Source organism: Poeciliopsis prolifica, unplaced genomic scaffold (genome assembly GCF_027474105.1).
Source record: "Poeciliopsis prolifica strain line A6 unplaced genomic scaffold, Auburn_PproV2 SCAFFOLD006, whole genome shotgun sequence".
NCBI classification, from domain to species: Eukaryota; Metazoa; Chordata; class Actinopteri; order Cyprinodontiformes; family Poeciliidae; genus Poeciliopsis; species Poeciliopsis prolifica.
The window spans coordinates 6,732,613-6,854,508 of record NW_026562381.1 but is presented as its reverse complement, the minus strand read 5'-3'; the positions used below and the strand labels follow the sequence as shown (position 1 = coordinate 6,854,508).

The following is a 121,896-nucleotide window of genomic DNA, read 5'->3' as shown; positions in this document are numbered from 1 at the left end:
TTCAGGCCTATGCAGAACAGTAGCGGGGACAGAGCATCTCCTTGGTATATGCCACATTTGATGGACACTTGTGCAAGTGGTTTGCAGTTGGCTTCAAGGGTTTTCCCACAGCCTCATCGAGTTTGCAATGAAGGCTCTCAGAGTCCTGTTGATGTTATACATCTCTAAGCATTCAATGATCCAAGTATGCGGCATTGAGTCATAGGCTTTCTTGTAATCAATCCAAGCCATGCACAGGTTGGTGTGTCGGGTTTTGCAGTCTCGGGCAACTGTGCGGTCTACGAGGAGTTGGTGTTTGGCTCCTCTGCTATTTACACCGATACCTTCTGTGCCGTGCTCATGTGTTTATCCATGTGTTTGCTTACTTGGCCGCTATGATGCCTGACATGAGCTTCCAGGTTGTGGAGAGGCAGGTTATTGGTCGGTAGTTGGGTGGGACTGGACCCTTTGATGGATCCTTCTGGATTAGGATTGTCCGCCCTTCAGTTAACCATTCAGGGTGAGTCCCACTTTGTAGCAGCTGGTTCATTTGGGCTGCCATTCGCTCATGGAGAGCAGTGAGTTTCTTTAGCCAGTAGGCATGGATCATGTCAGGCCCTGTGCTGTCCAGTTTTTCATACCTGAGACTCTTTCTTGGACATCTGTCACAGTGATGGTTACCGGCTTGCTCAGGGAGGTTGCTGTGGTCCTCTCGTAGAGAGATCAGCCACTGTGCATTGCTGTTGTGGGACGCCTCCCTTTCCCATATGCCTTTCCAGTATTGTTCCGTCTCCAGCCTTGGTGGGTCTGCTCTGTTGTTATTGTTACCCTGCCATTGAGAGTACACCTTAGCTGGTTGAGTGGAGAAGAGCCGGTTAATCCTTCTGGATTCATTCTCCCTTGTGTATCTCTTTAGGCGGCTGGACAAGGCTTGGAGCCTCTGTTTGGCAGTCTCGAGTGCTTCAGGTATGGGCATCTGCCTGTACTTTCTGGGTACTGGTCTTTTCATTGCACCCTTGTGGAGCTCTGACAGTTGGCTCACTTCCCTCCTTGTTACCTTGATTTTAGCCTCTAACCGTCTTTTCCATGGTGGGTATTGGGTCTCATGGTTGCTCTTATAGCCAAGTATCTCAAGGATCACTGATGCTGAGTTGTAGATCAGCTCATTGGTTTCTGTTATGGTGTTGGTAGGGATCGTTCTCAATGCTGCATTCACATTCTCAATGAGACTTTCAGATGGTACTTCACTCAGCCTTTGTAATTGGCGCCGGGGAGGCCTGGTTGTCATTCGGGTCATGATTCTCTCTCTCAGGTCAGCAGCTGTCTCGTTCAGCTCTGTTTCGCTCATTGGGGCCGTGTATCCCCTCACTGGGTGGGGACTTGTAGTTAAGTCCCCACAGTCCTGACATCCGGGTTCCTCCCTTTTGCCGTAGCATTTGTGTTGTATCTCGTCAATCTCAAGTTGTGATAGCAGTTTGCGTTTGCGGATGTTGGAACACTGAGCTACTAGTTGTTTAGCGCTTAGTGTTGACTGGGGATGTCGAAGTAACCATTCCTTCCCCAGTCTTTGCATGTAACCTCTCTCACTAGGGTTACTTGAGTAGTAGCATTCCAACAGATCCACATTTTCATCTCTCGCCCATTTCTGTCTTGTTCCAGTAGCCCATTTGTCATCAAGGTGCTCTGGTTCCCCAACACCTGACGCAGACCTTGTTTGGCCGGGCGACGTCTGAGCCGGCATGTTATGCAACTTAGTATCTCTCATGGTATGAGGTAGGCAGTAGCTTGAAGGGTCTTGCCTAAGGACCCAGACTGGATTCGAACCCTGCCCTCTCGGGTGATATACTGATGCCTTATGTATTGAGCTATCCAGCTATATATATATATATATATATATATATATATATATATATATATATATATATATATATATATATATATATATATATATATTTAAGGAGAATAAAACTCTGGCATCTCATAAAAGGCCTTGAAACGGTAGAGAACATTTTTGCACGCTTGAGGATGTAACATTTTTCAGTCTCACTATTCCTTGAGAGCTGCTACTTCATGAAACAGATGTTAGCAATTCTGCCTTGCAGCAACTAGGTCCTGGGTTCAGATGTCAGGCCTGGGGTCCTGTTTCATGGAGTTTTCATCTGCTCCATACAGGTATTACATTTTCCTACCAGTTCAAAAATATGCCTGTACGATTAATTGCTCTCTATAAATTGGCTTTAGAAGTCACTGTGTTTAATACTACCACCTATTCATTGTTATGTTCAAAACATAACAGTGAATACTGTCCCAGATCCAGAACACATGGAAAATTAATGATATATTTTTTTAAAAAACATCAGGAATGTTTCTCTTTGTAAGGTGCAGAAAAAATTGTGAGCTTTTATAAGAAAAATGCTTCATGATATGCATCAGTATGTTTTTTGTTGTTATTTCTAGGTCATAGTTTTCCCACTTCTATACACTGGCAAAACATAAATTATTGTTCACATTGTGCGTACACTTCATACAATCTAATGGCATAGAATGACTTTTTCCTAAACAAATTCTCTCTTTTGCTGCTATTTTTTGATTGCCTTTAATGATCATTCTGAAAAACAGACCTGCTGATATTTTTACCCATAATTCACAAAGAAGAGCAGAATGCAATACAGAATTATATGTGCATTAAAGTTTTAGATGTGCAATTTTCAAGGCTAAATCACTGAAAGGCCTTAACTTTAAAAACTCTGAAGCCCCTCTTTAGTGACTCATGCAATCATGTTTCTATAAAACTTTTTTTTTTTTTAAACCATAAGCATTATGTGTATTCACTGTGTATGCAAGTCTCTTATTAATTCAATTTATTTATATATCAGTTTCATATAATCAATCTGCATGTGACATCTTAGCGGTGCATAAGATGTTTATATAATTTAGCACAATGTAACTTAGGAGACTGCTTAGCCTGGGAAAGACACATTATATGTAAACGTTGTCCTTTGTAGGAAGAAGCGTCGGTGCTGTTGTTGGGTAGACTTTAAATTTTGAAATATTTGACAGGACTTTGGCACCACCATGTGGAATAGCTTGAGAACTGACAGCAAAAGAAATTTATGTATTTTCTTTCTAACATCAAATTGATGCCCTCGTCTAAAAGGTATACTCAAACTAGATGTAATATACAAATTTATTGATTTATTTAAGTTACTCTATATTATTCTTTATTTACATAAAGAATGCATCCATTTTTTCTGCACACAGGCTATTAGACACATTTATTAATTAAATGAATGTAGGCTATAGTTTTATTTGCAAATTAATAAAGTCTTGTGGCTGGCTTCAGAATTTGTAAAAAATATATTTAATAGAGAATTTTAAAGAAAACAGAAAATGTCTAAGGTTCTGGCAGAACCACAAAAATATTTTAAGTTTGACATATAGTTTTTTTTTTTTTTTTTAGAATTTATTATATTTTTGTTATAAATATTGGATCTTCGAGTTGACGTGTCTTAGACCGACGCCGCTCCGATGACGTCATGCGTTGACCAGAGTAAAGATGGCGGACGTGTCGGGGACCGAGCTGTCAAAAGAGAAGGAAAACGAAACTGAGCTAAAGAAAAGACAGAAAAGACCTTGGGAAGAGTTTCACAGGTCGGGAAAAATCGGGATAACTCCAGAGCTACCGGAGACGTTGGGATTTTTCGACATTAGTGCCGTGAAGAGAGAGCAGCAGGAAATCTCAGCAGGTAACCGTTTGGTCTACCCAGCTGGGAACCCACAGATACAACCGTTAAACAACTTAAAGCTTGTTTTAGTCTGTTTTGACCTTTTTAGCCATTCACACTTATGTGACTCAATGACTACAACGTTTCGTCTATAGTGTAGCGGTGAGGAATTAAGCATAAAAAAGCTGCAAAAGCCTAAATGAGTCAGCTTGATGACAGCTGCTGAGTTTGTTTATATACAGTGCTAGCTTAATCAAGAAGCTAGTAATAAATTGCCAGTTAGCTTAAAACAGCAAATTCAGCGATTTGGTTAAGCTACCTATGTAGCTTCGTATTACTGTTGTATATGACAAGATTTTTTCTTATTACTTTTTCGTATTTTAGGCTACCATACCACACTGTGCTGTGAATTTGCTCTGTTGTTAGTGTAAAATAAATATCTACCAATATATAACAAAAGGTTGTTGCTATGGAAGCTTACTGTTTAGTGTACTTTATCCAAGTATATTAAGAGGTCAAAACAAAAAGTGTGAGGGAGATATACAGTGTGTGGACTGCAACTGATTTAAAACCTGGTCTGAAAGAAAAGAGCCAGGGGACCAAATTCAATGACCTAGAGGTCCAGTCTGAAGTTCCCAGATTCTGTGATGATTTGGGGAGCCAGGCCATGTGCTGTTGGTCCTGCAGAAGGATCTACAGCATCTTTTTTGTTTGTTTTTACCATATCTAAAGACTTTTTAAATTCATTTTAATTGTAAAAAATAAATATAGGTTATTTATTAGTTTTAAACTATAAACTAAACAGATGCTTGAAATATGTAGCTGTTTGTCTTTGATCTACATAGTATAAGTTAAACTTTTTTGAGGTCAGTGAATATTTTTCATTGAGTTACTTAAATGAAAGATGTTCTAATTTATAAATTTGAAACTGTACTTAACAATATTCGATATTAGACGACAATCATCTGCTCACCTGTTTGTAAAGTTTTACTTATGCAATGTGTTCACTTTTCCCTCAACCACTTAACAAAATACCAAGATGCCATTTGAAATGTATTATTTGTTAAACAGTAAATCACATGTTGTCTCAACAGTGGTTTTTCCCTGAAGTCAGTTGGCTTTTTTTAAAGTTTAATTTATTCAGAGTTCTTTGTCACCTACTGTCGACATGTGTAAATTAGGTCCATACCTGATTTGAATATAGATTTTCTAAAGGAGTTATGAAGTCCTGAATAAATATTTCTGATCTCTTTTAAACTATTATCAAGACATTACAGGACTCAAATGAAATATTATTACATTACATTATTTACTTTGAAGTCTGTTAGTACTTCAAAGTAAATAACTGTACTTTAAATTACAGCCACATAGCTTTATACTAGGTAACTCATGTTTTGCTTGAGTGTCACATTATAGTCAGAGTAGATAAAATAAGTATTTTACACATGACTATTTTTGTCACTTTAAATGTTTGTAACGCACCCGTTGACCCAAAATTCACTTTAGAAGAATATCCATTTATTTATTTGGGCAGAAATCCACCTTGAGCATTGTTTCAAAGTGATATTGAGGGAAATAAATCAAATTTATATCAAATTTCTGTTGAAATTTTTAATGAACAGACCTTGTAACTTCAAGGTTAAGTTACAAAAAATAAATACTAATTAGAAAAAAATACAGTTGCATTTTTATAATTTTTAGATTTGAGGCTCTTAGACAAAAACATAAATACTAAATGAATCAAATTAAATACTTTTCAGGTGTAAAAAGAAAACAAATCAATCAAACATATAAACCTTAAGTTCACCTTTAAGTTGTGGTATGTTGATGTGAATTATACAGGGATCAACTGATAGCAAGTATATCTGATATCATCTCAACACAGTTAAACAATCATGACTCCGTATGAAGTACGAAGTCATGCTGGGTTACATAATGTGCCTAGTTGCACAAAAACAGCTACTGTTGAAGTTATGGCATAAGGTTATGATAGACATCCTTAGAAAATGATGTAAAATGATTATGTGGACATTAAGCCCAACAAACTCATCATTGTTTCAAAACATGCTTGAAGTATTCTTTGTGGCTGCTGTTTAAAAATACATTTAGTTTGCTTGTATTTAGAGTGAAATCCTTTTTATTTTTAAACTTCAACATAATCCTTCATTTTAATTTATCATTTAATTGATTATTATTAATCAATTTAATCACAAAACATCATGAAGTTTTAAAACAATTGTACTTGCCAGGAGAATACTTTTGTTATAATAAGTATTCAGTATATTTGATGTTTTGCATTGAAAAATTGAAAAATTAATCAGTTTTCATGGCTTTTTCCAGTAGCATTTATGGAATTGAAATCTGATTTTGCTGACAGCTGCAATTGTCACAGACAATGGCTTTGTGGTAACACTGTGGCCCTCTTGTTGTTCCAGATCCATCATTGACGCGCTTCATTTGTGCAGAACTCACCAGAGGCTACTTCCTGGAACACAATGAAGCAAAGTACACAGAGCGCAGGGAGAGGGTATATACATGCATGCGTATTCCCAAGGAGCTGGAGAAGGTAGTGTGCAGTAACGGTCCTGAACTATTCCCCTTGTTTCTCTTTGGCCAGATTCATCTAGCTGCTTGTTTCTCCAGCCAAACAGAAATGATTATGTTATGAGCAGCCTGAAGCTCCAGTAAACTGAGTTACGGCTGATCCATGTGACAACCCAACAAATGTTCAGTGTGTATGTCAGTGTACTGGATGATGGGGAAACTATATCAATCTCTTGTGAATAAACCAAATATGTGATAGTTGTCCTTGCACAATCTTAAAATAATTTTTGATTCTGCTTAATTAATTCAAGTATTGCTTATTACTAATAGCTATAATAATTAAAAATGCGCATTGGTGATATTTCTGTAGTTGTTTTATAATGTACAATATAAATTAATATAATGTTTGTTATTTTAATATCAACCACTAGCTATAGGCTGAGTTAACTAAATCAACTGAATCATGCCATGCAGCATTACGTTTAAACAGAAATCTGTGTAACAATATTTTTAACAACTAAATTTCATTCAATGCAATTATATGTGACTTAGAATAACACGTACTGTGAAACATTTTGATAGTACTTTTGATTTGCCGCTAAATAATCTGATCTTTATTAAATTTATGGATTATAAGAATATAGATTTTTGAATTGTTACTTTTCAGCTCACACACATTTAATGATCACAGTGGAGGTTTTACATTCACACTGACAGCTGTTGTCTGACGAGGGGGTGTTGTTTGTTGATTCTAGCTGATGATCTTTGGCTTCTTCCTGTGTGCCGATGCCTTCTTGTACATCTTCACCTTGCTGCCCCTTAGAGTGCTGCTGGCTCTGCTTCGCCTCCTCACCCTGCCATGCTGTGGCTACAGGTAAGATTGGAAAGCATACATTATGCAATAACTGAAAACAGAAATAAGACCAAATTGTATTTCTGCACAAATGCGTGTATTATGTTTAATTTTTTGTATTTGTCTTGGTTTTGTGAAAACCAGAACCGGAATCTTCTCATTGGGTCATTATGTTGAGGAGTTTGTGTTAGGAGACACTTCCAGGAGCATGTGATCTATTCCTATGTTTCTTCATGTAATAACATGTCAGAAGGATTCAAATAAATTTTCATACTTCTTGAGAAATGGTTAAACTGCAAATGCATTTGCAGGTGTTGTATCTGGACATACCAAATATCTCATAAGTTCAAATTGGATCAATCCAATGTCAGATAAAAATCAACACATGATCTATCACACATAGTTTAAAGAAAAAAGCATTTAACATTTTAGATACTTAAGCAATCTAAAATTTATATTCTATTAAACCAGCTTTTGTAGCCACAGTTTTATGATTCTCTGATTACCTTTGTATTAGGGTTATGGTCCAGATGTTTTGCTCAGACGCATCTTTACAAACTTAAGTCGTGCTTTTATATAGAGTTTTATTCATCTAATGACATGGTAAATGATAAATGGCCTGAACTTGTATCTTTATCAAGTCGAGAGAATGAAGCACTTTACACTGCATTCACCCATTCACGCAAATGTGTCAACTAACATATGTGAAAGTCTAAAACATTATAACATGTACTGTATTTCAGAAACAGTCAAATTAAAGGGATGTCCACTTACTTTTATGCAAGCATAAATGGTAAATACAAATTGGTCAGATAATTCTCTTAATTTTTAGACTGGCAATTATGTCTGTTGCTATTATTAATTTGTAAGAATATAAGTTGTAAGACTTGCAAAGAAAATATTAGGAATGATTATATTAGTTTTGCATAGGGCCACACTTTGAAAAGATAATTTTTCCAGAAAAGGCCAAAACCCACTAAGGAAAAATGTCTTCTTTCAAACACTCTCATAGTCTGTAGAGCAGACTATTAGAGCAGAGCAGTTAGATGAGCGGAACAATTGTTAACAGTTCAGCTATGTCACAAAGTTATGGATAAATGTACCCTTACTCTCACAAGAGGCCCCGTGTCATATTCTGCCCCCTGTTCTGCCTATCTCTCACCTTACTGTCCTTCCCCTGCAGGGCACGCACATGCCCCTACTGCAAAAGAAGCAGGTATGCTCCCACAAGCCCATCATAGCTTCAGTAAAAGTTAGTCCTGTCCCGAACAAGCCCATGTTTCCAGTCATCAGTCTCATCTCATCTCCATGATGTTTATAAAGATACAGCCGAGCACTACACTCCATGTTCTGGTCTTCAAGTTAGTTTAACTTTGTCTCCTCTGGTAAAGTTCTGCTGAGCATGTTTGGCCATTTTCATCCTGTGTTAAGTGTTCGTGGTAAACCTACTGCTGCACTGCAGTTTGTGTTGTTTGTAGCTTCATTTTCCAGTACTTATGAGGGAGAAAAACAAAGTAATTATTTACCTCCACTGTTAAATTATCTTGAACTACTGTACAGCAACAGACAGACTGTTTGATACTCAAAATTAAGCTTCTTTAACAAAATCTTTCATTTTTTATTATGCCCTTTATGTTAAGCTTTCTTTTACATCCTCATGCGGAGGGAACGATACTCAGTCCTGCTTGCTTGTAATGCTGCCCTCTGCTCTCGTAAAAATATTTGGTTTGTGAAGATGTGCTTACAGAATGTAGATGATGCACCCATAAGCAGGTAACTTTAAAGGCTGCAGCAATTTCAAGCCTGTGTGCTGAGAATCAAGAGCCTTCTCAGGGATACTAAAACTATACTAAAACTGCAATATATAATGCAATGCAATGTTGAACACTAGGTGGTGGTATAGCACCAGAAGTCCATGACCAATGTCTTCCCCATTTTTGCAGAATTCATGCACATGCAATATGAAGCAATTTGATATGGGGTAACATTTTGAGCTACAATCTAAGTTCACTGTGAGGATAATTACCCTCTAATGGTATATTGAAAACAGCCCAGATGTTCAACTGCTTCCTCAGCTGTGCTTTGACTGAGAATCAGTGGTGCTCATGATTAGGCTGTTGTCAGTCTGGTGTCAGTTCAGAGGTGCAATGATTTAGCTTCTCTATTACCAACCGTATTACCGTATTGTTAAAGTCTGTGGAAGCATCAATGACAGAATACTTCCTAACATTCCACCTTGTTATTGAGAGTTTAAAAATTGGGCCTTTTGTGATTTGGAAAAGAAAAAAAAATCATGCAGGACTAGTAACTGGTTTTAGCTTTCAGAAGAGCTCAATTGACTAAATAGTAGCAGGCTGATTAGGCTCCCTTAGCATTTTCAAGGTATATTCCCACTTCACAGTGATAAATGAATAATTTAAACAAGCTGGTCTTTGCCAATAAGTTCATGTCCTTAGAAGGGAAAGAAATAATTTCTCTACAGTGGTTTTGCATGCAAATAGACGAAACAGAGCTGACATGGAGAATGTGCAGAAAGTGTTCAAATTAATCTCCAGTTCTTCCCAGTCGCCCCTGTCTCTGTAACTAAATAACCGCTCCCATGGATTTGTCAGCTCTTCTCGTAACATACTCCAGAGCTGCCTCTGCCGACTACAGATATTAATAAAATAAGCTGCATGTTTGACTCACTTTATTACCCTGAAAAGACGTGCCAACGTCACTGTTGGATATGACAGCTGATGCCTGTTTGTTTTCTGTTTTAGTCATTTCTGTCCAAAATGTTGAATCCAATTTTATATCATAAGTGAAACATATTAATCAAGGGAGAAGCTCTGCCACTGGTCCTGTTGGTCTGTTTGGTACATAAGAACAGTCTGGATTTATTTTTTATACATGTACTTTAAACAGAAAGGCACATTTCAAAAACAACCATATTAAAAGGACAGCTGGCTTCCAAGATAAATGTTATATGAAGGAGATAATATCTTTAATATTTCAGATTGTACTTTTATTGATACCATCTGTTGTTGCTCCTGGTGTTTTATCTCATTTTGAACAGAACTGAAAATATTACTCGTGTTGTATCTCAGTATCACCTTGTGAGAATCTAATCAGAGATCATTCAGCCTGAGTAACCTGCAGTAATAGGTGAGGCAGGGAGACATCTGTAGTCTGTTCCTTTTTGTTTTGCTGTCTTAGCCTTACAGTAAAGCGTCAGAGTGGAGTAGACGAATGTGTGCATGATTCTTCAAAAGGTTGGAAATGTCTTCATGTTAATACTTAGTTCACGTGTGCGTTTGTCAGCACGCATTACGTCGCGGTGTGAACATATTTACTCATGCATGTTTGATTTTGGGAGATACAGAACAGCTTGCAGCTCAGCATGCATTAGGGCATTAAATAACACAAGTCTGTGTGTCTGTACGGGAAATAGATGCTGAGTTTTCTGATTGGGTTCCTGTGTCTGTGTGAACAGCGGGTCACGACTGCTGCAGCCAGCGCAGGTTTGTGATATGCTGAAGGGGCTGATCCTAGTGCTGTGCTTCTCCATGATGCACTACGTGGATTACTCCATGATGTATCACCTGATCAGAGGACAGTCCGTCATCAAGCTCTACATCATCTACAACATGTTGGAGGTACTTTACACTGCAAACACGAAAAACAAAATCAGAGATGCCTTAGGATACACTGTTGTTTTATTTATAACTCTTAAAGTCCATTCCATTGCATGGAATCCATAAGGAAGAAAATAAACTATTTATTTGCAGAGTCATTTTAAATAAATTTGTAGTATTTCAAAAAATTTATTTTTTTACAAGGAAAAGTGTGCTTCAAAGCTGACATATTGAACAGTTTTCCCCAATAATAAAAAGTAGTTTTCTTTCAAATAGCTTTTTACATCTAATACTTAAAGTTCTCAGCTACACTCCTTCTCCCTTAGCAGAGGCTTGATCAGTTCACTGATCAAAAGCAGATTAGATTTTGTGACTCTGGGATCGAGCTGAAAACCATTTGATTTTGATAAATAGACTCAGATTTCTGAGTACATCTAGTATTTAATTCTTGGCAAACACAATAATGTTTTTTGAGGTTCAGAGATTAAATATTAAATAATTGAGGCTTGTGATTCTTAAATTCTCTTCAGACTCGCATACCCTTTCAGTAGTACGACATCTAATAAAAGTTTACGATTCATGGGTGAATAAATTGACAAGCTATGTTTAGCAATGTGAGCAAACTCTTTGCACCCATAAAATAAACCTTTCATCCTTGTGTGGAAAGCAAGCATCACAGGCAGACTGTAGTTCTTTCATATTTGATGCTCTGAAGCACTTTATATGAAAGTTACTTGTGTCTGGATTGAGGTGGTTCTGATTTAGCAGAAAAATCTAATAGTTCACTATCTAACATCATTAAGGTTACATTTACTGTCTTTCTAAAGCTCTGATGAACTTCATTTCCAACCTTTTGTCCTTTTTAAGGTTGCAGATCGCCTCTTCTCATCTTTTGGTCAAGACATCCTGGATGCTCTATACTGGACGGCCACTGAACCCAAAGAACGCAAAAGAGACAATATTGGAGTTATCCCTCACTTTTTTATGGCTGTCTTTTATGTCTGTATCCTTCCATTTGATCTTCAACCCAAAAGCTTTTATTTATTCCTTAAAAGAACAGTGATACACATGGTCATACCCTAGGTAAATGAGTATTCTGTAACATACATATTTTTAGATATTTGAAATCTATTATCAAATATGGCATACCAAAGGCAGGTAAAATCAAAATCTTTGCACTTAAACAACATTTGTTTATGCCTATCACTTCAGCATCTGAGAAATCTCCAAATATTATTGAAATAATAGACTTTTGCAGTTTCTGGTTTAGTTTATAAGTATTATTCCTAACCAATGCCTTTATTTAACTTGATTTATTTTTAAAAAGGTGTTTTTCCTGAGTATTCCTTCCTCAGTTCTTCATTCCATCCTCATCATGGTCCAAGCCTCCACTCTGAATGTTGCCTTCAACTCGCACAACAAGTCTCTGCTTACCATCATGATGTCCAACAATGTCAGTCCACACACACATCAATGCAAACAAATACAATTCTAACACACAGTTAACTACAATATTTGTCCAAGTAGCAATGCACTAAAAGTATTTGTATGTTGATATATTCAGCTTGCAGATGTTGAAACTTGACTCTTGCAGCTACAACATTGTATTTTTATACAATATAGATTTGATTATTATGTGTCCTTTATGAATCACAGTTTGTGGAGATCAAGGGAAGTGTCTTCAAGAAATTTGAGAAGAACAATTTATTCCAAATGTCTAACAGTGGTAAGTTTTTCATCACCACACTGCACATAATTTTTCATAACAGTTATATACATTTGTTGCATTGGACAGCTCTGCTTTCAGCTATAGGTGTTTGATAGGATACCACAGACAGGTAAAGGCTTCCCAAACAAGCTTAATAAGAAAAGTGCATTTGTTAATTTTTGGCTTCATTGTCACACATGACGGCAACAAAAAAAAAACTTCTTTTTAAAATGTACTGAAACTTATTTAAATACAAGGTAGGTGTTTCTTTAAACACAAAACAAAGATAAAGACGCACCTGACTTTATGTGAACTGTTTTAATTAGCCCATTTCACATTTTTTACTATACTTAATTAGCAGTTTTTATTTTACCTTTCAGATATAAAAGAACGGTTTACCAGCTATGTTCTCCTCCTCATCGTCTGTCTCAGGAATATGGAGCAGTTTTCATGGAACCCAGGTAATTAATTGTTTTCCTTATAAACTAAGTTTTTATTCACATTTAAAATGCAATAAACACAAAACTGCATCATTTCACTTTTGCCATAAATATAACATATTGACAGTATTTCTGTGCCAGCACTGATGTTGCTGCTTGCCTTGAACAAAGATTTGACAGTTATGCTGAGCAGTTGCTTTCTATCTCTTTCCACTGACCAACTGTAGTACTTTGGGGAGTTTTTTCCCAGAATCTTCAGTCAACAAGGCAGTAAAGTCAGAGATAAGAGCCGGGCGTTGATGTTTGACAGCTTTCTGACACTCATCTCCTCCTGCCTGTCTCAAACACAAACTCCCTGCCAGTGAGACGTTGACTGTCAACTGAAATGTTAACACCTTAAAGCAGCACACTTCTCATTTTTCATTCATACTTTTAGTGCATTGCTACTTGGACAAATATTTTAGGAAACTGTGCATTAGAATTATTTTTGTTTGCATTGATGGATGAACACAGAATGATGGATTTGCTCAGACATGATTTTTTTTTTCCTCAGACCACCTGTGGATGTTGTTCCCTGATGTCTTTATGGTCGTCATGTCTGAAGTTGCTGTTGACATCATTAAACATGCATTCATCACAAAGTTCAACGACATCACAGCAGATGTAAGAAACAAGCCAGCGGCAAAATAACGGATTTACGCATCACTTATTGAACAAAGTTTCTAACCGGTCACATGCATGTCCTCCAGGTGTACAGTGAATACAGAGCCAGTCTGGCCTTCGATCTTGTTAGCAGTCGACAAAAGAACGTATGATTTTTAATTTTTTTGCTTGTTTGTTTTTATTTCATTGCAATTATTTTGTTACATCATGAAGCCTATGCAGCTAACAGATTCTCATGTCAAGAGATGTAACCTTTGTTTGTCACTGTGCAGGCCTACACTGACTATAGTGACTCAGTGGCCCGGAGGATGGGCTTCATCCCTCTGCCGCTGGCTGTTCTGGTGAGTGACAACAGTCTGCTACCCTAAACCGACTCAAATCTTGCATTACGCATTTAAAGTAACAGTCCAAATACTAGGTTTTAGATTTTTGGGGTTTTTGGATGAAACTGATTTTGGAATGTTTTGCTGTTTTTTCAGCTAATCCGAGTGGTGATGAGTTCTGTGAAGGTACAGGGAGCTCTGTCATACACATGTGTGTTCCTCTTTTATCTCGGGTAAGCCTTTAGTTTTGCTCTGCTTGTTTTCTTCTGCTTTTATATGGCAAATTATATTCCTATTGCCAAAATGAGAGCTACTAACCACAATATTATGATGAAAGTTTTGACAAATTTAACAAATGCTTCAGAAACTAAAGAAATAAATTTTTTATGCAATTAGACTCTTGATTTGCTCTCTGCGCTTGATGAGGTCACACTGACACATCTGTGGTTACATAAGCATGAACACTGTAACTGATTTCCCACTGGGCTCTTCCCATTGAAGAATTCACTTCAGGGAGAAGAACACATTGTTGTCATTTCTGGTCTTCCCTTTCCTCTGGTTTAAAAATAGCCCTTGTTTGAGCAGATCGCTGTGCCTTGGCAAAGATTTAGCTGACACAATCTCAGTTCCAAATGGCCTGTCACAGCAAGTGTTGCTCCACAGACCCAAATGTGTCCGTCTTCCACTCATCAGTGTCAAAATCAAAGCTCTGCAAAGAAAAGCATTCTGCACATCAGCATGCGAGTGTGAAAGATGAGGCTTGAATGGTGGTGATTGTTTACAATTGTTAGGCTCAATTTTAAGAAAGCACTATTACCAATGCATCTCAACAAATTATGATTTGTGTAAAAAAAAAAAAGAATATTTAAATTATTAAATAAATTAACTAGCATTATGTAGACTTACATTCTGCTTATTTTTGATTAAATTTGGTTACAGCTGATGAAAATCCAAAAAGTTGTTTCTCAGACAATAGAAATATCACATAATACCATTTTATTTATTTATTCTATTTTTTTTAAAGAATATTTGAAGCAGGCGACTCTTTAAGCACTGACCTGAACCGAAGTCCACATTTTGACTCTCTATTAAGCTTCTCAATGGTCGTTGACTCACAATCCTCTGAATTAGGGGTTTCAACCTTGAGCACTGAAACCTTTTGTTTGGTTCCTGGTCCAACACCCACATCAAAGGGGTCAGTTTTCTCTTCAGCAAGCAACCAAATTATACAAACTTCTGCTAATGACCTAATTAACAGAATAAGGTGTTTTTAAGCAGAGGTACCTTTAAAGCTGCAGAATGTTAAGTAATATTCCAAATAATTAACTTCTAAAATTTTAAAAAGTTCATATTTTAAACTTAATTACTGACACAAACATTTTGATCTGATTTTAATGTGTTAAGATGCTTCTGTAACTTTTAGTGCATTCGAGTTTTGCTGGATTTAGTCAGAAAACTCTGTTTCTAATTAAAATAAATTAATAACTGCGGTGTTCTGGTCTCCTCACTCTGTGAAAGAGTTCTACAAGTTTAGTAAATGTCACCATTTATGGAAAAAAAATTTTTTAAATCTAAATTCCAAAACCTGCTTTAGTTCAACTTCAAGGAAACTCAAAATTAGCCCCTAGTTATTGCTTATTTTATCCTTTATTACATTTTTAACAATTTATTTCTTCATGCCAATAAAGTGTTAAATATTCTAATATTGTTTCCTTTGTTGCTGCTCTACTTGTAGGATGGTTTCTCTGAAAGTTTTGAACAGTATCGTGCTACTGGGGAAGTCTTGTGTTTATGTCAAGCGAGCCAACATGGAGGACAAACTGTTTGAGAGGCCACCGACCGCTCCGTCCTTCTCTGCTAAGAGTCCCAGCAAATCTGACCCACGTAGATGCACTAAAACGTCAGGTAAACAAAGCTGATCACATCAAGTCTTAATAAACTACAGCTAAAAGCTACACTTTAAAAAAAAGTTTTTATTTTTATTAAAGTGCACATCTTTAGAGAAGATAATGGGATCGCTCAAAAAAGTTATTGAAGTCTTAAGTTGTAAATATGGACAAAAACACATCATGAGGTTTATCTTGTGCAGTGGATTTTACTTGTTACTAAAAAAAGTATTGCCTCAATTTTGTAAAAATGTCCAATTATTTTTTTAATTGAAAAGTCTGATCACTTTTTTCTGTCCTTTGACATAAAATTCAAACGATTTAAGTTCATTAGAACTGTGACACTAATAACTGAATGTTTATTAAAAACTTTGAGTCAACTTTTGTGTAAAAGAGAAAAAGATTGGCATGTATTATTTATTTTGTAAGTTTTAACTGTTGGGAAAAATGTTTGTTATAGCTGATGGACCAGCAAAGGTATTTATAAAAACAGCTGGTATTTATATGCAGACTAAACATCTTATTTTTGTTTTTAAAACAATGCAAATACTTTTCTCTGACAAACAAAATCATTTGGTTAGTGGATTGCAGTTCTATTTATCAAAATAGTTATTTATATGTGCTGCTGGCAACAGAGACATCCTGAAGTGAAGCAGTTGTCTCTCCTGCCAACCCTCTTAATTACGAGTTTTGTACAATTCTTTCAAATATGACTTATTCTGTTTATTCTCAGAATAATTTTTTCTCATGATACTACTCCTTGTACTCTCAGACTGAAATAGTTCACACTGTTTCCTTTCAACAAAACATAATATTTCATAATGAGATCTGTGCTGTCCTTTAATTTATTCTTTTCTGGATAAACTAGAATCATTTTAATCAGCCATCTTGGTGGAGGTCGGCCAAGTTGTGGCAATAACTGCTTTTTATTTTCTAAGCCGGTTTCTTATTGATCTTTTCTCACTTTCACAGAGGAGGAGGGATAGAAATATTAATATATATATATAAAAATCACCTTACCGTGGTTCCCCAAAAAGAAAGGAAGCAAACATATAAAGATAAAATAGATTTTGTATTTGTTTGCAAGTGAAACCACTCAATCTCTCTTAGCTTTTAGCTGTAGTTTGCATCTTCAGGAAGAGAGATGCCAGGTTTTATAGCTGAATGTTTGGTCATTATTAGTCAGTCAGCTGCAGCATGCAGGGTTTATTAATATATCAACTTCTTTGTGTAATCAGTAGACAAAGATGCCAAAAATGGCAATAATTTGCCTTTTTGCAAACAACTTGACAGATTGCATTGACTTGCTGTAGTCTGCCATGGTTGCCTGGCAACAAGAACCCTGCACAAAGTTGTCAGATGAACTATGTCCACTGCCTTTTTGTTTTTACTCTGAGCAAAGCTGATTTAGCTTGACAAGCATAACAGCATTTTAAGTTATAATATAAGTAATAATAAATTATTATTGGAATATTTAAGTCTTTCTAGACAACTGTCCAGAAAATAGTTACAAATACATTTTCAGAGAAAAAGAGTTTTTACTCTTCATCCTTTGTCGTTAAGGTGAATCCAGCATGGATCAGATTCCTGTCACACCTTGCAGCTCTCCAATCTCCTCTTCATCCTCTGTGACCACCCAGCCGGCTCCCCGGCCTGACTTGTTTCTCCCTCCACCCATTGACGCCTCATCTGCAACAGCAGAGAGCTGTCCTTCGATCTCAGAACCCCAATCTGACTCTGAACCACCAACAGCCTCACCTTTACAGAAAGAGGAGGCAGACGAAGCCTCGGATATGAACCACAGAGCTCCCAATAAAGACCTGCTGGAGATCGACCGCTTCACAATCTGTGGCAACCGAATCGACTGACCAGCAGCAGCTGCCGATGTAGCAAGTAACCCACTCAGGTATAGCGGAGAACGCAGGCTCTCAGCCAGATCCTCCAAGCTGAAAGCAGATTATTTATGGGCAATATTGGTAAGTTATTGTTACCAGGGACACAGCGTCAGGCGGTTCTGCTGTGATCGCCGCCTCAGGTCGAGAAGTTTGACGAAGAACACTTCGGGTGTCTGATAAACAGCAGGAGACAGAAAGTGTGAGTGTGGAAGCCGCGTCATTGGGACAATCTGCCAATTGATGTGTGGGTGTGGGTGTGGGTGTGGGTGTGTGTGTGTGTGTGTGTGTGTGTGTGTGTGTGTGTGTGTGTGTGTGTGTGTGTGTGTGTGTGTGTGTGTGTGTGCGCGTGCTTGTGTGAAAGAAAGCAACAATGCGTGAGTGTGACAGCACACAAGCACTTCCTGATTGAGCAGCTGTGGGATCAGAAGGAGAGAAATGTCGCTCCGCAGACAGAAAACAAACTAAAACCACAGATTTTTAAAGCAAGTGTCAGAAGATTAATTTTGTATGAGAACATGCTGAAGTATCAACATATTGGCTTTCAAGACTAAGTGATTATTTTAGGCATTTATGTTGAGATGGTGTTGCAAACAGAAAAGCAGGAAATATATTTTTGAACATATAAATCACTTTATTTGGTTTATTGAGGATAATAAAATGTGGATTACAGAGAACTACATGAAATTTATAAATCAAAGCATAAGAATCAGCAAACATGAAATCCAAAGTAAAGTAAAAAAAAAAACCTCCAAAACATTATTTTAAACTGTTGGCTTTAAAAGGGTGTTTTGTTTACATCATCATTGTATCATTAACACCTTCACCAAATTACTGATGATGTTCACCATCCTGCTGATGTTAACTAAGCAGCTTCTGCTGGTCCCTGACTCGGCATGTGGAAAGCAGAGGTGGAGGTTGCAGCGGGTCAGTTCCATCAATAATGTCACCTTTTTATGAACAAAGTGATAAATCGTTCAATATTATCATCTTCAAAGTCTTGATATCCATTAAGACGGCATCAGTGTGGCGTCTCCTCTGGAATGCACCAAGTTAGTTTTTAATTCTTTTGGTCTCAAATGTTTGCACTGATGGACCATTAAGTTACATCGAGTCATGTTTCACATGAACTCAGCTGACGTTTCCATAGGAAAATCTTAGAAAGATAGAAGCAATATTTCCACGACAGAATGCCTTTTTTTGCATGTGTGCTTTAAAACCTGTAATTCGACTGACTTTAAGAAGTTATTGTAAACTGTTTTTTTTATTGTGATTAAAAGAGATGACAAACATATGGAGTATATAAAAAACTGTTTATAATTAAATGTTAGGACCATATAAAAATCCCAAACTTGATTACCGGTATATTTATGATAGAAAGTCAAGCAAAGTCCTTCAGTTTTATCAGAAATATGTCAGTTTCAAACATAATGCAAATATAGTTGGATTTGCTTTCTGGTTTCATCCATTATTTCACAGTTAATGTGTATAAAATCTTTTCACCAAAACACAATTTAAAAAGAACTGTTGACTTGTAAAACTGAATCAGATTTTTAGAAATTAATTGTCTTTGTCATTCAGTCTTGGAAACCAAAATGTACTTGGAACAAGGACGTACAGACAAATTTCAAAGATTGTTTAAGCCAAAAAAAAGTTGCCATTAATGTTAAAGGGCAAAGTGTTGCTTCTCATTGTCCATCATAATAAGTAATATGGTCCTACTTGGGGAACTGTAAATTCCATGTGAAATGTGATTCCTCAAACCATCGTGTGGTTCTCTCAGACCCGACCAGAGTCGTCCAAACTCTGTTTGTTTACAGTGAAGGGCAGCCGAACTGCAGGCGGCCAATGCTGAGGTCAACAGAACTGATGAAGTGGAGTGTTTTTATGTCCAGTACACTGCCTGCTCTTTTTTATTAGTTTAGATTTATATTTAATTCATATCTTGATAATGAATGAAATTGCCTTTTTGAAATAATAAAATGTTTTTTTTTTTTTTTGTTTGTTTTGTTTTTTTTAAATGGTGATCGCAAATGTTTTCTTTAATCCCATTAAGGAAAGGAGTAACTGTGAGCAGCAGCTTTTTTTGTAGCTGTAGCTCTGAATCTAATTCGGTAATCATTGGAGAATTACATCAATCAATAATCAGCCAGATTAGAAAACTGATATGGAAAAAAAAAGTCCACTGGTGTATGTCTCCAAAGGCTTAAAGGGAGCCTTTGGAATGGCCTACTTAAATATGATTGCAGTATTGCAGCATGAAAAAACACTTATTTTTGCAACATACATGTAATACAGAATTGTCTTTTTCCTCTGGTGAGATTGCATACATACAACAGAAGCCTTCTGTGATGTGGTGTTGAAACAGCTTTAATAATCATGAGAAACACCTGATTGCACATGAACTATAATGGGTATAGCACATTTCACTCAGTGACCAGGATCATGCAGTTTTTACTCTGTCTAGTAAGTAAACATTGCCAACTTAAGTAGGGGATTATCAGAATAAAATCTGACTAAAAAGCATGGTACTTTTGTAAAGGACAAACAGGTATAAAAGATGACTTGATGAATGCATATTTGGAGTGCAAACTATGGCTTTAGCTAAAGGAAACAAGAACTGGGTTGGGGGGAAGGAAGATATGTCAAAAGTTCAATGAAACACTTTAAAAACACAAACATACATTGAGAAATAGTAGGGGAGGGGAAAGCATAGTCAAGGTGTTTCAGCAATACAGCTGCATATCAAATCACTCTAAAAGCTAAATGATAGTTTAAAATCTGACTCTGATTCTTATACTTCTGGAGATGTTGACAGAATCATCGTTTGGAAAACCAGATTTAAAAAACAAAAGGACTGAGGCTCACAAAGTTGGAACATTGGTTTATATTTTTGACTTCCCATTAGGATGATGACCTCATCTTTACCCGCATACTGTCTGTTGGGAAGCGGAGGTCAGGCAGAGTAAATCTGCACCAGACATTCTTAGATGGTTAAGCTCCTTACACTGCCGAGAGCTGAGGCAAGCTGCAGCCCTGTTACAGCTTCCTGTAGGGCGGCAGGTGTAGTTGTAGGTTATTTAGATACATTCCAGTGCAGCAGCAGTGGTCTTAATGGGTGGAAAAAGAACTTTAAAACGGAAGTCGGAAGAAAATAATCAGGAAAGATGTTAAAATATTGTTCATTCAAGGCATTTTTAGTCAAACCAGACAGAAACACTAACTTGAATCCAAAAGTCATCTGTTCCAACCCAGGGTCTAAAACATCATTTACCAGTACAGTGAAACCATTCTGCAGGTTTAATGACCTTTTATCTGTAAAGAAATATGATCGCAGTCGACTATGAAACTTTTCTAAGCCAGGGTTGAGGCTTGATTTTCTCCACAGTCAGAACAAAGATCTTATTGTACTGAAAAATGTTCACCTAAACATAGCATCAGCAATCATACCAGTAAGCCAGGTATCACCATGGCGACAGTAGCATCTGTTAGATGGATGGAAAAGAAAAATTGAGGACCTGGTATAAATGACATGTGAACACAATGCATTCCAGATGAATGAAGTCAAAACCCAGTATTAGGAAATAAAAATGTCAATCTGGAAGTGTCCATAACACATAAACATCATAAGAGGAAATGTATTAAACTGTAATCGAATAATAATAATGTTAATATTAAAGATTATTCTAATAAAATAGTGCACATGTTCCTCTTCAATGATTGGTAATTTGTAATTGACTGGTACAATTACGTTGAGTATTCTGTCTTAAAAAATTTGAGCGACTGAAAATCATTTTGATCATAAATGATTATACAATGTAACTCATTTTTTAAGATCCTGCTGTCGTCTCTGTTTCCCTCATAATCCACAAATGGCCAAAACCTGCAAATACTCAAGACCCAATTTAAAAACACTTATAACTTCTTGTTTGTATGAAATTTACAGTGGAAACCATCTTAGCACTACCTGAGAATAAATGAGGTAGTGCTACTTACCATTTACCTCAGAAGCTTAAATCTACAGCCTTGCTTCTTCTTTAGCCAATCAACACAATGCTGCTTTACAAACACCAGCCAATAGCTTAGCATTGTGCCTAAATATTACAACTTTCTAAAATAGATTTTCTTTTGAATATTTTAAAAATACTCTATTGAAAAATAGCTATGAAAAAACAGATTTACCACAAAAATTTGGAGTTATGTTTTATAGAAAAATCCATGAATAGGTGAGTCACTGAATTCTGAACCGCGGAAAGGCGGGACATTATGATCAACACTGAGATTCAATACAGTGCTAATGTCAACCATAGTGCTGTCTGAGGCCCCCTGTCGTAGGTGGGCTCAGGCAGTTTCTCAGTTTGCTTATCCCTGGGGCCGGCTCTGACCGTAATCCATAGTTCTAAGCTTTGGGAAATAAATTTGATGGAAAGTGACTTAAAGGTAGATTTAATTACATCTCGTTGGTACTAGCACTCCCTTCTTCCAGCCTCCTTTTCCCGACAGGAGGAGCGCTTCTCTCTGGATTATCCTCTGCACTGTCTGGATGGCTGCGCACGACCCCGCCCGTTCCCGTGACGCAGAGCTTCTCTTTTACGCGCAGATGCTGAAGTCGAAGCGACAGGCGCGCACATCTCTTAGGGGCTGAGCGCATCCACTACCGGACACGGTAGAGGAAAGATCAGCCGGTGTGCATCCGACAGGGATCCCCGCACAGCGGGGTAGGATGCTCAGAACGAGTCGCTCCGTGGGCAGCAGTACTTGAAGAGCTGCAGTCCATCCACTGGAGCGCTTTAAGATTGATCTCGAATCAATTCCTCTGGCTTTAAGAAACGCCACCGTCCAGTTTAGTATCTTGAACCAGTTTGAGGAAAGATCGGGGTTTGGCTTGGACACGATGTGGAAGTCTGGGACACTACTGCTGCTGTCGGTGCTGTGGGCGTCCGGTGAACTCCAGCAGGAGACAGAGCCGCGGAGACTACCACCTCCGGGAAAGTTGGATTTTGGTTATGTGCCTGCGGGAGTTTACGAGACATTGGCTCATTACGAACCCGGACCCATAGGGATCCTCTTCCACTTGGTGCACGCTTTCCTGCATGCGGTGCAACCCAACGCTTTCCCCCACGGTAAGCCACCGTCGTCCGGTCTCAGTGAGCATTTTAACCCCGTGGGCTGCCGGAAAATCAGCTTCAACTGGCAGAACTTTAACATTTAAAGTAACCTAAAGCGCTATGTGAACTTGCGGTTACTTCTTTTATTGAGATAGTTGATTTAACGACAGAACATGGGAGATAATCGAGCCCCTTACATTTCTGGAAAGCTCAACGATTTGCGTCATTTTCCAGCGCCAAATCCCCAAATGTTTAATAAAACGGGTTTTTATCCTCAGTGCTGTTTTTATTACTGATCTGCGTGAACATAAGTGCACTTTCTGATCTGCAGCTGGTGTGTGCGCGCGTGGCGTCCATCTAGGCGGCGCGCGTCTCGTTCTGTGCGCACAGCAGCGCACTTTGGAGGTGGTGTTTATGCCTGCGGCGCACTTTGTGTCAAGATGATTACAATTAGTGCACCTACATGTTGTCAGAATCTGATGCTCTGCGGTCGGTCTGCTTGGCATTTTTACGAGTGTAAAGAGCTGTACCCAGAAAGCCTCACTGCGCCAACCTCTGCATTTCAGAAAGGACGACTTAAAGGAGGTTTGTGTTTAATTGGGTATGGGATCCTCAAAAAAGGCAGCTCCCCTGCGCCCCACACAGACTCCATACTCCTTTAGAACATGTTGAAGATTAGTAGCTCTCCAAGTCACCTTGTTAAATGAGTAATCCTATAAGCCTGTGCGCCATATGTTGTTGGCCCCTTAGTTTCCAGTTTGCCACCAGCTTTCAGGGTGCAGCTGGCCAAATCCGCAGCAGGAGCCAGATCTGTGATCATTGAAGTTTTAGTCATTCATGGTTCTACCTTTGTAATTCACAAAATGTTCTCATGGTGAACTTAATTAAATTAAACATCAACGGTTAGCATATGAATGTCAAAAAAGAAGGAGGAAAAAACACCTCATCTGAGAAATCTCCATCATTCTGATGTTTTGATTATTTTTAATGACAACATTCAGCTGCATTAATCAACATTGAACTTTTACATCTATTTTATGTTCTAACCACAATCCAGTGTGTAATTTATTGTGATTTTATGAAACAGACCAGCACAAAGTCAATTTTATTTGCATAGAATGTTTCAGAAAGAAGACAGATCAAAGCATTTTACGTCATAAAAGCATCATACAGTCATCAGTTATGAAACAAGCACTAAACATCACATTTTGTCAAATCCAATTATGTTGTTCAATGTTCAGTTTATTATGATTCAACAGAAACTCTTAACAGGTGGGTTGCAGTTTTCTGGAAGTTTGTTTTGGTTTTGAGGAATATATAATCTGAATGTTGCTTCTCCATGTTTGGTTCTGGTTCTGAGGATGCAGAGCAGATTAGAGCAAGAAAACCTGACTGGTCTGGAAAGTTAATACAACAACAGCAGGTCAAAGTTTGATGTCAACAAAAATGTTTTACATGCAGGCCAAGACGATTTATTTAGGTCTCTTCCTCCTCTTTTCTGTCTCCCTAACTTGATTTGTGAAATGAAGTCAAACAAAACCCCATCTGCAGTTATGAAAATGGATTTTCTTGTGACTTCTTGAAGCAATCTTTAAAAAATGTTCTTTAACAATTTAAACTGGAGATGCAGTGGTTCTGACGTTTTGGTCAATTTCTGAGAATCGGTTTTTGCACAACCCTGACCGGTTCATACCAACTGAAGCTCCAGTTTCTCCTTTAAAATAAGAATACATAAAATCAGTCTTCCATACATTTTCTCCAGACTTCTGCCACAATCATTCACTTTAGCAGCTTCAGCAACACTACAGTGTATGTGTTAGAGAACATCCCCAAAAAAACAATTCTGAAATTATATTTTAAACCAAAATTATAAGTCACTAATTTCTAACTCTTTAGCATCTTTGCAATTATTATAGTTCAGCTGTCTGGATGTAGTTATAGATGAAGTAGACTCAGATTGTTAAACACCTGCCATGATTTCCAAAACTAGCACAGTGCATAACACTGTATGAAAACAGATAAATCTAAGCAGCTTTTCTCTGTTCATCCCTCATGACATCAGTGGAGAATCTGACACCAGAAAAGATCTGCAGACATTTCTCACTATACTATTCATAGAAATTACAGCTTTCATTTTAACAACTTCTTTAACTGCTGTCTCTGATTTCACTTTTACATCACTGGTGAAAATTGCCACTTCATGTCACTAGATGATCAAATTCGGACAGTTCAAGTTAGCTGTTTGATTAAATTTGTACCCAGTTAAGCCAGTGGTGAGTTCTGTCATGTTTCGTTTGTCATTCTCAGTATTTGCAGCACGTATTGTTTAGTTGAGTAACTGTTTTATTAAACTGTGTGCAAACTCGTAGGAGTTAATAATACCAGAGAAGCAACAAATTCCCACCATGAACACCCACGTCACACTAAGTAACAATGCTGTGTTTTAAATTCTGTTTATTGTTTAGTGTTCCTCGAGTTTACTTGTGCACAGCAGCTGCAGATGTCGTCCATTTCCTCAAAACACAGGCTAGCGTTTGGGTTCAGACCCTTGTTTTCAGATAAAGAGTTTAACACACTTCTTGTGCAGCACAGAAAGCCAAGTCATTGTGGCAAAACTGCTTTGGTTTCAGACATCAACGAGAAACTTATTTTATGAACTGACATAAGGACAAGAGTTTCTGTAAAGAGCTGAAGCCATCTGTCATCCACCATACTTCAGCTCTGCTGAAAAGTGTTGAGATATCGAAAAGATATTTCAACAATTGCATGAGTGGCTGTGAATAAGAAGCTTTTGATAAGAAGAATATTAAGTAAGAATTTTGCCAAAAAAATGAATACAATAAATTTCCTCAAAATTATACCAGAATGGTGTGTCTGTTGGGTACCTTGAGTTCAGCTCTTTAAAAAGTAAATCCATATGTCTTTATTAGCATACTGGTCCATTCCTGGAACAAGAGGTTGCTGTTGATTTCAACAAAATTATGAATTACATTCAGGCACATAAACAGATGGACATTCCAAGTAGTAATGAGCTGCTTCAGATTGATAATAATGATAAAAAAAAAATAATGGAGATGTTTTTTTGTTTTTTTTTTTTGCTCTAGTACTTTGTGTTCTTTGAATAAAATACTGGAAGAAAATAGCTTGTAGAGACATTTTTCTACAGTGCCTGAAAACAAGAATGTTGTATCTGTCTGCAAGGCAGAACATCAGGTTCTTTAGAATAATAGGATCCTGAATCTCCTCTAATTTTGAGTTTCAGATACAAATATGGTAATAAGCTACATCGCAATTTCCTTATTATTCATGATTTTTATCCTGTTTTCCATCTGTCTTGACTCCTTACCAGTCACATTGTTTGTGTATTGTATGCATGTTGCTCAACAAATTTAAAACAGTGTGATTCTTTCTGCTGATTATTGCTGTCAAAAGCCAATTAATATGTTTTTAGTGGATTCAATTACACAATAAATGCAATATTTTAAAAGCTAAAATTTCCTGAAAATTTTGAGAAAAGCAGATAAGATCGTGTTTTTTTTTTTTCTTTCTTATTTTGGTTATTTTATTTTGGCAGGGTTCTGACCTTGAATTCAGCAGAGCCTGCCCTCTCTTAAAGGTTTATCTTCACTGGAAAAAAGCAGAATAAAAGCCTGAGCCAGAGAGTAATCTGCATGAGCCCACAGGTAGTTTGCAGCACACAGGGGTGACCAGGCCATGTCACACAGCAGCATACTGCAAAAGTGATAACAGAGAGTGTCCTCCAACTGGAAGGTTGCAGCTCGAGCCTCTGGACAGCAAACATCTGTTGGGCTGAAGTGTCCTTGAGCAAAGTAGAATACAGTGTAAGATGGCGACACAATGAAGCATCTCTGTTGGAGAGGGCGACTCTCTTAGTGCAGAAATTTAGAACTAAAGTGAGTCGTGAGACATTTTTGTAATATCTTTCTGCCTTCTGGTGAAAATGTTTCTAATTAGAGATTTCCTGAACAGCAGGAACATCTGGGGAGATTACCATCAGAGACTTTGAAGATCCCCCACAGAGGCCTAAATTTACAATTCAGATGGTGTCGATATCTCAACACCTCACATTTATATCCTGTGTGTCTAATGAAAAGATACCAATAAATCATTATGGTTGTAACGTAAGTTTGACATTTTGACAAATATGAAAATATTTCCCAAAGCCTTGAAGTTCATTAAAAAAAATTAATCATTATCGGTTGAATAAGTGATGCATTTTTAGCTGCTAAAAGACAAACCTACAAAGGCATAAATCAAGAAAATATAACTGCTTGTGTGAAGGAGATGTTATCAAGACTGTAAGCTAGTCAAACCACAAATCACAACTATTTCTGAAAATATTAAATATGTGCTTAAAGTTTTTCCACAACCAACCATGAACCACAAAACTGAACTGCCAAATTTGTAAAGAGAAGTAAAAATTCCTTGGCAGATAAAAACCTTCAGCTTCAATAAAATTCTGTGCCAATGCAAGTAGCCTTTATGTCACTGTGCATCTTGTCGCAGTTTTGGTCCTGTTTTTTTCTGGAGTCATGTGTAGCAGCGCTGCATCAACATGCTGAAATTAGAAGAGCTGGATTTATCAGATAGTCCTGTGTGTCTGAACACGACTCAGTGCTTCTGTTGGTTTGTTTGCGGCAAAATGGGAATGAATAGCCTTGGAGCTTGACTGACAAGCTCCAACGCTTAGAATATTCTTCAGTCACTTCAATTCAGTTGTTATTAAAATTGTTGCTAGGTCATCTTCTAAACCCATAATCAGTCATAAATGTATCAATTTCAAAACTGATAGATTCCAGCTGGCATTCACATTATCTGTTTACTTCTGTAAACTGCATTCTGTATGTGCAGATCACTTCTGGTTTTACAGACTGTTCATATTGGCGTCTGATGAAGTTCAAATTAAAATGACCAATAAACAACCACACAAAGAAAAAGATTATGAAAGAAGATTGTATATAAAAACTGAATTTTACATAAAAACCTGCTTGAGGTGCAAGCATAGCATAGTCTATCTATTTTAGGAAAGAACAGTCTTTTGATGAACTGACTGTACATTTGTACATTATTCTTAGTCCAGTGATACTGTAGCAGCATCTGCATGGCAGAAAGTGATGTAAATGGTTCCAGTGCTGCGGTTTCCAGCTGTCACATGGCGACATGTCGTACTGTGATCGCAGAGTGAAGCTTAAGGACACATTTTCTTACTTGCCTCCAACATAAAGCCAGAGGCAACGCGTCGCCACAGCACAGAGCTAAGAAGGCTTTGACAGGTGAATAGCTGATCTCCAACTGTCTTTGCCTCTTTCTTTATTTATACATAAAGTATAAATAAAGAAATACATAAATGCTTCTACAGGGTTTATTTTCCCTGTCTTGTAATTTTATTAAACGTCTGCTTATAAGTTGAACAATGCATTTAAAGTTTTTTCATACTTTATGTGTGTATTTTCACACTCACACACGCATGTGCTGTGCATACAAAAACTCACAGCACATCCCAAAACACTTAAGGCTCAATGATATATGGAATAAAGACACAAAAAAGCTAAACAACAGAAGCAAATGATATTCATACCAATGTTTTCTACACTCAATAAAACATACTATCAGCATATGTACATAATAACTTACACCATCAGCAATAGATAACACTTCATAATGACAAATCAGGTGCAGGTTGAACTGGTAAGCTCTGGACTTCTGTCACTTTTAATGTTTGACGTATTCTTTAAATGAGAGCCAAGTCTTTCTGAAAGTTTCATGCCAGTTGCCTCTGCTGTATCTCAATTTTTCCAACTAAAATTAAAATACACATTTTAGTTTCACTGGTTACGCTAAATTACTGTAGGTTTAAGTGTGTCTGTTTGTGGTTGTCTCTATTGTACGTCTCTGTGTTGTCTAGTGATAGTTGGATGACCTATCCCAGGTTAACCCTGCTGCTTAGGACTGTTGGAAATGAGCGCCAGCTGCATCGACAAACGTTTACTGATTAAGTGGGTAAAAACAATGGCTGAGTGGAGAGATTCACAGTGTACATTTCTCTGTGGGCCATGAGTGTCAAACCATTAATATCTATCAGAATACACAGTTGCACATATTAGCTACTGTTTTAGTTTTTTATTAATAAACATGCCATTTTATGATGTACAATGCTATGCTAAATATAGACATTTCACAATTTTCTATGCAACCAAAGAACATATTTGAACAGCATCTTTGTGTTTCCCACCTCTTCTGCTTTGTCCTTCCTTTAAAACATAGAAAGGATTGGGAAACTGTCGACCCCAATGCAAAAACATGTAGACGTAGGGCCAGGAGATGAAACAGAGGATTTCTTTTGTCTTATTTTGTGACTTTACCAGTTATCTTGCTAAACATATTGAAATCTGAAGTTTAGAATAATTGCAGTCATGTGCAAAGGCTATGCACAAAGCTGAATTTTGTGGCGATTAGGTGAAAATTAGACATCAAGAAGAGAAAAGGCATCAAGCGATCATTTAGTTTCATTCTGGCAACAGATGATGGCGGTGTCATGCACTACTTTTGGCTTTCAGAAGCTGTTCAAGCAAACTGGCAACATTATCGCATACCATCTGTGTCTCTGTCCCGATCATTTCCACGCAGGATTGAATGACTCAAAACATGGTCTGTGTGTCACATCAAAATGTCACATTCAGTAAAATTGTGCTTCATTTCGTCTGCTTTCATTGCCATGTCCATTTAGTTGTGGCATAAGTGACCTTTTCGTATTTAAATAACTAAGCAAGGAAATGTCCACATCCATTTATGACTGAAGCTGGAAGAGGAAATCAGACATTGATCACTTATCTTAATTTAATAATAGATTAATTTCTAAACTACTGTCAAAAATGTTGCAAAATAAATCATATTTGAATTTTAGTCTGAGAAAAAAAACAATCTTTTAGTCAGGAAACTACATGTATTTCCTCTATGCTCTGTTGATATAGATTGCTTAATCCTTCCCTGGACAAAAATTGATCTTTGAGTCATTTTTTCATCATAAAGTCAGAGGCATCTCATCTTGTTCGTTGAGGAAACACACTGATGTTGTCATTAGAAAGGTTTGTCTTGCATTTAAGCCACTGCTGCCGCATCAGATTTAACGATCAAGCTCCATTTTAAAACACAAAAAGACCGACAATACAGCATTTTAATTCAGTGCTTGCAGCTGTAGCTCTGTGAATACACATAACAACCCTAAAATACATGGTGGGTCCCCAGAAATGGATCCACATGTCTGGGGTCTTTCTGAAGGCTCTGAAAAAGATAACATGTGCAAATGTACAAAAAACAACAATAAAAACACTCAAAGCAAATATATACATGCCTATATCAGGAGAGCTGTTTGTTTGTTTGTTTGTTTTCTAAAGTTAAATTTACACACAGTATTCTTGAAAGAAAATACAATGGCCAAAAAAAGTCACTGTCACTTCAAAGACAGAGAAAAAGTTACTGTCACCCTGTCACTTCAGCAATAACCTTCACATGCAGACATCCTCAGGAGCAAAATGTGAATTTATTACAGACAGGGCAGCTTTATCTGTCCACTCATATTCCTTTACTGGGAGAAATGAAAAACTCAGCTTCCCATTGCAGCAGTGCACTGTTTCTTGCAGGAGTATTATGGAAGAAGTGTTAGTAGTATATACATGAGATTTTGCAAGGCAGTGAACATCATTGATGATAAAATATACTGTACAATATCAGTGTACAGTATATCTTACTATACTTAAACTGCATAGGTGTTTTGCACCTGTGCAGTCTGAGAGGTTTACTCTTCTTCCTGCTTTGAACAGAAAACATAATTAAACAAAGAGATGAAATAAAACAAGTCAAAGTTTACCTTAATTTTCAGATCTGCAGCTCTTTCAGTTCTTCTTAATTTTTGTAAACACAATATCTGAACATACTCATTACTGCATCCTCCATCACCATTGTGTGACAAATATCAGTAAAAGCTCATGTTTCAATGCCCCTGGGCTTAACCCCAAATTGCTATACAAGTTCAGTCCATTTACCATATTCAAATTCTGGCAATAGAGAAGTGGACAATTACTCAGTCCTCATAATAATCCTGTATTTGAAAACTCCAGTTGGAAATGTTTTCTGCCTTCAAAAGAGAATACATAATCAGCTGCTATCCAGGCTCCTGGACCCCCTGTTGTGACCCACATGCAGTTTTTGGTGTGTTTCTCTTGTCAGTACAGAGTTTGGAAACTTCTCAAGGGCATTCAGACTACCATCAAACTACACACTCTGTTACTTCAGGGGTCATATGTATAATTACGTAACAATAATAATTACACGTTATCAGGTTATAACACAAATAGATTTCAACATAATTTTCATTTTAAAAAGTAACAATAACTTTCATATTTGTTTTGTTAGCAGTCTTTCACATCATTTTGTAGGGATGTTGGCTCACTCTCCTTTATACAACAATGAGTCATTGCCTGCATGGCCCAGATTTGGGTCATGAAGATCTCAGATATTTCAAGGGTTTCATGGTTCAAGCTGAAGCTGCAAATAAACCCAAATCACCACCACTCCACCACCGTGCTCGACAGACAGGAGGAGTTTGAGCTCAAATGCGTGTTTGTTTTTCCCCACTTCCCTTCATTTTTGACAATATGGAATTTGTTTTTTGTTCTCTTGGGGTTTGATTTGGTGATAAAGATTGGATCAAATTAATTACACTTCAAGAAATCATAGTGGGCACAGTACTTGTACTCTGCCTCGTTATACTACAATTAAAAGTACTTCACAGGGATATTTACAGAGTTGCACACTTTTGATTTCAAGCAAGACTATTTTTGAACTGATTTGTAATTTGTTTTAAAATTATGCATATGTTTTAATCTAGTTTACTTTTGTGTAACCATGTTGTCGTGTTGCAATTTTCTGGCCAGGTCCTCTTGAAAATAGAGACCAGACGCTTTGTTCTAGATCTCAATGGGGTATTATCTGGTTGAATACAGGAAAAATAATTAAATAAAAATCAAACAAAGTCCACAATAATGTAACCTGACCTGAACTGTAAAGCCTTTAAGCTTGTAGTTCTGGGTAGAAGGCTGTCTGAGGATTTTTAGATGAAAAGGGTAACTCAATAGTGTGATCTTACAGCTTTTAGATTATGAGGAAAGAGTTATGGACCTTATTTGGAAAGGACTTTTTTTTTTCTTTTTTCCATATCAGCAGACAAAGTAAGGCCTCAGTATTAAGATAAAGTGAACACTTTAAGGAAATACAATAGTGTCACCATCAGCTTAAGCTCACTTTATCGAGAGTAGATGAGAACATTTACTGAATGAAGGCACAGAAGAAAAATCAAAGTTCATCAAAAAATAATTTCTTCAAGAATGGCTGTGTGCGTATCAGCTGAGTTTTTCTAATCTACAGAAAGGAAAAGGAATAAAAAACAGAAAAAAATCAGAGGAGTTTGCTGGAGAGAGAGCTGTCACTTTCCCGGCTGCTGCTCTGGTTCACTCGGGTACGTCATATTTGGGTCAGGCTTGGGAAGCCAAGCAGGAGAGGCGAGGGTGAGACGAAGCAAGCGGCCCAGGCCTGCTAAATAGATGTCAAGTCATGCATTCTCTCCCACTTTGTTCTGCTTCATTGGTAAGAGCAGAGGAGCCCGCTATGAATCAACTTTAGGGACATGGTGATTTTTAGCTGCAGATGTGTTTTGATAAGAGGTCAACCTGCCAACGCCAAAGACAATGACTTTACTCTGAGTCCATCTCCGTCTGCTCTTGCTGCTTCCTGTCAGACATGTCCATGAGGTCCTTGTTGCCTTCACAGAGTGTCTGGTTCGCTAAGAGGGATGTCTCACAGGAAGCTGGCAGTGTGAAAACTCATACAAGATTTTAGGAGAGTCCAGTTTATCTCAAACTGACAAGCTGCATGTCAGGAATACTCAATAGTGGGAAGCAGGATTAATCCTTAGTGGACCACTGGGCTACGAATATGCTTACATGGCTTCTGCCTCACTGTAGGAATCAGGTTATTTGACTTCATCTTGAGGGGAAAAAAGCAGAATTATTTAATCTGTGAGTATAACTGCTATGTTCTTTACTTTTATCTGTATTCACCTGCACTAAATACATTCCAGTGTTTACATTTCCCTAAAAAAAGTTATTTTGAATGAAATGCAGCCGATTAAGACATTTTTAATGTAAATATCTTCTCTACTGTGATCCACTATGCTGCAATAAGAGTTCAGCAACAACAAAATACAGCAATCTTAAGAGTTGTGCATCACAGCATGGTCAAAGATTTTGAAACTTATTTTTAAAAAAAGTAAGACATTTCTTGAAATTTTACTTGTAAGTGATTCTCACTTTTTCCAATAGGACATCATATCAGCCAATCTTTGTGTACATGTACTGTAGGCAGATCAGTTTTAAATGATTGTTTACATTAACTTTTAAGATCCTTAGATTTTGATGCTTCCCTTTTGTAATGTAAACATGTATCAAAGATGACGGTCGGAAAATATCATTGACAGACATTTGAGTTTCTTGGTGGATTTTATTCGTAGACATCTTCATTTTCTGACAATTTTCTTAATAAAGGAAATAACTGATTCTTGTCTCGCAATAATCCGTCTGACAGTTGTCATTAAAGAATGGATTAAACCAAACAATAGAAATACAACTATTAATTCAATCTACAAACTCACTTACACAACAAAATGGTTTCCGACATATACTAAACATAAAGGGAAGCTCAAATTGTTTTTTGAACAAAATAAATAATTCTTTAAACAGCATACCTTTCATTTGGTTGTTGGTTGTACTCAGTGATGTAATCAGTGACATCACAAAACAGGAAGTTCTGGTTTTACCACTCCCAAAAATCAGTCCTGAATGTAGGATCTGAACAGAGAAACAATGGTAAGTTCATAAAAAGAAACAAAAAAGAAATCATTCAACAGAAGTGTACTTTTAATGGAGTGAAAATTAAAATGTAATTTAGTATGTGATAAGTGCAATATGTGGTCCAGATTATATTCCATATCATAACTGACTATTTTTAAGTTATCTGAGCCATAGTGACCTGAGGTGGAACATTAGCTTGGCTAAATATTCTAGCAAAGCTTCAGTTTTCTTCAATGACATTAACCATTCGCTCTCAATCTTGAAGAACAAATTGGCCTGACAGAAAACTGCATTAAAGAGGCTCTACTGTTTTGTGGTTTCTCAGACAGGAACCAACACTGGGCATGTGCTGCATATTATATTCTAAGAAGCTTTTAAAATCCAGCCCACACAGATACAACACATGGTTTAAAAAGAATCTCTCTCTTTTTTGTCTTTTACCAAAATCTTTGCTGCCAGCCATTACAGGATGTTCTTTTTTTTTCATTGCAGCTTCTAGAAGTTTATAGTGATTTTGGAAAAATGTATATTTTTATGCTGAGAAGGCAGTTAAACATTTTGAAGAAATCTCCTTACTTCCTTCAAAGTTTCTCACACATTTGTCCCTGGCGCTAAAATTCACCATAAACATATTAGAATTCATAATAGGCTATTTTTAAATGATCTGTCATGTAGTGGCCTGAGGTCAAACTCATGTGTTGTTCTGATTATTTTCTAAGCAGCTCAGCTGCACTGTGAAGCAGCAGCTGCCTCCTTCAAAAGCATCTACACATAAAATAGTATTTTTTTTCTACTGCTGCTCCCATGGCACTATTATGCTATAGCTGTTGTGAATCTTAACTTCCTGCTTGTGAATCATAAAATCTGAATATACTCACACCATAATTATGTCAGTTTGTTTGGAATACTCCATATATCTGGAAATAGCATCAGCTGAAATATTATCTGTCCCTTTTTAATGCTGTTTGTCATCCTGTGGGTGTCCAGGTCGTTTCCTCTGATTGCTTACTCTTCACACTGTGCAGGTCACTAGTCTTGTCTTTCACTGTCATCTCTGTAGCAGGGCTTCAGCCTTCATTAGCTGATGATAATCTGGGGTTTTGTTTACTTGGTCTGGCAATAGAGCCAATCCGGTCACCACACACACAGACCTCTGGTTCTTTGCTGCAGCCTGAGGGGTAAAAAAGCAGCCAAACAAAATGCAAATGTGAAAATGATTTTTCAGTCCCTCTCCTCCCTTTTTTGTATTTATATATTTGTATTTAATACAGAACAGGCTCTAATCTGCTGCCTTGATATGCATGAAAAGAAGTACATTTAGACAGTAGAGCCAAACTCACTTAACAGACTAAAGCCCCAGAACACTTGATTTATGGTGCCATTTCTTAAAGTGAGCAGTCAGGATTACATGGAGCCCCTGTGCAATATAACATGCTTTATTACTGTATGTCCTGCTGCCATGCATCCCAGATTTATTTTTATCTTCCTGTGAGTGCTTGAGTGCTCTCACACACACCCTGTCAGGCATTTCTCCTCATCAGTGTGACTTCCACATGAGGGGAGGTCGTCAACTTTATTAACACGCTAATCGCACCGTATTTCTATCAGTGCATTGTGAAAACTGCAATTGAGCATCAGGACTTATTTAAGACACACGTAAATAAGCTGTTTCTTTGTTCTGTGATTTTCTTACACATGGTTTCATCTGATGGAAATGAAACTGAGATAGACTCCAGCCGCTTATCTTGCCAAGAGTCTCAGCTGTTAACATGAAAAAGCTTTCCACACTTCCAAACATACAGCACTATGTGCAGTGCCTTGTAAAACTATTTATATCCCTTCAATTAATTTATTTTATTACAAAACTAATGTAATGAAAAAATGTATGTCGTAATTATTTTATGTGAAACAAAATAGTGCAAAATTGTTTTGTTAGGAGAGAAGTAAGTCATGTTTGTGGTGGGAACGTTGTTGCTGAGTCAATAAAGCCAATGTTGGCAGCTTTAAATAAAATCTCTCAGTGTGTGCTGTAACTTTGATTGTGTGTCTTCACTCAAAAGTAAACTCACATTGTCTCTCCATAGATACAGGTTCTGTGGTAACAGTGTTTGTCCTGCGCGGAGGTGTTTTTCAGGCAGGCTCATGGGAAGTCGGCGTTGACACGAACATTCAGCTCCAGAGGCACTCTTTCTCTCTCACACACACACACACCCACACACACACACCCATACACACACACACACACACACACACACACCCACACACACACACACACACACACACACACACACACACACACACGCACGCACACACCCACACACACACACACCCACACACACACGCACACACACCCACCCACACACACACACACACACACACACACACACACACACACACACACACACACACACACACACACGCACACACACACACACACACACTATCTTTTGCTATCTTTTATCTGGAACATTAACTGTAATGGGAAAAGGAAGAAGAAACTAAACAGCAGCTGGGTTTTTTTTCCTATATTGAAATGATAACTTTCAGTCTGTTTAGACTGATGTTTTTTTTCCCAAGTCTAAAGTTGTGCCAGCAAATAAATAAGCATCACTAGTAATTATGATAAGTTTCCTCATAATTTTGCTCAAATTCACTTTCATTATCTTTACCCAAATATTGAAAGTCTAATCAAATGTTTTGGTCTGTCTTACTTTGATAAGTTGAATATTATCTGATTTAATTATGTGGGAGAATAGACAGCAGCAGAGAAAAGAAGAAAACATCACCAACACAACTTACTGTCATTCATTGGCCTTGATGCTTCATATCATTGGAACAAAAGCAGCTATCTTCTGCATCAGTTTAAACACAAAGACTGGAAGCCCAAGTCTTTGAATTAAGAAGGTTGAATCTTGATCTACCCACTGGGTTATCCAGGCCCAAGATATTTTTTTTTGTACCTTGTTTCTCTTTTTAGACCATAACATTGTTAGGAACAATGATACCTTAAGAAAAAATTAAGTTATTTAATGCCCCCCTTAAGATGTTGGCCATCTTAAGGGGAACATGCATTTCAATGCCACTTTGCGTGTTTTCTTCTTATAAACAGGGAAATTATTCTCTTTAGGTTAAGGATTTGCTCTAATCACCCAAAATGAATAAATATTAACCCCGAGCCTTAAGTAATGGATATCAGTCCTTAGGCCATGATTCTTCACTTTCTCACTGTCTCAGGACCACCTGTGTGTTGAACTTTCTGGTGAAACAGAGGAATGCTGAAGCTATTATTCAGAAGTGAACCTCTTGTTGCATAGCAACAGGTGAAAGGATGAAGACTTGCTCCTAGAATGCTTTTAGCATCTTTCTTCTATTGACACCCCAAGTAGCACTGTTAGAAATGTTTCATTTGTGATATCACAGGCATACGGTCGTTTCTATAGGAGACAGAAGATATGTCAGGGTTTCAGCCTTTCTTCATGATAAATGTAAGTAACTTAGTGAACAATGATACTAGTTGCTCTTTAGAAGGGTTTTGGATAATATATTTAATTTTTAAAAAGTTATATTTTTTAAGTACATTGTGTTCTACTGCACAGAACTACTGCTAAAATATTCAACACTGATTCAGATGTAAAATTTGTATTTAAGTCTGTAGAATTAAGATGAAATATTTGCATATTTTGATATAATCAGAATCAGAATGCTTTTATTGTTATTGTACATAGCACAACAAAATTCTGTTTTAGTACAGCCCATCCAACAGGACAGTAACGGTGAATAAATACATAACAAAAAAGAATAACATAAAAGAACAAATGTCAGATTGGCAGTACATCCCTATCATCTGACTGACATACTCGCATAGAGCCATGTCCAATAGACAAGCTACAAATAACAGATTAACAATAACGCTCAGATTTTCTTTTGAACTTTGGTCGCAAACACAGATTGTTGCAAATTTATGCCAAAATGAAATCTAGAACAACTGCTGTTCTAAATCTGTGTTCTACAAGCACAGATGTATCATAGAGAAGAATAGGCATTAATGTTGCTTTCATCTAAAGGTTGCAGTCATTTAGAAACAGATTAATATGTGCGACCTCTTTACAAATGCTCACATGTGCCCCCTTTGCTCATTTAGAAAAATTGATTGTAGCAGCCTTTGAATAAAAACTGTCATTTTCTTGACTCAAGAGTGAAACTATAAAAGGCAGAGCAAAGTCCCTTGTCTCCATTAATGTTACGACTTCTGCAGAATATAATTGTTGACATAAATCTCTTTCCTCACTGTGGCTGTGTGCATCCTCTGATTACTTTGTGAGAAAGAATCACGACAGCCTCCAGCTGGCCAGGCTCTTTGCTGCTCGCCTTACAAGCAGAGCAGAGCTGAATCAACTTCTGAAGCATAGAGTCCCCAGGCTTATTTTATAACTTTATCTCTTAATAAGCCTGTTAGTAATGCATGTTTTCACACACGGCTGCTGCAGCTTAACTTTAAAATGTTACAGCGTTGTTGATTCAGTTGGTTGCTGTTGGTGCAAGTTGATTGTGTTTTTTTTCACCCCTGCTTTTTTTGTAAAGGTTACACAGATTGTACAAACGAGTGCAACATTAAATCACTGTACTGTACTCTTCCCACAACATTAACATCTATTTTTATATTCTTTAAATCTGTCTCTTTCAGTCATCTGTCATCCTACCTTTCTCACTTTGTTCAATTGTTTCTCTTTGTCCATATTTATATAAACACATTTTGTATTTTACATGTTTTTATTTAATTGTAATTATTTTGCAGAAATCAGTTTTTAAATTTGAAATTTATAGGGTTTTTTGTGAAAAAGCTACATTTTGTTGATTATAATTGTCTTGTAAAAGCAATAACGGTAAAACATCAAAGGAGTTTAGTACTTTTTACAGGCAGTGTGATTCACCATGAAAGGCTTATATTGTTATGTGTGAAATATGTGATCACACATGTCTGAAGAATAAAAAAATCTATTTTATTGCAATTATCAGTTTAACATGGAAAGTGGTTAAGTGACTGCCTTCTCGTAGTTTAACACGGTGGATGAAACGGTGAAGATGAAGAGTTCATTTCAAATTGTCCAACTTAATTAAACCAAACTAATAGCTTAAACATGAACAGAATTGCACGTTCCATAAAAAATGATTCCAAATGCACCTCTGACTGTGGAATGCGCAGCATTGACCTCCTCCTTTTAAAACTAATGTGAACTATGCTTAAAAGCAGGTCTGTGCTGGGAAATCAAACATTTTGAATTAATTCTGAAAGTAGAGAGCTCAGATATTCAGCCTGAAATGTGCCAGGATTAAAATCACATTTTAGTGGGGAACTTTTGGATGCCAGTAGCATTTGATACTGACTCTCTTTGCGCTTTTTTTTATTCAGTTGATCAGAGTTTACATATCTTGTTTAATTTGTATGATGTCCATTGATATTATATTTCATCGTCAACCATGACTCGCTTTCTGTATCTTTTTTAAGCAAATAAAAACCTGTTGTTTGTCAAAGCCATGAACTTCACAATGTCTGTGTTCTATGAAATTTCTGAAAAGCTAATTGTGCCTAAACCACAGCAGTTACAAAGCCCAGTCTTATCATGCTTCCAGTAAGTGTTCTGTAGTTCATACTCCCATTTTATACAGTCATGTTGCCATTTCATACAAACTGACTATTTTTATTTTTGATTGTGGTTATAATTCTAAATCAGGTTAGTCATTTCCTGTAAAATAAGATAGCTAATGTTTCCAGGCCCAACATGTGCAACCTTGTAAAGATGGATACTTCTTAGTTGTCAAAAGAACATTTGCTGATGGCAGACTATTAGCATGTTATAGAGAAATACTATAAATCGCTGACTATAATGGCGGTTATTCCCATGTCCAAAGCCTTTTTTTAACCATAAAGTTACAGTCTTAAACACTTCTGGCAGATGATTTCATCCATGACACTAATCGCCTTTTTATCCTCAGACAGCCAGTCAGGTTCCCGACCGGATTAACCAACATTCAGTCATTCGGTTTAACCTACAGTAGCATAACTGTAATACCTGAGCCAACCGTCAGAAACATTTTGATTGCACCAAAATAAGAAGAAAATCTTCTTAAATAACAAAGCAGGTCAGAAAAGTTTACTAAAAATAATTAATCACTGCAACCATCAATGCCATCTTTACTGGGGATTAAATTGTAAGATTCTGATAGAAAAAAAAAACTTAATTGGCGGTAAAATGCAGGTGAAAACTGATCATTTTTATTCACCTTTTTTAGGTTTTTTGGTTTGGGAAGATTTTGCATCTTATTTTGGCTCTACTTTCCACAAACCTGCTCAATAAACAACTAACTTCATCTTGAATTTAAAAGTACCTGGATCAGAATTCAGACTGATTTAAAAGTTATTCTGCAAATCAAAATGCCATCTTGCAGCTGCAAGATTAAACAGCCCAGCCTGCTGAGATTAAAGTGTTGGTCTAAGACTGAGTTCAGTATCTTCAGCATTCCTACTGTTGTTGGCTGTCCAATTTTTTTCCTCTGCTGTTTCCAACTGAGTAGCAGATAGATGAGGAGCTGCTGCATTCCTCTGGGTGGGTGACTCCCTTCTAGTGAAAACTGAAGAAAAATTCATCTTGCCAGGTTCTGCTTTATCTTGAGCTGCCTGCAAAGCTTCAGTAAATCTGCTGGGATTGCTGTGCCATGAGTTCATTTGAAGCTCATACTCCTGAAAGTAGATACAACGGTTAATTTACCGCCTGGTACATTTCAGTTTGATGTTTGCATTTTTTCAAAGGGAAAGTATACAGTTCATAGACAGGCAGGGCTGGCTGCTGAAGCCTGTATACATCTTTCGTGTGACAAGTTTGTTTTTGAAGCTTTTTAAGGCCAGTTCATCCTGACAAATACATTAATGTGGTTTTTAAAGGACAGGCACTGGTGTAAAGAGTGAAGAGAGGAGTAATGTGGGAGGAAAAACTGAGTTTTTTGTTCATAAAGGAGGATTAGACACATCTTAAGAAGCAGAGACTGGATTCACTTTCACTCTTTTCCTCAGATGTTGTTCTTAACATTCATTAACTCCCTCATTTTTTTAACATTTCTTTCCTTCCTGCTTTTTTGTTTTTTTTATCTTGTTGCAACACTGTTTTCATTCTGATAACTTATGTCAGATATGCTGTCTTAACTTCTGTTATTTGATACAAATAACAGTTGCTGCAACTTTTATTGGAAAAACCTCAATAAGTGATGACTGACCAGCATCGTACTGCCCACTGTTCAAAAAAATAAATACAAGATATGCTTTATTTTGCTGTGGTGCCTGGATATTTGTTGCACCATTTATGAAAACTAGTTATTGTGTATTATCTGCATAACAACAGGCAACATTACTGATCCTCTCCTTCTAGTTTTGATCTGAAATGTCATTTGATCTCATCTTTTCATTAACAGAGTTACAGAAACTGATGCCCTAATTTTTCCTGTTATGAGATTTTTTCCAGCTTTCAGCCATTCAAGCTTTTGTTTGCTATAATAAAAGCTTACAGTTACAGTCTGTGTACTCCCCATGATGAATGGACTAAAAACACACCCTAAGCCCAAGGTCTGGTTGGAAACACATTGTACCTAATGTCCTCAGAAAAGCTGGATCATGTGACACTTCGCCCAGAAACGTACAATAGGGATTGCTGGCAGCCATTTTGGGGCGGAGGAACCGACCCAGAACACACGAACAAACTGACCTCGAAAGTGGGGTTGTGTTTCTCATCTTGGTGGGAAAATTTAATCAAGAATAAACATCACATAGCTCAGATGTTGGATTACAGTAAGAACACAGGAAAACTGCTGTTCAGTGAGGGACATCCAGTTAAACCGAACAGACCTGTAAACGCATCAAGTACAGGAAGGACTGAGTCAAATAATTCTGCCTTATAGATGTTTGAAAAAAGGCAATTAGATACTGTACTGTAAAAAAGGTTTGTCTTATGCATCCATAACAATTGGGTGAATGAATAACCTGTTTATATTAAAATGTCTTTCTTTAATCATATGTACAGTTCAGAAATGTGTTATTGTTATATCGAAGTCGCTCTGTAACAGCTTGTTCTGTATCTTATCTTTCGGAAAAACAAATAGTACTCTGCAGATAAAGGAAAACTTTTATGTCGCTTGCATCTTTTTTGAAAGTCTTGCTTTTTCTATCATCGTGTGATGAGTCACAGTCAGCGCTGACTGTGAACAAATGAAAGATAACAGAATCAGAGGAGATGCATTGTTTCTTGTTGCTTTGACTGTAACTTCCCGACAGTCACTTTGCTGTGTAGGCCAGGCGTCTCCAACCTGACGCTCTGTGAACCTTTCAGTGGCTCTTAACTTAATTATTGTTGCTGGACACCTGTATGAGGATAAGCTCACAACTGCATTTGGATGCTAAAATTTCAAGTAAAAAAATAAAACCGTATTTGACTTTAGAAGCTTGTGAGTTGATTTGCATATGCTGGTTTTAGGGCGTGCTGAAAAACAACTTCTTAAAGTTGTTTTTTTATGAAACAAACTGCATCATGTCATTTTTCCCACCAGTAAAAATAAAAGAGGACATCGTCTCCCATCTCTCTGTGCTTTGTGTATTAATCCTACCAACAGGTGGGGTTGAATTCCTCTTTTGGTTGTTGCTCAGTGTTTCTCTGCAGCATTTGCTCCCCCTCTTGGTTTTCTCTGCACCTTCTCAGATGGTTCTGATTCAATGTCTTCTTTTTTTTTCTTGTTTGTCTCATCAATTCTTAATTCCACACCTAAGAGCAAGGCACTGTCTTGAGCTACAAAATACCTGTTGCACATTTTATAAATCAAAAATGGATATTTATTTATTGGTTATAGGGGTCATTCTTAAATGTCAACTTTGTCAAAACGTAGTTTTTGTTGTTTATTTTTGTCTTTTTAATGTAATGATTGACTTACAACTATAAAACAAACCTTTGTCTTACTTGTGCTGTTTTTTTGAACTGCTTAGGGATTATTTATATTCTGCAGTGACACTGGGTATACACTTTTATGGACATTGTTGTACTTATTTATTAGATGCATTTGATCTATTTCCTGCTCACAACATACATAGGAAGATGGTCAGTCATCAATATTTTCTTCGTTAATGCACAGGGTGGGGCTCCATTTTTTTTCCACTAAAATGTTGACAATCACAACTATTTGACACAGGAGCAAATGTATTTCCCAGATGATGCTGAGTGAAAGATATAAAGTCACTCGCTTTGGGTAATAGCAGACTGCTTAAGTTGTATTTATTTTTGTGTTTTATTTAGAGTTTTAAAAAAAACTGAAAATGGTTGAAAACGTTTGAAATGAGTCAATAATTATCACAGATTATGTAAAAGTTCATATTGTTACTTTTATGCAAAATAAAGTATGCATCATAACGTCATTCCAGAGGTGTATTAAAAACTTATCTTTTTCATGATCTCCCTGCGTGTCTTATTCAACACATTATTGACATGCATCATGATGGAGACACACTTCATTTTATTTTATTTTTTTATACATAAGTCTGGGCAATAACAATTCAATCATTATATAGTTTAATGTAATATATGTAAAATATATGCAATATATATTAAATCTTGATGACTTCAGCTTTGATTCCAGACTTTAACTCCACACCAAACTGTCCTTGTGCTAATGGACTTCATGTGCAGAAAAGAGACTAAAGAATGAAAGGAACTCACAACAAATTGTAGAAAATAAGAAAACCATGGAGACATACCTGTTCAAACTGAATATACAATAGTTAGGTTATGTTTGAGTTTTTAGACAACTTGTTGGAAACACAGTGAATTGTTATTCCCGTTATTTTCTGGAAAATAAAATTGTTTTTCTTGTGCTGACAGATCTTATTGTGAAGCTGGCAAAGGACAAGTTTGGAGCCATTCAAACAGAATATCAAAAGGTGAGTGAAAGACAGAGAAATAACCATGTCTTCATCTGGATGTTGAATATCTTATGCAAACAGTAAACAAATACAAAAAAAAAAAAATCTCTGGGATACTCTCTGATCCAACATTCAGTTAAAATGTAAAAAATGCTTGTATTGCCATATTGAAGCAGGACAGATAAGGACTGCTCTCAGGGTTTAATACTGATTAATGATAGTAATACTCCAATTACAACCTTTTATTAGCCTAGGCAACACAACCTTTTTTTCTGGTAAATACCCAACATTTGGGTGCAACTTTTCTGTATATAAAATAATTTTGAGCCTGGAAAAGAATAAAATTTAAATGAACTAAAAACAGCCTTTTTCACTATCTATGTGTTTTGTTACAATATGCAACAGTGCTTTTGCATGCTTGCTTTGATTTAATTTTCTATTGCTCGTTTTCATCTCATGTTTATGTTTTGTGGCTTTGCTCTTTCTCTGATGCTGCATTGCCGTGTCTTCTGCATGTCCTCTTCATCTCGTCTGGCTTCCCCCAGCCAGAGAACATAGTGCTGACCCTGCAGGTAAAGTCCACACTCTGGACTTCCAGTCCAAGCCATATTCAGTGTGTGCTTCTGTAAGTCAACAGGGCGGCACAATTACAGCTGAGAAAGGCATCTTAACTTGTTCAGAACTTCGTTCCATCTCATCATTTGATAAGTTACAGAAGCATCAGCGATTAGTTGTGTAGCCCTTGACTTTCACGCTACCATCCCATTTTCCTTCAACCCCATCCTTCAGTTTGTCATGTTCTCTTTTAAAAGCATATTCTCAGAAGGAGAAATGCAATCACAGAAAAAAACAACAGTGCTTAATCATAACATGGTAATTCAGATTTTTTATTTGTTTTTTCTTTTTACCTGATTGTTGTTTTCAGTTTTGAACTGGTTGCATGTTGACAATTCTGAAATGAGGACCTTTTGTTCCTTTTTAGTTGCGGCATAGTTTTTGTTGTAATAAGTGTCAAGTAACATAATCCAGTATTTTAACATTAGCAGTTTGAGCACATTTACAGTACAAGCCACTCATACTGCATATCTATGTGTTTTGTTACAATATGCAATAAAAGGCCTCGTAGTAAGTTTATATATTATTGGATTTTAAAAACTAATTGAAGCATTTTCTTGAAAATAAGTCAACAAAGGCTTGTTGATTTCTGCACAGATACAAATTTGCCTGAACATGGAGTATTATTGTCCCTCAATGGTGAAATTCAGGTTTATTAGCAGCAAATTGAAAAACAAATGGAAGCAATAAAATGAAAACAAAAAATAAGAAGGTAAGGTGAAAGTGAAATAAGACGTCACATCAGCCTGCATGCATTCACTCCTATTTTTTTACCCTTAACTATTATATTGTATGGAGTTCTTTACTGAGTTCTGACTGATTTATATGCGATGTAAACTGAGATCATTCAAATCCACTCCCTTTACCTTTCATCTCCATGGAAGTTAAATTAAGGTAATAGTTTGATTAAGGTAATAATTTTACTTATAAAAGAAAAGTAAAATTTAGACTTTGAGTCACAAGAAGGGTGCAGTAAAAAAGATTTATTTGATTCCTGACCTTGGTCCATTGATCCGGTGCTTCTGCTATAACAACAAATCAAGCTGAAATAGAAAAAGAAAATGCTCAAACAAACGTTTTCCCCATTACCGGACTGGTGCATCTCAAGTTATGACTTAAAGGTATTAAATTTAGAGTCACATTAGGCAGGTTATTAGCAGGTCTAATGGTGGCTGCTGGCACTAGAGTTAATCAAATTTACATCAGTAAGACATGTTGCCACCCCATCATCCCCTTTGTTCTTATTAGAAGGGCGTCTTTTTCTTTTGGGCACTTGCCAAGACAAAACTGGAGTCCAGAAATAGTCTAAGCTGGAGGCACTCTAAGAGATTTTGTGGAAAGAAAAACATATATACATGGCTGACCTTTTTGTGTGAGGATTCACCCAATAACAAGCAGTGCCCAGAAGCACAATGACAGTGCGGACATTTAAATTTCTACAATGTCCCCAACAGCAGGTTGACGTTGGGGCTTTTAAATGACTCACGTACATTTAAACTCACTTACGCCTCCTGCCATTTTCTCCTTTGCTTCCTACCAACATTACTACTGTCCAATTTTTGTTTTGTAAGATTTGATACCGGGATCCTTCACTCTTATGACTTTAGATCAGAAAAAAAAAAATTATCAGACTTATGATACCAGTAATTGCTTTTCAATTTAAAAAGTTCTTTTGCACAAATATTTCCTGAAGAATAGAGGAATATTTCTGATCCGAAATATTCGGATCAGAATATTTCGGATCCGAATATTTAAGATTAGTGCAGATTAGAGAGGAAGACCTGTTCAGCCCTTCGGGACCACTGAGCGTCATACTCTGATCTTTTCATACAAGACAGGCAAAAACCGTGGTACTAAAGTTACATTTACTAGGAGGGATTACTAACAGCCTTTAAAGTTTTGTCAAATTTCAAATCCTGTGATGAATGCAGGTTTAATAGGGCAGACTCCTGTGGAAATTCAGATAAAACGAGGCAGAAGATATTCACAGAGCATTTCAGCAGCAGTTTAGTCAACCTGAATATTTATGGCATTCAGATGGATCCTGGGATTACTGAGGCTTTGTGTGGAGAGATATGTCTGTTTCCTAGGTGACCACATAAAGACAGGACAGAGTCCTATACATTATAATACATTATATTGTAATACTAGGAATATGCTGTTTTCTGATTTTAAAATGTAGACTACTATTAAAAAAAGTTATTTCAAAATTATTCATTTTCTGTCAAAATCATTCATTCAATTGAACCTTTCTCAGTTGAATCTCAGTGAAACTGGTGATCATCTCAGTTCTTGGTGGATTTGTCTTGTTTCAAATAAAACCTGTTTTTGTAAGTCAGGTTCAGTTAAAGAGCTCCTTCACAATGTTTTTCTGCTTCCTCTTCAGTCAGGTTTTTCATCAGAAATGAAAAACAACACTGCAGGCTAACTCAGATAGGTCAGATTCCTGCTATTGTTCTGGTCTCCATTATTTGAAATATGCACACTGCCAGAGGGTTTTCTTGTAGCGATACACTGACCACGCTTTTCAAGTTAATGCTGTTTTCCAGGTTTCTCTGATGCATGAGTTGCCAGTTCTGCTTATTTTAAGGACTATAATTCATAGAAGGACAATCGGACAAAAAAGAGGAAAACGTGTCCTTCAGATTCTTTGATCACTGTTTTGAAGATGACAGAAAATAAAGTATATTTGTACAATGCATTTAGATTATTAAACAAAAAAAAACCTTTGTACCCAATGTTGGTTGATGATGTAACTTCTTAATTCTGATGCATTTAAGGCATACAAATAAAAGTCTTATTTTCATGTACCTGTCCTGCTGACCACCAAACAGAAACAATAAAGAGGAAAATGTAATCTCTGACTGATTGATTTGGGGCTTATTGATTTTTTTTCTTCAGATTTTTCTGTTACAATTTGAATCTGTTATCAATGAGTCTGAGGTTGGTTGTCCCATTTTAGCTTGTTAGCAAGAGATAATTAAAAAATCTGAATCAAATTAACTTAGAATGTTCTTTGTTTATGTACATGTCCGTTAGACAAGAGGAGTTTTTGCAGCCCTGGGATCTTCCAGATATTTTTAGATTTGTTGCTCTCTTTATCCTTGGCCTCCTTGTGTGTCCTTCCTTCTTTCTCCTCTGTTTTACCCTCATTAATCTCTCCTTTCTTCAATTCCTGCCTTCCAAACTCTCCCAACCCAACACGTAATCTCCTTTCACGTGTGATTCCCCATCTAACTTTATTTCCATATTTATACCCCCTTCTTGTTTCTTTTATGATAATACTCATAGTTTCCTCTCATTCTTCTTCCACTGACTCCAGGCCATCTATTATGAGATAGGCTTCCTCATATGTGCAGCGGTGGGTCTGCTCTTCGCCATCCTCATGCCGGTTGTGGGACTCTTCTTCTGCATGTGCCGCTGCTGCGACAACTGTGGTGGTGAGATGCACCAAAGGCAGAGGAAGAACGCGGACTGCCGGCGCGGCCTGCTGGGAACGTTGCTCTTCTCCACCTCGCTGGTCATCACGTGAGTGTGTAATTTCTGGCAGATGCAGAAATTACAGAAATATGATCATAAAAATGCATGTTATTTTTAAAGAAATATTTGAATGCACACACTCTTGATTACATGCAACACCCTCTCCCTCTTCAGCAGCTTTGTGCTCATAATTATGTTTATGCACAGATATTACAGACACATTCCTCCTCTGGTCAAACACTCAGTCATCAGCCTTCACCATCCCCCCATGTTGTTTGCTAAATATAGTAAAGTCTTACTGTAGATTCTGCGTGGCAGCACCCTTCATCCTTGTGTTCAGTCTAAGCTTGGGTCTCATCGTCCTGCATTGGGTTCTTCCACAGAGCTCTATCATGTCAATAAATATTCATAATCATAAATAAAACCACAGGATGCCTTAAAATGTCAAATTCATTCATGTGTCTTACAATTTCATCTTTTCTTTTCTGTTGAGATTTTGCTTTATGCTTTATATCCACAGCAGATCCCTTCATCTTATGCTCTGACATTTTTAATGTTGAAAAAACTCAGTTTTGAAATTGCAGTGTTCCTATTAAATAAAAAATTAAATTAAAATCACACGTGAATAAGCTTGTTCAAAAAATAAGTTACTAAAAATCATGGCAGCCCCAGATATAAACAGCTGCATGTGATATAATTAAGAGATGGTGTTAACACTCATCATTTGTCAACCGTTAGAGGAGACATTGGCGATTTATTCAGGCGTTGGAGCAACAAGCACCTAATACTTTTAAACGTCTACCTATACAGAGTTTTGTGGGAATTGTAGTTTGTGATTTTACATCAAAGCTGTGGACTCAACACATTTGAATGACACACAACCTTTTCTTAACTTTACGATGCTGTGAGAGCTATAGTGGAGCCAGCTCTGAGACATGAATGACACACAACTTAATGTTGAACTTTCCACAATCAAAAGGTTTCTGAATTTTAAAGAAGTAATAAACTAATTTGTAGCACGATTAAGACAATTTTTTTAAATAGAAATGTATTTTTAAATGTCAGATGGCTTCACTACAAATGCGGATCACTTCATTAACATTCCTACTCATTATTTTTCTGCTCAAAAAAAAAGCAAACTTCATCAATGCAGAGTTAAACCTGCTTAGGAGACCCACTTTTTGAGCAGATCTGACTTGAAACACTCAAAAATCCAGGTTTGCAAACATTTATCTCATGGATCTTCTTTTCTTTTATTTTGATTTGCTTTGCAGTCTTGGTAGCAGCATGAAATCTTTAGCCTAGTGGTTTTGAGAGAGCTCTATTTGCTGCTTGTGCTCAAGTGAAAGGATCCAGGAGTGTACTTAATTTGATGTTCTTTGACTTTCTGTCTTCATGTTATAAGAAATTCCACAGCAATAACCCAGCAGCCTAGACAGAGAAGTCTGCAAGCTGCATTTCTGCTCTTATTAAATCTCCCAAGCTACAAGGTAGAGATGCAGCAGAAGCTCTAATGAAGCAATTACAAGCTGAGCGAGAGGCACAGAGCCCAGGAACTGACTGCTTTTTACTGCCACACGAAAGCTGACAGCCAGGCTCACAGGAGAGCAGTGGTGACATTTATTTCCCAAGAAGTGTTCAAACCAGATTAAGGGGAAAACAGCAGCCAGGTGAGGTTGGGAACATAAATAGGCAAAAAGTAGTTGTTGGTACAGAACAAAATTGACTTCATACTTTGTTTTGCATAGGTAAATTTGAGGCAAAAATACATGTTTTCGAAGATATATATATTTTTAAGCTCTTTCCGGAGATTCCTACTAACTGTGAAATTCAGTTTATTTAAATTAATTTATTCACTGAAAAGACAAGTTACTGAAAATTATATCCAAGATTACACTGATGTTTAACAGCCAGAAGGTTTGGGTTCCTGCATAAGACAAATCTGTTTGCTGAAGTTCTTTGTTGCTAATATTTACTAAAAAACAATTTGTTGGTGCTTGACAATCTAAAGGTCAATGGGTTTGTTTTATGGTTTTCACTTATATCTTTTTTGAGTAGTGATTCAGGTTGTAGGAATGTAATATCACTTTGTTCTGTGGGAAGGTCCATCCCAATTTACACTTCACCAGAACCATTTCACAGTTCAGTTCACAGAGATTAAAAATACATTTCTGTACATCAGTTTATTGTGGCAGTGGCGCCACAATAAACTAATTTTTCATCAGATATAGTTTCTTGCTGTCATGTGACTTTAGGCTCTTATTCTGTTTTTTTGCAGAATATTACATCTTAGAGAACAAAACCTAAAGCTCCACTTATTCATTAATTTTTAAGTTTATCTTTAAAAATATGCACTAATCTGAAACAACAGTAAATGGCCTCTTTACATTTTTGTCTGTAATGGGGATTTACTTTCAAAGCACTGAAAGACTGACTATCTGACAAATAAATAAATAAATTGTCAGTTATTTTGGCCTGCAAACAAACCTCTGACCACAGCAAAGCAATAAGGGCATGACAGCAGCAGGAACATCCTCTGCTTGTCATCATCCATCACACCAAATAACTAATTAAACTCAGATTTGGAGCAAGTTGAAGCAATTGATGTAGCAATAATGAGCATGCATCTTTAGCTCCATTAGATTCTGGCTGTTGTTGATTTAAACATATCTTCTGTCTAAACATTCATTGCTCTGGTCTTTTAATATTTTTACCTTGAATTGAAATATTTTAATTGAGAATTAATTGATTATTTTCAATGTTTTCCCTGATATTTATGTACATGGATCAACATTAGTAAACATTTTATGCAGAAAATGTGCAAATGTTCTTCACGTATCACATCTGTGCTCTCATGCATGTTCGTTATACTGATAGGACACGTTGCATTTTGTCTACCAGCTACGCTAAAGCCACACCATGCATTATTTAAAGAACAGCAGGAGCTATTTGAGTCTGTCCCAATCAGCTCTGATTCAACATGACCCATGCATGGATTTATAATAAGAAAATGAAGATCCCTCCTTTTATTAGAGCTGAGTGGAGGAGCCCTGCTCATTCTGTTACCCAGCATGCACTTCAACAACCTATTTCAGTTACTGGGTGTCCAACAGTATTAACAAAAAAGGTCAAAAAATTACAAGTCCAGTAGTTCATGCTTATTATGCTAATCAGATGGGTTCTAAATAAAGATAGTGCAGATACTTTGAACTGAGTATTGACCTAAAATCCCAGGCAGACAGTCTAGTGTGGTAAAACTTGTCCTCAGCTGGAACGGCCCATCCAGTGATCCGAAACGAGAGAACAGAAGGCTTCCACTCTGAAATATGTCCTCATATTAAAGGTTTAGCTTTTCCAACATTTCCAGGGTAAGATTATGCTGCTGCAATAAGATATAAATATAATTTAAGGCTTGCTACATCTTCATCGGGAGTTCTGATAAGTGTGAAGGACACGTTATGTGCTGTTGTACATCCTGCTGGCATAAACAAACCTCTCAAAACATACATTATCAGTTTTATGCATATAAAAATTCAGAAAACAAAAAAAAAAACAATTTTTAAAATATAGTATAGTTATGTGAAATAGTACCGTGGAGCTGTGATGTGGAGCTTAATAAGCCCCCTGCTGTAAGCACAGGCTGAACAAAACTTCACACAGTCAGTGTTTTTGACCCAGAAAGTTCTACTTTTATTATTATAACTGTATGGGAGAATATTGCTCATTTTTCTTTTAAAGATTTTTTTTGGCACCTTTGCACCCAAATTGTAATATTTTTATGTTCAAAGTCAATGCATTCAGCCAAACACCAATAAAAATAGCATAACAAATTAGTCTTTGTTATGCATTTCCACAGTTTTCTTTATTAAAGTCGTAAAATCTTTGCTTTGTTATTTTGTCAGCTTCTTGTGCCTGAAGGCCTGACTTATTTTCTTTTTGGAACAGATTTGTTATTGAGTGTGTGTTTTCATGGTCTCTGTAGTGCCTCATGACTTATTTGCTGTTCCATTAACAAACTACATGTTTTTCTCCCACTGCATCCACCTTCAACACACAATGGCAGCTCGACACAAATCATTCCTCAGCTAATTAACAAGAGAGGCCATCCTAAGAATGAATCCTCAAATGCATCTTCTTAATGCAAAACATCCCTATTAATCAATTTCTAATTTTCACAAGTCTGTTTCATCATGAAAACCACATTATCTTTGCGCAGTTTATTTTGCATATTCCACTGTGGGACTGACTGAGGTGCACAGGCATGCGTAGGCATTCTTGCAGAGTTTTACTTAAAAGTAGAGATTATATGCCACATTGTTCCTTGGGAGAGAAAAAAAATGAAAAGGAAAAGCTGCATGACTCTGGGATGTGCTTTACGTCTTAGCTGTATTTCTGCAAAGCTCGGATACTCTCCTGCCCCAGAAGTAAAATTTCTAATACAGCTTGGTCTGTTTTGGCTCTGGAATAAAATAAAGCAAACATTGTTATATATAAAAAAAAAACATGTTGAAAAGTTCATTTCAGGAACTCATAATCGTTGTATTTTAAGAAAACTCATGGTTTGTTAAACTCGTTGAAGGAATTGTAGTCTTCTGTAGAGAGATTTCTCTCATGCAACTCATAGATGTGAAGATGTCTAACTTCTGAAATTAAGATGTATGAATAAATGAATTAAACATTTATTTCCAACTTCAGAACTGTAAATATTAATACAAGAAAAAAGAATATTAGATCATTCATACAGAGCCACTTAAATCATAAATGTTTTAATATTTCATGAGTTTCTTTTGTCAGAAACAAACTTGTTTTGTCTTCATTCACAGCTTTACAGTTGAAGTTGACTCCAGATTAAAGAGCAATGAATAAATGTCAACGCATTAATTCAGTAGATATCAGATATGTATCCTGAAATTGGGATGTTAATTTTTTATTTAAATGGAAGCCATTGAATGTGGAAGAAGTTTTGTTTTGGATAATATTTTTGTGTCTTGCTCCAGAAAATGGTCAAATATGATCAAATCCAGTTCAGTTAGTTATGTTTACCTTTGATATACACTATATACATGCAGTTTAACTGATATAATTGCTTTAGAAGCATTTTTTGTGGTTTTCCTCCAGTTTAAAATCATCCTGATCTCCAATGATTTCTTTTAGGTTCAGACTTCAGTTATTATGTCATCTTCTCTGGACTGTTTTCAAGGAATTTATAGTTTCCAGACAAAAACGTACACAGAGCACTGAGAATGAAAAGGGCAAGAGAGCTAAACAACAGAAAAGGCATGTGAGAGCTAATTTGTTCATTGCCTGGTAATATTTTTATAAGGAAACTGTAGTTGTAACAGGATGCAGGGTGCAGACACTGACCTGATGAACTGTGAGGAGAAAAAAATACACTGTGAAAAATTATTAAACTAGCTGCATAAATTACATAACAAAAAAGAGTGAATAAAATTATCACTTATCCCTACTGCCTCAAGTTAAACATATGATCTTGATTATTAAAATGGTATTATAATTATTTACTTTTATTACATTTTATCATGAACACTCTATTTAGAACTATGAGAGGAAATGGATCATTTTCTGTTGTCCTGCTCTTAATAGAGTAAGAATAACAAGCCTATGTTTTCTGGTTAATTAGTCAGGGTATCTGCTCAGGCATCCAGAAAGTTGTGTGCTGATTAACAAGGATGCTGTTTGTCACACATATTACTTGCTGGTATTAAAGTCTTAAAAAGACTGTGATGTGCATAATTTTAGTTTTTATAGTATTTGTTAGGCACTTCTCAGCAGACAGTGGATGTGTCAGTGTACTTGGTTTGATTCCAGAATGTTTAACTCAGCACATATTTGTCCCACATTCCCTAATCTGTCTGTCTAACATTAACAACAACAAAAAAAGAAAAGAAAAGAAAAGAAACAAAGATGTGCCAAAAATAAATGAGTATCCTAATTTCAAATATTTTGGATTGTCACAGCACCATCCCAAACTTTTTCCCCTCACATGAAGGTGACAGTTACACTTTACAGTAGCTTTTCAAACTAAAGCTGATGTCTTTTTGAGAGATGGGAGGAGTGAGGTCCAGTTCCAGCAGAGTGAAACAAGGGGACGGCTGAAAGGCGACTGCCCCGGCCTTGCAGCCGCAGTCATGCTGAATGCAGCCATTGTTAGTTTGCAAAAGCTATGGAGCCACTAGACCATGTAACACACACTTCCCAGCCCCCAGTAGTGGCCTAGATTCTGCAGCACAGCACTGGACTGATGCTCTTCTTCATCTGCTGTTCTGAGGCTCCCACCCTTAGGGAAGAGTTTCATGTGTCATTTGGCTTTTTCTCAAACAAGAATTAAAGCCCTTTTCCAGAGTTGTTAGAGGTAAGTCCCGCTCTTGCTGTGTTAGAATTTTCCCCTCTGGTCAAAACGAGGCAAAAAAAAAACAACAAAAAAACACACAGACGTGCAACCATTTTCCAAAGCTAAATGTAGCGGACAAACTTAGAGCACAACATGCTAGTGGCTCATCCCAATATTCTTAAACCAAAGGAAGAACACATGAAACCAGATTAATGTAAAATGAGTTGATGTTATGAATAATAAAGCGATTTTATTACAGGAGAGTTTTTAAACATCAGAGCAACAAATATTATTGGGACCTTTATAAGATAAACTAGAGAAAAACAACACATGGTTTGCAAAAATGTGGCAAGCATTGTCTTCATACCCTATTTTCTGAATCACATAAAAACATACTTTAATAATTTAGAACTTCTAATAATTAGAAGTTAGAATCGGGACTAAAGATAGTCCAGCTGTTGGAAGTTTAATCTCAATCTTAAATATGTCTGTTATATAAAGGCCTCAGAGATTTGTTAGAAACTTTAGTGAATAAACAGCATCATGAAGGAACACAGCAGACAAGTCAGGGAGAAAATGTGGAGACGTTTAGGGCATAATTAGAATAAAAAACAACATTCCAACATCTTACAGAGGATTGTTCAATCCATCTCACAGAAATGGAAAGAGTGTAGCACAGCTGGACATGGATGCCTTATGATGAGGTAAGCAAGAGGTAACTTTGGAGGAGCAGCAGAGATACTGCTCATGTGTGTGTTTCTCCAATCTGAGCACTTTTAGAGTGATGTCACTGCATGTTTCACATGTAATTCTCATAACTACAAGTCTCTTTGATTTTCATGGAATCATTTCATAATATTTTTGTAATATATGATACAGTTAGAAAAAGCCCCCCATTATAATAGGTAACGCATCCAATACTGACGTGAAGCCTCAGGTGCTTCCTTGCAAACATCTAACAAATTTCTGTGTCTTGGTTGAAATTGAACATTTGGCCCCAATTTAATCTGTCTGTTTCTGGCAGTATTTTTTAAATGAACGAGGAACACAAATCAGCAGTAGAAAAGCTGAATTTGCGTGCTGTGAATATTAAATTGCATACCTGTTGCTTTGCTGTAGCGTTCACATCCCACTGGGTAGAAGCAGAAAATCTGAGATACATAAAGGAAAGAACGCTCTTGAATAAGAACATCCTTACTTATCTTAACCTTCACAAAACAGATTGTTCTTTTTTCTTCAAAGTTTTCAAAGAGAAACTTTTAACACTTTAGGTTAGAGAAAGTAGAACTCATCCATTTAAAGCTTTTGATGTTTTTCCTATTAGTGTAATATAAAAATAAATCACATTAAAACATACATATATATATTGTAGAGTGGCAGAAGAGACTCTCCACAGCTTCTTTCTAAGTGCTTTGCTTTTCGCTCAAAGACTCTTTGTTAAGCACCAGATTCCAGTGACCTTGCTGGACACCAGGGAGACAGAGTGAGTGAGAGACAAAGAAAAGCAGAAGGAGGTGGGCTGAAAGAGAGACAGAGGGAACCGAGTTCAGATTCTACACAAGGGAAATATGAGTTTAATATTAAGCCTGATGTTAACATGTACAGTATATTGAGTAATGTGTTCATTTAGAAAATCCCAATACATAATATGGACAAGCAAGAAAGTTTGATTTCATGAATTTAGCAAAAACTTAATTTATAAAAATTTATGAAACTGTATATTTTCAACGGGGAAAGGAAAAACTGAAGAGAGAGAAGGCTGAACAAAAGGTTTGTGGTTGAAGTTGATAGTTTTGATCTTTCTTTGGTAAATTATCATTTCTCTGTTTCACTCTACTCATCTGACTAATTCACAAGTTTTGAGTTATTCAGTAACGGACTTTGTGAAGCCCTACTTGTCAAAAATCAAGTTAATTTTAGTGGTGGGACTCAATTAAAAATGTTAGTCGAGTTAATTGGAGGGTCTTTTTTGCAATTGATTGCATTTTGATCAAAAACCATAAATCATATAATAAGCAACATTCTCAATTCAAAACCCTTTTTGTTTATAATCTGTTGAATAAATAGGCGTGAGCTCAACAACAGCAATATTTATTGTTTTTATCCTAATATCTAGGTTATTCTACCATCACATTGGTGCAAACAGTTATCAAACCTACTCAGATGTCAGGTATGTTAGAAACAGTTGGGTACATGCAGTTTGGTATATGCACTTCTTGCTCTTTGTTTGTTGCAGGTATTTTCACTAAGATCTTATTTTAGGCTAGAATAGCTTTGCTGATAAAAGCTAACTCCTTTTAGCACAACTAGTCTTTCCCAGCATCTCATCAGATTGTTTTTTGAAGCATATATTGAGTCAAGAGAAGCAACCTTGTCGTCAGCTGTTTGTCAGATTTGTGGCTATCATAGAAACAGGCAAACAAAGGTTACATTCTGAATGTTTATATGAAAAAAAACGCATTTTCTTTTAAATTTTTAATGTTTTAAAATGTATTTAATAATAGAATTTAAATTAATGTGTTAATGTCCTGGCACTACTAATTTTGTGTAAAGTTTCAATTTGAAGAGTAGAAAAATGAAATTCAATAACTTCATAGTTCTCTTGCTACTGTTCTGCAGAAAAGCACTTGTACACATGTAGGAGAGTCAGAAGAAATTGGAAATAGTATATCTCATCATGCCCTGTCTAAACAGACATTACTGCCCTTAATGTGGGAAATGTCTTCAGTTTAATGTCACATTAGATTTTATTCAGAATAAAGACTGTGACTAATGCAGCTGCTGCTCAGAACACTATAAGGATAAACTACACACACCATCTTCACTGCATCACATATGTACAAGCTGCTTTTGTACTTATGCTGAACAACAGACACACACACACACACACACACACACACACACACACACACACACACACACACACACCCACACACACACACACACACACTCACATCTCCACTGCTTTTTTATTCAATGAGTCACAACAACCCGATTCATTTCTATTGATCTAAACCATCCCAGTTGCCTCTGAGTCAGTCCCTTTGTTATTCCTCTCAGCAAGTCATCTTACATCATTCATAAAGCTGCTTATTCCACGGAGGCATTTCCATGAAAGAGGTTCTCTGTGTAGTACAATCCCACTTTATGAATTCTGACTTCTTTAGAACCATCTCTTCTTAAGTCTGATCACCCTTGGAGCCATAGCCTTCCTCACAGGAACCGCCGAACTGACTTAGTGTAGCAGGGGTACGGGTGAGGTGCTCTCAGCTAGGATGCAAATGAGTTATGATATTATGGGCTAGCTCCCTTCATGTTCCTCAAGCTAATTAAGTCTTGTGAGCTACTCAGGTTTGTTTGAAGCATACAAGAGACTTCCTTTGATGACCTGCTTCATGTATTTTTGTTTCTTCATTAAATTTAGATTTGTTTACATCCTGAGGAGCTGAGATTAAACATTTGTAAACAAACTACAATCATGATTTTTTTGTTGATATTTATATTGAATTTATATAATAATATTACCTAGTTCTACAGGTGCCTTAATGTAAAAGTAAAAGTGGGAAAGACTGACCCCTACTGCTGCTGGCATGTCATCGTCCCATTCTGCAGAACCTGCTGCTTTTAAGTTGGGAATGCCTGGATTTGAGACAGTAATATCATCATATTTGCTTCTGCCAATTGTTTACAGGATTGGAATACTTTGTGCGTATTCAGCCAACCAGAATCTGAGCTCTCAGGTGAAGAACATACGCCGTCTGGTTAACAGCAACATGAGGGACCTGCACACCTTTGCTAATGACACACCTATGGTGAGACGAAATAAAAACACAGCATCAACAGCGGCCTCTAATTCTAAGATCATTTGAAAGTTAATTAATTTTAGTGATTCAATCTGAAAACTGGGCTGCACAGTGGCACAGTTGGTAGCAAGAAGGTCCCGGGTTCGATTCCCAGCCCGGGGTCTTTCTGCACTGAGTTTGCATGTTCTCCCTGTGCGTGCGTGAATTCACAAACATGACTGTGAGGTTAATTGGTTTCTCTAAATTCTTCCTAGGTGTGAGTGTGTGCGTGCGTGGTTGTTTGCCCTGTCTGCCTCTGGGTTGCCCTGCGACAGACTGGCGACTTGTCCAGGATGATCCCACCTCTTGCCCGGAACGATAGCTGGAGATCGGGACCAGCACCTCCTGACTCCACTAGGGACAGGGGTGTTAGAAAATAAATGGATGAATCTAAAAACTGAAAGTCATTCTTTTATTTTATGGCTGTATATTTCAAGTACTCATTTTTTGTAAATGTTGCTGATGAATACACAGCTTATAGGGTCTTATAAAACTCAGCTAATTTTTTATTCAGAATCTAATGAACTAGTTTCTTTATGCTTCCATGTAAGCCTGTTTGCTTTGTGTTTCCTGTTTACAGCAAATTGATTACCTAATATCCCAATACGCCACTGTCAAGAACAAAGTCAACTATGACCTAGATAGTAAGTAGATCTTCTTCTTGCCTCTGATAGTGAATTAAGTGGGCATAAATGATTCACTCAGCTTTTCTTCTTGGTAATACATCTTGTTTACTTCTCTTTATCCACGACTTGTTTTTACAACTGATTAGCGACATATCTGGGTCTAAAAGCTCCAGCTGTGACTGTAATGAAGGCTTCCTTTGAGTATTCAAGTTTTCTTCTGCAGGCAGTTCTTTCCTGATGGTTAGATATTGCAAAAAAAAAAAAAAAAGCCTTGCAGCTAGGCACAACAATGTTAAACTTGTTTTACATATAAATATAGAAAACATTTGCCTTATAGATGTCCTGCTCTTTTTTTACAGACATAGGTCCATTACTCGGAGGAAGGATACATGTACGGTTGGATAAAGAGGTCCATCCTGCTTTAAACCAAGTGCTTAATATGGCTGGAGGTACCGCAACACATTTTTTTCTTCCTTTCATTTACTAACTTTCATGTAATAGCCTGCTACTATCAGCATATTGCAAAACGTCATTGTTCTTATATGATTTAAACTTACGGAGTAGATGTTTCTTTAAGGCAAACACTTTTACTTTAGTCTTATAAGCAAGTCTTATACTTTTAATCATTATTACTTCTTTTTATTGTTGTTTATGTTTTTCACAAAGTGAAAATCCAGAGAGCCATCAAAGGTAACTCAGCGACTCCATGACTTACTGATGATCCAGTCGTTTTATCCCTAATGTTGTGACTTTTGATACTGTTGTTGCTCCTACTATCTGATCCTCCTGGGTTTCTTTCCTGAAAATTTAAACCTCCCACCTGGGATTTAACTAAGGATAAATTTGATTATCCTTATAAATAAAATTGATATGATTTGTTGTCATCAAGTCACATCTTCACAGAGAACAATTATGACATTAAAATTGCACTATGCAACATCTGACAACAAATGTCTTTAAAAAATAAAAATAAAAAATGGAAACCGGAAGAACATTATAATGAGAAATATTTTGAATTTGCTTTTTCCTATTTGGTGCTGTTTCTCACTTTTTACAAGAAAGTGAGAATGGAAGTAAACATTCTCACTTAAAGTGAGAATTAACTTTTTGTTTCATTTATGTGACTGACAATGTTGATGAGTGCAGTTTTAAGTCAATGGATCTCACTGAAAGTCCAAACCAACATCAACCTGCATCTGAATATCTCAAATGTGTTCCCTCATGGTGACATGTTTGTTTGAGCCAGTCATAATTTTATTTTAACTAACCTGCAACAACAAAAAGAATATGACTAGTCACCTAAAATAGGCTGTGCTTTTTAAAAGTATTCAAATCCTTTAAACTTTTCCACATTTAGTCATGTCAGAATCCCAACTTCACTTTATGAATCCATGAATTATTTTCCTTTTCTTCTCCATTTTGTACTGCTTTGCATTGGCCTGTCACATAAATTCCCAATAAAATGCATTCACTTTTGTGGTTGTGAGATGATGTCATGTAAAAAAAAATGTGAATACTTTTCAAGGCACATCTGAAGAAGACCAAAAAGCAGTCTGAGTTCCTGCATAATTATAATTAACCAGCCCTCTTTTTACAAAGTATTTATGTTTTTGTGTCAGTGTTGCCATTTCTCCTATTGCATTTTTCATCACTGTTCCAGCATTTGCCAGTGTCTTCTTATTTCTTATCCTGTTTAATGTTGAATGTTTGCTGCAGGATATTATGAGACTTTTAGCAAATAATGACTCTCAAAACTCTCAATTACAGAACTACGAGCTCCTCATTAACTACATCATCAATAATAAAAAAACTATTATTTAGATTATTGCTGTTCCAGGAAAAACAAAAACGAGTTTTCAGTTTTGTGAGAAGTGTTGTAATGAAGTCAGGCCTGGTGATTTAGTCTGAATGTGAAACAGAAGCACATATTATAGATTCAGTTTTTTTTATGTATGTATGCTGGTGTTAAAACTAAAGTGTCATTCATACAACTGAAAGTGCTGCTAATGATTTCAGTGTGTTTTTGCATACAATCCTGCATTTTACCAGGACAGAATTATAAGAGTTTTATAAATTATTTCTCTCTCTCTTAGTCATTTTGTGGTAAGCCTTTGAAAATCTTAATAAAATTTAAAACTTGATTTCATCCACAAACTATTATATTAAAGGGCTGTAAAGAACACTTCTATAATTATGTTTCAAAGGGACATAATAAACATTTTAGCTTTCATGCCTGGTTTTTCCATCACAACAACCAAATCCTCTTCTTCAACTCATTTTTTGTTCTCGTTCCTTTCAGCCATGAGGGAAACCAAGGAGGCCCTGGAGAACGTCAGTGTGTCTCTGGTGGTCTTACAGGAAGGAGCTGGAAAACTTCATTTCAACCTGAGCCAAGTCCGCGACAGCATCAACCGCACCCTCGATGACCCTGGGTGTCATGACGAGGAATCGGACGCCACCACGGCCCAGCTTTGCCGCAGCATCCGCCAGTCCCTGTCCCAGCTACAAATCAGTGCGAATTTCACCCGGGTACGAAACTACTACACAATCTGAGAATATAATATGATGTGAACAGTAATCTCAATGGCTTCGCTTTACTGTCAAATATAGTACTATAGAGACACTTTGCAAATGAACTTAACACAAACAAGCTTTCATAATGTCTGACATTTCAAATATTGTTTCAAAGTCTAATGACTGTGGCTGCAGTCTAATAAAAGTTACTAAAGTCTCTTTCACATTGGCCTTAGATTGTCAGATGAATTACAAATTTAGTTGGAGAGGAAGCAACATTTTCTTCAAATTTTATCATTAGTCAACTCATCAATTTCAGCTCTGCAGGAAATTGAAAGAGAAATCGAGGAGAAAAAGGGAACAGTGTAATCTTCATTTCACATCAGTGTTCATGTTTATTGATATTTTTTTCACTGATTTCTAGCTTCCTAATGTGAGCCCTCAGCTGGAAAAGATGAAAAATGTAGTGAAAACAGATCTCAGCTCTGTCGTCCACAGGGTGAGTGTGAATAAATTAAAAGATTTTCCTCCACATGTTTTTAAATTGATTTTAACCAGTATCACTAACATGTCTTTTTAAAAAACTTAGTTTTTATGCCATTATGAATTTTAAAAGCCTGATGTCTTCTCTTTTTCTCAGGGGTTTTCCTCTTTGAATGACACTCCGCACATTGTGATTGAACAGACAAGAAGCGTTGTCAATAGTATGTGTAAAAGCACAAACAACTTCTGCTGTGCACATTATGTTCTAATTGTGTAAATTAATGTAATAGTTTTGGATTTTTATTTGTTTTGTAAGTGTGCATAATGAGACAGATGCAAAAAGTGAACATATGACAATCATATCTTTACAGCCATGCCTGCTGTTTCATTTAATCTTCATCTAAAGATCAGATCAGTTATGACACACATGATTAATTCAGAATTAGTCAGTTCTTTTGTTGCTTTAGTAATAGCATTCTTTCTAATGACTGGTCTTTGATTTAGGTGTCCAGAATTTACTGGACAGTATTGGCAACAACATCAGCAGCTTCTCCAAAGCTTTCCCTGTGCAGACCTGTTTGTCTAACTTCACCATCTTCATCAGCCACGCACACGCCAAAATCGAAGACTACTATCCTGAAATTGATAAACTGGACTTCTACAGGTAAAATGATATCCGGACAAGTGAACGATTTTCTTTGCATAAAGAACAGAAAAATGTTTTGCAGTGCAAGAAAGGTTATGTCCTATTTCATGTTAGAAATGTATCATTATTTTGTACAAATAAAATATAATTATTATGTTTCTGCACCTACGAGCCACTAGCAGAGGGAAACTCAAATGTATTCAAGATATATAGAATACATATGTTGGCTCTACATGTTGTTTAGTTTCTGATTGATGTTCGCAGATGGATCGGCTGCATCGCTCTGTGCTGCATGGTGGTTCTGGTTTTGGCCTTTAACTATCTGGGCCTTCTGTGCGGCACCCTGGGATACGACAAGCATGCCTCTCCCACGACACGAGGATGTATCTCCAATACGGGAGGAACACTGCTGATGGCGTAAGTCTAACATGTCCTACTGAAACTCAGGTTTTATACCTTAACCAGTCTCGTCTTTTAGTTCCAAGCAGCTATTTTTTTCTCAAGATTTTCAATTAATTTGATCTTCGTTCAAATTAAGTAGGAGAGAAAACATTGGAGATTCTCGATAACAATTATAAAATAGAAATATTCACAGTTAACATTATGAACATGAAGTAAATCAAAAATTCCCACCTGAGAGTGAATTTGCTTTTGTCCACAGTGGTGTTGGATTTAGCTTCATTTTCTCCTGGATGCTTATGGGAGTGCTGACCACCATCTTTCTGGTTGGAGGAAACATGGAGAAACTTCTTTGTGAGCCATTTCACACCAAAGAACTCTTGAAGGCAAGTGTAGAAAGCAGACAACAATTATTCCTTAACACTTGACTTTAACCTCTCTTTGGATTAGAAGGAATGTTTTGGAACATTCTTTTTCCAATTTATGGGTTTTCATTAACTAGAAAATGTAACGTTTTATAAATGTGTAAGAGAATGTACTTTCACCATAGATTGTATAGAGATCTGGGGTGAAATGCTTCAAATTTGTTGTCCTCCTCAAACAATTCCTTGAGTTTGTTGTTTTTTGCTGCTTTCACCAATGACAAGTTATCATTAGATGGTAATCACTTTATTTTACTTTAGTACTCACTGGTCATAATGTTAGGCCTGAATGGGGTTGTAATGATGAGATGCGATAGTCCAGTCCATGTTAGCTACAATTCCACCAACTATACATCTACAGAGTTCTTATCGCTTGAATGTAAAGAACACATATTAAGATAAATGTATGAGAGACCTTTGACATTTCTTCTGACTTTTTTTCACCAGGTCGTTGACACCCCATACTTGATCAAGCCAGAGTGGAAGAATTTCATTCCAGGCTACATGTACAATGACTCTGAATTGGAGCTGACATCGGAAAGCTTGTACAGGCAAGGAAAACTCAGATATATTATATTATATATTAACAATTTGCAAAGTTCTGTTGTGATCCCAAATTTATTTAAAATTTAGTTTCAAATAAACATATTCAGGTTTTCAGCAGGTATTCAAATGTGAAATGCTTTCAGTTGAGGTAAACACATGTCTTTTATACAGACAATTAGAAAACCTTTTTAAGCAATACATAAACAACATTGCATTAAACACACCTGAAGAGTGGAACAAGGTTTTGAAATTATAAAGAAATGCAGGGTAATTCTAACCATAGCAATGCATTCAGTGTCCTTTGTATCTATCTTTTTATATTTAAAATCTTAGAAAGCATTGATGAGTGCAGTTTAAACTTTTAAAAACAGTTTCTGTTGGATGTTGAGTTATCAACTAATGAGGTTACTCATATTTTGCGAAAACTTTCTGCTGTGGCACATTCATTGCTTGTGGCATCGAGTCTCCAGTTGAATATTTCATCCACATGGAAGGGGGGATGCAAATGAAAGGAGCTGCAGTTAACTTGCCGTAGCTAATTAGTGTCATTTTTTTATACTTTAGTACTGCTTTTCTGCAGCTTACTTCTGTATGATTACATAAGCTTTCATCATCCTCCTGCTTGATGGGGATTCATAAGTATGCTGCGATGGCAGACCCAAAGTCATTACATTTACAAACAGACATGGATTTAACTTTAATAAGAAAACTCCTCTGACCGAGTCTAGTTGGTTGCTTAAATGTTAGAATTTATAAGACTTTAGCGTTTTGAGTAAATGATCCTGCTTCCAATTTTGAAACACACCAGCTCTGTAATTCCAATCAATTACACATGGTGGCAGCAAACATTTTTTCTCAGACTGGTATAAAAGTGATTTTTCTCTCTCTCCCCTTTGTTTTATTGCCCATATGTTTGACATTTGCAGTACATGCAAACAGAACAAAGGCATCTACTCTGCCCTGCGTCTGGATAAAGTCTTCAACATCTCATCGTTCCTGAACACCTCAGTGGTTAGTAATCTGCACGGGCATAACATAGACTCTATAGTACATGTTGGTGGAAGTCATGTACAGAAAGTAAATAAATCCGATAAACGCAGTTACAGAACTTATAAAACTTTTATTGAACTGGGGAAGAGCTTCAAACGTGTTATAAACATGATAACATAGTTTCATGAATGAGCTTCTTTCAGCTGTCATACTGATGATCCCTTTAGTCAATTTGATTGCAAAAAATATTTTAAGAATACAAAACTGCTGCAAATTGCTAAATATTAACATAGAAGTATTAACATTTGTCCATCTAATAATATTAATCTAATCTAATAATTTGTCCATCTAATAATATTAATCAATAGCAATTCCAAGTGTATATAACATTGCTTCCCATATATATATATATATATATATATATATATATATATATATATATATATATATATATATATATATATATATATATATATATATATATATATATATATATATATAGCTGACTGGATAGCTCATAGCTGACTGGATAGCTCAATACATAAGGCATCAGTATATCACCCGAGAGGGCAGGGTTCGAATCCAGTCTGGGTCCTTAGGCAAGACCCTTCAAGCTACTGCCTACCTCATACCATGAGAGATACTAAGTTGCATAACATGCCGGCTCAGACGTCGCCCGGCCAAACAAGGTCTGCGTCAGGTGTTGGGGAACCAGAGCACCTTGATGACAAATGGGCTACTGGAACAAGACGGAAATGGGCGAGAGATGAAAATGTGGATCTGTTGGAATGCTACTACTCAAGTAACCCTAGTGAGAGAGGTTACATGCAAAGACTGGGGAAGGAATGGTTACTTCGACATCCCCAGTCAACACTAAGCGCTAAACAACTAGTAGCTCAGTGTTCCAACATCCGCAAACGGCAACTGCTATCACAACTTGAGATTGACGAGATACAACACAAATGCTACGGCAAAAGGGAGGAACCCGGATGTCAGGACTGTGGGGACTTAACTACAAGTCCCCACCCAGTGAGGGGATACACGGCCCCAATGAGCGAAACAGAGCTGAACGAGACAGCTGCTGACCTGAGAGAGAGAATCATGACCCGAATGACAACCAGGCCTCCCCGGCACCAATTACAACGGCTGAGTGAAGTACCATCAGAAAGTCTCATTGAGAATGTGAATGCAGCATTGAGAACGATCCCTACCAACACCATAACAGAAACCAATGAGCTGATCTACAACTCAGCATCAGTGATCCTTGAGATACTTGGCTATAAGAGCAACCATGAGACCCAATACCCACCATGGAAAAGACGGTTAGAGGCTAAAATCAAGGTAACAAGGAGGGAAGTGAGCCAACTGTCAGAGCTCCACAAGGGTACAATGAAAAGATCAGTACCCAGAAAGTACAGGCAGATGCCCATACCTGAAGCACTCGAGACTGCCAAACAGAGGCTCCAAGCCTTGTCCAGCCGCCTAAAGAGATACACAAGGGAGAATGAATCCAGAAGGATTAACCGGCTCTTCTCCACTCAACCAGCTAAGGTGTACTCTCAATGGCAGGGTAACAATAACAACAGAGCAGACCCACCAAGGCTGGAGACGGAACAATACTGGAAAGGCATATGGGAAAGGGAGGCGTCCCACAACAGCAATGCACAGTGGCTGATCTCTCTACGAGAGGACCACAGCAACCTCCCTGAGCAAGCCCCGGTAACCATCACTGTGACAGATGTTCAAGAAAGAGTCTCAGGTATGAAAAACTGGACAGCACCAGGGCCTGACATGATCCATGCCTACTGGCTAAAGAAACTCACTGCTCTCCATGAGCGAATGGCAGCCCAAATGAACCAGCTGCTACAAAGTGGGACTCACCCTGAATGGTTAACTGAAGGGCGGACAATCCTAATCCAGAAGGATCCATCAAAAGGTCCAGTCCCACCCAACTACCGACCAATAACCTGCCTCTCCACAACCTGGAAGCTCATGTCAGGCATCATAGCGGCCAAGATAAGCAAACACATGGATAAACACATGAGCACGGACAGAAGGGTAATCGCAAGGAGCCAAACACCACTCCTCGTAGACCGCACAGTTGCCGGACTGCAAACCCGACCACACCAACCTGTGCATGGCTTGGATTGATTACAAGAAAGCCTATGACTCAATGCCGCATACTTGGATCATTGAATGCTTAGAGATGTATAACATCAACAGGACTCTGAGAGCCTTCATTGCAACTCAATGAAGCTGTGGAAAACCACCCTTGAAGCCAACTGCAAACCACTTGCACAAGTGTCCATCAAATGTGGCATATACCAAGGAGATGCTCTGTCCCCGCTACTGTTCTGCATAGGCCTGAACCCCCTCAGCCAAATTATCAACAAGACTGGCTACGGATACAGACTCAAAAATGGGGCCAATATCAGTCACCTACTCTACATGGATGACATCAAGCTGTACGCCAAGTGTGAGCGAGACATCGACTCACTGATCCACACCACCAGGATCTACAGCACTGACATTGGGATGTCATTCGGACTAGAGAAATGTGGTCGGCTGGTCACAAAGAGGGGGAAGGTCATCCACACAGAAGGGGTCTCACTCCCAGAAGGAACAATAGCAGACATAGAGGACAGTTACTACCTAGGTATACCACAAGCAAATGGCAACCTCGATGAGGTCACAAGGAAAGGAGCCACAGCTAAATACCTCCAACGAATAAGGCAAGTCCTGAGAAGCCAGCTCAATGGCAAGAACAAAATCCGTGCGATAAACAGCTATGCCTTGCCAGTAATCAGATACCCTGCTGGAATAATTAGCTGGCCAAAGGAGGAGATAAAGCCACAGATATTAAGACCAGAAAGCTACTAACAATGCATGGAGGGTTCCATCCCAAATCCAGCACCCTGAGACTGTACACGAGCCGCAAGGAAGGAGGAGCAGAGGACTAGTGAGTGTGAGAACCACTGTCCAGGACGAAACAACTAAGATCCATAAATACATCAGGGACAAAGCCTCAACAGACAATGTGCTCAGTGAATGTCTCAGACAACAGGGAACGGAGGTTGAGGTGCCAGAGATACCATCATGGGAGGACAAGCCCTACATGGGATGTACCACCAGCAAATAACCCAAGTGGCTGATATCAGTAAATCCTACCAATGGCTGGAAAAAGCTGGACTCAAGGACAGCACAGAGGCCCTCATCTGGCCGCCCGGAACAGGCCCTAAACACCAGAGCAATAGAGGCCCAGATCTACCACACCAGACAAGACCCAAGGTGTAGGTTGTGCAAGGAGGCCCCTGAGACAATCCAGCACATCACAGCAGGGTGCAAGATACTGGCAGGGAAAGCGTACATGGAGCGACATAACCAAGTGGCAGGCATAGTGTACAGAAACATCTGTGCAGAATATGGACTGGAAACCCCAAGATCAAAGTGGGAAACACCCCCAAGGTGGTGGAGAACGCCAGAGCTAAGATCCTGTGGGACTTCCAGATCCAGACAGACAAAATGGTAATGGCGAACCAACCAGACATTGTCGTAGTGGATAAACATCAGAGGAAAGCCGTTGTGGTTGATGTAGCAATACCAAGTGATTGCAACATCAGGAAAAAGGAGCACGAGAAACTGGAGAAATACCAGGGCCTCAGGGAAGAACTGGAGAGGGCCTGGAAGGTGAAGACCACAGTGGTGCCTGTGGTCATCGGGGCCCTCGGGGCAGTAACCCCCAAACTGGAGCAGTGGCTACAACAGATCCCAGGAACAACATCAGACATCTCAGTCCAGAAATGTGCAGTCCTTGGCACAGCCAAGATACTGCGCAGAACCCTCAAGCTCCCAGGCCTCTGGTAGAGGACCCGAGCTCAGAGGATAAGAACCACCCGCGGTGGGTGAGAAGGGAATTTTTTATATATATATATATAAGACTTTATATATATATATATATATATATATATATATATATATATATATATATATATGACTGGATAGCTCAATACATAAGGCATCAGTATATCACCCGAGAGGGCAGGGTTCGAATCCAGTCTGGGTCCTTAGGCAAGACCCTTCAAGCTACTGCCTACCTCATACCATGAGAGATACTAAGTTGCATAACATGCCGGCTCAGACGTCGCCCGGCCAAACAAGGTCTGCGTCAGGTGTTGGGGAACCAGAGCACCTTGATGACAAATGGGCTACTGGAACAAGACGGAAATGGGCGAGAGATGAAAATGTGGATCTGTTGGAATGCTACTACTCAAGTAACCCTAGTCAGAGGGGTTACATGCAAAGACTGGGGAAGGAATGGTTACTTCGACATCCCCAGTCAACACTAAGCGCTAAACAACTAGTAGCTCAGTGTTCCAACATCCGCAAACGGCAACTGCTATCACAACTTGAGATTGACGAGATACAACACAAATGCTACGGCAAAAGGGAGGAACCCGGATGTCAGGACTGTGGGGACTTAACTACAAGTCCCCACCCAGTGAGGGATACACGGCCCCAATGAGCGAAACAGAGCTGAACGAGACAGCTGCTGACCTGAGAGAGAGAATCATGACCCGAATGACAACCAGGCCTCCCCGGCGCCAATTACAACGGCTGAGTGAAGTACCATCTGAAAGTCTCATTGAGAATGTGAATGCAGCATTGAGACGATCCCTACCAACACCATAACAGAAACCAATGAGCTGATCTACACTCAGCATCAGTGATCCTTGAGATACTTGGCTATAAGAGCAACCATGAGACCCAATACCCACCATGGAAAAGACGGTTAGAGGCTAAAATCAAGGTAACAAGGGAAGTGAGCCAACTGTCAGAGCTCCACAAGGTGCAATGAAAAGACCAGTACCCAGAAAGTACAGGCAGATGCCCATACCTGAAGCACTCGAGACTGCCAAACAGAGGCTCCAAGCCTTGTCCAGCCGCCTAAAGAGATACACAAGGGAGAATGAATCCAGAAGGATTAACCGGCTCTTCTCCACTCAACCAGCTAAGGTGTACTCTCAATGGCAGGGTAACAATAACAACAGAGCAGACCCACCAAGGCTGGAGACGGAACAATACTGGAAAGGCATATGGGAAAGGGAGGCGTCCCACAACAGCAATGCACAGTGGCTGATCTCTCTACGAGAGGACCACAGCAACCTCCCTGAGCAAGCCCCGGTAACCATCACTGTGACAGATGTCCAAGAAAGAGTCTCAGGTATGAAAAACTGGACAGCACCAGGGCCTGACATGATCCATGCCTACTGGCTAAAGAAACTCACTGCTCTCCATGAGCGAATGGCAGCCCAAATGAACCAGCTGCTACAAAGTGGGACTCACCCTGAATGGTTAACTGAAGGGCGGACAATCCTAATCCAGAAGGATCCATCAAAGGGTCCAGTCCCACCCAACTACCGACCAATAACCTGCCTCTCCACAACCTGGAAGCTCATGTCAGGCATCATAGCGGCCAAGATAAGCAAACACATGGATAAACACAGCACGGCACAGAAGGGTATCAGTGTAATAGCAGAGGAGCCAAACACCAACTCCTCGTAGACCGCACAGTTGCCCGAGACTGCAAAACCCGACACACGAACCTGTGCATGGCTTGGATTGATTACAAGAAAGCCTATGACTCAATGCCGCATACTTGGATCATTGAATGCTTAGAGATGTATAACATCAACAGGACTCTGAGAGCCTTCATTGCAAACTCGATGAGGCTGTGGAAAACCACCCTTGAAGCCAACTGCAAACCACTTGCACAAGTGTCCATCAAATGTGGCATATACCAAGGAGATGCTCTGTCCCCGCTACTGTTCTGCATAGGCCTGAACCCCCTCAGCCAAGTTATCAACAAGACTGGCTACGGATACAGACTCAAAAATGGGGCCAATATCAGTCACCTACTCTACATGGATGACATCAAGCTGTACGCCAAGTGTGAGCGAGACATCGACTCACTGATCCACACCACCAGGATCTACAGCACTGACTTGGGATGTCATTCGGACTAGAGAAATGTGGTCGGCTGGTCACAAAGAGGGGGAAGGTCATCCACACAGAAGGGGTCTCACTCCCAGAAGGAACAATAGCAGACATAGAGGACAGTTACAAGTACCTAGGTATACCACAAGCAAATGGCAACCTCGATGAGGTCACAAGGAAAGGAGCCACAGCTAATACCTCCAACGAATAAGGCAAGTCCTGAGAAGCCAGCTCAATGGCAAGAACAAAATCCGTGCGATAAACAGCTATGCCTTGCCAGTAATCAGATACCCTGCTGGAATAATTAGCTGGCCAAAGGAGGAGATAAAAGCCACAGATATTAAGACCAGAAAGCTACTAACAATGCATGGAGGGTTCCATCCCAAATCCAGCACCCTGAGACTGTACACGAGCCGCAAGGAAGGAGGCAGAGGACTAGTGAGTGTGAGAACCACTGTCCAGGACGAAACAACTAAGATCCATAAATACATCAGGGACAAAGCCTCAACAGACAATGTGCTCAGTGAATGTCTCAGACAACAGGGAACGGAGGTTGAGGTGCCAGAGATACCATCATGGGAGGACAAACCCCTACATGGGATGTACCACCAGCAAATAACCCAAGTGGCTGATATAAGTAAATCCTACCAATGGCTGGAAAAAGCTGGACTCAAGGACAGCACAGAGGCCCTCATCCTGGCCGCCCAGGAACAGGCCCTAAACACCAGAGCAATAGAGGCCCAGATCTACCACACCAGACAAGACCCAAGGTGTAGGTTGTGCAAGGAGGCCCCTGAGACAGTCCAGCACATCACAGCAGGGTGCAAGATACTGGCAGGGAAAGCGTACATGGAGCGACATAACCAAGTGGCAGGCATTGTGTACAGAACATCTGTGCAGAATATGGACTGGAAACCCCGAGATCAAAGTGGGAAACACCCCCAAAGGTGGTGGAGAACACCAGAGCTAAGATCCTGTGGGACTTCCAGATCCAGACAGACAAAATGGTAATGGCGAACCAACCAGACATTGTCGTAGTGGATAAACATCAGAGGAAAGCCGTTGTGGTAGATGTAGCAATACCAAGTGATTGCAACATCAGGAAAAAGGAGCACGAGAAACTAGAGAAATACCAGGGCCTCAGGGAAGAACTGGAGAGGGCCTGGAAGGTGAAGACCACAGTGGTGCCTGTGGTCATCGGGGCCCTCGGGGCAGTAACCCCCAAACTGGAGCAGTGGCTACAACAGATCCCAGGAACAACATCAGACATCTCAGTCCAGAAATGTGCAGTCCTTGGCACAGCCAAGATACTGCGCAGGACCCTCAAGCTCCCAGGCCTCTGGTAGAGGACCCGAGCTCAGAGGATAAGAACCACCCGCGGTGGGTGAGAAGGGAATTTTTTTATATATATATATATATATATATATATATATATATATATATATATATATATATATATATATATATATATATATATATATATATATATGGCTATTTGGGAAAACCAGTGTCGTTATTACCCAATCAGACTTTTTGTCCACATTATCAAATCAAATCATGAACATTGACATTTCTATGGATATCAATAATATAGTCATATTTGATTAATAAAATGCAATAGTCTTATATGAAACAATTTAAACTTCTCATCATTTTATGTTGTCTATCATAAACGGTGTTTTTGATGTGGAGAGTAACGCCTTAATAAAAAGTTAAGATAATACCATCATCTTCCTTCTTTCTAAACTTGAATATAGTGTTGCTATTTGGTGAATAGTCTCTTCATTTTTGATTGAACTCTAAAACAACATTCATGTTAGCCCACTGAAGAAAACAAACACCCAGTAAAAACATATGGCTAACATTTTTACTTTTCTGGAAAATCCAAAACTTTTGACGTGCCCATACAGTTATCCTAGAAACTGGTTTACTGTCCCAATGTGTTTTTTTGTTCTCTTTATAGTTGCGCAAAAAACATCTTTCTTGGCTGGCAAAGCAGGCATTTTTTGGTCAAGGCATTCTTTTTCAAATTTTTTCCTACAAAGACATGTCTGAGAATGATGACTGTGGTTTACAGAAGACCTCAAAATAAAAGAAGACCTAATAAAGTCTTTTGTAGTTTCTCCTATAATCCACTTAGTCTTGGTGCAAACAGGGACAGATTCTTTTTTATAGCACAAATGGAAAGCAAGAGATTCTCAAGTAAATACCAAAGTATATATATTTGGTGTGGACTTTCACTAGGCCACTCTACAACATTCACCTGGTTGTCTTTGAACCATTTCTGTGTAGCTTTAGCTTAGTGCTTCAGGTCGTTGTGTTGCTGGAAAATAAATGTTCTCTAAAGTCATAGTTCTCTGGTAGATGGAAACTAATTGTCCTGTAGGCTTTCCTAATATTTTGCTGTAATCATTTTACCACTTCAACCCTTCCTGGGCCTGTCACTGGCTCTGGAAGGCTTGTAGACAGCATGTAGCATAGCATGCTGCCACATTGTTACAGACATCTGCCCTGTTTAGAAAGAAGATTTTGACCTGTAAATGTGAAAGTTGAGTTGTTCAGGGTTTATATTCTCATCCAAACTTCTGTTTACAGTTCACTAAGGATGTGGTGCGTCAGCTGGAGAACTTTCAGATTGATCTGAGAGCGATAATCCTTTTAGAAGCAGAGGGGAAGCAGAACCTCCTAGATTTCTCTGAAGCTGGCCTATCAGAGATCAACTATGCTGACTACCTTGACGAGGTGACATATGCTGTGATTGTAGAAACACATGAACAGGAGAAAAGCATGTTTTCAGTGGATGGTTTTGAATAGTTTTTATTTTTGCGTTTTGATGTATAAATTGTTGCAATTGTGAAATCATGTCTGTGAAAAAATAGATTTAAATTATTTAATAATTGACTTATTAGGTTTATCAACACCTAAATCAGTTAACAAGCTTCAGGCAGAGTTCTGCAAAGGACTGCTAAAGCTAAGTTATCCAATAAGGGTCCAATCCAGGCCAAAGGTGTGAAGGTGTGGGCTAGAACTTGACATTTGCTCTTTTCATCAATCAATCAGCTTCACTTTAAAGACCTGAGACTGAGAGCAAAAACGTAATTATCCTTCAGACTGAATCTACAAGCAGATGTGTGAAATCTTTAGTTTAACTTTCATTCTCTCAGTCAGAAGCCTCCGATTTCTGAGTTTGTACAAGGAAACGAGAGATTTGGTCTTATTCAGTTTGGGTTAAGGTGAGCTAAAAGCCTTAGCTGAAGAAAAACACAATAAATTACAATCCCATGTTTTTTCTGTACATAGATTTGAAGAATAACTGCAATTATTTCAAAATTTGTGAGCAATTTAAGTTGAATGTTTTGTAAAGCTTTGACCTGCATGTTGGTGGCAAATTAGGAACAACTATGTCTGAACGTATTAAATGCAGGATTCAAGAATTTACTTTAAGAGTTTCTGCTCATAGCAGTCATTAATTATGTAAGGGACAGGGGGAAATTGTTCTAATCAAATATGCCTGAAGAAAATCACTGTATAAACTATAAATCCTTCCCTGCATTATCAATACTTACATGTGTAAGAGATTACTTTCTATTTAATAAATGTGTGTGCATCCATCCAAGCTCAGTGTTTGTGTTACTGACTTCTTTGTCTGCTTAAGGTGAATAAAGGAGTCACTGTGGTGGATGTTCTGTCATTCGCCAAAGAGCTGGAGTCCCAGACAGACCTGATGGTGAGGAAGCTGATCTGCCTTCATTAGCTGTTGCACCAACATTCACATTGTGGAGTTTCTTATTATTTCATCTCTGCACAAGAGATTATTTTAATGCATCTGTTTTCTCAAATTGTGATGGAGAATGATTTTTTTAAATAATTTTTTTTTTAACTGATGCTGCTACACAGACACTGGTGTTATTTCATGCAGAATGATTGTGTTGGCAAAAACAAAATCTTTGTGCACTTTCAAATGCAAAAACAAAATGTAATTATTTAAAAGTTGGCAGTTTGATAAACTGGAAAAAATGTGTTTTTAAGAAAAAGATTACATTTATAAACCATTTGATTCTTTCCTGATGTATGATGAGCTAAAACATGCTTTGTTTTCTGTTACGTGACCCAAAGTTTAAGAAATGTCTGGGCAGCAGGAATCTCACAAATGCAGTCTTTTGTTTCTTCCTCTTCTTTTGGAATAAAACTCGACTTGTTTTGTCTCCTTCTCCAGCCCAGGGGACCTCTGCAGACAGCTCTGAAGGGCCATGTGGCCACTCTGCAGCGGGTCCACAGACAACAGATCGCTCCAATGGAGCAGGCCATGGTAATCCCCACTGCGTGTCCCATATACTTTTGGCAAAACTTGGTTTCAACCGGATCTGCAGTTATCCACCCTAAACACATAAAAACAAAACAAAAATGATGACATACACTTTCAATATGTAATGGAATAAATTTATGACAAATACAGTTAATATTAGAAGAAAACAAGTAATTCTCTCACTTGCACCAAACAATGAAGACCTAAATACCGTAGACTCATGTAGATGTTGTATTGGAACTGGACATAAACAATTAAATTGTTTTAGATTGATTTAATAATATATTTATTTTTATGAATTGCTTTGTATCTTGTAAATAACCTTGAGATGATATTTGCATTTAATTGGTGCTGCAGAAATTAGTAAAACTGACCTTTGCACTTTGGCATTTTATGTTTGTTGCCTTAGTTTGTAATGGTCATTTCACTTTTTCACCATTTTGTATTTTTCCCATTGCTGTCGTTTCATAGCAGCTTTCTTGCCTGAGAAAGAAATTCCCACTTTACATTTTGTGCTGATTTTACATCCATCTGCTTTAGAAACTCATTGTTTCTGCTTTTATAACCAATAATTTTAAGTAATTATTCAATGATAAAAGTCTACAGTATAGAGGTTTGATTATAAAAAAATGTTGCTTTGTCTGCTGTTCTGTAAAATAAAATAGCACTTGTTGCCCTCGGGCTTGTGTCAGAACACATTAAATATGAAATATTCAGCTTTATATTATTTTCACTCTGTCAGATATCATCTAGGACAAACAGATGCAACCATTGTTGGCTCTCAACACAACATTTATTTATGTTTTGTTGTTTTGTTTTTCTCTGTTCACCATCAAGAAATATGTTAGAGCAAGGGTAAGCACAAGTCTATGATATGATATGCATTAACTGTGTTATTACCTGGAGCTTAAAACAAACAACCCATCTATGAGATGTTCTTTTGTTGCAGAGACACTTTTTATTGTTGTTTTCACAAACTTGTAGTTTATATCAAAAGTATTTGTGCCAAAATAGTGCAAAATATCCACATGAAGAGAATAAATGTTTGGGTTTTTTTGGACAAAATAAAGGGACAGTCCTTATTTGTTTTATGTTGTGTATGTGATTATGTCTTTGCATTGTGGATATTTGATTTTGGAACAAAATCCTCCAGCATGCCAAAAATTTAATTAATGACACTCATTGTATTTGTGTTGCTCTCAGTTTTCTGTTGGTCTTTAACTTCTGAAAATAATATATTATTTTTTGTTTTTTTCTCAGAGTGCATTGAACCAGAGTATGAGATTCCTGGAGAGGACAGCTTCTGACCTCCCGGTAAATAAACCGCTACCAAAAATCAAATTTACGGTCACATTGGTACTGACAAGTTTGTCTTTACAGAACAAAGTCACAGATGTTCTTGAGACCATTGAAGCTGCTCAGCACCTCATCTCCCAGAATGCAACACTTTTAATCAATCAGGTAAATGTATCTGTTTGCTTAATCTCAGTTTTGTGATTGTGTTAAACTAACAGCTGTTCTCTAATTTCCTACAGGAAACAAGAAAATACTCAGCAACCATTATTGGCTATTTCAATCAGTACATAGAATGGGTCAAAACATCAGTAAGTGTTTATGTACCATTTTCATATTATGTAAATGTAATGTTTTATGCATTATTTTGTTCATGGTTAGTTAAAGGATTTTCTGCAGCCTGAGTTATGAAAAAAGCTCAATATTATACAGTGGAAAACAAAAAACTTGCATAACAGTTTTTGGGGTAAATATAGAGAGGACAAATATAAAAGCTACAGCTCCTTTAAATCTGAGGAATTTACTTTGAGGCATGATGGTTTCTGCTGCAGTGAAGCCAAAGGAATTCAAACCAAAGTGAAAAATAAGATATTTTAGCTCTGATTCTCATATATGTCAATAAAACTTTTTTTTGTTTCAGTCTCAATGTTGTTGTTCAGGAACAGTCAGAGCTGGATGTGTTGTGCCACAGTTAAGAAACTTTGTGTTTACTGGAAGTACCGCGGTGTGATAACATTTCCTGTTTATATCCTTTGTAGTTGGCTTTGGAGGTTGCACCATGCAAGCCCTTCAGCAACATCTTGGACACGGCGCAGATCATGACCTGCAGTTTCCTGGTGGATTCTATGGTAACAATGGCAATAATGAAAATAGATTCCACCTAATCAAACTTTATGCAGATCTCTGTGTTTCAGTGCAGAAGTTTAGGTTTAATGCTTTAACCCCCCCAAGGGCCAAGTGAAACAAATCTAGTTGTGCAGCAGTGTTATCACTCGCCCAAAGGGAATGAGGTCAATATCGAAATTCTATGTCTGTAAGTCAAAGCCAAATTAAAAGCAGCAGTTCTGATGCATTTCAAAAGTAGCCACACCCCTTTAACTTTTCCACATTACAACTATAAACTTCAGTGCATTTTAATGTGATTTTAAGTGATTACTACAACGAGGTGCACAATTTTGAAGTGGAAGGAAAATGATTCATGGTTTATAAAATGTTTTATTGTCTTTACAAATAAACATGAAAAGCTTAGGAGGTATAAATACTTTACAAGGCAATAATAACTTTATATAACTTTATAACTTTAATAACTTTATATAAATTTATGAGAAATATAATTCTTTAAATTATCTTTTCAACAGAACACTTTCTGGATGGGTTTGGGCTGCAGCACACTGTTCTTGCTCCCAAGCGTAATACTAGCTGTGAAACTAGCCAAGTACTACCGCAGGATGGACACAGAGGATGTTTATGATGAGTGAGTTATTGCATTTATTTTTCTTCTCTCATGTTTTTATTGTATCTATTATTACTATAAAGCTGCAATTTTAGTTCTGTTATGGCTCTATTAGATCTAAATTAGTGCACATATATTTTAAATATTTGATGGTTGCAGGACATCCTTCTATCTTTTAGGCTTTTCTTTTGTGTGTCTGAATTTAATTGGTTATTTTTCTGGTTTGCCTTAAAATGGGTTCTTAAACAGTTCTAAAACTGTTCTGTACTACTGAACTTTCCTATTTCAATTTATTTTCTGCTCCCTTTTCTCTTCCCTTAAGCTCCTCTGTTTCTGGGACCTGGCATTTTACCTTGTGATAACCATTCCTACTATTTCCATCTTCCATATTTTTTATTTTATTTCTTCATTCTTCTTTGTCAAGCACTTGGCACTTTACAAAGAAAAGACACTGATAAATTAGTTAATTCTTATTTCTTCTTCATGGGCCTTTTTTCATGTTCAGACTCTGTGAACTCATTGCTTTATCTACAGTAGTAGTAATTGTAATATCTCAGCTGATCAACTGCATCTCCCTCTGTGCAGTCAGTGCTGGATTGCACAGAAGGACTTTTGATGCATTTCTTTTACTGAAAATCTCAATAACATTTTTATGTTCCTGTTTTCTGTGTATCTCCATAGCGTTGAGACAATTCCCATGAAAAAGTAAGATGTTCTTCCCCAACATCCTTTTCATTTTAACTTCTCTCACTCTGTGCTTTTTTTTCTAAGTAATGTATATAGAAAGCTGTTTACTAAATTCTTGGTGCTCGTTTGCATTTTTGCTCATGTGGGTGGGCGATGTGGCTTTTTGTCATGTGCTATGTTTAAGAAGTGCCCCTTACAGTACCTTTCATGAAGGGCTCTTGCAATCATTAAAGTGTTTTTTGTAAAAAAAAAATATATATATATATATATATATATTGTGTAAATAAAACACTAAGGTTTATACTCAGAACATATTCATCTCCTGATATTGTTTAAAGATTCATCCACATATAAAGGAAAACAAAGAAAACATTTTATTCAGCATGTCGCATTTCTCATTTTTCATTCCATTTTTCTTCACAATGTTTTATTTTCAGTATGGAAATTGGTAATAATGGTTATCATAGTGAGAGTTCACAAGGTATTCCTAATCCTATGATGACAAGGTAAATTTTCCATTTATCCTGCTGACTGCATGTCATGGTGGAGGTGGATGCATGCCTGGGAAGTTGGTTTTATATATAATATGGCTGAACACAGTGCATGCTTTCAGAGGGAGTCATTTCAAGATGCACACATGCATAAGTAGGTGTGATATTATAGCAGACCTTTAAACTGGCAAGTTGTGGTAGCTTTTATTAGAAACAATCCAGAATCAGTTTTTTGATCTATGATAAAAAGTGCTTTAAAATGAATTTCAGCAGTGGTTTAACATTTGGGGTGAAATGTGGGATTTGCTGATGAACATCAGATCATAGCCCTGCTGTTTTCTTTGGGGATGAAATATGGAGCAGAATAAAGAACAATTTGTGTTAGTCAACTTGAAGACTGGGGATTATTGGAAAACAAATACTAATAAAGGTTTGTCTTAGAGAGTATCTAAAGCTAGTACACATAAATCTTTTAAAAGTGCCATTTGCACAATCAATATTTTAAATATCACAACTTAAAGAAATGTAACTGCAATTTATATTTAGTCAAAATATTTGCTTAACACAGTAAGCAAAGGTAAACTACAGGTGAGTATTAGAAAATAAGAGCTGAAACATCTTAATAGAGAAAAAGAAGGAGCTCATTTTGTTACTATATATCAAAAATTACAGTCTTTACTCTGAGGAAAGCTGTACCCTTATTTAAACTCATCAAAGAGAAATGAGGGTGTCAGTTTCCAATAATCATTCTGACTCTTCCACCTCCCAACATTGATGTTGGAAGGCTGATGAATCTGTCTGCTACCACTACTTCACTGTCATGTTGTAAATGTTCTGCTTGGTGGTTTTGGGGGAATCTATCGTATTACTAACCAACTGCTTTCTTTCTGATGCTGGGAAATTCCTGTGGAATGAAATGAAACCTTCTCCTGTTTCCTCTCGTTTAGTGTCGGCCAAAATCCGATGAATGTACACCTGATCATTTTGTTCAGAGAGAGGCAAGCATGTTAAGCTTTCGTGTGTCCCTGGATATGATGCTACTTTTGATTTTCTTTTCTGACTCTAACCAGATGTCTTTTTAAGTTGCATTTGGATGCAGATGAGTTGGCACAATCCAACAAGATAAACACAGAGAGTAAAACATCTCAATGAGGGGTTGCTCTGACTTGTTGCAGTTTGAAAAAATATGAGTTTCATTTCCAGTTTGAACTTGCAAGATTAATGCAACTTTTTGTTAAACCTTATCTTTCTATTTGAGTTGCATTAAGCTTTTGGAATGAAACTCGTGCATCAATAGGAGTATTACATAAGTTAATTCGCATAGTTTAGTTGATCAACAATAAATGACTCTGTTTGCACAGTAAGCTACTCAGAGACTGTTTTGCTCTCTGTTGTATGAAGTGCTCACCCTTCTCCTCTTGCCATCAAAAGGAAGTGAATGTGAAATGTTGAGTCTGTCTGGTAACGTTTTTCCATGTGTGCGTGTTTGTTCCTGTGATGGTAGCGTCCCAACATATGACACAATGAACAGGTTTCCCCGGGCCTCGGCTCCTCCGAGGCACATCGACTGGTGAGAGTCAGCTCTCGCTTGGCTCCAGAAAGGTACTGGTAACACAAAACGACGACTCTGTCTCTCTAACACCGATTTCCTCACACCTCTCCTCACAGCCGTCCTGCTGAGTCAGCGATCATCTGTTTTAAATCTTATATTGCTAATGTGGTAACACTCTTAACACCTGTTCACAGCTTGTTTTAGTGCTTTTTCTGCTTGCTGAAATGCCATCATGGTGAGAATGACTAAATTTACTGTAGATGCTCATGACTCTCAGTGTTTTAGAGAGAAGAAACCTTCAATTTTATGTTGATTTATATTTAGGATAATATCCTGCAGTTTAGAAAACATTCTCTGATGTGTCTACTAGCCTCTTGTGAGTGGTTGTGTTCAGTTAGTGCATGAGCGATGTGAAACCCTTTTATATGTAGTTATCTCCACCTAACAGCACCTTCCACCTTGAATGAAATCACTTTGTGTAACGCCTTAAAAATATTTTCAGTCTAATATGTCTTACAGCAGCATCATCTCACAATAACAATAATAAAAAATTTTAAAAATCCGACCTTTAGTCCTCTCAGGCTCAAATTACTTGCAAAGACTAGCTAAGTAGCATTTAGCTGTTGCAAATCTGCAACATCTGCCTGGAGAGGGTTAATTTGAGTACATTTGAGAAATGCTACAGCATTGTTGTTTTCTTTTAGATTATTGCAACTACCTTTATAGACCTTTTACATGTTTTCAGAAGAGCCACCAATCGATTAGCTTTGATGGGATTATTTGGTGAAATGCAGATTCGACCAACTCTGGATTTTGTGAAGATCTCTGCAGTCTCAGAGTCACAGAGCCTGCACTACATTACAAATATTTATTAAGAATCTAAGGAACTGCAATAAAATCTTAACTTATTTTAGGGATATTTCTGTTTTGAAATATTTTTCTTGCGTCGTGATATCTAAAGTATCTTTCTCTGTTTTTTGTCCTTGCAGTGCCCTTGACAACTGGAACTAAACATCATGGTAATGTTTTATTGTGTTTTTCATGTTTCAGGTTGCAGGTATTTGATTAAATGTGCAGCTCTAATAATTGAATGAGTTTCATCTGACATATCAATACACAGGATTACACAGAGCCACTGTCATTAAATCTAATTTAGTCTTAGATTTTGCAGCATTACATTTGGAAAGTAGCTTTTTGTCTTGATGATAACATCTGACTGAGGTCATTTCTATTGATTACAAGTAAGATAATTCCCTCTCTTTGAAACTTCGTTCTGATGTATTAAGGTGAAAGTGAATTGATTGGGCTTTGTGTTCCCAGGCTTTGTGTTAACACACTAGTTTAAAAAATGGACAATTTGGAGATCCACTTCTCTAGCAACACGCTAGCATCTCCAACTGTAATGAGTTGTTTTTCATTTCTCAGACATCATGTGGAAAGACACATCCCGTTTGTTTAAGAAAGGTCAAATTATTGGCAGTAAGCAGAGAATAAAACTGATGAAATTACAGAATTAGGTTAAATGTCGAATGAATATTTATAAACCTGAAGAACAGTAAGGAACCATCGTTTTCAGGAAGAAATGTGGTCTGTTAAGAATCCTGAATGATTATGATTAGGGATCTGATTAGGAATTTAAACATAGGAGTTAAATATTTGTTAACATTAAACAGAAGAAAAACAACAGAATAACTTAAGTGTAAGTAAAAGTAAGAGCATTTCTACACACAGTGTGAAGGGGACTCGCACTGTGGCTTTGGGCCTGAACAGCTGTGCAGAAGTTAGAAAACCTCTAATCAGTGAGGCCGACTAGAGAAAAAGCTTCAGTTTGCCAGGGAGCATAATGTTTGAGTTCTGGAGCAATACAATAAGATCAAGTTATATTATTAGTTGGCAGCACTCCTCCATCATCAAACCAAGATCAGGGTTAAAAATGTATGTAATTCTGGTTATGAATAAATCTTGTGGCATTGCAAAAGCTTATTGTGACCTTTTTTTATTTGGTTACCAACTTGTTTTTGGCCAGGCAGTATATTTACAAAAACGTATTCACAATTTATCAGTTAACAAAATGTTCTTTTCTATTTATTGTAGCTCACTTGATGAACTTCAACATATTGCTGGTTTCTTCACTTCAAAAGAAGAACAAGGAAGGTGCTTGTTCAATGATGCAGATCAAATTCTCCAGTTTGGTTTCTGCCGGCAGGACGCTAACCTTATCAGCCCTCAGCATCAATCTGAGCCGGGTTTCATCTACATTTTCCAGGACTGCTGCTGTGTCTGTGTTTACATTTGTTTGGACACAAAACCAAGTTGAAAAAGCCCTTGAGAGGACATAACATTGACTGTTGTGTTTGCTCATTTTTATGAACTTTGTGCTCAAGAAAAGAGAAGCTGGAGAAAGTTATATTTTCTTCAGTTAAAAAGGGTGTTGCACTTTCAAAGTGAGTGTCAAAAGGCAGGTTTCATAAAGATCTGATTGTTTTGTTGAAAAAATGCATCCTTTTTAACTGAGACACAAGTGTGTGATATTTTACCAGTTGAGAAAAGGCTTGTGTGAACATAACAACTTGTGGAGAGAATTTGTAAGAAAACGAAGCATGACTATTTTTTTTTCTTAAGTTGTTTACAATATTTCCAGACATGTTGGTTTTGTTGATTTTAGGTGGCTATGGGTCAATTTTCCTCTTTGACAATTCAAAACCTCATTCAAATGTAGGCATTTTGTCCCCAAATTCTTCCATTTCTTACCTGTAAAACACACAACTTGTATCTTCTTGATCAAATCTCAGGAATAGTTTAATAAATAAAATACAATTTTATTTCTTAAAAAAATTATATTGCACCTTTTTTTATTGGTTTTGACTCATATCTGCTTGGACCGGTCTCATTGCAGTCCCATGACAAAAAAGATGTTTTTACAGTAGAAGCAAAACACCAAAAATAACATCAAGTCAATGGTCAAATTGGGTACAAAATGTCCCCTGACTGAATTTTGGTATGCAACATCCAGTGACAAATGTTATATAATAACAACAGATGTTGCTATTGTTGGTATGCAACAACTATTCAGTGAAAATGGCAAAACTGGAAAAGTATGAAATGGCAAAAGCGCAACATGACCCATCTGTATGCAAGAAACACTGAAGAGGACTCTTCCTTTGAGATGTTTTACCATGACGTTGCAGTTAAAAAAGCCCATATCACTTTGTTAAATTTAAAAAATTTAGGAAATGCCCTTTCTGTACCATTTAAACTTGTGTCAGGTGTTAACATTTGCCATTTATTTGTAAGTCAGAGTGGTAAATTGTTCTAAAGTGATTCTTCTACTTGGAGTTTTAAACACCAAATTTCAGAATTATTTTGAATAGTGGGTTTAGAAAAAAACACAAATTCTTGAAGCCAGGGACACATGACCAGTCATTTTCCTTTGTTATGGTAAAAAAAAAAAAAAAAATCCCCATCACAACCACACTGTAACACCAAATGACAAATTTGTACCAAATGCATAACCGATGTGTTTTGGTTGAACTATCCATTTAAATAATACAGTACAGTTGGAGAATAATAGTAAAAATAACATCAACTTCTATTTCCTCTACGTACCACATGTGTTCATTTTCAGGTCTTTCCTGCTTTATGGTACTCATAATTTTAAAGTGGAATGTTAACTCTCAAGCCAAATCCCATATTTTTAAATTGTCTTTCTCTTGCACGCTTTTTGCCCTTTGCCTGCTTTTTTGTTAAACAATATTTCTGAATACATAGAACTTTTGAATGTGTTCATTCAATAATCATTGCTTTATGTAGAGGCTGAGTGGGAAATATGCTGATATTGTTACATCAGGGAGGCCAATCAACATATCCTATATGTCATATTTCTATACAGATGCTTTCTCCAGTGAGAGCTTAGACAATCCATTTATGGGACGAATGAGCACCATCAATCAGATTGTTGAAAAGAAGGATTTTTCATGGTTTACACAGATCTGGTTTATGTGGACTGTGAAAAAAGCAATACCTGCCTTAGCAACCAAAATCTGGATTTTTTTCATCACTGTAAATGCACAATAACTATAAACATTTACCAGGTAGTAGATTATGCAATATCCATATATAAAGGTTAACAAAAGTCAGTTTTTATGTGAATCAAAAAAAAAAAAAATTTTAACTGTAATAGGAAAAGGTGGTCTAAATTTAATACTTTATCCATAATTGTTATATTACATTTGTTTTATACTCCAACAAATCCATTTTAGATCCAAGTTTGCAATTGTTTTTAAAAGACAAAGTCCATGGGCTTGAATAAAAAAATAAACAATGTGTCAGTTAAGACGTCGCTAAAGAGAATACTAACATTTAACAACTTTTAATTAGATTACCATGACAAGGATTAAAAATTAACCCACTTTTGTAGATTTTTGTGCACATCTGACTTCTATAAAGCTAATAACTGTAATTTGCAGTCAAAGTACTGAAAATATTTACCAACAGTTTACAAGTTTTGCTGTGCTACAATGACTTTACACACTATTTTTATTAATTTTATTTCTCCAAAGGAAATACTGTTTACCATATTAAAATGTCCCAGCTGTGCTTTTCCATAATGTGAACTCTGTTTCCTCCCAGTGCTCTCTTTTTTTGCTTGCTTCATTTACAAACATAGTTTTCCTCAAGGTGGACATTTTTAGATGATCGCTGTGCTCATGTTGACTATCACAGTTTTACTCCTTGCTGGAGTATGGTAATGCATTTATGGGGACAAATTCACAACTTAAGTGCTTAAATTAGGTATATATGATAGCTTTGTGTTGATCAGATGAATGGGTGGCTGGTTTGAAATGTGATGCTGAGCAGTTGGATGATGGATCCAGGAAGATGCTTGTTTTTTATGTGGATATGACAAAAGTGTATAAATTGTGAATAAACTCTCCATTTCAAGTTATTTTCACTTCTAATCTTTCTTTACCCTTTTTCAGCATGTTCTGTATTTTGGGGTAACAATATTTTTGACATTTTATGGAAAAGAAAGTAATTTGTCAGTTTTTCTATTTTACTGTGAGGCAAAACATGGAATGTATAATTCTGAGGGCCAAAAAAAAGAAAATATGTTGAAATTAATATAAATTTGATGCTAACTGGGAACTGTATGTAACATTGGAGCAGATGGTTTTGCACCCCTTAGACTATGCACATTCCAACTTGTACTGCCAAGCCAGAACCCTGTGGGTAGCATTACCGGTCAGCTATTTCAATAAGACATTATTATCCTCTTCCATAAGCTTGGCTTCAAAGTTTTCTCAGGCACCAAGCAGGATGCAAATAAACACTCCAAGAAAAACCACACACAGACTTTTTTCTGTCTGAAAACCAGTCAAAAACAGAGGCCGACTTTGAGAAAACTGACTTTATTCATGGTATTTACTGAAACACTGAACATTGTGTGGGTGTTTCAGTTAATTTAAAAGTTTTATCTAATTTCTCAAAATGTTGCAACTTTCTGGATTTATATGTAATTATGATTTACAGTTAAATGTTCTGTATCACATGAGTCAGAATCACATCGTACTTGGTAATTACAGTTAAAGTAGGTTGTAAACTTTGCCCTTTTGGGATGTTATTAGTTCAAACACTGGGTTCCTTCACTTTGTTCTAAAACAACTTAATTTAACTTTGAAGATGATGAACACAAATCATTGCATTTCTGATCCAGTTAAAATACATTACATCAAATTTAGCTCTCTGTTTTGTTTAATTCTTGCAAAAAATTACAATTGTTTTGGTCAAAACATTAATCTCATATTAGACCCTGTGTGCCATGACCGTGTACTTCATCCTTCCCTCCTATTTTGTACATTTCCTTGTGCTTTCTTAATTGGCATGGCCATTACTGCCTCCTTTTTCAGTCTTATCCCTGCAATTGTGTACTCATGTTTCTCTGTGGCACTGTCCTGGGTTTATGTTTAGAGGGAAATGATAGGTTACCCTGCACAGTTATGAGCCTTAACTGCCACTTAAAGTAAACAAGAGAGGTTCAGCTTTCTTGTTTCTATCAGATTTCACATTTCTACTTAAAATCTATCAAATTGGAAACTGTGACAATATGTGGTTATGAGTGCATTAGGGCGCATTAATCCAGTGTGAAACTGACCTATAAAGTTTTAAAGTCAGTAAATGTTGGAAAAAAAAAAAAAAAAGATTTCTTCATCTCGGTCAGTTGTTTCTTTTATGTGAAACAATCAAACATGAGAATCCATGTTGCTTCTTAGTGGGCTTTACATATATTTCAGCAGGAACTAACGTGGCTTTCCCCTCCTCCACCCATATAACCACTTTTTCTTAGTCTGACTCATTTTTTGTTCCCTAAACTTACTGTGTGTCTGCTTGGCCAATAAATACCCAGAGGAAGCCTCAGCTCAGGCAGTTCCACTCTCATCCTGCTCTCGGCAGCTATCTGGCACCATGTGGACCCAAGCCACTGCTCTGCTGCTGGCCTGCTGCCTTTGGCCAGCTGAGGCACAGGACGAAAGGAGACAAAGCATCTGGGACGATCCCATCAAGTTCCAAACCAAGGCTAAGGACAAGTGCACCATGATCCTTACAGGCCAAGGAGAAAACATAAAGCTGAGGCTGTCATGCCAGGGCAACAGACGTGCCTACTGGTGTGAGTATGTGGGGAAACCTTACACCTGCAGTGCTTTCAACAAAAACCCCAGGCACTACTTCGTCCAGATGATGTGGGTCCTCAGGAAGCAAGCACACGCCTGTCAGGGTCCAAGGGAGATCAAACCTCACATGTGCAGGAAGGCGACTGATGAATCTCAGATGATCTTCTCGGCCGGTCCTTTCCTAAGGTCTCGGCCAGCAGCGCAGCCATCAAAGCAGCCATCAAAGCAGCCATCAAAGCAGCCTGGAAAACCCCAAAGTTCATCTGCACATGGAAGACCTAATTTGACAATGAAGACACCTTTTAAAACAGCTCGGGCTTCAGGGATAGTTAAAACCACACAGAGAGCCAAATCACAGCCGACGGCAGCTCCGACAGAGAACGCCCGGAGGACAATGGCTCGGCAGTACTGCTGGAGGTCCCTGCAGGGCGTCTGTTCCTTTGTAATTGGTTGGTTTCGGAATTAACAAAAAAGGTGAGCAGCAGAAATTCAGGATTTATATCTTTTTAAGCTATAAACCTTTATTACACAAGTATAATCCTGTGTAATCTTGTTTGCTTAAATGTTTTTTCTTTCAACAGTGATTCATACTGATCAGGATTGTATATCTTCCTCTGCATACAGATTGTGCTGAATTGGTGACTGAAACCACCAGATGAGGAAAAATCCAGGCCAGCTATTTGTTTTGAAACATCTTTAGCGCCCTCTTACGGAATTATCTTGGTACTACAGTGGCTGTTACATTTTTATTTCTCTAATTTTAGATGCTACATTTTTTTTGGAAACCTTGAGCAGCTTCTTTTATGTTTTGCATGAAGTAGACCTGTATGAATTAGAACTGCTTTAACCTGTGAAAAGATAGGATAGATGTTTGTGTTTTTTTGTGATATTTACTATAATTAGCTTGAATATTGTTTTGCAGCGATCAGAATTTATGTTTGAAAAAAAACTCTCTCTCTACTGGTATTTTTTGAAAAATATATATGGACTGTGAATATGCTTTTAAATGTCAAATAAACACCATAAGTTAAACAATTCTTGTCCATCTGCTTTATTTTCAGTGGTACCATGTGAAATTTTGAACTGGAAAAAAAATTGTAAATATAATAGGACAGGTTGTGAAGGGAGGGGAAATTTTTTTATACAACAAGTATATGATGCATCATGAAGCTTACAGATATCTCAGTGTTTTTTTTTTCTTACTTAATAAGCAGGACACTGTTTCTTTCACACCTATGAACATTTTTATTGACAAGAGTGAGCATTCATTTCTGAAATAAATGTCTCAAAGACTAAAGAAAGCCTCCATTGTCCTTGTTTTTGTACTTCGATACCTCGGTACTGTAATTGTTAGCCATTTTATCTTTGATGCAGATGCAGCTTGGGCTAAATCATTTAAATGACAACGGTATATGTATTTTTATTGGAAATGCAGAACTTTAACATTCACTGTTGCTCAACGTAAAAGATAAGGCTAGACTAAATGGATTCATTGTGATGAAATCTTAATTCATAGGAATAAAAAGAATAAAATCAAGGTCATCCTATAAATTATGTCTACATATTGGTGGCTTCTGATCACATACACATGGTATTCAATGGCAAGATAAAAAGCTACAAATATTAATCTCTTTTTTTTGTGTCATATTAACAACTTGACCTGATTTTCTGATTTTTATTAGTAAAAACAAATTAAAACTTTGCATTTCTCTTCTTCTACTTTGCAGTTACCTACCTTATGTTTATCTGTTGCATAAAATCCCATTAATATGCACTGAACTTTGTGGTTGCAATGTGACAAAATATGAAAAGGTTTTAATGACATTAATCCTCCTGCTTCATGATTCGTGAGTCAAACTATTGAAGTAAACTAAGAAAGAACAACCGTCATGATGTAAATGAATTAAACCTCACTTGTTAAATTTTTTTCTCATGTTGGGTCACCTTACACATTTTAAAATCATTTGAACTTCACCGAATCTCACAGAAGATCAAGTGAAGGACTCAAATGTCCCAGATGTCATCTTTTCTAAAAATTGCAGAATTTCTTGCTGTGTAGTTTAGATTTCTTGAAGCAGGAATCTCATTCTGAAACTGGAAAATTCTCTTAAATGTGATTCCTCGGCATAGGTAAAGTCAAATTTTTAACACATCCACATTATATATATACATTTACTCCCTTTCAGTCAGAGAGTGAGGCACAATGTATTACAATTCAGCTGACTTCTCTTTGTGTATGGGTCATAGTTTCTGATTTTAATACAAGTAAAGTTAATTTGTTTTATTTTGGGGCCAAAGTTAAGCTTCATTTATTTCTAAACACTTTTGAATTCAGTAAGTATATTCGCTTGGACGTTGTATTGAGTATATGCATATATGTCTGTGCATGTGCCTGTATTTGATACATCGTGTGTGTGTGTGGCTCTGGGTTTGAAGGGGAGGGCTGACTTTGCAGCAGCATTTGCAACCTGCAAGAAAAGACGAGAGCTCAAATGTGTCAGGACAGCAAACTGAACTTTCTCTGAAAACGCCAAGTAAGTTTGACCAATTTTTTCAGTAAGCCTGCTCTGTAGAGCCTTTAGTTGTGTTTTAACTACAATATGTTTAATTCATTTGATACATTAGCATAACACTTTGTATCAATTTTAAATGAATAACATTATGTTATTACAGACATGACTACATTTAAGAGTTTTAAAAATTAGCATCTTCATTTCTAACACTGATATTGCATTGTAAAGTTAGAATACCATTTTTGAGGAATAGTTATTTATAATTTTATATGTATTTAAATAAGTGGAAAAAGCTTCTTATTTTGCAAAATTGTTATGTATAGCTTAATGTAAACTGAACTCAAATTAAAGAAGTTCTGTTTTATGAACCTACAATATTTGTGTATATCTAATTTTGAAATCAGTTTCTCAAACTCAAATAGGAGTGAAATGCTATTTTCAAAAGTTTGATTATCCTCTCAATTCTTCCAGAATGTTAATCTAGTAGTGGCTTAAAACAGTTCTCATTGAAAAGTGCATTGTGAGTGGTATTGGGTCATATCTCTAATGGATTCTTTTGCAGGTGGTGTTCTGTGGATTTCATGGCTCTCCTCACCAACATAGCCATCCTGATGGTGCTCGCTTGTATTTCCCATCAGATGATGTTGGGCAGCTGTCAGAGGAGCCAAGGACGTAGAGGACGGGGGGACAGAGGACATCGCAAGGAAAGATCAGGACTGAGTCGGGTGAAACCTGTTGGAGACAAACTGGTCACAAAAGATGGTTCACATTGCACCTGGTCTGCAACAGAAAATGATCCATTGTTCCTCTTCGTCACTTGCAAAACAGGGGAAACCAGCTTCATCTGTAGATATACGGGCAGACCAGCTCTTTGTCCCCAATATACATCCAACACTTTACTCTACTGGAAGCAGATTACCAGGGCTCTGAAGAAGCAAAACAGCCTGTGTCATAATGAAAAGTTATTGGTGAGGGCAGGCGTGTGCAGACAAGCCCCCAGAGAGGCTCACTTCAGACTCGTAGTTGTGCAGAAGACGGTGACTGCCTCGCCTCACATTCCAGCAGCTCCAGACACAAACGCCAAATCCTGCCTGTCTAAGAACAAGAAACTGGCCAAAGAGTTCTGCAGTGATTCCTGGTCTAGTGTTTGCACATTTTTTTCCACCATGGTGAACAATTATGATTGCTGAGAGAGAAACAAGCTTGGCTTGTGTGATCACTTCAAAACATACTGTATTTAAGTGTATACTTCATGTAGCTAGTGGTCTTGTAAAGCGATTATAAGAGACTCAACTTGTAAAGTGATAGTCACTGCATACTGGAAATAAAATCACACTCTTTATTCTACTTGCATAAAAATATGTATTTATATGGTAGAAACTAAAATGTTATGTGAACATTAAAGTATTTCCAATTGAGATGATGAACAATTAAATCCATCCAAAATAAATCATAGCCATCCACACAAGCTAAGTTTCAACTTCATTATTTAATGGGGACTCTTAATGAAGCAGTTTTACTGGATATTAAAAGGCAATTCATATACTAAATAACAATAAATAATGGGTAATGAGAAATATGGGTCTTTGAGCAGTTTAAATCTTTCTTTGTAGCCTGTGAGCAGTTGTGGAAAATTATTGTTTTGAAAAATTATTGTAAGCATTCCCCAAGGATCAGTTCTTGGTGAAACGTTTTTTCAGGTTATGTATGAATTATTTGCCATTTACATATCCAATTAAACTGTGCCAGAGTTCACTTTTAGTGAACCAATACGTACTGTAGGTTTGTAGGCGGACCAGAGTTTGTGCATTAAACCTCCCCAAACAAACCTGACACTCTAGGCAAACAAACTAGAGTTTGGTGAAAGCATCCTAAATATCAGGGCAGTTATCAGATTAGCTTTTCCAACTGATCATCTTTTAGCTATTAATCTTTTTTTAAATGTTTGTTTCCGTTGGTTACATTAATTCAAATGTATTTAGGTGTGAAGCAGCCATGCCAGGTAATGTTATCTTATTTCATGCCAGGAATTGTAATATCAAGTTCAGTCAGAGGGCTTCAGGTTAATTTCTAGAGAGAAATTAAAATCTACATTAGAAAATAAACATCAGCTTTTATGAACTATTTTATTTTCAGGCTGCATATTTTTAGATTTGTCTTCTTTTGATTTAATGTTCCTACTAGTAATAATCTGCTCATACTTAAATCGTCAGCAGCATGCAGAGTGTGAATATCAGCATTCAGCAGTCAGACAGAGGTCATTAAAAAGAAGACTTTCAGAAACCATCGTGGCTTGAGGCCAGACTGGGCTTTTAGGAAGGAAATAATTTTATACTTTTCTCTTGATTTAGTCCTGAACTCCTGCTGAAACATAATGCAATCCCTGCAGCTGATATCCATTGAGTTCAGAATCTCAGCAGGCTCCTTTCTGCTCTTTGTTGTAGAAAAAAAAAAAAAAAAACATTTAGGCAATGTGGTAAAAGACAAAAGAAAATTAAAGCTGCAAGCAGCCTCGAACGGCCCTCGCAGCCAAGCGCCGCTCCGGCCTATTGCCACCGCGGGGTACGAGCAACCGCCGCCTCACGCCAGCCACCACAGAAGCTCTCACGCAGTTTTCAGCTCCTCCGCCCGCACCGCGGAAGCTGTTGCTCAGATTCCATCAACGCTGGCCACGTGCTAACACAGAAGTTGTTGTGCAGTTTCCGTGCCCGTCCACCAGGCGGTACGCACTGATGCGTTCGGAGGCGCTCCTTGACGATGCAAAAAATGTGGTGCAGATTCATTGGTTTAGCGAGGAAATATAGCTGGCGGATTAATGTAGGACGCGCAGTGGAGTCAAAATATATTTCAATGCTGTTGTTCTCTTTAGAGGTCAACAAAGGTCATACGTATCCAATTTGGCGTCAGTCGAATGATCCACATGTCATATACAGCCGATCATATGCACATGGCGAAGTACTACAGTTCGTCATTTTTCATCATTTTCAGCTGTGTTTCTAAAGCACTCTATTTCATTGTTGGAGTAATACTTACTCAGAGTGTCGAATTACTGAAATGGTTTGTAAGAAGTAAGAAAACGCTACATTTACTGCATGATTTAATTCAACAAAAATTATCTGAGACATTTATATCCTTTTAGAAATCTCACGGCAACGCTCTCACAAAGTTTTCACGCTCATCCGCCCGTGGATTGGTGGAGGAACACTGACACCTACTGGCGAAATATTGATATTGTTCTTCATCCTGTTTATCTGCTGTTTCATTTGTGGAGCAATACTGACCCCAAGTGGCGAATTACTGAAATGATTTATAAACGCCAAAAATGGGGTCAAAATCTGAACTTCAATCTAAAATGGCCGACTTCCTGTGGGGTTTAGACCATGGCTCCAAGAGACTTTTTTGTAAGTCCTGACATGGTACACATGTGTACAAAGTTTTGTAATTGTAGGTTAAAGCATGGCTTGGGGCTGATCATTTAAAAGTTTCTAGGGGGCGCTATAGAGAAATTATGCCACGCCCACCAAATATTCTGATGGATTCCTGTCAGGGAGTGGATGAGGATCCATCCTTGTGAGTGTGGAGCAGCTGGGCCTAAAAATGTGGAATTGAGAGCCAAATGTATGGCGATGGCGTTACAGGTCACTTCTCCACGCCGCCACGCCCACCTGCTCCATCGTAGCTGGTAGGGATTAGAATCCTCAATACACCAACATGTCTTCTGTGTCTGGGCACAGTTTCATGTTGATGAGGTCAAAGGGGTGAGATAGCGACCGTTAACAGTAAAACATTACACTTCCTGTTCTCAGGGGGCGTGGCTTAAGTGATGTCATCATTCGACCATAGGGTATTGTAGGACACCCGATGATGATCAATCACAGTAACTTTGGTGCCTCTGTGAGTTTCTGTGTAGGAATTATAGCAGTTTATGTTTTTATGGCGTGTAGGTGAACTTTGACCCCTGCTAACCCCCCTTCAGCATTCTCAAAAACTCACCGTTTTGATAACTTTAGATGGGACATGCCTTATGAACAGACTGACCGAGTTTGAAGCCGATCAATGGAAATCCCTAGGAGGAGTTCGATCAAATACGGAGGCTGTAAACGGCAAAAATGGGGTCAAAATCTGAACTTCAATCTAAAATGGCCGACTTCCTGTGGGGTTTAGACCATGGCTCCAAGAGACTTTTTTATAAGTCCTGACAAGGTACACATGTGTACAACGTTTCGTAATTGTAGGTTAAAGCATGGCTTGGGGCTGATCATTTAAAATTTTCTAGGGGGCGCTATAGAGAAATTAGGCCACGCCCACCAAATATTGTGATGGATTCCTGTCGGGGAGTGGATGAAGATCCATCCTTGTGAGTTTGGAGCAGCTGGGACCGAAACTGTGGAATTGAGAGCAAAACGTATGGCGATGGCGTTACAGGTCACTTCGCCACGCTGCCACGCCCACCTGCTCCATCTAAGCTGGTCGGGGTTGGAATCCTCAATACACCAACATGTCTTCTGTGTCTGGGCACAGTTTCATGTTGATGAGGTCAAAGGGGTCAGATAGCGACAGTTCACAGTAAAACATTACACTTCCTGTTCTCAGGGGGCGTGGCCAAAGTGATGTCATCATTCGACCATAGGGTATTGTAGGACACCCGATGATGATCAATCACAGTAACTTTGGTGCCTCTGTGAGTTTCTGTGTAGGAGATATAGCAGTTTATTTTTTTACGGCGAGTAGGTGAACTTTGACCCCTGCTAACCCCCCTTCAGCATACTCAAAAACTCACCGTTTTGATAACTTTAGATGGGACATGCCTTATGAACAGACTGACCGAGTTTGAAGCCGATCAATCGAAATCCCTAGGAGGAGTTCGATCAAATACGGAGGCTGTAAACGGCAAAAATGGCCTCAAAATTGGACCTTCAATCCAAAATGGCTGACTTCCTGTGATACTTGCACTATGACATTAATTGTAAATTTTGAGCGTCCTGGGGAGCTCTACAAGTGTACCAAATTTCATGTCTCTAGGATAAAGTAAGTGAATAGCAATGGGTCCTTTGAAAATTTCTAGGTGGCGCTATTGAGCCATTTCTTGTGGGATTTTTGTGATGACCTTAAAAATCAAAATTTTTAAACAGGCTTAAGGCCTCCGCCAAGTTTGGTGAGTTTTCCAATATGATAAGGCCCCCAAAAAGCCCCCCAAAGAGGTGGGAAGAAAAATAATAATAATATTAAAGCTGCAAGCAGCCTCGAACGGCCCTCGCAGCCAAGCGCCGCTCCGGCCTATTGTCCACCGCAGGGTACGAGCAACCGCCGCCTCACGCCAGCCACCACAGAAGCTCTCACGCAGTTTTCAGCTCCTCCGCCCGCACCGCAGAAGCTGTTGCTCAGTTTCCATCAACGCTGGCCACGTGCTAAGACAGAAGTTTTTGCGCAGTTTCCGCGCCCGTCCACCAGGCGGTACGCACTGATGCGTTCGGAGTCGCTCCTTGACGATGCAAAAAATGTGGTGCAGATTCATTGGTTTAGCGAGGAAATATAGCTGGCGGATTAATGTAGGACGCGCAGTGGAGTCAAAATATATTTCAATGCTGTTGTTCTTTTTAGAGGTCAACAAAGGTCATACGTATCCAATTTGGCGTCAGTCGGATGATCCACGTGTCATTTACAGCCGATCGTATGCACATGGCGAAGTACTACAGTTCGTCATTTTTCATCATTTTCAGCTGTGTTTCTAAAGCACTCTATTTCATTGTTGGAGTAATACTTACTCAAAGTGGCGAATTACTGAAATGGTTTGGAAGAAGTAAGAAAACGCTACATTTACTGCATGATTTAATTCAACAAAAATTATCTGAGACATTTCTATCCTTTTAGAAATTTCATGGCAACGCTCTCACAAAGTTTTCGCGCCGATCCGCCCATGGATCTGTTTATCATCGGTGGAGGAACACTGACACCTACTGGCAAAATACTGATATTGTTCTTCATCCTGTTTATCTGCTGTTTCATTTGTGGAGCAATACTGACCCCAAGTGGCGAATTACTGAAATGGTTTATAAACACCAAAAATAGGATCAAAATCTGAACTTCAATCTAAAATGGCCGACTTCCTCTGGGGTTTAGACCATGGCTCCAAGAGACTTTTTTGTAAGTCCTGACATGGTACACACGTGTACAAAGTTTCGTAATTGTAGGCTAAAGCATGGCTTGGGGCTGATCATTTAAAATTTTCTAGGGGGCGCTATAGAGAAATTAGGCCACACCCTACAAATATTGTGATGGATTCCTGTCGGGGAGTGGATGAAGATCCATCCTTGTGAGTTTGGAGCAGCTGCGCCCAAAAATGTGGAATTGAGAGCCAAACGTATGGCGATGGCATTACAGGTCACTTCGCCACGCCGCCACGCCCAGCTGCTCCATCGAAGCTGGTCGGGGTTGGAATCCTCAACACACCAACATGTCTTCTGTGTCTGGGCACAGTTTCATGTTGATGAGGTCAAAGGGGTCAGATAGCGACAGTTCACAGTAAAACATGACACTTCCTTTTCTCAGGGGGCGTGGCCTAAGTGATGTCATCATTCGACCATAGGGTATTGTAGGACACCCGATGATGATCAATCACAGTAACTTTGGTGCCTCTGTGAGTTTCTGTGTAGGAAATATAGCAGTTTATGTTTTTATGGCGTGTAGGTGAACTTTGACCCCTGCTAACCCCCTTTCAGCATTCTCAAAAACTCACCGTTTTGATAACTTCAGATGGGACATGCCTTATTAACGGACTGACCGAGTTTGAAGACGATCAATCAAAATCCCTAGGAGGAGTTCGATCAAATACGGAGGCTGTAAACGGCAAAAATGGGGTCAAAATCTGAACTTCAATCTAAAATGGCCGACTTCCTGTGGGGTTTAGACCATGGCTCCAAGAGACTTTTTTGTAAGTCCTGACAAGGTACACATGTGTACAACGTTTCGTAATTGTAGGTTAAAGCATGGCTTGGGGCTGATCATTTAAAATTTTCTAGGGGGCGCTATAGAGAAATTAGGCCACGCCCACCAAATATTGTGATGGATTCCTGTCGGGGAGTTTATGGCGATCCATCCTTGTGAGTTTGGAGCAGTTGGGCCCGAAAATGTGGAATTGAGAGCCAAACGTATGGCGATGGCGTTAGAGGTCACTTCGCCACGCCGCCACGCCCACCTACTCCATCGTAGCTGGTCGGGATTAGAATCCTCAATACACCAACATGTCTTCTGTGTCTGGGCACAGTTTCATGTTGATGAGGTCAAAGGGGTCAGATAGCGACCATCCACAGTAAAACATTACACTTCCTGTTCTCATGGGGCGTGGCCTAAGTGATGTCATCATTCGACCATAGGGTATTGTAGAACACCCGATGATGATCAATCACAGAAACTTTGGTGCCTCTGTGAGTTTCTGTGTAGGAGATATAGCAGTTTATTTTTTTATGGCGAGTAGGTGATCTTTGACCCCTGCCAACCCCCCTTCAGCATACTCAAAAACTCACAGTTTTGATAACTTTAGATGGGACATGCCTTATGAACAGACTGACCGAGTTTGAAGCCGATCAATCGAAATCCCTAGGAGGAGTTCGATCAAATACGAAGGCTGTAAACGGCAAAAATGGGGTCAAAATTGGACCTTCAATCCAAAATGGCTGACTTCCTGTGATACTTGCACTATGACATTAATTGTAAATTTTGAGCATCTTGGGGAGCTCTACAAGTGTACCAAATTTCATGTCTCTAGGATAAAGTAAGTGAATAGCAAAGGGTCCTTTGAAAATTTCTAGGTGGCGCTATTTAGCCATTTCTTATGGGATTTTTGCAATGACCTTAAAATACAAAATTTTGAAACTCCCTTTACGCGTCCGCCAAGTTTGGTGAGTTTTTGAAAATGATAAAGCCCCCAAAAAGGCCCCTCTTTAGGGGGGCAGAATAATAATAAGAAACAGTAGGAAAACAATAGGCCTTCGCAGCGCTTAGCTGCTCGGGCCTAATTAAAGCTGCAAGCAGCCTCGAACGGCCCTCGCAGCCAAGCGCCGCTCCGGCCTATTGTCCACCGCGGGGTACGAGCAACCGCCGCCTCACGCCAGCCACCACAGAAGCTCTCACGCAGTTTTCAGCTCCTCCGCCCGCACCGCGGAAGCTGTTGCTCAGTTTTCATCAAAGCTGCGCACGTGCTAAGACAGAAGTTGTTGCGCAGTTTCCGCGCCCGTCCACCAGGCGGTACGCATCTATGCGTTCGGCGGCTATCCTTGACGATGCAAAAAAATGTGGTATAGATTCATTGCTTTAGCGAGGAAATATAGCTGGCGGATTAATGTAGGACGCGCAGTGGAGTCAAAATATATTTCAATGCTGTTGTTCTCTTTAGAGGTCAACAAAGGTCATACGTATCCAATTTGGCGTCAGTCGGATGATCCACGTGTCATTTACAGCCAATCATATGCACATAGCGAAGTACTACAGTTCGTCATTTTTCATCATTTTCAGCTGTGTTTCTAAACCACTCTATTTCATTGTTGGAGTAATACTTACTCAGAGTGGCGAATTACTGAAATGGTTTGTAAGAAGTAAGAAAACGCTACATTTACTGCATGATTTAATTCAACAAAATTATCTGAGACATTTCTATCCTTTTAGAAATGTCATGGCAACACACTCACAAAGTTTTCACGCCCATCCGCCCGTGGATCTGTTTATCATCGGTGGAGGAACACTGACACCTACTGGCGAAATACTGATATTGTTCTTCATCCTGATTATCTGCTGTTTCATTTGTGGAGCAATACTGACCCCAAGTGGCGAATTACTGAAATGGTTTATAAACGGCAAAAATGGGATCAAAATCTGAACTTCAATCTAAAATGGCCGACTTCCTCTGGGGTTTAGACCATGGCTCCAAGAGACTTTTTTGTAAGTCCTGACATGGTACACATGTGTACAAAGTTTCGTAATTGTAGGTTAAAGCATGGCTTGGGGCTGATCATTTTAAATTTTCTAGGGGGCGCTATAGAGAAATTGGGCCACACCCTACAAATATTGTGATGGATTCCTGTCGGGGAGTGGATGAAGATCCATCCTTGTGAGTTTGGAGCAGCTGCGCCCAAAAATGTGGAATTGAGAGCCAAACGTATGGCGATGGCGTTACAGGACACTTCGCCACGCCGCCACGCCCACCTGCTCCATCGTAGCTGGTCGGGATTAGAATCCTCAACACACCAACATGGCTTCTGTGTCTGGGCACAGTTTCATGTTGATGAGGTCAAAGGGGTCAGATAGCGACCTTTCACAGTAAAACATTACACTTCCTGTTCTCAGGGGGCGTGGCCTAAGTGATGTCATCATTCGACCATACGGTATTGTAGGACACCCGATGATGATCAATCACAGTAACTTTGGTGCCTCTGTGAGTTTCTGTGTAGGAAATATAGCAGTTTATGTTTTTATGGCGAGTAGGTGAACTTTGACCCCTGCTAACCCTCCTTCAGCATTCTCAAAAACTCACCGTTTTGATAACTTTAGATGGGACATGCCTTATGAACAGACTGACCGAGTTTGAAGCCGATCAATCGAAATCCCTAGGAGGAGTTCGATCAAATACGGAGGCTGTAAACGGCAAAAATGGGGTCAAAATCTGAACTTCAATCTAAAATGGCCGACTTCCTGTGGGGATTAGACCATGGCTCCAAGAGACTTTTTTGTAAGTCCTGACAAGGTACACATGTCTACAACGTTTCGTAATTGTAGGTTAAAGCATGGCTTGGGGCTGATCATTTAAATTTTTCTAGGGGGCGCTATAGAGAAATTAGGCCACGCCCCACAAATATTGTGATGGATTCCTGTCGGGGAGGTGATGTCGATCCATCCTTGTTAGTTTGCAGCAGCTGGGCCCGAAAATGTGGAATTGAGAGCCAAACGTATGGCGATGGCGTTAGAGGTCACTTCGCCACGCCGCCACGCCCACCTGCTCCATCGAATGTGGTCGGGGTTGGAATCCTCAATACACCAACATGTTTTCTGTGTCTGGGCACAGTTTCATGTTGATGAGGTCAAAGGGGTCAGATAGCGACCGTCCACAGTAAAACATTACACTTCCTGTTCTCAGGGGGCGTGGCCTAAGTGATGTCATCACTTGACCATAGGATATTGTAGGAGACCCGATGATGATCAATCACAGTAACTTTGGTGCCTCTGTGAGTTTCTGTGTAGGAGATATAGCAGTTTATTTTTTTATGGCGAGTAGGTGAACTTTGACCCCTGCTTACCCCCATCAGCATACTCAAAAACTCACAGTTTTGATAACTTTAGATGGGACATGCCTTATGAACAGACTGACCGAGTTTGAAGCCGATCAATGGAAATCCCTAGGAGGAGTTCGATCAAATACGAAGGCTGTAAATGGCAAAAATGGGGTGAAAATTTGACATTCAATCCAAAATGGCTGACTTCCTGTGATACTTGCACTATGACATTAATTGTAAATTTTGAGCATCTTGGGGAGCTCTACAAGTGTACCAAATTTCATGTCTCTACGATGAAGTAAGTGAATAGCAAAGGGTCCTTTGAAAATTTCAAGGTGGCGCTATTGAGCCATTTCTTTTGCAATTGTTGCGTCGACTTTAAAATACGTAAATTTGAAACAGGCTTAAGGCCTCCGCCAAGTTTGGTGAGTTTTTGAATATGATAAAGCCCCCAAAAGACCAATTCATTTGGAGGGAGAATAATAATAATAATAATTAAAGCTGCAAGCAGCCTCGATCGGCCCTCGCAGCCAAGCGCCGCTCCGGCCTATTGCCACCGCGGGGTACGAGCAACCGCCGCCTCACGCCAGCCACCACTTAAGCTCTCACGCAATTTTCAGCGCCTCCGCCCGCACCGCGGAAGCTGTTGCTCAGTTTCCATCAACGCTGCGCACGTGCTAAGACAGAAGTTGTTGCGCAGTTTCCGCGCCCGTCCACCAGGCGGTACGCATCTATGCGTTCGGCGGCTATCCTTCAAGATGCAAAAAAATGTGGTATAGATTCATTGGTTTAGCGAGGAAATACAGCTGGCGGATTAATGTAGGGGCGCAGTGGAGTCAAAATACATTTCAATGCTGTTTTGCTCTTTAGAGGTCAACAAAGGTCATACGTTTTCAATTTGGCGCCAGTCCGATGATCCACGTGTCATTTAGAGCCGATCATATGCACGTGGCGAAGTAATGCATTTCGTCATTTCTACACCCCAATGCGGTTCGGTCAGCAGCCAGCATTCATAGAGTTCATCATGTTATCGTTTTTAGTCAGTATTCACATGATGAAACCCATATAAATTATAGAATAACAGTAAAACATACAGCAGAAAAAACATGTGACTGCCTCTTAAAAGTGGGCGGGGCTACAGTGAGGTCATCAAGTGACCATGGAAATGTGTTCAGGGCTGTTCTCTAGAAAGACAGAGGAAGTGTGATGATGCAGCTGTGATCTTGCATTTGGAAGTCATTTAATGTTGACGTTTCATGGTAAATAGTGAAAGTTTTACACTAAGCCACACCCACATGCTTGATGTTAACTACAACTGAGATGTAAATGCAGTGCAACTTTAACGTTATCGTGAAATGAGTCAGGAAAATGGTGAAGGTTAAGATGTATCAGTTTAATAAACCGCACTGTTCAGTAATAAACCAAGGGCAATGCACAATAACAGAGCACAGTTAACTTTCAGCACTTTAGAACAATAGCACAGGCTCAATCCCAGCCATTAATTAGGTATTAATCACAGGAAGTGCTGCAACTAAATATTACAACCCCAATGGATCTGTAAAAAGATACTTAGCATTTTCTCAGAGCTCTTTCAAACGACATTTTAAACATCTTCTATACATAATAACAAACTCTCAATGTATGAAACTGGATGTATCAAACACACTATTCAGTTTATTGAATTAGTAAAGCGCTTCGTTAGCATTAAAAACGTTGCAGGCCTCAGGCATTGGGTTAGCATCCTCCTCAGAATAACTGTTCCAAACATGACGGCTTCCAGAACCAGCAGGAAGGAATAAATTACTCACCGCACCGCGAGTTACGACTGTTTAAACGAACAGCAATGGGCTCTTTGCACCTGCCGCGCTGACGTCACAACTGTATACCCGAATGCGGCTCTTTTTTCCACTTTCAGAAACTATTACTGCTATAAAAGACAAAGTCGTACTTAAGACACAAATAAAACAATACTATGTACTTTGTTTAAGTTTTCATGTTTTTCCAAGCCATCCTCAATTAAGACAGCTTGTAAATATTCGTTGCTACAAGTTAAAGCTACCACTTGAAGCTAACGCCGTACACACCGCTCTAAACACTGTCTTAATGAGCCATTCACAACAAGCATGCAAAAGTAATAAAACGAAATAACACAGAAATCTTAAGCAACACGGCCATATTTTTCTAAAAGTAATAACTCTGAATCTGAACAGTCAGCTGAACTAGAACTCCGATACCAGAGTAAGCTCTGTGCTCGTTTTTCTTCGTCATACTTCAAGCAAAAAGTCTGAACTGTAATCTGCCCCCCCACCCCCTCTCCAGTTAACAATAAACACACGTAATATGCTTGAAAATAAGGCACAAACAGTGTCCGTTAGAATGGCTGAGAAATCTTTAGATAATTAAATAGCAGATTTTTACTAAAAGCTAGCAGGCTTGTGCTAGCAGTTTAAAGAAAATAAAACTCACCTTCATATCTGTGAATGTATAAAGAGGCGAACATCTTAAAACCTTTCTTTGCCTTACTTGTTGGGGTTTCGGATCGATGTACATTATTAATTTACCTTGGAAAAACATTTCAGCCGTTATTCCCGAACGTGTAAGCTGAAGTGCAAAGAGCCCATTAAACTTCTCCAACTCCGGTCCAACAGAGCCTTCTTGCTCCAAAGCGTGGTTCGTATTTGCAACTCCAAAATCCAAGCAAAATGTTGAGCGTAGTCCAGTTCTGTGGCTCCAAAAAGCAAACAAAATGTTCAGGAAAACTTTGCAGCTCCAGCTGTCGCCGGCTGACTGTTATTACGTAGCGTCGATCTGTTTTCTCATTGATGGAGTACCACTGCCTCCTGCTGTCGCAATACTGGTATTGCACTAGCAGTACCAGTATTTCTCCACAAGGTGCCAGTGGTACTCCATCAACACTGACCCCAGTGTGTTCTTACTTCGCTGTGTCATAAGTTTTGCTGAATGACTTTGTTTGTATTATTTCTAGCAAAAATGAATGAATGTTTGTACTTTAACCCACAAAATAAACATATATATATATATAAAAAGTTATAATAATGTATATTTAAATAATTAATAACAACATAACCTATGGGCTGCTGTTTTCTAGGGGGCGCTATAGAGAAATTAGGCCACGCCCTACAAATATTGTGATGGATTCCAGTCGGGGAGTGGATAAATATTCATCCTTGTGAGTTTGCAGCAGCTGAGCCCGAAAATGTGGTATTGAGAGCCAAACGTATTGCGATGGCGTTACAGGTAACTTCGCCACGCCGCCATGCCCACCTGCTCCATCGTAGCTGGTCGGGGTTGGAATCCTCAATACACCAACATGTCTTCGGTGTCTGGGCACAGTTTCATGTTGATGAGGTCAAAGGGGTCGGATAGCGAACGTTCACAGTAAAACATTACACTTCCTGTTCTCAGGGGGCGTGGCCTAAGTGATGTCATCATTCGACCATAGGGTAATGTAGGAGACCCGATGATGATCAATCACAGAAACTTTGGTGCCTCTGTGAGTTTCTGTGTAGGAGATATAGCAGTTTATGTTTTTATGGCGAGTAGGTGAACTTTGACCCCTGCTAACCCCCCTTCAGCATACTCAAAAACTCACCGTTTAGATAACTTTAGATGAGACATGCCTTATGAACAGACTGACCGAGTTTGAAGCCGATCAATCGAAATCCCTAGGAGGAGATAGATCAAATATGAAGGCTGTAAACTGCAAAAATGGGGTCAAAAACCGAACTTGAATCCAAAATGGCTGACTTCCTGTGGGGTTTAGACCATGGCTCCAAGAGACTTTTTTGTACGTCCTGACAAGGTACACATGTGTACAAAGTTTCGTATTTGTAGGTTAAAGCATGGCTTGGGGCTGATCATTTAAAGTTTTCTAGGGGCGCTATAGAGAAATTAGGCTACGCCCACCAAATATTGTGATGGATTCCTGTTGGGGAGTGGATGAGGGTCCATCCTTATGAGTTTGCAGCAGCTGGGCCCGAAAATGTGGAATTGAGAGCCAAACGTATGGCGATGGCGTTACAGGTGACTTCGCCACGCCACCACGCCCACCTGCTCCATCGAAGCTGGTCGGGGTTAGAATCCTCAATACACCAACATGTTCTCTGTGTCTGGGCACAGTTTCATGTTGATGAGGTCAAAGGGGTCAGATAGCGACAGTTCACAGTAAAACATTACACTTCCTGTTCTCAGGGGGCGTGGCCTAAGTGATGTCATCATTCGACCCTAGGGTATTGTAGAAGACCCGATGATGATCAATCACAGAAACTTTGATGCTTCTGTGAGTTTCAGTGTAAGAGATATAGCAGTTTATTTTTTATGGCGAGTAGTGAACTTTGACCCCTGCTACCCCCCTTCAGCATACTCAAAAACTCACCGTTTAGATAACTTTAGATGGGACATGCCTTATGAACAGACTGACCGAGTTTGAAGTCGATCAATCAAAATCCCTAGGAGGAGATAGATCAAATACAAAGGCTGTAAACGGCAAAAATCGCAAAAATGGGGTCAAAATGGGAACTTCAATCAAAAATGGCTGACTTCCTGTGATACTTGCACTATGACATTAATTGTAAATTTTGAGCGTCTTGGGGAGTTCTACAAGTGTACCAAATTTCATGTGTCTACGATAAAGTAAGTGAATAGCAGAGGGTAAAAAAGGGTGTTTTTCCAATTTCTAGGTGGCGCCGTAGAGACATTTCTGTTGCAATTTTTGCTACGACTTTAAAATACGTAAATTTTAAACAGGCTTAAGGCCTCCGCCAAGTTTGGTGAGTTTTTGAATATGATAAAGCCCCCAAAAAGCCAATTCATTTGGGTGGAAGAATAATAATAATAATAATAAACAATAGGAAAACAATAGGCCTTCGCAGCGCTTAGCTGCTCGGGCCTAATAATTAAAGCTGCAAGCAGCCTCGAACGGCCCTCGCAGCCAAGCGCCGCTCCGGCCTATTGTCCACCGCGGGGTACGAGCAACCGCCGCCTCACGCCAGCCACCACAGAAGCTCTCACGCAGTTTTCAGCGCCTCCGCCCGCACCGCGGAAGCAGTTGCTCAGTTTCCATCAACGCTGCGCACGTGCTAAGACAGAAGTTGTTGCGCAGTTTCCGCGCCCGTCCACCAGGCGGTACGCATCTATGCGTTCGGCGGCTATCCTTCAAGATGCAAAAAAATGTGGTATAGATTCATTGGTTTAGCGAGGAAATACAGCTGGCGGATCAATGTAGGGGCGCAGTGGAGTCAAAATACATTTCAATGCTGTTTTGTTCTTTAGAGGTCAACAAAGGTCATACGTTTTCAATTTGGCGCCAGTCCGATGATCCACGTGTCATTTAGAGCTGATCATATGCACGTGGCGAAGTAATGCATTTCGTCATTTCTACACCCCAATGCGGTTCGGTCAGCAGCCAGCATTCATAGAGTTCATCATGTTATCATTTTTAGTCAGTATTCACATGATGAAACCCATATAAATTATAGAATAACAGTAAAACATACAGCAGAAAAAACATGTGACTGCCTCTTAAAAGTGGGCGGGGCTACAGTGAGGTCATCAAGTGACCATGGAAATGTGTTCAGGGCTGTTCTCTCTAGAAAGACAGAGGAAGTGTGATGATGCAGCTGTGATCTTGCATTTGGAAGTCATTTAATGTTGATGTTTCATGGTAAATAGTGAAAGTTTTACACTAAGCCACACCCACATGCTTGATGTTAACTACAACTGAGATCTAAATGCACTGCAACTTTAACGTTATCGTGAAATGAGTCAGGAAAATGGTGAAGGTTAAGATGTATCAGTTTAATAAACCGCACTGTTCAGTAATAATCCAAGGGCAATGCACAATAACAGAGCACAGTTAACTTTCAGCACTTTAGAACAATAGCACAGACTGAATCCCATCCATTAATTAGGTATTAATCACAGGAAGTGCTGCAAGTAAATATTACAACCCCAATGGATCGGTAAAAAGATACTTAGCATTTTCTCAGAGCTCTTTCAAACGACATTTTAAACATCTTCTATACATAATAACAAACAACTCTCAATGTATGAAACTGGATGTATCACACACACTATTCAGTTTATTGAATTAGTAAAGCGCTTCGTTAGCATTAAAAACGTTGCAGGCCTCAGGCATTGGGTTAGCATCCTCCTCAGAATAACTGTTCCAAACATGACGGCTTCCAGAACCAGCAGGAAGGAATAAATTACTCACCGCACCGCGATTTACGACTGTTTAAACGAACAGCAATGGGCTCTTTGCACCTGCCGCGCTGACGTCACAACTGTATACCCGAATGCGGCTCTTTTTTCCACTTTCAGAAACTATGACTGCTATAAAAGACAAAGTCGTACTTAAGACACAAATAAAACAATACTATGTACTTTGTTTAAGTTTTCATGGATTTCCAAGCCATCCTCAATTAAGACAGCTTGTAAATATTCGTTGCTACAAGTTAAAGCTACCACTTGAAGCTAACGCCGTACACACCGCTCTAAACACCGTCTTAATGAGCCCTTCACAACAAGCATGCAAAAGTAATAAAATGAAATAACACAGAAATCTTAAGCAACACGGCCATATTTTTCTAAAAGTAATAACTCTCAATCTGAACAGTCAGCTGAACTAGAACTCCGATACCAGAGTAAGCTCTGTGCTCGTTTTTGTTCTTCATACTTCAAGCAAAAACTCTGAACTGTAATCTGCCCCCCCCCTCCCCGCTGCTTTATTGTCGTTAACAATAAACACACGTAATATGCTTGAAAATAAGGCACAAACAGTGTCCGTTAGAATGGCTGAGAAATCTTTAGATAATTAAATAGCAGATTTTTACTAGAAAGCTAGCAGGCTTGTGCTAGCAGTTTAAAGAAAATAAAACTCACCTTCATATCTGTGAATGTATAACGAGGCGAACATCTTAAAACCTTTCTTTGCCTTACTTGTTGGGGTTTCGGATCGATGTACATTATTAATTGTTACCTTGGAAAAACATTTCAGCCGTTTTTTCCGAACGTGTAAGCTGAGGTGCAAAGAGCCCATTAAACTTCTCCAACTCCGGTCCAACAGAGCCTTCTTGCTCCAAAGCGTGGTTCGGATTTGCAACTCCAAAATCCAAGCAAAATGTTGAGCGTAGTCCAGTTCTGTGGCTCCAAAAAGCAAGCAAAATGTTCAGGAAAACTTTGCAGCTCCAGCTGTCGCCAGCTGACTGTTATTACGTAGCGTCGATCTGTTTTCTCATTGATGGAGTACCACTGCCTCCTGCTGTCGCAATACTGGTATTGCACTAGCAGTACCAGTATTTCTCCACAAGGTGCCAGTAGTACTCCATCAACACTGACCACTGGTAGTGTGTTCTTACTTCGCTGTGTCATAAGTTTTGCTGAATGACTTTGTTTGTATTATTTCTAGCAAAAATGAATGAATGTTTGTACTTTAACCCACAAAATAAACTTATATATATAAAAAGTTATAATAATGTATATTTAAATAATTAATAACAACATAACCTATGGGCTGCTGTTTTCTAGGGGGCGCTATAGAGAAATTAGGCCACGCCCTACAAATATTGTGATGGATTCCAGTCGGGGAGTGGATAAATATTCATCCTTGTGAGTTTGCAGCAGCTGAGCCCGAAAATGTGGTATTGAGAGCCAAACGTATGGCGATGGCGTTACAGGTAACTTCGCCATGCCGCCATGCCCACCTGCTCTATCGTAGCTGGTCGGGGTTGGAATCCTCAATACACCAACATGTGTTCTGTGTCTTGGCACAGTTTCATGTTGATGAGGTCAAAGGGGTCGGATAGCGAACGTTCACAGTAAAACATTACACTTCCTGTTCTCAGGGGGCGTGGCCTAAGTGATGTCATCATTCGACCATAGGGTAATGTAGGAGACCCGATGATGATCAATCACAGAAACTTTGGTGCCTCTGTGAGTTTCTGTGTAGGAGATATAGCAGTTTATGTTTTTATGGCGAGTAGGTGAACTTTGACCCCTGCTAACCCCCTTCAGCATACTCAAAAACTCACCGTTTAGATAACTTTAGATGAGACATGCCTTATGAACAGACTGACCGAGTTTGAAGTCGATCAATCGAAATCCCTAGGAGGAGATAGATCAAATACGAAGGCTGTAAACGGCAAAAATGGGGTCAAAAACCGAACTTGAATCCAAAATGGCTGACTTCCTGTGGGGTTTAGACCATGGCTCCAAGAGACTTTTTTGTACGTCCTGACAAGGTACACATGTGTACAAAGTTTCGTATTTGTAGGTTAAAGCATGGCTTGGGGCTGATCATTTAAAGTTTTCTAGGGGGCGCTATAGAGAAATTAGGCTACGCCCACCAAATATTGTGATGGATTCCTGTTGGGAGTGGATGAGGGTCCATCCTTATAAGTTTGCAGCAGCTGGGCCCGAAAATGTGGAATTGAGAGCCAAACGTATGGCGATGGCGTTACAGGTGACTTCGCCACGCCACCACGCCCACCTGCTCCATCGAAGCTGGTCGGGGTTAGAATCCTCAATACACCAACATGTTCTCTGTGTCTGGGCACAGTTTCATGTTGATGAGGTCAAAGGGATCAGATAGCGACAGTTCACAGTAAAACATTACACTTCCTGTTCTCAGGGGCGTGGCCTAAGTGATGTCATCATTCGACCATGGTATTGTAAGAAGACCCGATGATGATCAATCACAGAAACTTTGATGCTTCTGTGAGTTTCTGTGTAAGAGATATAGCAGTTTATTTTTTTATGGCGAGTAGGTGAACTTTGACCCCTGCTAACCCCCCTTCAGCATACTCAAAAACTCACCGTTTAGATAACTTTAGATGGGACATGCCTTATGAACAGACTGACCGAGTTTGAAGTCGATCAATCAAAATCCCTAGGAGGAGATAGATCAAAGGCTGTAAACTGCAAAAATCAGCAAAAATGGGGTCAAAATGGGAACTTCAATCAAAAATGGCTGACTTCCTGTGATACTTGCACTATGACATTAATTGTAAATTTTGAGCGTCTTGGGGAGTTCTACAAGTGTACCAAATTTCATGTGTCTACGATAAAGTAAGTGAATAGCAGAGGGTAAAAAGGGTGTTTTTCCAATTTCTAGGGCGCCGTAGAGACATTTCTGTTGCAAGTTTTGCTATGACTTTAAAATACGTAAATTTTAAACAGGCTTAAGGCCTCCGCCAAGTTTGGTGAGTTTTTGAATATGATAAAGCCCCCAAAAAGCCAATTCATTTGGGTGGAAGAATAATAATAATTAAAGCTGCAAGTAGCCTCGAACGGCCCTCGCAGCCAAGCGCCGCTCCGGCCTATTGTCCACCGCGGGGTACGAGCAACCGCCGCCTCACGCCAGCCACCACAGAAGCTCTCACGCAGTTTTCAGCACCTCCGGCCGCATTGCAGAAGCTGTTGCTGAGTTTCCATCAACGCTTCCCACGTTCCAACACAGAAGTTGTTCCGCAGTTTCCACCCCGTCCACCAGGCGGTACGCATCGATGCGTTCGGCGGCGCTCCTTGACGATGCAAAAAAATGTGGTGCAGATTCATTGGTTTAGTGAAGAAATATAGCTGGCGGATTAATGTAGGTCGCGCAGTGGAGTCAAAATATATTTCAATGCTGTTTTTCTCTTTCGAGGTCAACAAAGGTCATACGTATCCAATTTGGCGTCAGTCGGAAGATCCACGTGTCATTTACAGTCGAACATATGCACAGGCGAAGTACTGCAGATCGTCATTTTTCATCATTTTCAGCTGTGTTTCTAAAGCACTCTATTTCATTGTTGGAGTAATACTTACTCAGAGTGGCGAATTACTGAAATGGTTTGGAAGAAGTAAGAAAACGCTACATTTACTGCATGATTTAATTCAACAAAAATTATCTGAGACATTTCTATCCTTTTAGAAATTTCATGGCAACGCTCTCACAAAGTTTTCACGCCCATCCGCCCGTGGATCTGTCATTGGTGGAGGAACACTGACACCTACTGGCGAAAAACTGATATTGTTCTTCATCCTGTTTATCTGCTGTTTCATTTGTGGAGCAATACTGACCCCAAGTGGCGAATTACTGAAATGGTTTATAAACGCCAAAAATGGGATCAAAATCTGAACTTCAATCTAAAATGGCCGACTTCCTCTGGGGTTTAGACCGTGGCTCCAAGAGACTTTTTTGTAAGTCCTGACATGGTACACATGTGTACAAAGTTTCGTAATTGTAGGTTAAAGCATGGCTTGGGGCTGATCATTTAAAATTTTCTAGGGGGCGCTATAGAGAAATTAGGCCACGCCCACCAAATATTGTGATGGATTCCTGTCGGGGAGTGGATGAAGATCCATCCTTGTGAGTTTGGAGCAGCTGCGCCCAAAAATGTGGAATTGAGAGCCAAACGTATGGCTATGGCGTTACGGGTCACTTCGCCACGCCGCCACGCCCAGCTGCTCCATCGAAGCTGGTCGGGGTTGGAATCCTCAATACACCAACATGTCTTCTGTGTCTGGGCACAGTTTCATGTTGATGAGGTCAAAGGGGTGAGATAGCGACCGTTCAGAGTAAAACATGACACTTCCTTTTCTCAGGGGGCGTGGCCTAAGTGATGTCATCATTCGACCATAGGGTATTGTAGGACACCCGATGATGATGAATCACAGAAACTCTGGTGCCTCTGTGAGTTTCTGTGTAGGAGATAGAGCAGTTTATTTTTTTATGGCGAGTAGGTGAACTTTGACCCCTGCTAACCCCCCTTCAGCATTCTCAAAAACTCACCGTTTAGATAACTTTAGATGGGACATGCCTTATGAGCAGACTGACCGAGTTTGAAGCCGATCAATCGAAATCCCTAGGAGGAGTTGGATCAAATAGGAAGGCTGTAAACGGCAAAAATGGGGTCAAAATCTGAACTTCAATCCAAAATGGCCGACTTCCTGTGGGGTTTAGACCATGGCTCCAAGAGACTTTCTTTTAAGTCCTGACATGATACAAATATGTACAAAGTTTCGTAATTGTAGGTTAAAGCATGGCTTGGGGCTGATCATTTAAAATTTTCTAGGGGGCGCTATAAAGAAATTAGGCCACGCCCACCAAATATTGTGATGGATTCCTGTCGGGGAGTGGATGAAGATCCATCCTTGTGAGTTTGGAGCAGCTGGGCCTGAAAATGTGGAATTGAGAGCCAAACGTATGGCGATGGCGTTACAGGTCACTTCGCCACGCCGCCACGCCCACCTGCTCCATCAAAGCTGGTCGGGTTGGAATCCTCAATACACCAACATGTCTTCTGTGTCTTGGCACAGTTTCATGTTGATGAGGTCAAAGGGGTCAGATAGCGACAGTTCACAGTAAAACATTACACTTCCTGTTCTCAGGGGGCGTGGCCTAAGTGATGTCATCATTCGACCATTAGGTATTGTAGGACACCCGATGATGATAAATCACAGAAACTTTGGTGCCTCTGTGAATTTCTGTGTAGGAGATATAGCAGTTTATGTTTTTATGGCGAGTAGGTGAACTTTGACCCCTGCTAACCCCCCTTCAGCATACTCAAAAACTCACCGTTTTGATAACTTTAGATGGGACATGCCTTCTGAACAGACTGACCGAGTTTGAAGCCGATCAATTGAAATCCCTAGGAGGAGTTCGAACAAATACGAAGGCTGTAAACGGCAAAAATGGCCTCAAAATTGGACCTTCAATCCAAAATGGCCGACTACCTGTGATACTTGCACTATGACATTAATTGTAAATTTTGAGCATCTTGGGGAGCTCTACAAGTGTACCAAATTTCATGTCTCTAGGATAAAGTAAGTGAATAGCAAAGGGTCCTTTGAAAATTTGTAGGTGGCGCTATTGAGCCATTTCTTATGGGATTTTTGCGATGACCTTAAAATACAAAATTTTGAAACTCCCTTTACGCGTCCGCCAAGTTTGGTGAGTTTTTGAATATGATAAAGCCCCCAAAAAGGCCCCTCTTTAGGGGGGCAGAATAATAATAAGAAACAGTAGGAAACAATAGGCCTTCGCAGCGCTTAGCTGCTCGGGCCTAATAATAATAATAATAATTAAAGCTGCAAGCAGCCTCGAACGGCCCTCGCAGCCAAGCGCCGCTCCGGCCTATTGCCACCCGCGGGGTACGAGCAACCGCCGCCTCACGCCAGCCACCACAGAAGCTCTCACGCAGTTTTCAGCGCCTCCGCCCGCACCGCGGAAGCTGATGCTCAGTTTAAACTTCTCCAACTCCGGTCCAACAGAGCCTTCTTGCTCAAAAGCGTGGTTCGGATTTGCAACTCCAAAATCCAAGCAAAATGTTGAGCGTAGTCCAGTTCTGTGGCTCCAAAAAGCAGGCAAAATGTTCAGGAAAACTTTGCAGCTCCAGCTGTCGCCGGCTGACTGTTATTACGTAGCGTCGATCTGTTTTCTCATTGATGGAGTACCACTGCCTCCTGCTGGGGCAATACTGGTATTGCACTAGCAGTACCAGTATATCGCCACAAGGTGCCAGTGGTACTCCATCAACACTGACCCCAATGTGTTCTTACTTCGCTGTGTCATAAGTTTTGCTGAATGACTTTGTTTGTATTATTTCTAGCAAAAATGAATGAATGTTTGTACTTTAACCCACAAAAAAACTTATATATATATAAAAAGTTATAATAATGTATATTTAAATAATTAATAACAACATAACCTATGGGCTGCTGTTTTCTAGGGGGTGCTATAGAGAAATTAGGCCACGCCCACCAAATATTGTGATGGATTCCTGTCGGGGAGTTGATGGGAATCCATCCTTGTGTTTTGGAGCAGCTGGGCCCAAAAATGTGGAATTGAGAGCCAAACGTATGGCGATGGCGTTACAGGTCACTTCGCCACGCCGCCACGCCCAGCTGCTCCATCGAAGCTGGTCGGGGTTGGAATCCTCAACACACCAACATGTCTTCTGTGTCTGGGCACAGTTTCATGTTGATGAGGTCAAAGGGGTCAGATAGCGACCTTTCAGAGTAAAACATGACACTTCCTTTTCGCAGGGGGCGTGGCCTAAGTGATGTCATCATTCGACCATAGGGTATTGTAGGACACACGATGATGATCAATCACAGTAACTTTGGTGCCTCTGTGAGTTTCTGTGTAGGAAATATAGCAGTTTATGTTTTTATGGCGTGTAGGTGAACTTTGACCCCTGCTAACCCCCTTTCAGCATTCTCAAAAACTCACCGTGTTGATAACTTCAGATGGGACATGCCTTATTAACGAACTGACCGAGTTTGAAGACGATCAATCAAAATCCCTAGGAGGAGTTCGATCAAATACGGAGGCTGTAAACGGCAAAAATGGGGTCAAAATCTGAACTTCAATCTAAAATGGCCGACTTCCTGTGGGGTTTAGACCATGGCTCCAAGAGACTTTTTTGTAAGTCCTGACAAGGTACACATGTGTACAACGTTTCGTAATTGTAGGTTAAAGCATGGCTTGGGGCTGATCATTTAAAAATTTCTAGGGGGCGCTATAGAGAAATTAGGCCACGCCCCACAAATATTGTGATGGATTCCTGTCGGGGAGTTGATGGCGATCCATCCTTGTGAGTTCGGAGCAGCTGGGCCCGAAAATGTGGAATTGAGAGCCAAACGTATGGCGATGGCGTTAGAGGTCACTTCGCCACGCCGCCACGCCCAGCTGCTCCATCGAAGCTGGTCGGGGTTGGAATCCTCAACACACCAACATGTGTTCTGTGTCTGGGCACAGTTTCATGTTGATGAGGTCAAAGGGGTCAGATAGCGACCGTCCACAGTAAAACATGACACTTCCTGTTCTCATGGGGCGTGGCCTAAGTGATGTCATCATTCGACCATAGGGTATTGTAGGAGACCCGATAATGATCAATCACAGAAACTTTGGTGCCTCTGTGAGTTTCTGTGTAGGAGATATAGCAGTTTATTTTTTTATGGCGAGTAGGTGAACTTTGACCCCTGCTAACCTCCCTTCAGCATTCTCAAAAACTCACCGTTTTGATAACTTTAGATGGGACATGCCTTATGAACAGACTGACCGAGTTTGAAGCCGATCAATCGAAATCCCTAGGAGGAGTTCGATCAAATACGAAGGCTGTAAACGGCAAAAATGGCCCCAAAATTGGACCTTCAATTCAAATGGCTGACTTCCTGTGATACTTGCACTATGACATTAATTGTAAATTTTGAGCATCTTGGGGAGCTCTACAAGTGTACCAAATTTCATGTCTCTAGGATAAAGTAAGTGAATAGCAAAGGGTCCTTTGAAAATTTGTAGGTGGCGCTATTGAGCCATTTTTTATAGGATTTTTGCAATGACCTTAAAATACAAAATTTTGAAACTCCCTTTACGCGTCCGCCAAGTTTGGTGAGTTTTGAAAATGATAAAGCCCCCAAAAAGGCCCCTCTTTAGGGGGGCAGAATAATAATTAAAGCTGCAAGCAGCCTCGAACGGCCCTCGCAGCCAAGCGCCGCTCCGGCCTATTGCCACCGCGGGGTACGAGCAACCGCCGCCTCACGCCAGCCACCACAGAAGCTCTCACGCAGTTTTCAGCGCCTCCGCCCGCACCGCGGAAGCAGTTGCTCAGTTTTTCCATCAACGCTGCGCACGTGCTAAGACAGAAGTTGTTGCGCAGTTTCCGCGCCCGTCCTCCAGGCGGTACGCATCTATGCGTTCGGCGGCTATCCTTCAAGATGCAAAAAAATGTGGTATAGATTCATTGGTTTAGCGAGGAAATACAGCTGGCGGATTAATGTAGGGGAGCAGTGGAGTCAAAATACATTTCAATGCTGTTTTGCTCTTTAGAGGTCAACAAAGGTCATACGTTTTCAATTTGGCGCCAGTCCGATGATCCACGTGTCATTTAGAGCCGATCATATGCACGTGGCGAAGTAATGCATTTCGTCATTTCTACACCCCAATGCGGTTCGGTCAGCAGCCAGCATTCATAGAGTTCATCATGTTATCGTTTTTAGTCAGTATTCACATGATGAAACCCATATAAATTATAGAATAACAGTAAAACATACAGCAGAAAAACATGTGACTGCCTCTTAAAAGTGGACGGGGCTACAGTGAGGTCATCAAGTGACCATGGAAATGTGTTCAGGGCTGTTCTCTAGAAAGACAGAGGAAGTGTGATGATGCAGCTGTGATCTTGCATTTGGAAGTCATTTAATGTTTGATGTTTTATGGTAAATAGTGAAAGTTTTACACTAAGCCACACCCACATGCTTGATGTTAACTACAACTGAGATGTAAATGCAGTGCAACTTTGACGTTATTGTGAAATGAGTCAGGAAAATGGTGAAGGTTAAGATGTATCAGTTTAATAAACCGCACTGTTCAGTAATAAACCAAGGGCAATGCACAATAAGAGAGCACAGTTAACTTTCAGCACATTAGAACAATAGCACAGGCTGAATCCCATCCATTAATTAGGTATTAATCACAGGAAGTGCTGCAACTAAATATTACAACCCCAATGGATCGGTAAAAAGATACTTAGCATTTTCTCAGAGCTCTTTCAAACGACATTTTAAACATCTTCTATACATAATAACAAACAACTCTGAATTTATGAAACTGGATGTATCACACACTATTCAGTTTATTGAATTAGTCAAGCGCTTCGTTAGCATTAAAAACGTTGCAGGCCTCAGGCATTGGGTTAGCATCCTCCTCAGAATAACTGTTCCAAACATGACGGCTTCCAGAACCAGCAGGAAGGAATAAATTACTCACCGCACCGCGAGTTATGACTGTTTAAACGAACAGCAATGGGCTCTTTGCGCCTGCTGCGCTGACGTCACAACTGTATACCAGAATGCGGCTCTTTTTTCCACTTTCAGAAACTATGACTGCTATAAAAGACAAAGTCGTACTTAAGACACAAATAAAACAATACTATGTACTTTGTTTAAGTTTTCATGGATTTCCAAGCCATCCTCAATTAAGACAGCTTGTACATATTCGTTGCTACAAGTTAAAGCTACCACTTGAAGCTAACGCCGTACACACCGCTCTAAACACTGTCTTAATGAGCCATTCACAACAAGCATGCAAAAGTAATAAAACGAAATAACACAGAAATCTGAAGCAACACGGCCGTATTTTTCTAAAAGTAATAATTCTGAATCTGAACAGTCAGCTGAACTAGAACTCCGATACCAGAGTAAGCTCTGTGCTCGTTTTTCTTTCTCATACTTCAAGCAAAAAGTCTGAACTGTAATCTGCCCCCCACCCTCCCCGCTGCTTTATTGTCGTTAACAATAAACACACGTAATATGCTTGAAAATAAGGCACAAACAGTGTCCGTTAGAATGGCTGAGAAATCTTTAGATAATTAAATAGCAGATTTTTACTAGAAAGCTAGCAGGCTTGTGCTAGCAGTTTAAAGAAAATAAAACTCACCTTCATATCTGTGAATGTATAAAGAGGCGAACATCTTAAAACCTTTCTTTGCCTTACTTGTTGGGGTTTCGGATCGATGTACATTATTAATTGTTACCTTGGAAAAACATTTCAGCCGTGTTTCCCTAACGTGTAAGCTGAGGTGCAAAGAGCCCATTAAACTGCTCCAACTCCGGTCCAACAGAGCCTTCTTGCTCCAAAGCGTGGTTCGTATTTGCAACTCCAAAATCCAAGCAAAATGTTGAGCGTAGTCCTTCTGTGGCTCCAAAAAGCAGGCAAAATGTTCAGGAAAACTTTGCAGCTCCAGCTGTCGCCGGCTGACTGTTATTACGTAGCGTTGATCTGTTTTCTCATTGATGGAGTACCACTGCCTCCTGCTGGGGCAATACTGGTATTGCACTAGCAGTACCAGTATTTCTCCACAAGGTGCCAGTGGTACTCCATCAACACTGACCCCAGTGTGTTCTTACTTCGCTGTGTCATAGGTTTTGCTGAATGACTTTGTTTGTATTATTTCTAGCAAAAATGAATGAATGTTTGTACTTTAACCCACAAAATAAACTTATATATATATATAAAAAGTTATAATAATGTATATTTAAATAATTAATAACAACATAACCTATGGGCTGCTGTTTTCTAGGGGGCGCTATAGAGAAATTAGGCCACGCCCACCAAATATTGTGATGGATTCCAGTCGGGGAGTGGATTAATATTCATCCTTGTGAGTTTGCAGCAGCTGAGCCCGAAAATGTGGTATTGAGAGCCAAACGTATGGCGATGGCGTTACAGGTAACTTCGCCACGCCGCCATGCCCACCTGCTCTATCGTAGCTGGTTGGGTTGGAATCCTCAATACACCAACATGTCTTCGGTGTCTGGGCACAGTTTCATGTTGATGAGGTCAAAGGGGTCGGATAGCGAACTTTCACAGTAAAACATTACACTTCCTGTTCTCAGGGGGCGTGGCCTAAGTGATGTCATCATTCGACCATAGGGTATTGTAGGAGACCCGATGATGATCAATCACAGAAACTTTGGTGCCTCTGTGAGTTTCTGTGTAGGAGATATAGCAGTTTATGTTTTTATGGCGAGTAGGTGAACTTTGACCCCTGCTAACCCCCCTTCAGCATACTCAAAAACTCACCGTTTAGATAACTTTAGATGAGACATGCCTTATGAACAGACTGACCGAGTTTGAAGCCGATCAATCGAAATCCCTAGGAGGAGATAGATCAAATATGAAGGCTGTAAACGGCAAAAATGGGGTCAAAAACCGAACTTGAATCCAAAATGGCTGACTTCCTGTGGGGTTTAGACCATGGCTCCAAGAGACTTTTTTGTACGTCCTGACAAGGTACACATGTGTACAAAGTTTCGTATTTGTAGGTTAAAGCATGGCTTGGGGCTGATCATTTAAAGTTTTCTAGGGGGCGCTATAGAGAAATTAGGCTACGCCCACCAAATATTGTGATGGATTCCTGTTGGGGAGTGGATGAGGGTCCATCCTTATGAGTTTGCAGCAGCTGGGCCTGAAAATGTGGAATTGAGAGCCAAACGTATGGCGATGGCGTTACAGGTGACTTCGCCACGCCACCACGCCCACCTGCTCCATCGAAGCTGGTTGGGGTTAGAATCCTCAATACACCAACATGTTCTCTGTGTCTGGGCACAGTTTCATGTTGATGAGGTCAAAGGGGTCAGATAGCGAACGTTCACAGTAAAACATTACACTTCCTGTTCTCAGGGGGCGTGGCCTAAGTGATGTCATCATTCGACCATAGGGTATTGTAGAAGACCCGATGATGATCAATCACAGAAACTTTGATGCTTCTGTGAGTTTCTGTGTAAGAGATATAGCAGTTTATTTTTTTATGGCGAGTAGGTGAACTTTGACCCCTGCTAACCCCCCTTCAGCATACTGAAAAACTCACCATTTAGATAACTTTAGATGGGACATGCCTTATGAACAGACTGACCGAGTTTGAAGTCGATCAATCAAAATCCGTAGGAGGAGATAGATCAAATACAAAGGCTGTAAAAGGCAAAAATCGGCAAAAATGGGGTCAAAATGGGAACTTCAATCAAAAATGGCTGACTTCCTGTGATACTTGCACTATGACATTAATTGTAAATTTTGAGCGTCTTGGGGAGTTCTACAAGTGTACCAAATTTCATGTGTCTATGATAAAGTAAGTGAATAGCAGAGGGTAAAAAAGGGTGTTTTTCCAATTTCTAGGTGGCGCCGTAGAGACATTTCTGTTGCAATTTTTGCTACGACTTTAAAATACGTAAATTTTAAACAGGCTTAAGGCCTCCGCCAAGTTTGGTGAGTTTTTGAATATGATAAAGCCCCCAAAAAGCCAATTCATTTGGGTGGAAGAATAATAATAATAATAATAATAAACAATAGGAAAACAATAGGCCTTCGCAGCGCTTAGCTGCTCGGGCCTAATAAGAAACAGTAGGAAAACAATAGGCCTTCGCAGCGCTTAGCTGCTCGGGCCTAATAAGAAACAATAGGAAAACAATAGGCCTTCGCAGCGCTTAGCTGCTCGGGCCTAATAATTAAAGCTGCAAGCAGCCTCGTACGGCCCTCGCAGCCAAGCGCCGCTCCGGCCTATTGCCACCGCTGGGTACTAGCAACCGTCGCCTCACGCCAGCCACCACAGAAGCTCTCACGCAGTTTTCAGCTCCTCCGCCCGCACCGCGGAAGCTGTTGCTCAGTTTCTATCAACGCTGGCCACGTGCTAACACAGAAGTTGTTGCGCAGTTTCCGCGCCCGTCCACCAGGCGGTACGCACTGATGCGTTCGGAGGCGCTCCTGGACGATGCAAAAAATGTGGTGCAGATTCATTGGTTTAGCGAGGAAATATAGCTGGCGGATTAATGTAGGATGCGCAGTGGAGTCAAAATATATTTCAATGCTGTTGTTCTTTTTAGAGGTCAACAAAGGTCATACGTATCCAATTTGGCGTCAGTCGGATGATCCACGTGTCATTTACAGCCGATCATATACACATGGCGAAGTACTACAGTTCGTCATTTTTCATCATTTTCAGCTGTGTTTCTAAAGCACTCTATTTCATTGTTGGAGTAATACTTACTCAGAGTGGCGAATTACTGAAATGGTTTGTAAGAAGTAAGAAAATGCTACATTTACTGCATGATTTAATTCAACAAAAATTATCTGAGACATTTCTATCCTTTTAGAAATTTCATGGCAACGGTCTCACAAAGTTTTCGCGCCCATCCGCCCGTGGATCTGTCATTGGTGAGGAACACTGACACCTACTGGCGAAATACTGATATTGTTCTTCATCCTGTTTATCTGCTGTTTCATTTGTGGAGCAATACTGACCCCAAGTGGCAAATTACTGAAATGGTTTATAAACGCCAAAAATGGGATCAAAATCTGAACTTCAATCTAAAATGGCCGACTTCCTCTGGGGTTTAGACCATGGCTCCAAGAGACTTTTTTGTAAGTCCTGACATGGTACACATGTGTACAAAGTTTCGTAATTGTAGGTTAAAGCATGGCTTGGGGCTGATCATTTAAAATTTTCTAGGGGGCGCTATAGATAACTTAGGCAAAACCCTACAAATATTGTGATGGATTCCTGTCGGGGAGTGGATGAAGATCCATCCTTGTGAGTTTGGAGCAGCTGTGCCCAAAAATGTGGAATTGAGAGCCAAACGTATGGCGATGGCGTTACAGGTCACTTCGCCACGCCGCCACGCCCAGCTGCTCCATCGAAGCTGGTCGAGGTTGGAATCCTCAACACACCAACATGTCTTCTGTGTCTGTGCACAGTTTCATGTTGATGAGGTCAAAGGGGTCAGATAGCGACCGTTCAGAGTAAAACATTACACTTCCTTTTCTCAGGGGGCGTGGCCTAAGTGATGTCATCATTCCACCATAGGGTATTGTAGGACACCCGATGATGATCAATCCCAGAAACTTTGGTGCCTCTGTGAGTTTCTGTGTAGGAGATATAGCAGTTTATTTTTTACGGCGAGTAGGTGAACTTTGACCCCTGCTAACCCCCCTTCAGCATTCTCAAAAACTCACCGTTTTGATAACTTTAGATGGGACATGCCTTATGAGCAGACTGACCGATTTGAAGCCGATCAATCGAAATCTCTAGGAGGAGTTCGATCAAATAGGAAGGCTGTAAACGGCAAAAATGGGGTCAAAATCTGAACTTCAATCCAAAATGGCCGACTTCCTGTGGGGTTTAGACCATGGCTCCAAGAGACTTTCTTTTAAGTCCTGACATGATACAAATGTGTACAAAGTTTCGTAATTGTAGGTCAAAGCATGGCTTGGGGCTGATCATTTAAAATTTTCTAGGGGGCGCTATAGAGAAATTAGGCCACGCCCTACAAATATTGTGATGGATTCCTGTAAGGGAGTGTATTAGGATCCATCCTTGTGAGTTTGGAGCAGCTGGGTCCGAAAATGTGGAATTGAGAGTCAAACGTATGGCGATGGCGTTACAGGTGACTTTGCCACGCCGCCACGCCCACCTGCTCCATCGTAGCTGGTCGGGGTTAGAATCCTCAATACACCAACATGTCTTCTGTGTCTGGGCACAGTTTCATGTTGATGAGGTCAAAGGGGTCAGATAGCGACCATTGACAGTAAAACATTAAACTTCCTGTTCTCAGGGGGCGTGGTCTAAGTGATGTCATCATTCGACCATAGGGTATTGTCGGGCAGCCAATGATGATCAATCACAGTAACTTTGGTGCCTCTGTGAGTTTCTGTGTAGGAGATATAGCAGGTTATGTTTTTTATGGCGTGTAGGTGAACTTTGACCCCTGCTAACCCCCCTTCAGCATTCTCAAAAACTCACCGTTTTGATAACTTTAGATGGGACATGCCTTATGAACAGACTGACCGAGTTTCAAGCCGATCAATCAAAATCCCTAGGAGGAGTTCGATCAAATACCAAGGCTGTAAATGGCAAAAATGGGGTCAAAATTTGAAATTCAATCTAAAATGGCCGACTTCCTGTGGGGTTTAGACCATGGCTCCAAGAGACTTTTTTGTAAGTCCTGACATGGTACACATGTGTACAAAGTTTCGTAATTGTAGGTTAAAGCATGGCTTGGGCTGATCATTTAAAATTTTCTAGGGGGCGCTATAGATAACTTAGGCAAAACCCTACAAATATTGTGATGGATTCCTGTCGGGGAGTGGATGAAGATCCATCCTTGTGAGTTTGGAGCAGCTGTGCCCAAAAATGTGGAATTGAGAGCCAAACGTATGGCGATGGCGTTACAGGTCACTTCGCCACGCCGCCACGCCCAGCTGCTCCATCGAAGCTGGTCGAGGTTGGAATCCTCAACACACCAACATGTCTTCTGTGTCTGTGCACAGTTTCATGTTGATGAGGTCAAAGGGGTCAGATAGCGACCGTTCAGAGTAAAACATTACACTTCCTGTTCTCATGGGGCGTGGCCTAAGTGATGTCATCATTCCACCATAGGGTATTGTAGGACACCCGATGATGATCAATCACAGTAACTTTGGTGCCTCTGTGAGTTTCTGTGTAGGAGATATAGCAGGTTATGTTTTTATGGCGAGTAGGTGAACTTTGACCCCTGCTAACCCCCCTTCAGCATACTCAAAAACTCACCGTTTTGATAACTTTAGATGGGACATGCCTTATGAACAGACTGACCGAGTTTGAAGCCGATC

General features: G+C 38.9%; 4 protein-coding genes across 16 annotated transcripts; all 4 read left to right on the top strand.

Annotated features, from left to right (window-relative positions):
* The first annotated feature begins 3,506 nt into the window (after positions 1–3,506).
* Positions 3,507–19,627, top strand: LOC129360297 (transmembrane anterior posterior transformation protein 1 homolog). 2 transcript variants are annotated; one of them, XM_055030415.1, is made up of 15 exons: positions 3,507–3,725; positions 6,140–6,270; positions 7,004–7,122; positions 8,285–8,317; positions 10,577–10,739; positions 11,586–11,721; positions 12,074–12,171; positions 12,375–12,444; positions 12,807–12,887; positions 13,420–13,529; positions 13,616–13,675; positions 13,802–13,870; positions 14,009–14,085; positions 15,588–15,757; positions 17,302–19,627. In XM_055030415.1, exons 1-15 carry the CDS (start codon positions 3,536–3,538, stop codon positions 17,604–17,606), a joined length of 1,812 nt encoding a protein of 603 aa, XP_054886390.1. In that variant the 5' UTR covers positions 3,507–3,535; the 3' UTR covers positions 17,607–19,627. The 2 variants fall into 2 exon arrangements, with proteins under 2 accessions (XP_054886390.1, XP_054886392.1); XM_055030417.1 differs by lacking the exon at positions 8,285–8,317.
* A 2,836-nt stretch (positions 19,628–22,463) lies between these two features.
* On the top strand, positions 22,464–82,574 carry LOC129360296 (prominin-1-A-like). 11 transcript variants are annotated; one of them, XM_055030411.1, is made up of 29 exons: positions 22,464–22,753; positions 43,575–43,633; positions 44,161–44,187; positions 47,553–47,758; positions 57,754–57,874; positions 58,485–58,548; positions 58,890–58,979; positions 59,197–59,220; positions 60,830–61,059; positions 61,469–61,543; positions 61,685–61,748; positions 62,032–62,191; positions 62,438–62,590; positions 62,835–62,958; positions 63,442–63,545; positions 64,467–64,551; positions 73,120–73,266; positions 74,180–74,251; positions 74,741–74,833; positions 75,668–75,685; positions 76,091–76,144; positions 76,211–76,291; positions 76,366–76,434; positions 76,882–76,971; positions 77,482–77,597; positions 78,258–78,281; positions 78,701–78,769; positions 81,296–81,325; positions 82,401–82,574. In XM_055030411.1, exons 1-28 carry the CDS (start codon positions 22,525–22,527, stop codon positions 81,315–81,317), a joined length of 2,670 nt encoding a protein of 889 aa, XP_054886386.1. In that variant the 5' UTR covers positions 22,464–22,524; the 3' UTR covers positions 81,318–81,325; positions 82,401–82,574. The 11 variants fall into 11 exon arrangements, 4 of the variants coding, with proteins under 4 accessions (XP_054886386.1, XP_054886388.1, XP_054886387.1 ...); XR_008606011.1 differs by lacking the exons at positions 78,258–78,281; positions 78,701–78,769 and adding an exon at positions 80,501–80,541; XR_008606006.1 differs by lacking the exon at positions 78,258–78,281 and having other exon boundaries at positions 80,259–81,325.
* A 4,122-nt stretch (positions 82,575–86,696) lies between these two features.
* On the top strand, positions 86,697–88,231 carry LOC129360568 (fibroblast growth factor-binding protein 2-like). 2 transcript variants are annotated; one of them, XM_055030888.1, is made up of 2 exons: positions 86,697–87,448; positions 87,556–88,231. In XM_055030888.1, the coding sequence occupies exon 1, from the start codon at positions 86,769–86,771 to the stop codon at positions 87,438–87,440; it is 672 nt and encodes a 223-aa protein (XP_054886863.1). In that variant the 5' UTR covers positions 86,697–86,768; the 3' UTR covers positions 87,441–87,448; positions 87,556–88,231. The 2 variants fall into 2 exon arrangements, with proteins under 2 accessions (XP_054886863.1, XP_054886862.1); XM_055030887.1 differs by having other exon boundaries at positions 86,698–87,448; positions 87,599–88,231.
* A 1,211-nt stretch (positions 88,232–89,442) lies between these two features.
* LOC129360669 (fibroblast growth factor-binding protein 1-like) lies at positions 89,443–90,900 on the top strand. Its single transcript, XM_055031002.1, has 2 exons — positions 89,443–89,508; positions 90,050–90,900. The coding sequence occupies exon 2, from the start codon at positions 90,069–90,071 to the stop codon at positions 90,675–90,677; it is 609 nt and encodes a 202-aa protein (XP_054886977.1). The 5' UTR covers positions 89,443–89,508; positions 90,050–90,068; the 3' UTR covers positions 90,678–90,900.
* Positions 90,901–121,896: the final 30,996 nt, after the last annotated feature.

Bases quoted from the DNA above. Each gene is read 5' to 3' on its own strand.
- LOC129360297 (XM_055030415.1), top strand. From the start codon at position 3,536: ATGGCGGACGTGTCGGGGACCGAGCTGTCAAAAGAGAAGGAAAACGAA. The intron at 12,445-12,806 runs GTAAGTTTTTCA...TTTACCTTTCAG, and splicing joins ATTCCAAATGTCTAACAGTG to ATATAAAAGAACGGTTTACC. The intron at 12,888-13,419 runs GTAATTAATTGT...TTTTTTCCTCAG, and splicing joins GCAGTTTTCATGGAACCCAG to ACCACCTGTGGATGTTGTTC.
- LOC129360296 (XM_055030411.1), top strand. From the start codon at position 22,525: ATGTGGAAGTCTGGGACACTACTGCTGCTGTCGGTGCTGTGGGCGTCC. The intron at 44,188-47,552 runs GTAAAGTCCACA...CACTGACTCCAG, and splicing joins ACATAGTGCTGACCCTGCAG to GCCATCTATTATGAGATAGG. The intron at 78,770-81,295 runs GTAAATTTTCCA...TTGTCCTTGCAG, and splicing joins CCTAATCCTATGATGACAAG to TGCCCTTGACAACTGGAACT.
- LOC129360568 (XM_055030888.1), top strand. From the start codon at position 86,769: ATGTGGACCCAAGCCACTGCTCTGCTGCTGGCCTGCTGCCTTTGGCCA.
- LOC129360669 (XM_055031002.1), top strand. From the start codon at position 90,069: ATGGCTCTCCTCACCAACATAGCCATCCTGATGGTGCTCGCTTGTATT.